Source organism: Choloepus didactylus, chromosome 2 (genome assembly GCF_015220235.1).
Source record: "Choloepus didactylus isolate mChoDid1 chromosome 2, mChoDid1.pri, whole genome shotgun sequence".
Lineage (NCBI taxonomy): Eukaryota > Metazoa > Chordata > Mammalia > Pilosa > Megalonychidae > Choloepus > Choloepus didactylus.
This window is the reverse complement of record NC_051308.1, coordinates 14,751,133-14,895,311: the sequence shown is the minus strand read 5'-3', so window position 1 is coordinate 14,895,311 and position 144,179 is coordinate 14,751,133. Positions and strand designations below refer to the sequence as shown.

General features: G+C 42.7%; 1 protein-coding gene and 2 pseudogenes across 1 annotated transcript; 2 read left to right on the top strand and 1 right to left on the bottom strand.

Moving 5' to 3' along the window:
- Positions 1–42,889: 42,889 nt before the first annotated feature.
- Positions 42,890–141,533, top strand: PGBD5 (piggyBac transposable element derived 5). Its single transcript, XM_037820844.1, has 7 exons — positions 42,890–43,298; positions 99,921–100,348; positions 106,047–106,181; positions 126,942–127,122; positions 130,884–131,081; positions 137,719–137,824; positions 139,475–141,533. Exons 1-7 carry the CDS (start codon positions 42,890–42,892, stop codon positions 139,668–139,670), a joined length of 1,653 nt encoding a protein of 550 aa, XP_037676772.1. The 3' UTR covers positions 139,671–141,533.
- Positions 67,887–69,272, top strand: LOC119526661 (annotated as a pseudogene).
- On the bottom strand, positions 133,798–134,387 carry LOC119526650 (annotated as a pseudogene).
- Positions 141,534–144,179: the final 2,646 nt, after the last annotated feature.

The window sequence follows — 144,179 nt, the reverse complement described above, 5'->3', positions numbered from 1 at the left end:
TATAACTGGGAAAGTGAATTTTATTTGCCTTGATTTATAACAGCTATGTCTAAAAATAAGCTGTCAAATGTTTTAATTTTTAGCAAATTCACTAAATATTGATGTGCATGCTTCTTTGGTAGTGTACCGATGTAATGTCTTCATCTACAAATGAAAGGCTTTTCTATACTTTGCAATGTGCCTACATTTTCTGTGCTATATGTTAACTTTATTATATGTTAACTTTATTACATCGTTGATTATCTAAGGAAAACAGAACAAATCAAAGAATAAAGAAAGTTTCCTCACTTAAAAAAAAAAAAAAAAGTCTTATGATCACTAAAGACAGCCCTTAATGTTTATTAATGAGGGGCCTTGGGTCAGCCCAGAACTAACCCACCCCAAGTCCAAAGTTATCTTGATAACCGAAGCTGGTTCTAACCAAATTGGCCCACCTGACATGTGCAGTAGCTTAGCCTTAACCTACAAGTGACCTATACCTAACTATACTAAAAATCATGCCCATCATCATATTAAGGTCGCCATTTTCTTACAAATGTTCTGTGACTAAGCATGTAACCAATCTGCACGTGCTCAACAATTAGATCACTTCTAATTACATTATCTGGTGTCACTGTACTTATTATCCTAAAACCTGCCCATCTTTGGATGCTATAAAACTATCAGAATTACTGCAGTTTGGTGATACAGATTTTGGACCAATAGGCCATCTGTTCTGCTTCACACCTAGCAATTAAACTCATCCTGTCTTTGAAACCCTGGCGTCTCAGGAATTGGTCATTTGAGAGCATCAGGCAAAAGAATCCACCGCCTTGGTCTGGTAAGTTTTGGGTTTGCATACCTTGGGAATTTGTGATATCTGGCTGAGACTTACATGAGGAAAACTTCCTGAGTGGCCTCCCAGCTCCATTTTAAATTTCTTACTCTAGTATAACTCCATTTTGTTTTATCTCTTTTCTCATTACCATCATCCAAGTTGGATGAGTTCTGCAAAACACCTGACCTCATAGGTTAGAGGTCAGCCTACAAATTCATAGTCTTTGAGAAAGGTGCTCACCCACGGTCCAATTATCTGTGACCAGGTGGTAGAGTCATATGGTATCAGACTGGAGATATAAGCGTAAAACCCGTACCCACTTGGTGTGCTCTCTGATTCTCAGAAGGTTAGTTCAGGCTTTTATCAGGCAAAGTTGATTATAAGGTCCTCTCCCATTGGCAGCCACCCACCCCTATTCCATCATCCCTGTTAACAAATATATCCCTCCTGGTGCCTCAACATTTGAATAGAGGAGTGTCTGATGGGGAGGACCCATGTTTAGAGGGTCCCAGGGAGAGTTGGTATTATCAGGGCCTCCTAAAGCTATTTTCTAATACTCCTTTTGTGGCTCAGAAATTTCTCTGAAGGATTTGCAATGTGAGATATGGTATGTGTGTGGATGTGAGTATTGTGTATGGGATGGGTGTTTTTGGCATCTCATTTAAACATACGATGTTTCCCCAAAAGATTTGGCATTGTTATCCATGCATCGAATTGTCTTCCATGCATTGAAGCTCGTTTTTTTGTCTCTTAGAATCCTTCAAAAATATTCACCAGCTTCATTTAGTATTTTGAGAGTCATGCTCTGTCCACAAGAGAATTAGCATATACTCTTCTCCCTCTTCCACCTCCCCTATGGTAGTGAGGAAAGTACTTCATGGGGTCTGCAGTCAGATATTGATGAAAGGGGAGAACAAACAAATGTGATGTCAGCCAAGTTTGTCCCTGGTGTTTCCTCTTTTCTTTGTAAGTTTCTAAAATTCATTTCAACCTAGGGCCAAAATGTTTCATTGCTATTGTAGCCACAGCCTAGATCTTTCTAGGCTCCATTTGTCGGTTTCTACATCACAGTAAAAATCACAGAGGCAATTGTAATTAGACTGAAGTTACATCTGCATTTCAAATGAGCTCAATCCATTTTGGTTCTTGCAATATTGGAGGCTGAATAAGTCGTGCTCTCAAGTGAATGGCTGCAACAGGGAGTCTCAGGAGAGAGGATATTCGGATTCAAAATGCTCCGAGCTATTTTGGGTAGCTGAGGTTTTGCTTTGAAGACTTATTATAAACCTGGATATTTTTCTCTTTGGAACTTTTGAAATGATCTTGAAAAGTTCATCTTTGAGAGGGAGGAGTTTTATCAGGTTATCTTGGCCTCTACACAAGAGGTCTCCTTTGAAGAGAATCACTTAGAAAAAACATATCCTTCACTTGTGACAGGCAATATACCCAAAATACCACCATTTATTATAAAATAGTAATTTGTTGTTTTGGTTTTCATCTAAGGTACCTGTCATGGAGGAGAGGTGGGGTGTGAGTAGTCTTCTATGGATCACTGTAGGTTTGGTTGGGTATAGTCATGGAGTTACCAAAGAGCTTCTGTCAAAATCAAATACTAAAAAAATAAAATAAATAAATAAAATTTTAAAAATCAAATACTAAAATTTCTTTTCCTAGCTGTATAGCACTTTAGGTGTCCTGTATAACCCTTCTGATTGAGATAACTACCTGCTGAATAAATATTAAATTTTCCCTTTTAACTGAATTGTTGGGTGACACCAAAGTAAGAAATACAAAGCCAAATCAAGAATGTTGGGAGTTAAGCAAGTACAAAATTAGCTTTTACCTTAAAGATTTCTGCCCCAAACTAAAATACATGAGCTTCTGCTTGGATGAGAACATAGGTGTGAGAGGCCCAGATGAAAATTCTAGAGACTACCTCAGTGAGGAAAAATACCTGCGTAAAGGTGGGATTTCAAAGGGCCATAACTTAACTATTAGGGTGAACTAGAAATAACCCTATTGTGCAGAAGGTAAAGTAAGAAAACTTGCCTGTTTAGGCTTGGTTCTGGGGAAAAGAAGAAACATTCACCCTGATAACTCGTAATCATAAATAAGATACTACATGAGTTTTCAGTCCAAATTCATGTAACCTCTTGTGCTGGTTTGGATGTATTATGTCCCCCAAAATGCCATTATCTTTGATGCAGTCTTGTGTGGGCAGGAAACGTATTGGTGTTGATTGGGTTGGAGACTTTTGATTGGATGTTTCCCTGGAGATGTGATCACTCAACTGTGGGCGAGATCTTTCATTGGATAATTTCCATGGAGGTGTGGCCCCACCCATTTGGCATGGGCTTTGATTGGTTCACTGTAGCACTATATAAACTCAGTCAGAAACAGGGAGCTTGCTACAGCCAAGAGGAACACTTTGAAGAACACACAGAGAGGAGCTGCAGATGAGAGACAGTTTGAAGACAGCCGTTGAAAGCAGATTTTAGCTCCAGAGAAGCTAAGAGAGGAAAAATGCCCCAAGTGCAACTAAGAGTGACATTTTTGTGGAACTGCAGCCTAGAGAGGAATGTCCTGGGAGAAAGCCATTTTGAAACCAGAACTCTGGAGCAGATGCAGCCACATGCCCTCCCAGCTAACAGAGGTTTTCCAGACACCATTGGCCATCCTCCTCTGTAAGTACCCGATTGCTGATGACTAATCTTGGATACTTTATGGCCTTAAGACTGTAACTTTGTAACCGAATAAACCCCCCTTTATGAAAGCCAATTTATTTCTGGTGTTTTGCATTCTGGCAGCATTAGCAAACTAGAACACCTCTGTAGCTTCCAAATAATACAAATAGATATTTTTATTTAAAGTGGCCCCAGGTTGGTAGCATCTTCATGTTACTGTCAAAAGCAAATGCAAATCCTCTCTAAGGAACTCAACTTCAACCCAGTTCTAAAAGAATTTCCAAAGATAGTGAATGCAAGGTAATAAACTGCTCACGGTACAAATAACAAAATCCACAACAAAATAAGGCTTTGTGTGTGAGAACCAGCAGAATCAACACACAACAGAAACAAATCCTCAAAGAGAATTTGAAAATATTATCTGGGAATAATAAAGTATACATAATGACTTCGAAGATATTGAAAAAGAGAACCACCCTTGCATGCCTGTAATTAGCCCCACTTTGTCATGGTGTATGATTCTTTTAATGTGTCTTTGGATTTGATTTGCAAGTATATTGCTGAACAATTTTGCGTCTATATTCATTAGGGAGATTGGCCTGCAGTTTTCCTTTCCGGTGGTATCTTTACCTGGTTTTGGTATTAGAGTGATGTTACCTTCATAAAATGAATTAGGTAGTGTTCCTTTTACTTTAATTTTTTGAAAGAGTTTGAGCAGGAATGGTGGCAGTTCTTTTTGGAAAGTTTGGTAAATTTCCCCTGTGAAGCCATCTGGCCCCAGGCATTTATTTGTGGGAAGCTTTTTGATGACTGATTGGAAAGCCATTTTGAAACCAGAACTCTGGAGCAGACGCCAGCCACGTGCCTTCCCAGCTAACAGAGGTTTTCCAGACACCATTGGCCATCCTCCAGTGAAGTTACCCGATTGTTGATGACTAACCTTGGACACTTTATGGCCTTAAGACTGTAACTTTGTAACCAAATAAACCCCCTTTATGAAAGCCAATTTATTTCTGGTGTTTTGCATTCTGGCATTACTTGTGACTGGTTTGTTGAGGTCTTCTGTTTCTTCTCTGGTCAGTCTAGGATCTTCATGTGTTTCTAGGAAATTATCCATTTCCTCTAAATTGTTTAGCTTGCTGGCATACAATTGTTCATAGTATCTCTTAAGATTTTTAATTTGTTTAGGTTCCCCAGTAATGTCACCCCTCTCATTTCTGATTTTGTTTATTTGGGTCTTCTCTTTTTTTTTTACTTTGTCAGTCTAGCTAAGGGTTTATCAATGTTGCTGATCTCTTAAAGAACCAATTTCTGGTTTTATTTATTCTCTCTATTGTTTTTTTGTTCTACAAATCATTTATTTCTGCTTTGGTTGTTACTTCTTTTATTCTTTTTGTTTTAGGGTTAGTTTGCTGATCATTCTCTAGCTTCTTCAGTTGTTCAGTTAGGTCTTTGATTTTGCTCTTTCTTCCTTTTTAGTGTGTGCATTTAGAGCTATAAATTTCCCCCTCAGCACTGCCTTCACTGCATCACATAGGTTTTGATATGTTGTGTTCTCATTTTCATTCATCTCAAGATATTTACTAATTTCTCTTGCAATTTCTTCTTTGACCCACTGTTTGTTTAGGAGTGTGTTGTTTAACCTCCACATATTTGTGAATGTTCTGGTTCCTTGGTAGTTATTGATTTCTAGTTGCATTCCATTATGGTCAGAGAATGAGCTTTGACTAATTCAATCTTTTTAAATTTATTGAGGCTTTTTTCTTGCCCCAGTACATGATCTATCCTGGAGAACATTCCATGAGCACTAGAGAAGAATTATATCCTGGTAATTTGGATGTAATACTCCATATATGTCTATTAAGTTTAGTTCATTCACCACATTGTTTAGGTTATCAATCTCCTTATTGATCCTCTGTCTGGTTGTTCTAGCTATAGAAGAGACTGGTGTATTGAAGTCTCCCACTATCATTGTAGAACATCTATTGCTCCCCTCAGTTTTGCCAATGTTTGTCTCACGTACTTTGGAGCACCTTGATTGGTTGCATAAACATTTATGATTTTTATTTCTTCTTGGAAATTTTTCCCTTTTATTAGCATAGAGTATCCTTCTTTGTCTCTTATGACATCCTTGCATTTAAAGTCTATTTTATCTGAAATTAGTACTGCAACCCCTGTTTTGTTTGGATGTAGCTTGCATGGAATACTTTTTTCCATCCTTTCACTTTCAATTACTTTGTGTCACTGGGTCTAAGATGAGTCTCTTTGAAACAGCATATTGATGGGTCATTCTACTTAATCCATTCTGCCAATCTTTATCTTTTAATTGGGTAGCTGAATCCATTCACATTCAATGTTATTACTGTGAAGGCAGTTCTTGAACCACCATCTTATCTTTTGGTTTTTATTTTTCAGATCTATTTTTCCCCCTCTCTCTCTTTTATTTTTCCTTTAGGTTACTCTTACTAGTACTCTTCAGTTCTGTGCCCTTCTCCAGATCTCTTTCTCCTTTCCTTTTTTTCTCATTCAGTAGAACTCCCTTTAATATTACTTGCAGTGCATGTCTCTTGTTTACCGATTCTCTAAGCAAAAAAGTTTTAAACTCTTCCTCAATTTTGAAGGAGAGATTTTCTGGGTAAAGAATTCTTGACTGGCAATTTTTCTCTTTCAGAATCTTAAATATGTCATACCACTGCCTTCTTGCCTCCATGGTGCCCACTGAGTAGTCAGTACTTAGTCTTATGTGGTTTCCCTTATATGTGGTGAATCGATCTCTTGCTGCTTTCAGGACTTTCTCCTTCTTTACAGCATTTGACAACCTGATTAGTATATGTCTTGCAGTGGATTTATTTGGATTTATTCTATTTGGAGTTTGTTGGGCATCTTTGATTTGCATATTTATGTCATTTAGAAGGGTTGGGAAGATTTCCCCAACTATGTCTTCAAATACTTTTCCTAGCCCTTTTCTCTTCTCCTTCTGGGACACCAATGATTCTTATATTTGTGTGCTTCATGTTTTCAGTCATTTCCCTGAGAACCATTTCAAATTTTTCGATTTTTTCACCATTTGTTTTTTTGTGTGTCGCATTCAATTGCTGTCCTCTAGTTCACTTATTCTTTCTTCTGTCTCTTCAAATCTGCTGTTGTGTGTCTCTAGCATATTTTTAATTTGATCAACAATATCTCTATTTCCATATAATCTGCTATATTTTTTAGCTTACTCTTTAAAATTCTTCTTTATGCTCTTCTAGAGTCTTCTTGATTCCCTTTAGCTCTTTAGCCAACTCATTGAAATTGTTTTGGAGATTTGTGTGTACTTCTTTGGTTAATTGCTCCAAGTTCTGTGTCTCCTACAGCTTTTTAATTTGGTCATTTGGCTTGTCCATATCTTCTTGTTTCTTCATGTGCTTATGACTTCCTGTTGACTTTGGGGCATTTGCTTATCTTAATAAGGTTAGTTTTGGAAATGCAGGATTATTTGAATATTCATATATATAATTTTTGGCAGAGCCACAGCTTGCTGGAGTACACTTTCCCTGTCTTCCCAGCAGATGGCACTCTCTCACCCTCAAGCCAACTTTTCCCCTAACTTGCTCATGTACTGAACAGGGTCCAAATCAGGTGAGAATCAAATCAGCTCACCAATTCTTCATGTGCACTGGGGACTGCCAGCCCTGAGGGTGCAGCATGGGCCCTGTGCATTTTGGCAGGGAGTTTGCTCATGGACACCATGGATTTGGTGGTCCTGGGCCTCTGAGTGGGTCACTTTCAGGTTGTGGGCTGCACGTCTCACCCTCCAGTTCAAACATGGCCTGCTCCCTGCCTACCATGCACCTGTGAGCTTCTGCAGCATGGGAACAGCTCCTGGTGCTTCCATATGGCACCCTTGCCTATCCCTGCGTCTTGCCCATGCACACCACAGACTTCTGTGGAGGGAGAATAAATGTGGTCAACACTGGTCTGCTGCCTCCTGGGTTCCCTCATGGGTGCTCCTGGCTGTGTAGCTGTGGAGGATTATCTTCCCAGCTGATTGCTAAGATGGGTGCATGGGAGTGGAGAGCTGCTCCCTCCCTGCTTGGCAGCCATCTCACCACTACAAGCCCCTGGTGGTGGCCCCAGCTGAATAAACTCACCCTGTCCTTTGAGACACAGTTTCTCCACTTTTTCATCTGAGTCTCCACCACATACTATAGAAGTCCCTCTGTGGACACTCACACCCTGTAACCACTGTTCTGGGTGTCCTCTGGCCTTTCTCTACTTTCTGTCATGGAGAAGTTTATTCCACCTGTTCTATTCTGCCATTTCCCCAGAAGTCTCTGTCATATTCTTTTATTCCCTACCCTGCTGCTTGGTAAGAGCCATTATCTTCCTTCTTGAATTGGTCAACATATGCTCATGGTAAAAACTTAAAATCTTGTAGCAATAGGCTTCTTATTGCAGTACTATGAAGAATAACAAAAGGCTGTAAACAATCTTTCAATAGATGATTGATTAAATAAACAATGGTACATCCACACAATGGAGTTCCATAAAAAGAATGAAAATATGATTTCCAAATGTTAGAGGGAAAAAAATGGAATGGGGGGAACACTCAATGCATTCAAATGAAGTAAAATAAAAGAGAAAAACACAAATAGAAAAACAAAGACATGTAGAAGTATAACTAGGAAGAGAAGGGAACTTCTGTAACTAATAACATTTACAAAACTTTATAACAAACATCATACTTAGTGGTAAAATGTTGAAAATATTCCCTTTAAGTTTAATGAAAGAGAAAAGCAGTCAGCTTTCAACACTTTCATTCAATGTTTTACTGGGTGTGCTAGATGTAGCAATAAGATAAGAAAAAGAAAAGATATGAAGAAGTAAAAGAAGAAACAAAACTATATTTAATATGACTGTATAAGCTGAAAGTTTAAAGGAATCCACAGATTAATTATTTTGATTAGTACCAGAGTTTTAAGAGATTACTAGGCAAAATCAAGATACAAAATTCCCTAATAGAAGAGAATTTATAATATCTAGCAAAATTACACATGTATTTTACCCTTTGATGCAACAATCCCATTTCTATTACTATTTACCAAAGATCACCTAGCAAAACAAAAGAAAATTCACAAGACTATTCAATGTAGCACTATTGTAATAACAAAAGAATGGAAGTAATTCAGTTGTTCATCAGTAGGAAATTGGTTTAAAAAAAAACTGGAAATGAGTGGTATAGCCATACAAATAAGTACCTTGCAGTAAAAAGGGAATGAAGTATGCTTCTATAACCTTCTATGGAGTGTGTCTTCATACACTGCTAAAAACAAGATGGAGAAAATTGTGTATGGCATGCTACCATTAGGGATGATATGAATTTATAGATGTGTTAGTTGACATTAAAATAAAACAAGAAAGGATAAACTAAAACTATAATTGAATGATTAACTCTAAGGGGAGGAAAGGAACAGGATGGAGGAAACAGAGATAAATGTTTTCTGAATACAATCTGTTTTGTAGATTTGACAATGAAATTATGTATATATTTTACATAGTCATGAAGCAAAAATAATCACCGTAAATCAAAAGCAAAATCAAACAACCGAATTGTAAATTGAGTTGTTAGCATACCCACACAGAGATTATACAATTGATATTAAAACACAATAATTGGATGATGCATTTCTAAGGAACTATATTACAAAAATAACAAGAACTATAAAATAGGTAATCATATTATTAGTAGTAATATTGCTATTGATATTATGAAAGTAATACAGATAGATGATGATAGATAAATAGAGCAAATGAGCAATTATGTTAATGAGTTAGGAACCAAGATTTCACTGTAAGAGAAAAAACATACAAATATAAAATCAAAGAAGTTAATGAACCTCTAATGAACTTTATCTTTAATCTTCTAAAAATACATATATTCTACCTCTGTCTACTCAAAAGGCTCTGAACTAATAACCAACACATTAGCAGTCTTACTAAAAGGACCCAAGGCTCCTTGGAGAAAAGGCTGATTGTAGGTTTTGGGCAGGAAATGTACAAGATGGAGCAGCAGCATCTTGTTGAGCCAGTGAGCAAGGAAGCTATCAAAGACTGCTGACTGGGGTTGTATAAAAATGGACTTGAAGAGACTGCCAGTGTCCACAGATCGGATAGTTTGACCATTACTAAAAATAACAGCTATGCATTTAAACACAGAAAATTTATTTAAATCTGGGTGTTATTAATGATAAACAAATGAAAATCCTCTTCCTTGGCCACCTTTAAGGATACTAAGAAACTAACTCACTATTTTGAAAATTGATGAAGAAAGAAAAACACTCAAGTGCTTTTCATATCCTTCTTGTATGATCCATTCCTCAAAGCAACCAAATAGCTGATGAGGAAAGTTTCCCATTGTTACTGCTTATAAATGAAGAAGGAATAATAGAATTAGAATATCATGTGTTTGGAACTCCTAACGATCATCAGTGCTTGCTAACATCACAGAAAGAGAGATAAGCAGACATGTATATAGCACTACCTGTGAAGTCTTAATCCTCTGCCAAAAAAAAAAATGAAAACAAAAATTGAACCTGTATCTGAGCAAGTTTCTAGAGCTAAATATCACTTTATAGTAAAACAGGGACAGAAGAACATATTAACTGATACTTTAGCGCTGCAATTAGCAAAATCTGTACTGCAGCAAACTAAATAGGACAAATGACACAGTTTCCTCCACAAATAAAATGGCAAGGAAAAGGGTAGAGGATGGAGGGAGAACAGCAGTTCCACCATGTCATCAGTGTCCCAGATTCCTTCTGTCTTTCTGTTCCACCATCCGTGGAGGGAGGCTTGCACTGTCACAGTCAAGAGATGACTGCTAAACCTCTAGATATTGCACCCATGTCCAGGGAGGAAGACGAGAAAAGGGGTCAAATTCTTGAGAGCTGACAGGAAGCCCTTCTCAGGGACTTCCAACCAGAACTCAACCAGATTAGGTCCCCTGGAGCCCCAAGCTACAAGGGAGTCAAAGGAGAGGAGCGTTTTTGACTGGGCACGTTATCTCTTGAACAAAATTGGGGTGAAGTTAGGAAGGAAGAAAGAGACAATGGACAGTGAGAAGGCAGCCTCTTGTGTCTGTTTCAGGTAGACTAGTATTCGTCCAGGGAGACTGTTTCATCCAAGATAGAGAGAGCTGGGCTCAGATCACGGCTTATGACTATGGAGCAGAGATGTTTCTGAGTTGTAAGGGAGTCTGAGACCACGATCTCATTAGTACCATATTCTAACCAAGAGATTTTACCAGCCACAGACTCCCACATAATAATGTATATAATCACAAACCCTGTTCATCTCTCACCCCAATCCTGACTTTGCCCTAGCGCTATTAAACATAAGGAATTATCCTAAAAATTCAACAAGTTAAATTTGCTGCTTTCTAGACATTGCTATCCATGTGGCCTATGTTTAGAGGTTCTTTTTCTTTTGACTTAAATGGTTCCTTTACTTCAATAGGATACTGAGATACAATAAAATCATACTTTCTATACTGTTAGGTCTTAGAATCTGTGGCTATAAGGTTGAATATCTATATCAGAGAATTAAGCCAAAGTTCAGAAGGTCATTTTTCTTCATGCCTCTCCCTATATTCCTTCTATCTCTAGGATGAAAGAGGATTTTTTAAAGGAAAATAAAATCAGAAAGCTTGACAATTAGAGAGTAAGCAAATTAAAATAAGAGCAATTAAGCTGCATAATTCAAGGCATAATTCCAAATGTAAAATACCAAAAGGACAGAATGCAGTTTGTTAAAAAGGCATAAAGAAAACCCCAAATGTTTCCTTAGTGAAATGACGATACATAAAATGAGCTGAAATTCACAAGGAGAGCCCAAGAACATTGGTCAGGGATGGAGCCCATTCTCTCCAGAATATCAAAGCACTTACCCTTCACTCTCAGCCAGGAGGATGCCATATTTGGGGTCAGCTACAGGGAGTAGCTGGGGCATGACCAGGTGAGAAGATGGAAGGAAGAGAAAGGTGCCAGCAGGGCCCGCCTTATCCTCAGCAACTGTTATGGACCGAATTGTGTTCCCCCAACGGATCTGTTCAAGAGAAGATAACCATGTGGCAGAGGCAGAGACAGAGTTATGCCTCGGATTGCCAGCAAGCCATTGTTAGAACCCTACAAGTTTCAGAAGCCCTGCCAACACCTTGATTCAGACTTCCAGCTTCCAGAACTCTGAGACAAGACATTTCTATGGTTTTAAGCCACCCCGTTTGTGGTACTTTCTTATGGCAGCCCTAGAAAACCAACATAGCAACCTTCAGGGGAAACACAAACTCCCCAACCTTTCCACTGATCAGAAAGCCACGTCCAGGAGAGACGTCACGTCTTCTGAGAACGCGTAGACATTCAGATAGACCATGGTGAAATGTGCAAATACCTCTGAGGTAAAACCTATCCAAAATTGTATATCTCATTTCACAAGCAAGGAAAACTAGGAATAAAAAGATGTTATTGGCCACATGTTTTGTTTCGTTTTGCTTTTAATCAAGTTACAACAGCTATGACAATTTCTCTTGGAGAGGAAATTGTTTTCATTGATAATTGCTTAGTGGTAGACGTTGGACTCTGAGAGCAGGGGTTTCAAAAAACAAGAAAACAAAGAAGATAAGTAAATTGCTCTAGAGAGAAATGAACAAGAATTTGGGGGTGGAAGGAATGCTGATTGAAAAATGTCCTTGAAAAGATGGATAAACACTTCAATTAAGTGGGAAAGAGAAAGAGGGGAAAAACTAGTATGATTGAGCCATATGCTGGTCTTTCAAAAGGATAAGACTCTGGGTGTGAAATATCTTATTCCATGGTGTTTGGGTCCATGTTAAAATCTTTTGAGTATCACATAAACTTCTTCCTCATCTTCCCATGCTATCAGTTATGTCTGCTATACTTAACTGCCTTGTATGAAATCAAGATTTTGTGTGGAAATTAAAGAAAAGTAGATGAATTCCACATCTGGGTCAGCACAGGAGGTAACACACAAGTGATCTCAGAAGAGTCCTGCAAGGGCTTGGCCCAATGTCATTTAGATGTTGGAGGGAAGTGCAACCCTGAGGCACATATCTTAATCCCATGGGCTTGAGATACGGAGATACAAGGGGCCACTCTTTTCTGAGTATTTATCATCTAAGTCCCCAGAAATATGACATGTAAGAAAATAAATATCATCATAACACAGAAACATTCATGAAGAATCTGTCCATTTATGAAATTAATGCTCACCCCATACATTCTTTCCTCACTTAACTAGTATCTGTCCCCTCCCATCTGGCCTTGGTCAGCTTAAGATGACTGTCAGATATAACAGGACAATGCAAATTCAGGGCAAATTAACTGCTATGTTCATGAAGTCAAAGAAAATGATGTTGGAGAAGGTCTTGACCAGTGAAATTCAAATAGAGATGGACCATTAAATGAAAAAGGCAAATGGCAAGGATGTTGTCAAAATAGTTCCCAAAAGGGAATGATTTGAATATTGATTGATTGAAAAATGTCCTTGAAAAGATGGATAAACACTTCAATTAAAAAACAAAACAAAACCAATCTCTTAATGAAGGTGCCATAAAGTGTGAAGCAAAGCACGTGTTATCATGCAAATAAACCATTTTGTTGGTATAAAAAATAAACACACCAAAACCAAAAAAAAAAAACCAGTCCTGCAGATGCAAGAATGCAAAGCCAGATGGGACCATGAGAGCAGAAATGTCAGAGAATGTGCAGACATCACAGGGAATGTGTAGGCTATGAGCATCTAGGGCTCACCAGCGTCATATAAGAAACAAAACCCAGGTCACTTTTAGAAAAAAATGGTAACTGCTAAGTTGAATCGAACTTTATCATACCTCAGACTTTGTGCTAAGAAAGTTTCATGCATTATCTCCTCTGACCATATAATCCTAGGAGGTTAGTACTTCTATCATTATCTTTATTTACAAATCAGAAAATTGAGGCTTGGCACAGGTAATTACGTGCCCAAGGGTACCCGGTAAGTGGTGGTGCCGGGATTTGCCTCCAGACTGCCTGACTCCAGTTCCGATGCCGAGCTACAATGCTTTCCAGACTTTTTTTGGCTTCCAGTGGCGAGAATGACTCACAGCTAGCTAAGAGGTCATGCGATTCACTGACACTCTTCCTGTCGAGGTCACCAAATGATCTCCCCATTATGAAATCCAATGAGCCGACTTCTGGGTCACAAAAGCAGCAGAACGGAGTCACTGCTCTAAAACATAATAGCTAACATCAATCATGCACTTACCACATGCCAGACGGTTCATCTTCTGCTCAGAAAGACTGCTTCTATGCAAAATACTTTCTATGTTCCAGTTCTGTGCACTCATCTTATTTGGGTCTGTCAGTTGCATTTGACACTGTTGGCCACTTTCTTCTCCTTAAATCCCACCTTGGTGTCAAGACACCACTCTCCTGGTTTTCCTCTTACCTCACTGAAGGCACCTTCTCAGTCTCCGGTGTGGGATTCTCCTCCATGACGCTCCTCCTCTACCCTCCCTCACACTATTTCTTTACACTCACTCCTCTCATTCAGTGTCGTGGTTTATATACCATGTATATATAAGAAACTTAAATTTATGCTTCCAGCCTTGACATCTCCTCAGAACTCCAGTCCCTTGTATACAGCTGCCCAATCAACACCCGACCTTGATGTAAATAACAAGCATCTCAAACATACACATCGAACCTCTGGAACTTGAACTCTGGACATCTTGCTCTCCTGAAGCTAACAACTCTATCCCTCTGGCTGTTCTGGGCAAAACCTCAGTGTTGTCCTTGTCTCAACCTTTTTTCTCACACCCAGCAATGACCCAGGAGCAAATTCTGGGTTTCTGTCTTTAAAAAACTATCCTGAATCTGACCACTTTCCCCAGCCACACTATCCATGCCATCATCACTGCTCACTCAGATTATTTTGTCACTTCCTAGCTGGTCTCCATGCATAAAATGCAAGTCAGCTCTTACCACTTCTCTGCTCAAAACCTTCCAATGACTTTCCACCTCACTCATAATATAAGCCTAAATCCTTAGACTAGTCTACAAGATCCTGCTAATCTGCCTTCCCACGGCTGTCCCCAGGCTATCATCTCCTGTTTCCTCTCTCCTTTCTCCCTCCCCAACCACACTGAACTCCTTTCTATTCCTGGTAAGTGCCAGGCACTCTCTCCTCTCAGGCTTTTGCACTTACTGTTTCTCTTTCTGGAATGCTCTTCCCTCAGATATAGATGTATGGCTCCATCCCTCACCACATTTAGATCCCTGCTCAAGTACCATCTTCTCAGTGAGAACTTTCCCGACCGACCTCTTTCAAACAGCAGCCTCTCCCTCCCTCGCCACTCCCTATCCTTCCCCACTTGGCTTTTCTCTGTGGCACTTGTCTTAGTTTCCTAGGGCTGCCCCAATGGCCTAAAGCAATGGGAATGCATTATCTCACAGTTCTGGAGGCCAAAGTCTGAACTCCATAGGGGTGAATCCTTTCTTGCTTCTTCGTAGTTTCTGGTGATTTGCCAGCAATCCTTAGGCTTCAATTTTGCCTGGGTCGTCACATGGCCTTCTCCGTTGTGTCTCCATCATCATGCACTGTCCTCTGCGTCTCTCTGTGTGTCCAAATTTCCTCTTCTTATAAGGAGACCAGTCATATTGGATTAAGAGCATGACCTAATCCTGTTTGGCCTCATTTTACCTTAACTAACTCTGTTTGAAAATGACCCTATTTCCAAATAAGATCATATCCTGAGAACCAGGGGTTAGGACTTAAAAATTTAACCTATAACAGCATGTATCTCCATTTCACATTTTATATTTAACTTGTTTATTTGCTTATTGCCTGTTCCCTAACTAACTATCCCCAACAGAAGAGTTTATTTTCTGTTTTATTAACTGTTCTCTCCAGCATCTGGAACAGTGTCTGGGAAATGATGGCTCCCTCAATAAATATTTCTTGAATAGGACATACTATTTAACCAAAAGAGTACAATAGTTCGGAGCCATGTGTGGTAATTTTTTTAAAAATTAAATATGCATCTACCCTATGACCCAGCAATTGCACTTCTAGGTATTTACCTAAGAGAAATGAAAACATATGTCCAAAAAAGACTCATATGGAATGTTTATAACAACTTTATTCCTAATAATCCAAAACTGGGAACAGCCCAAATGTCCATCAATAGGAGAATGGATAAATTGTGGTGCATCCCTTAAAGGGATATTCATTTCACTACTGACTATCAAGCAGCATGCATGACTCTTGCTTACCTTGAGCAAAAGAAGCCAGACACAAAAGAGGTGCATTTTATATGACTTCACAGAATAGGCAAAACTAATCCATGGTAATAGAAAGCAGAACAGTTGTTGCCTGGGGCGCAGAGCAGTTAACTAGAAAAGCGCTAGATCACTTTCTGTATGGAAGTGATCTCTATCTTGTTTTGGATGGTGGTTTACAGAAATGTAAACAATTACCAAAACTTATCAAATGGACCATTTAGCATATGTACATCTTATTGCATATAAACTATACCTCATTTTTTCCAAAATGTGTTTTAAAAATATTTAGACAAAAGGAGCTGGAGAATTGTATGTTTTCTCTTGGGAAGCAATGTGATTTAGGGAAATAGGACAAGAAAAGCTTGCATTCGGGCTGGCTCTGGCACTCACTAGCTTCCAGACCTCTTAGCCTCAGTTTCTCTCATGTAATATGAAGAATGCACTGCTTACCTGACAGGATTTTTGTCAGATTAGATAAGATATGGTGTATAATATCTTTAGCATCTTAGTATGTGGCAGAAAACAAGTGTTCTATAAATGTTAAGTTGCTATCTCACTATTTAAAAATAAAAAACAATTCTCTATTCTGATTGCTTTGCTCCAATTAATTGAAGGTTTTGATGATCTTTTATGCCCACTAGCAATCTTCTGAGCATGCCTCTGTTCTTTAGAAATTGCAACATTCAGTCCATAAGACTGCAAGTGCTTTTAACCTGGAAGGAAAGCAAAACTGGGTCAAGTTGAATCAATTGAGATAACGGCAAGGTTAAAAGTCAGTTCTGAAGTCTGTTCCCCAAATTCAAACCTTTCTTGAAAGCAGTGAATTACTGGAGCTGCACATTGGCAAAACCCTTTAAAAACTGTCATTTTGATTCTCAAAAGTAAATCTCTGCTAAAGGTTATGAATTTGGTTGATGCTGCCATTTTATTAGCTTTGAAAATGAAAGTAATTATTATTTGATTTTGCATTATTGACTCAGATAATGATTTCTGTCACTCTGAAGTTGGAGCTAATTTTGATCCAGGCATGCCGTGTGATCAGAAGATGTTTGATGTGGGTCCCCTAACTCCTTTCCCTGGGAGATATAAAGACAGAGCCAGGTCAGCAGGATGTCAGCTCTGAGTCAGGCTTGCGAGAATGAGCCCCTTTCTCCTGTGGAGAGGGCAAGGGCAATGACAGCAGCAGGGCCCAGGAGGCTTTGGAAAAAGCAGGCCCCTGCCAACACCTGGATTCCAGACTTTTGCCCTCCTTTACTGCGAGAATACATTTCTGTTGTTTTAAGCTACCAAATTTGTAGGAATTTGTTATGGCATCCCTAGGGAAACTAAAACAACCTGTGACAACTCAGAATCTGGTCATCATCTGCCAACCATAGGTGTCTTGGCTTCTTTGGTGAGAGACTGAATATACAATGAACAATGACTAGACTATATCAATATGCAGAACTTTGGCCCACTCTCTGCAGCAATCAGCCCCGGCAGTGAAACCACTACCTACGGCAAACAGTCCAGGAAGCCCAAGCCACAATCCCTGTCACGATTGATCTAAAATAGCTAGGACTTGATCAGCTACTGACAGCTGCCCTAATTTTTGACCCTGAGTCCAACTCAGAACCAACCAGAGAAAGTCAAAGGTATTCCCCTAACCAATTTCATAGGGCACCCGCTTCCAGTTAGCTCGCATCCAGCTTCCCCATGCCAACAACCTCCAATTGGGGCACACCTGATCCTTCCCCTTTTTCACACTGTAAAGCTTTCCCACTCCTCTGCCTGCTTTTGAGTCTCTGCCAAATGCAAATGATGGTGGCTGACTCTCTTGATACAGCAAACTCAGAATAAACAGCCTTTGCTTGTTCTTATTTGGGTGTTCTTTATTATTTCCATACTGGATTTGGAGGATATATCAATGAAAGTGATACACAAACATGCTCCATTTTGTAAGATATATATGCTTCCTATAGTCTTCTCAGGAGGTTTTGCCCATCCACTTCTAATTCCCTGCCCATCACCCTGGAGGAGACTATCTACCTGTGACAACTCAATATCTCCTTTGTATTCCCTGCATGATTAGAATTAATCAGAGGGTAGCCAGACTAGAAACAGACTGCATTATTTTAGTATTAGTAAGGCCTAACTACTAGTATCCCCTTCCTTCTACATCAGCAGTCCCCAGAAAATCAGCCAACCAAACTTCTTCCCCAAGACCTTCCTTCTACTTTCAGGTTTTGCTTGTGGCCTGACATCATGGGTGTGATGGTTGGGTTCATGTGTCAACTTGGCCAGGTGATGGTACCCAGCTGTCTGGTCAAGCAAACACTGGCCTAACCATTGCTGCAAGGACCTTTGTGGCTGGTTAATAAACCAACAGGCTAGTTTATTAAATCATCAGTCAATTGGCTGCAGCTGTGACTGATGACATCAACAAAGGGCGTGTCTTCCACAATAAGAGAATGCAGTTGGCTGGATTTAATCCAGTTAATCAGTTGAAGACTTTTAAGCAAGAGAGATAAAGGACTTTCACTTCTTTTTCGGCCAACCAGTGAAGCATTTCCTGAGGAGTTCGTTGAAGTTGCCAGTTCATTTCCTGAGGAGTTTATCGAACATCTTCATTGGAGTTGCCATTTTGCTGCCTGCCCTACGGAATTTGGACTTGTGCATACCCACAGTTGTGTGAGTCGCTTTTATAAACCTTATATTCATAGATATTTCTCACTGAATCTTTTTTTTTTTTATGGATGGTGGTGATGGTAGCACATTGTTGTGAATTTAATTAACAGTGCAGAGTTATGTTTGTGAATGTGGATGAAAGGGGAAGTTTTGGGTTGTGTATGTTACAAGAATGAAAGTTAGAAGATAAAACATCCCATTGATTCTTTTTTCCCTAGAGAACCCTGACTAATACAATGGGATTTTATTGGAATTAAAGAATAGAGATGTGGGTCCCTACTTTCTCTCTATCATTCCAAAGCCATGTAGGACATTTTATATATCGAAGGTGAAAATTATGGAATCTTTATGGCCTTGGGAAAGTTTTCTCTCTAAGCCTTGATTTCTTCTTCTATAAAATGGGCACAATGATACCTACCTCATAAGGTTGTCATGAGGATTAAACAAAAACATGAATATAGATTCCAGTACATTGTCTTCAGAGTAAGTGTTCAATGAATGTTTCCTATTGCTGTGTTGTAATTGTTTTATAATAACATATCATACAATCTTGCTCTCCCCTACAGATAGTATTTTCTCCAAGCTTCACTATTATTCTGGATGCCACAGTCAATTTGGCCTTTCTAGGAAGTTTTTCCCAGACACTTCTGAATCTACTACATCAGAGAATCTTACCCTTTTTTAGGCCTTATTTCCTTTCAAAAGAGATGGAAATAAAGGGGTATAATAAGGCAAGGTGCTTAGAGAAGTTTTCTGAAATCTTGAAAAATCCCTGTTTCTTTCTGTGACTGAGATTTGTCATACAATTAGCAAACACAGAACCATTTCTGACCTATCAAGTGAGCAGAGATAAGGAAATCAGCAGGTTGACATTAGTAAAATCTTTTGAAATCATTTGACAAAAAAGGTTCCAATATGTACATGGAAGGTGTTTCTAGATTTTCATCTTTGTTTATTGATTTAATATTCCTTAGCAGGACAAGAGCCATGGAACCATGACATCTTAGAGCTAGAAAAATCCATGGAAATCATCTAGTCTGTGGTGTAAGGAAGGCTTTCAAGTGAGAGGCTGTGACTCCTCTGAAACAGAACCTAATTTTAATGTTATATGCATTTGGAGAGGAATAAGATTCCATAGCTTTCATCAGATTCAACAATGACTTTGTGACCCCCTGATCTTACACATGAAGGAGTTAAGGCCTGAAGAGAATCAAATGTGGATTTTTTTTCCAAACTAATTTAAATATGGTTGTCTTAGTTTAACAGGGCTGCTACAACAAATGCTACAGACCAGTTGGCTTAAACAACAGGAATTTATCATCTCACAGTTTTGGAGGCTAGAGGTCCAAAGTCAAGGTGTTGGCAGAATCATGCTGTCTCTGAAGTCTGCAGCATTGTGGTAGCTTTCTGGCAATCCAAAACTCAATCTCTGCCTCCATCACATGGCCATCTGTCTCCTTCTATTTCTTCCTTCTGTGTCCAAATTTCCTGTGCTTATCGGGACTCCAGTCAAGTTGGATTAGGACCCACCCTGATTCAGTTTGGCCTCACCTGAACTAAAAACACTGTCAAAGACCCTATTTACAGTGGGTTCACATCTCCTGGACTGGGGTTAAAGCTTGAACGTGTCTTTGTGGGGGACATGATTCAATCCATAATGAAGGTTATGCTATAGGAGGCCAGTTGGAATAACCCCTAAATTGTTTTCCCTGTATCTTTTCAGATAATCTTTCAGGCAGCCTCTCTTTGAACTTGGAGGGGTTGCCAAGAATTTCCAAAGGTTTTCTGCTACCTATAAACTATACTTGGCCATGGAGATAGAATTACTAACTATAGCAAAAAGCAAAAACAACAAAATAAAAGATTCCCAGTTAAGTTTGAATTTCAGATAAACAATGAATAATATTTCACTTTATTTCCCAAGTCTGAAATTTAAATTTAACTGGTGTCCTGAATTTTATATGGCAGCCTACATGGAGATAATAAGGCTGTATGGGCCATAGTCCTGACTATGTACATACTGTATTTAAGTAGGACACTTACGTAATATTCTAGTGAAATTGCTAACTAGGGAGAGGGGCTTCTGGCATCAGAGCCTGGGCCCCCAACCTGGTCTGCGAGTCAAGGGAGACCTCCAAGGGAAGCAAAATCATCAGTGAACCATCGATTAAGTAGCAATATTCTAGACTATGGGACTAAGGGGAATCTCTCTAAGTCAAGGAAATCTAGAGCAGGGGAGGGACAAAATACATTACCCTCTTGACCCTAAAAGCAGTAAGAAGTGCTGTGGGGCTTCCTTTTTTTCCCCATGAAGGTCACAGAATTCAATAGGTGGCAGGGGTCGCCCAGTCTTCCAGACTGGGGAAGGATGACACCTCAGAGCGAATTAGAGGAGCCTGTCTCTTCTGTAAGTAAAAACTATAATTGCTAATAATAATTATCAAAATTAAGTCAATCTGTATAAATTTTTCAAATTAAATTATTGAATACAAAATTACAGAAAATGAAAATTGTGATCACAATAATTAAAAACTCAAACTCACAAGTCTATAAAATAATTACCTATCTTTCTTTCATGGCAATGTTATCATGATAGTTTCATAGCTTACTTGCCCCAATATCTTATAGAATAGCCTGTAGAAATCACTGCTAGATGTGACTGTTCTTGTGACAGGATAAGCCTTAAGTCTTTTTTAAAATAAATTTTAATTTTGAGAAACTATATTGGAAAAACTCAATATATCTTGGTAGCTACAGAAGTATGCAGAAAGGCACTGAGAAACTATTGCTCAAATACATTAAAATACACTAACAGATGACATACTAGGTTTTAGAAAGCAACCTGTGGATTTTAACTCCTCAATGCTGATACACCATCATATTGCTTATATATATATATATATATATATATATATATATATATATATATGCTCAATCTATTTATTGGGCTTACTAATACATAGAACAACACTACATATTCATTATAATTCTTCAAAACACATGTCATTGGATCACTGGAAAGGTCATGATATGCAATATCATAAACCATAAATGGTACAATAAATGATATGTACCATTTGTAGAAAAAATAAATTGATTTTAAAATAATTTGGGGTCATAAGTGAGCTGATTATGGGATTTGCAGATGAAATGGGTTTTTGTCATCCTTTTTGTAAAATTTTCTACATCGGAGAAGTTAGAATCAATGTCAGGAGACAAATGCAATTTATTTAGCATCAATAATATATATCTAATAAACATTGCTTATTTTTTCTTCAAAACATTTCTGAATCCCTTTGATGCTTTCAAGAACATTATGTACCTTGAATTTTAGCTCCTGAAACTCTTTGCTAATGACATTAATTTTACTTAAAATTTTTTGTCAAATTGGTACTGACCCAATAAATCCAAAGGTAAATTTTTTCAAAAGTGTACCTTTGTCCTGCAATCTGGAATTTATGTATTTATGTCATATCAAGAATTTCTAAAACAAAATTGTGTACCACCTCTAATTGAATTTTCCTGGCATGGAGGCATAAACTCAACTTTCCCACTTTGTATGGAAATTTATGTTTGGTAAATGTGTTTTTAATAAACTCTAACAGTTCACTGAAGTTGAAAATAGATATATAGTTTGGGTAGAATGAAAATGTCAAAAAAATATCAAAAGCTATTGTGACTGCATGGTGTCCTACCAAGTATAAAGAATGAACAGGCGGTGATGTGGAGTGTTAAAGTCCGAGTGGTATGAAGAGAGCCTTCCTCTGTAGGGGCAGCCAAGCATGGAATCCCTGACCTGAGTGAGTGAGGAGGGGAGCCTGGGCTGGTAGGGTGCGGGGGTGTCCACGTGGGTGGGAAACCGCACAGCCTTGGAGAATCAGAGCCTGAGCCGGACGAGGAGGGCATCTGGCAGGGCAGATGGAATATGATCCCATACAAAGAAATTGATCAAATGATGTAACTGTATTAAGGATAATGAGGACCAGGTTTCCCACCTTTGTTAAGGTTAAGTACAAATACGGAAAAGGGATAAACTAGAATTAACCCTGTGAATAGGGTTGGAATTGAAAGTAATTGCATGAACCCAAGCTCAAAAAATATATGTAGAAATACATTTAGACATAAATGTGTTTATGTATGTCACAAACACAATGAATCTACATACATGCATATATATTTATATATTTAGCACTGTGCACTAAATTGCCTGGGATCAGCAGCATCCCAAATAGCAGTGTATATACCTAAGAACCCGATCTTCATTTCTAAAGTCCATGCTCCACTTAAAGGAGCCAGGAGAAATAACTGATTCTAGGACCAGGGCAAGGAAAGTACAAGATAAACTTGGAACATCTGTTGTGCCAAAGTGCTCAAAGAATGATGGGGACATGTCAAAAGAACACAGCATGGTGATGAATGGACAACCATAAGATGATACTGTGAGCCACTGATTGTATACTTTGGATAGATTATAAGGTGTGTGAGTATATCTCAATAAAACTGCATTTAAAAAAAAAGAACACAGAAGCCAGCTCTAGGGGCTCCCACTGGTGAAATCAGGGGCAACATGAACATCAAAATAAATAGTGATAACAGATTAGAACTCAATAAAAAACAGGAAAATCTAAGTCCATACAAATGTAAATAAACAATAAACTGAAAGTTTGGTGCAGAACGCTATGTAACCATATTTACATAATGTTAAAGTACCATTCCACAAAATACTTATTAATTTCAAAAGGAAAAGGAGTAACTTCACATGCATAGTATGATTGTTACTGGGACAATTGGCAGGGTCTGTGGAATAAATGGTAGTTATGTATCAGTGTTAATTTCCTGGTTTTGATGCTTGTATTGTGGTTATGTTGGAGAATATCTTTACTTGTAGGAAACACACACTGAAGTATTCAGGGATGATGAAGCACCCAGTTTAACAACTAACTCTGAAATCGTTCAGGAAAGCAGTTTCTCATTATCTACATTTCTAAATTAAAAAACAGAGAAAAAGGAATATAGAATGTCCAGAGCATTTTTAAAGTATCTAGCTTTAATCCATGGCATTTTCCATGCATATTTGCAGCTTTGTTGTATTCCTGGCTTTAATTATTTTTCACTAGATTTGGTCTTTATATGTGATTTGTAGTACTTTGAAATATTATTTTGCAAAATTTTAAAGTAATATGTCTGTAACAAGTACGTAATTTATAGTAATATGAGTGTAACAAGTAGATAATTTATAAACAGACAAATTTACATACCATTGAAAGTAATTGCTGTAATATAATTAGTGGACCATTATGTAGGTAATTTCTACCTTAGGGTTATGTAATACCTTGTGGCTTATTAATGATAAATGAATACTAGGTATCAAATAGTGATTAGTGTCACAATGAAAGTACTTGTAGATTTAAATTGGGAACTCAAAATACCATTCTGGTTTTAGCAAACACATCTCAAAAGATATTAACTACAAACAAAACATCAAATTTAGCCAGTGTCTAATATCTCTGGTGTATTATTTTTAATTTTAAGATACTCACAGTAATTACACCAGTCAGATAAGAAGTTTTGGGCCTAAGAGCAGTTTATTTTAGATATTGTTTGGGCAAAAAGGTCTTTATCCAGTTATTCTTGATTCTTAGTCAAAGTGGAATAATGTACAGGCATCTATTTCCCACTCAATATATGTAATCCATTCTTGCATATCAGATGTTCTGAACAATAACAACAATATAAGTAGTCTTTTCCCCATTATTTTAAATGGGAAAATTTATTATATACTATATGTTAACAGAAAATCTCTAACCAATTTACTAAAACATAACTAAAGCACAGTTAAATGCCTATATGTAAATTGTAAACTGTTATGAAGGGACATAAGATGCTTGAAATATTGCTTTCTGATCACTGAACAATCAATATGGTGAACCAACAGTTGCTCCATATTCATTAGCATGCAGGCTTTGCATGCAATATTACATTTGCAATATAGCATAGCAAATAACATACAGCAGTAAAAGAATCTACTTAAAAAAAAGGCAGACAAATTTACAATAAATTAAGGCAATTTCCTGCAAAGCTACTCACCAAGCGACATAAACCTTTGGAGCTGACAAAAGTTGAGAAGCCGCTGTTGTTGACACTCCCTGGGGGGAGGGTTCTGTGCTGGTTGGGATGTATCATGTCCTCCAAAACTCCACATTCTTCAATGCAGTCTTGAGGGGGCAGATGTATTAGTGTTGATTAAGTTGGAATATTGGATTAAGTTGTTTCCATGGAGATGTGACCCACTCAACTGTAGGTGATAACTCTGATTAGATAATTTCCATGGAGTTGTGGCCCCACCCATTCAGCGTGGGTCTTGATTTAATCACTGGAATCCTTTAAAAACACTGACACAGACCCAGAAGCTGGCTGGCTTAGCTCAGAGATGCTTGGAGTTGTGGACCCCTGACATTGTCTGCAGCCAAGACAGCCATTTTGAAGATGGCCATTGAAGGTAGACTTTTGCTACTCCAGAGTTTGCCTGGGAGAAACTAAGAGAACACCCCAAGACACCCAGAGAGAAATATCTAGGAGAAAGCCATTTTAAAACACAACCTGGAAGCAAAGGAAGAAGACACCAGCCATTTTGCCTTCCCAGACAACAGAGATGTTCAAGACACCAATGGCCATTCTTCTATGAAGGTACCCTATTGTTGATGCCTTACCTTGGATACTGTTGGCCTTGAGACTGTAACTTCGGAACCAAATAACTCCCCTTTATAAAAGCCAATCCATTTCTGATATTTTGCATAATGGCAGCATTAGCAAACCAGAACAGGTTCTGATAAATCTTCAGAGGAGGTGGGCAACGCTATAGGATGAAAAAATTACCAATGGGATATCTGCTTACACTCTCATTGTTTATTTGCAGGGCACTATACAGGCAGGAGATCACTTTTAATGGCAAGTCTTTCATCCTATTGCCTCATGTTCAAGAACAGGGATAGCGTTCCTTATGTTATTTTAAACCAGAGGCATCCAGTGGTTTGATCTGATGCTCTTCCAAGTCTTCACAATAGTCTTCCTCAGGCTGTATTTGCACCTTTCGCTGAACAAGTTCAGTGGTTGGTAATCCCTCAGCATGAGATTTTTAAGAGCTCTTCAACATCTCTTTTATTGATCTCTTCAAAGCCAGCTGCCTCTGCAAGAGTAACAATTTTTGCCTTAGCATCTCCCAGCTCTTCAAAGCCTTTGAAATCAGCCACAGATTGCAGGGTTAATTTCTTCCATAACCATTTTTACAGTCTGTAGAAAAAATCTTTGTTATGCTATATCAACGACTGAAGTTTTCATCTGCATCCTGGACCAGGTAGGGGAATGTTTTCTGTATAAACATCAGCTAAAATGTTTGTATTGAGACATATGTATATTTTACAAAATTTGGGTTTTAAAAAATGCAGGGCTTTATTGGGTAACCAATATACAGGGTATCCCTGTAAACTGATCATTTCGAAGGAAGACACTTTATTTCCGTCTTTCAGAAAATTGCTGTAAAGCACTGATTTTAATACAAGGAAGGCAGTTTTGTCCCATCTGCTTAAAAGATGTAATAATAAATAATAAATTACCCATCATTGGAGTGAACAAAATAATATTGTAAAAATTTTCAAACTAATAAAACTGTTAGCAGCATATTCCCTCAGTGATGGGGCCCTTGTTTAGTGAACAACCTGAACAACTGTATGTGGCTACTGGTAATTGGGTTTGTATCAGTTCATTTGGTATCTCATTGAAGGAGAGCCTTGTACATGGTAGGTCTTCAGTAAGATAGTGGTAAATGAAATGACACGGTGGTTACCTTAAAGCCCTGACTTTTTCAGCCAACTGGACATTTTCCAAACATACCTCATCCACTCATCACCAAGCTTACAGTTTTTTACAATCAGGAAATCTCACTAAAGAGTAAATCCCTTTACTCTTCCTTTCCCATAGGTGAGAGGGAGAACAGCTGCTCACAGCATGTGTGTGGGCTTCTCATTCACATCTGCTCCTGGTTGCCACACAATGTTCCGTTGGGAAGTGGATTGTGTCCGATTCTACAATTCTGACAGTTTTGGGTCACTGCATGGCTTGTCTGGTCGACCAACAGTTCTCTAAAATCAATCTTGGTCTCATGTCCTATACTTCTGCCACCTCCCTCAATTAAAGTTATGTTTTTCCCTAAAGGTTTGCTTATTGGTTTTGTTTTGTTTTTTCAACCTGAAAGAAGCCCTTAAACACTTTGATTTTTGGACTATTAATGACTAAAATTTTTTTTCAATGTTGCAGATTTTAAGTGAAATATGTTTTAAAAGTTTTGGTTGGCACATCTGAGATGAGAGGTCTGGGTTCTAAAGCTGTAGCTTTAAGCCCCCAGTTGATGCTGAATCACTCATCAGTGGGCCAGGAACCAACTGGAAACGCCAAAGGGCTCAGGTTTCTGTTTTCTCTAATCATCACTGAGGATGTGTCTTTAAAAACCAGCTCTATTTTTTCACTTCAGAAATTAATCTTGGGATTTAATGGTAAAAATCGAAGTCTTACATCTCTCTCTTTTAAAAAGTGTTCTCCAAAGGTGTGTTTGAAAGACAGTCCAGTGAGGTGTGGGAAGAAAATACTTGAAGTTTTATTTCTATTTAATTTTTATCTCATCCTTTAAAATGTTTCTCTTATATGTATCATTACAATGCACATAATACTTCAGTACAGTAGTCCAGTCTATAATTTATAAATAAATATGCATACATAAATAAATATGCTTACATTGGTGGTATGTTTTCAAAACTTTTTTTGTTTTTCTGAGAAAGAAAGGTGCATGATAAAAAATGTTTAGAGACCACTAATAGGGACTGTTCCAGTTTGCTAATGCTGCCGGAATGCAAAACACCAGAAATTGATTGGCTTTTATAAAGGGGGTTTATTTGGTTACAAAATTACAGTCTTAAGGCCATAAAGTGTCCAAGGTAATGCATCAACAATCGGGTACCTTCACTGGAGGATGGCCATTGGCATCCAGAAAACCTCTGTTAGCTGGGAAAGCATGTGGCTGGTGTCTGCTTGATCCCAGGTTGTGTTTCAGAATGGCATTCTCCAAAATGTTGCTCTTGGGGTGTTTTGTCCTCTCTTAGCTGCAGCTGCTCTTCAAAAAGTCACTCTCAGATGCTCTTGGGGCATTTCTCCTCTCTTAGCTTCTCTGGAGCAAAAGTCTGCTTTCAACTGCCATCTTCAAACTGCCTCTCTTCTGCAGCAGCATCTGGGCCTGTGTGGCTCTTTTTAAAGTACTCCAGTGATCCAATTAACACCCACCCTGAATAGGGGGTGGGGTGTGTCGGAAATAAAGCGGTACCTGTAAGGGAATAAACGCTCTCTCGGTTCTGGAGGAGAAAAGAATTTATTTACGATCTTGCAAGATGGGGCGTCCAGCCAAACACACGGAAGGCTGGCGCGCCAGAGGAAGAGAATGGCGATCTTTAAATCTCCTACTCCTAATTCGCAAGTCCCTCCCGTTTCCCCATTGACTGGGTACTACAGAGGTTACAGCCTATCCGAGAACACTAACTAATTCATCTTTTGAGATTTTAATTTGTACAGCCAATCCCAGAGAGCCAACTAGCTCATTATTGAGATTTTGAACTGATTAGCCAATCCCCCCCAAATTTTTATTTTTTTTTGCTGTGAGTTCCCGCCTCTGATACTACCTCATATCTCTTTACATCAGGCAGATTCTCTCTTCTCTTTGTCTGGGGCTTGTTTAAACTGGTTTTGCCTCCATTTCCCTTATGCCATGCTGTCTCTATGTGAAAACGAAACTTATTCCTTTCTTACAGGGTGTAACACCTCCATGGAAATTATCCAATCAAACGTTTCACTCACAGTTGATTGAGTCACATCTCTATGGAAATACTCAATCACAGGATTCCAATCTAATCAACACTAATACTTCTGCCCCCAGAAGATTGCATCAAAGAACATGGCGTTTTGGGGGACACAATACATCCAAACTGGCACAGGGACCCATATAAGTCTCCAAGCCCCCTTTCTCGCTATCTACTCTGTGAGTCGTTAGTACCCTTTTCATGCTGTACTCACATAAGTCCTGTGCTGCATTCAGGTCTCATCCCTCACTTGGTGTAGTCAGTCAAGGCTGTGCTGGGATTACCTTAAGGAACAAAGGTGGATCTTGGCAGGTGTGACAGCTCACGTCTTCCTCCGACAGCAGACAGCAGCGCTGTGCTGTGAAAAGCAAGTGCAATCCAGTGTTTTCAAACACAGGCCCTGGCATCAATGAGGGTTTCCATCCCAGCTGGTCCCTCCGCAATTCTGTGACCTGGGGAGAGTTGTGTAATTTCTTATCACAACTTGGGTTACTCATCCTTAATATGGAGATAAAACTAATGTGCCGCTTACTGGACTGTTGTGAAGTGCACAGGAGATGATGTGGGTCAAGTTCAAGTGTTCAGCAGTAGTCCTTAAGAAATAGAGTTGTTTATAACAGAAACTATCTGTATTATAGTTATTTTTATTCATAATGTTGGACTCCTTTGAGATGTTAAAAGCAAATTCTTGTTGCCTGGATATTCGTGATTGATAACCTGTTTTGAATGAATTCGTTCTACTCTGAAGAATGATTCAGCCTGTTGCCAGTGGGTTTCTTTTAAATACTTCCCAAGTTTTTGAAGATCCTCCCTGGAGAAAAGTTCTCAAGAAAGAAAGAAAAAAAAAGGAAAAAGGAAAAATTCTCTCCCTTCAACAGAGGAAAGGAAATGGTTAATTTTGCCAAGTGATATTATTTGGACATTGAAGATGCTCCATAAATGTCTTTTGTTTGCTGAATTATGGACTCTGAATGAAGTTCTCTCTTACATCTAAAATAACCACAAAAGGAAAAATAATAAAGGCACATTGTGGCCAATGCACATGTAATTAACTTTGTCCCTGCTTTATGACGCTAAAAGCTTAATTAGGATTGGACGATTAAGTAGGATACGATTAAAAACAAACAAATGTTAGTGAGATGCCTAAATGCTCAATTCGTCTTCCAGTTAATTTTCTGCTAGAACCAAAGAAAAGCCCCAGGCAGGTTTTTGTGGCCACTGAACATAAGGTGGCCAAATCCCAAAGTAGGCAGCTGTGGGGGGTTGTTTTGATTATGAATGTGTGGAATTATATGGAAAAGCTGTTTGTTCATTGCAAAGGATTTCACTGTAAGATTGCAAATACATCTCGGTCATTAACTAAGGTATACAAAAAATATATAACTTAATTTCTATTTCAAATCCAAATTTGCCTACATTTCAGAAATTGTCTCTTTCAATTTGAGGGTGCCCCCTTTACCCCAAAGTTTTGTTTAAGTTTGGTGCCAGTGTGTCAGGGCTGGACCTCATGACATTTGCCCCACTGGGTCATTGAGACACTGCACAAATGTACCAATGCCAGCTACATGATTTGCAGGGCCCAGTGCAAAATGAATATATGGGGTCTTTTGTTCAAACAGCATGAGGAAAACACTGTTAAAGGTACTAAAATATAAATCATTTTCTTTTCTGCGAAGATTTCTTTCTTGCCTTGTCATGGTGATTTTTACTTGCTGTTGAATGTCACTGTAAGTAAAGAAAAACTAAAAATTTTTATTATTAGCATAAAGTTTACTATTCATACTTATATTTTGCAGTGCCAGCTTTTAATGCAAATATAATAGCATTTAACTCATATGCAGAGTCACCAAAATTACCCAATTCATATTTTATAGCTGGTACCTGCATATGTATCTTGCTCTTCCAGAACTGTGAAAACCCTGCACAAAATTTCGTCAAATGTTTTTGTTTCACTTCTTGGTGCATACGCATTCTACCAAAACTCTCCACCTTCGGCTTGCTGCTGAGTAAAGAAGGGGCCGGTAGGGTCTGATAACCCAAAGGTGGAGGCATCTGCTGGTCCCTGCGGGGCTGGGGTCTGGGAGCACAACTCCCCACACCGTGGAGGGCGCCATACGCCCGGGGAAGGCTTGGGCAGTGCGGAGCTCTGGCGTCTCCTTTCTGCGCATGTCATAGGCTTCCTCCCACCAGATTCTTTCTGCCCACCTGTCATTCTTCCCCTTAAACTGCATTCTCAGGAAAGGGCCTGATAAATACATTCAAACGTAGAACTACGGAAAATAGAGCAACACGTTGATCCGTCCCAGGGGTTTTGATTATTATTAGGGGACAAGTAATCGTACGGGAAATTAATACATTTCAGGCACCAGCAAAATAACCCCAAGAGTAATCATTGTTGGCCCAGAAATATTTCTGTGCATTCCACTTAACATCCCCCCATCCTTCCTTCTTGTCTCAAAGTGAATACCATGCTATTTAGGCTTTCTGAAAGCAATATGGGTGCCACGTAGTAAACTGTGTGTGACCCCTGCAGCTTAATTCAACCCTGAGCAACAATTAATACTGATGGTTTGAAAGATGGATACTTTCCCGGGCAGGGGAAAGTGCTGAAGCAGAACAGATGAGGCAGCCCTTCCACCCTGGATATGAATAATTAAAGCAGCAGTCACTCTTTTAAACCACAACCTCTATGGTTTAAATATCGTGGATTGTCCCTAAATGGGAGTGGGATGGGGAGAACAGGTGACAGCCACCATTCGGAGTTCAGTCTGGAATCTTAGATCTCATGGGTTGAGTCCTAATTCTAACTACATCACACACTAGTTGTATGACCTTGGAAAATTGACTTCACTTCTCAAAGCATCAGTTTTGTCCTCTATAAAATGGGGATAATTAGAATACTGAACTCATAGGGTTTCTTGTGAGGATTAGATCAGATACTCCATGTGAACCACTTTACACAGACTGTGGCATAGAGAATGCATGCAGTAAATGTTAACTATCATTTTTGTGGATTTCCTTTTTTTAGTTGTCTTCCACAAGGAACCAAATAGCATGTCAGAAAAATATCAACTACTTGGAATGTTATGGGAAGGGGATATCTGTGTTGGCTTAATTAGAATGAAGTGGGAAATCCTTTTTTGTTTAAACCTTACTGAAAATTTTCTATCCTCATTAGTCTTCTCTTCTGCTTTAGTAATTAGAACAAACTTTCAAGACCAATGCTTCTCTGATAATTGAGTTGCTCATGGTAACCAAGAATTATTAGTTCCACATTACTGCTTAGTAAAAAATCACAGCAAATGAAGATGGAGAATTGGCCAGAGGTTGCACCAAATTTGATGAAATCCTTGTCATGAGTGTTTTCTCTTGTGGTTTTGCTTTCTTCCTAAAATTAGAGTGCAGATTGCATTCTAGTTAGCTGAGGGTACAGGTTTACTAAGTGGGGTTTTAGTGGGTGCTTAGTCCTTCACAGACAACCTTAGCATCAACATCCTTTGGTCATTCTCACCTGAGGGACGGATATCAATTTAATATTCTGGATCAGAGTTTAACCCCGAAACTCAAATTTATACCTTAAACTGCATCAGTGCCAGCTACAGGTTTGTGAATTTAGGAACGTTGAGAAGTGCTCCTCTCTTGCAGGGAAGATCTCCTCTTTCCTTCTTCGAATACCTGAGGTTCTACCACTAAGCAATCCATTCGTCTTAAACACCAACTTCTGCCTGCAGTTTCTCCTTATCAATACAAACGTATTTAGGAATAGTAATTGTATGGGATCTCTTTCTTCTGTTGGAGAGCAAGTGGAGTAGGGGTAAGGTGTGCTGAAGGAGGGACGATATGAACAATGAGGCAGGAAGGGACACAAGACAGACTAACACAATCGTGAAAAGGGCCTTAGGAGCAGCCCTGACTCAAATTACCCATTTTCCAAGAATATGAAAATCTAACTCCTACTATGTATTTTTTTTCCTTCACTCTAAATGCCTCATCATGTTCACTTGTTGAACAAAAATTGATTTCAAACCTTGAGAAAAAAAGGCAGGTTGAAACACTAATCAGAGTTGTTTGTGCTGCTTTGCAGAGATTCAACTGCCCAAAATTATTTCCTGGTAATGTTAAATATCTAAAAGAGTCAGAAGAGAAAAAAAATTCCTGTGATGAGAAGTCATCAACTTACTCACTTTTTCATGTCCCTTCATCCTTCCCCCAAATTCTCGTTTTCCTCCTTACTGTGCATAGATTCCAGGCCCATCTTTATAATCATTTTATTATACTATCTCCCTTCATCATACAACACTGGCAAAACCCCACTTTGGTAAAATCCAAACCTCTGTCAACCCTGTGTCTGTCCCTGGCAATTGAATGCTGTTAGAGAAAACCACAACCATGCTGACATGTCTCACATTAAATTTATGACCACAAATCCAAAAATAATTTAGCTGACTGAGGCTCCCACTCTCCTAGATAATTATTTTGACTATTGCCCACCTTGTCTCCCCAAACCCCTAAACCAAGGATCCTCAACTCTGGCTGCATATTTGAATTTTTGGAAACTTTTGTAATACACCAATGCCTAGGACCCACCTCCAGAGAATCTGACTTAATTGGTGTGGAACTGAGCCCTGGATATGAGTGGGCTTTTAACATTCCCCCAGGTGATTCTAATGTACAGTCAGGGTTGAGAACTGAACACCTCTTCCCCCTTGCTCAGATAAAGTTGATGATTTAGCTTCCCACTTACTTAGAAAATTGAATCAGTAAGAACTCCCACACACTATCACTAAATCTACTCATGTACCTGCCTTTGGACCCTTTACTCCACTCCCCCTTCTAAGCTAAGACTGACCCCTCCAGTTGTGTCTTCCAACCCATCACCATTCAACCTACCCAAGGACCTTGTTTTATCAATCATTCCCTCTCTCTCCAGCATGTCTCCTCTATACCAAATCATTTCCATTACCATTCAAACATCTACAAATCTTAAAGAATCTCTCTCTTGATCACACACGACCTTCCGGTACCTCCCTTTTCTCTGCCCCTTGGCACCAAAACACCTCAAGAATTGTCTTTCCTCAATATCTCCATTTCTCCTCTGATTCTCTGAAATCCCCTCCAATCAGTTTCATCCATGCTACTTCACTGAAGCTGCTCTTACCACAGTCACTAATGATCTCCACATTGCCAAATCCAGTGGTAAATTCTCAGTCTTCATCTTACATATCTCTTGGCAGCATTTAACACCATTACTCAATCCCTCCGCCTTGAAATACTTTCTTTACTTAGCTCCTAGGACTCTGTTTTGTCTTAGTTCTCCTATTTTCTGTTTCCTTAGTTGATTTCTTGCTGATCTCTAAATATGCATGTGCTCTAGGACTCAGTCCTCAGACTCTTCCACATCCATACTCAATCTCTAGGTGAGTTTGTCCTTTAGTTTATCTACCATCTATATGCTGATAACTCCATATATATATATATCTCCAATTCAGACCTGGGTTTTGAATTCCAGATTCCTCTATCCAACTGTTTGCTTTCCAAATCCACTTGGATATGTTAAACCCAACATATCCAAAACCAAACTCTTAATCTCTTCCCTCCAATCTTTCTTCCCTTGCAGTAGTTCAAGCAAAAAACTATGGATCTAATGACATATTAAAAGGACTATGCCTCATGACCAAATGGGATTTTTCCCAGGAATGCTAGCTTAGTTCAATAGGTGAAAATCAATGTAATACACCACATCAGTAGAAAGAAGGAAAAAAATAACCACATGAACATTTCAATTGATGCGGAAAAGGCAGTTGACAAAATACAGCACCCTTACATGATTAAAAACTCCCAGAAAGCTAGGAGTAGAAGGGAATGTCCTAAACCTGGTGAAAAGCATTTATGAAAACCTACAGCTAACATCATACTTAATAATGTAAGCCTGAAAGCTTTCTCCTGAAGGTCAACAACAAGACAAGGAAGTTGCTGTCCAGTACAACATTGTACTAGAAGTTCTAGCCAGAGCAATATGCAAGAAAAAGAAGTAAAGGCATTCAAATTGGAAAGGAAGAAATAAATGTTTATTCAGAGATAACATAATCCTAAATATAGAAATTCCAAAGAATCCACAAAACAGCTACTAGAGCTAATAAACTCAGCAACGTTGCAGGGTAATAAGATCTACACACAAAAAATCGTGTTTCTATGTATCAGCAAAGAACAATACAAAAGGAAATGAAGAAAACAATTCCATTTACAATAGCATCTAAAAGGATAAAATATCTGGGAATAAATTTAACCAAGGAGGTGAAAGACTTGTACACTGAAAACTCAAAACACTGCTGAAAGAAATTAAAGATGTAAATAAGCGGAAAGACATACTGTGTTTATGGATTGGAAGACTTAATATTGTTAAAGTGTTAGTACTACCCAAAGTGATATACAGATTCTTTGTAATCCCTGTCAAAATTTCGGCAGCCTTCTTTACAGAAATGGAAAATACAATCCTCAAATTCATATGGAGTTGTAAGGGGCCCCAAATAGCCAAAACAATCTTGAAAAAAGGAAGACTCACACTTCCTGATTTTAAAACTTACCATAAAGTTGAAGTAATCAAAACAATGCAGTACTGACAAAAGGATAAACATACAGACCAATGGGATAGAATTTAGAGTCCAGAAATAAACCCAAGCATCCGTGGTCAATCAATTTTCAACAAGGATGCCAGGTCCATTCAATGGAGAAAGAATGGTCTCTTCAACAAATGGTGATGGACAAACTGGATTGCAAAAGAATGCAATTAGACCCTTACCTCACACCATATACAAAAATTAACTCAAAATGGATGGATGACCTAAATATAAGAGCTGAAACTATAAAACTATTAAAAGGAAACCTAGGGGTAAATCCTCATGACCTTGCATTTGACAATGGATTCTCAGATATGACACTGAAAACATGAGAAGCAAAAGAAAAAATAGATAAATTGGACTTCACCAAAATTAAAAACTTTTTGCATCAAAGGACATTATCAAAAAATGAAAAACAACCTACAGAATGGGAGAAAATATTTGGAAATCATATATCTGACAAACGTTTAACATCCAGAATGTATAAAGAGTTCCTACAACTCAATAACAAAAAGGCAAACAACTCAATTTAAAAGAAATAGGCAAAAGACTTGAATGGACAGTTCTCCAAAGAAAATGCACAAACAGCCAATAAGCACCTGAAAAGGTGCATGTCATTAATAGTTAGGAAAATGCAAATCAAAATGATAATGAGTCGACTTCACACCCAATGGCATGGCTTTTATTAACAAAAGGGAAAACATGATGTAACCACTGTGGGAAACAGTTTGGCAGTTCCTAAAAAAGTTTAACAAAGGATTACCATATGACCCAGCATTTATACCCATAGGTATTTACCCCAAAGAATTGAAAACTGGAACACAGATACTTGTAAACCTATGTTCACAGTGACATTATTCACAATAACCAAAAGGTGGAAACAACCCAAATGTCCATCAATAGAAGAATATGCAGTGGGATATTATGCAGCCATAAAAATGAATAAAGTTCCAATACATGCTACGATATGGATGAACCTTGAAAACCTTATGCTAAGTGAAAGAAGCCAGACATAGAAGGAAAAATATTGTATGATTCTACTTATATGAAATACTTAGAATAAGCAAATTCATAAAGACAGAAAGTAGATTAGAGGCTACCAAGGGTTGGAGGAGAGAGGAATGGGGAGTTATCATTTAGTGGGTACAGAGTGTCTGTTTGGGGTGATAAAAAACTTTTGGAGACAATGCGATGGTTGCACAACATAATACCATTGAATTATATACTTAAAAATGGGTAAAAGTCAAGTTTTATTTTATATATATATTTTTTACCACAATAAAGTTAAAAACTTAAAAAGCAGAACTCCCCTGAAAACTATGGAGTCATTCTTGACTTGTATTTTACTCTCAGAGCTCACATTCAATTCTTCAGTGAAAGGTGTGGGTTTTACCTTCAAGGTCGATTCTGAACCTGACAGTTCTCACCACCTCTACCACCACTTTCATCTCTGACCTGCACTATTGCAATAGTGTCCTAACTGATCTTCCTGATTCCACATTTGTCCTGCTCCAGTCTGCTTTCCACTTTTCAGCTAGAGCGATCCATTTAAGATATTAGTCAGATCTGGTTACCTCTCTTCTTGACTGGCTCCCATTTCACTCAAAATAAAATCCAAACCCTTCCAAAATTTGACAGTTCCTGTCTCAGCTCACTCTGCCTCAGTTATACTGGCATCCTTACCGTTTACCCTCCTGCCAAGGAACTTTGCACTTGTTGCCTCTTCCTGGAATACACATGGCTTGATTTCTTAATTCATTCAAGTACCTGCAGAATGTCACCCTATCACAGTAACTTTTCCTGACCAGCTTATATAAACACACACATTTATACACACAGCCACACTCATCACAGCCACCTGTCACCACCACCATCACAACCACTCGGTCCCCCTACCTTTATCAACAATTAACATATTGCACATTTATTTGTTTATTTTTAAAATCTCTTCTCTCTTTCCCCAATTAGAATGTAAGTGCTATTTAAAACAGGTCTGTTTTTTTCTCTGATTTCTCCCCAGTGCCTAGAAGATGGCCTGGCACATAATAGGTACTCAATTGTTTTTATTGGATGAATGAAAAATGAAGGAAAGATTAAATCAATCAGCGGGGATGTCAGGGCATCTCAAAAGAAATTTGTCATGAGAGTTTCCAATAACATTGGCCTCACTGCCTTCACTCTCTACCTCTCTGTGTTGGCTCCTAGATAAATTCACCAAATGAAAGCATTTTGAGCAAGGTTAGATCTTTAGGTACCTAAAGATGTGGCCCCAAATGCTGCCCTATGCCGTGCACATTTGCCTCCAATCAGATGTTGGTCATGATCTAGCAGCTGCTACTCTTTAATCTATGCTTCCCCCTGTCAGTCTCGGGAGCTATTCCTGGCTCTAGCCACCTCTTTTTGGGTGACTGAGGCAATGTGGGGAGAAGCAGCAGCTACCCTGGATCCATCTCTGCCTTCTCCACAAAAGATTTCCCAAGCCTGATCTGGCCTGTACAGTCCGAGACTGGCCAGGGCTGTCTCTGACACCTTAAGAATTTTGCTCATTTCTATTTCCAGGAGTGGCTTGACCGTTTGCAAAATCAAGAATTGTAAAGGACCAACAGTACTGATTCAAAGATGCTAAGATATCCTTTTTTCCCCCTCTCGTTTTCACATGTCTAAAATCAGAAATTGTCTTACAGTTACTGCTGGGAAGGTAGACATCCTTACACAGCTGCTGTGGCCTGAGCCTGTGCCAACTCATTTGCTATTCTTAGGGCATGACTGGCCGTCTACACTCCCCATCATTCCAGTCAACAGGCCTCTTATGGAAGGAAATAATCCTGGTCATCAAAGAAGGAAATAAATCCTGATTATTGTCCAAAAAACTTGGATAAGATTAAAAAAAAAAAAAAGTACTGGCCTCAAGACATGCAGGATGGGGTCCAGCTTAGATCATCATAGGGCACTTTGTGTGTGTGTGTGTTAAATACAATTTTATTGAGATATATTCACATACCCTACAGTCCTCCACAATGTACAATCAACTATTCACAGTATCATCATATAGTTGTGCATTCATCACCAGAATCAACTTTTGAATGTTTTCCTTACTCCAAAAAGAAATAAATAAATAAAAGTAAAAAAAGAACACCCAAAACATTCCATCCCCCCACCCCACCCTATTTTTCTTTTAGTTTTCATCCCCATTTTTCTACTCATCCATCCATACACTGGATAATTGGGAATGTGATCCACAAGGTTTTCACAGTCACACCATCACCCCATGTAAGCTACATAGTTATACAGTGTCTTTAAGAATCAAGGCTACTGGTTGCAGGTAGACAGTTCAGGTATTTCCTTCTAGCTATTACAATACACTAAACACTAAAGAGAGATATCTATATAGCACATAAGAATGCCCTCCAGAGTGACCTCTCAACTCCATTTGAAATTTCTCAGCTGCTGAAACTTTATTTTGTTTCATTTCTCTTCCTCCTTTGGTCAAGAAGATGTTCTCAATCCCCCAATGCCGGGTCCAGGCTCATATCCGGCGAGGGGAGTCGTGTCCCATGTTGCCAGGGAGATTTACACCCCTGGGAGTCATGTTCCCCATAGCGGGGAGGACAGTGAGTTCACCTGCCAAGTGGGCTTAGAAAGAGAGGGCCACATCTGAGCAACAAAGAGGTTCTCTGGGGAGATTCTTCGGCACAGTTAGTAAGTCGGCTCAGCCTCTCCTTTGCAGCAACAAACTTCACAAGGGCACACCCCAAGATCGAAGGCTCCTCCTACCAAATTGTTAGTCCTCAATGTTTGTGAGAATATCAGTAACAACCCAGGTGGGGACGTCCAACATTTCTGCATTTTTCCCCAGTTTCTCAGGGGGCCCTGCAAATACATATCCTCATTCTCTGTCCAAATTTCACACTAACCTGTACAAACCTACCAGAACTCGCTTCCTATTCAAAGTTTCATGTAATTATCGTGTTTGAATAAACTGACCATACAAGCTAAATTATTTAGTTGTTGCTGACAGGGCAGCGCAGGAATGAGACACAGACACAAAGTTAAGAATTAAGGGAGCAGGGGGCCCACGGCATCTTGTGCTAAGTGGATGATAATGCTCCTTTGCTCCAGTTATTTATTTCAGAAGATCAGGAAGTATATGCTAAATGTCCTCAGGCTCAGGAGAGCCTACCAGATACCTATGTTTACATCCTGTTGCATATCAGCAGGAACAATCTTGGTTTAGGACAATAGTAAACGGCGTCATCATAGTCGCAAGACACATTCTTTACAGGGAGGGCCCGCACGGCATTCTATGCAGGCCTGAGGCTTAGCGTTCTAAGCCACCACCCTAGATATGCCTCAGGCAACATGGAAGACTCAGTTTCCCACATTTAGTGTGCTGCAGAAAATATAGATCCTGCACCAAATAAACATCTCTTCATCATGGGGCACTTTTATAAGAAATGTGGCATCACCGAGGCTCCGGATGGCTCAGAGGAACATGTAGGAAAAACCTGGATGTCAACAACTCTGAATTATAAAGTGAATTAGAATAATGAGATCTGGAGTGTGCAGTTTTAGGAAAACTTTAACCAATTATTTTTACTTATATTTTTATTCAGGCATTCAAATGATTCATGACAAAAATCTGTCTAAAGAATTATCAAACAGTTCTTTCAAGAAGTTTAAATTAAAACTGTAGGTGAAAAGAAAACATTGTATCATAGTATAAATGATAGCATTTTTTTAATTTCTTAGTTATGCATCAAAAAATGGTGCACTGTACACACATGAAAGGAGGCTTAGACTCAGTGAAATATTTTTATTAGCCTCAGGTATATAAGAGAACAATCTCCTGGTTTAACAAAACCAAAGGAATCTACACTTGAATGGACTGCTGTTACTATCTGGAACTCTTTGGGGAAGCTATAAACAAAAAGTTCAACATTAATCTGAAAATATTTAATTATATCACAAAAATTATATTGTTTGCAGGATGATTCACAGTTAAAAGATCTCAGTGTAATATTGATTCTATAATTATCCTCACAGATAATGTTATTTATAAAAAGTTAATCATAATGGTAACATTAAGTAGGAGGAGGCTAGGCAAGTGAGAATTGTTTGTTTTTTGTTTTCCACTTATCTTCTTCCCTCTCCCTGCTTCACTCCATAATAAGTAGCAGCTACCTGTCCTTAAACGTTGGAGTATTTTTACTTTTCTTGGTTGAAAACACTTGCTTAAACAAAGTAGCATGCTAAACACTTGATTCTAAGTAGAAATAGCCATCTGATTTTTATTGACAAGTTTGGGGGAAACAAATTTTATTTTTCATCTTGTTTCTTTTGTGATCAAATAATCGATATAGTCTTCTTCCCGAGGTTGCATGCTGCATAAGCAAAACGGGCATGTAAGCCTAGGAAACGCAAAGGCCCCATGGTTTCCTTGGGATTAGCACCCTACAAATGTAAATTAAGGACAATAGAAGATGATGCCCATTCTTGTAACCATTATATGCTTCCTATGGATAGTAAAGCAACCCATTGTTTTGAAAACAACGCTGACTGCTGGCTTTGTCATTGGATCCCTAAAGAAGAAAAGACTGAATCCTTTCCTATAGATTCCACCTCTTGGGACCCCATTAAATTATTTTAAATAGATTACATGACATCTTTCAGGAGTTTTACAAATGTCCTAATCCTGGAATTAAAGCTTGAGCTATGGGTTCTTGTTTTGCCTTCTCTATCTTTAACTAATGCTTCACTATTATCCTTTCTGATAAGTCTGATAACTCTTCAAAATCTATGGGCTGGTTAGCATAATACGTAGCTATATGGAAGATTCTGTGTCATTGTTATTAACATATGGCCCTCAGGTTCATATCTAGTAAAAAGGAAATAGTTACACTGGAAAGACTGATAGAAATGCCCAAAAATAGCAATTCACATTCTAGGCATATTGATATACAGTCATTGTTTTTAAAATTTTGTCCTTACTACAAGCTGGAAACTAGTTCTTTTCTGTGGCATAATTTTCCAAGGGAGTTGGAAATGCTTTGCAACATTTCCTCATTTATCAAACAGCCTATATAGCAAAAGACTGTATGTGAATCCTTTCTTTTTAATATATTGCCGTTTAGTGATTGTCATGAATTTATGTCTGTGCAGAGCCCCTGGTTTGGGAGGAGGAAAGAAAGATGCTTGGAAGGGAGAGCACGAGCAACAAGGGCGCCTGCCTGCTGGTAGAATTAACATCATTTGGTGGCAAATTGGTCCCCAAATCTTCATCCTTTATGCACACTGCGAAATAGCAGCATGCCTTTCCATTTTGTGTAAGTATTATTTGGTTAATGACCATTAGGATTTGTTAGCCCTTCACGTCTTTGAGGATTTATTTCCGAGTGGAAGTGACTTTATGACCCTAATCACCGATAATGTGACTTCTTGTACTATTTGTAGGAGAGGGGCGGGGAGAAAGAAGAAAAGACAGATTGATAAGATGTATTGGCATCAATCGGCTGACTATCACACACTCCTGCCCAAGGAAGAAGGAAGGATGGAACCTTTCTTTTCTATGTTTTTTTTTTCTTTTACCGAAACCCGGGTAATTCTGCAATATCTTATTAAGCAAGTGTGTGAAGAAGTTAAAATAGAGGTGTTAGAGTAATCAATATTTTGAGTTCAAAAGAATTCAAGCGTCAACGATGATCAGAAATGCCTATATACCTAACTCTATTTGCCACCCTCAAATTACAGGGATAGGCGAGACTGAGTTCGAGTTTGACTCCAGAAATGGACGGTCAAGGCCAACTCCTGATTAAAACAAGATCCAGGAAGCCAGACAGCCTTTTTATTTATAGAAGTATGCGGTGCAGTCGGCTTTGACCCACTGGAAACAGAAGCAGCAGCAGCCTGTAGTTTTGCCTCTCAGGTCCCGCCACCCACTTGGAGCGTCCGCTGTACGGCCGCTGGGGACAGCACTGCGCCTCCGCTGGCCACGCCAGGTGGGCGTCCGCGGCCGTTTGGTTCAGGACCACCAGAGCGGACAGTTCCCTCGCGCTGGGCTCTGGCTGCGCCAGGGGAACCCGGAACGTGGCGGGCACCTCCTTTCTCAGGAAGAAGCCGGCTGCCCCGCCCTGCTTCCCTCCTCCCTGCCCCCAGGGCGCAGCGCGGGGCCTCGGGGATCACCGTCCGGGGCGGCGCGTCCCCGGAGGAGCAGGGACGCGGCCTGAGGCCGCCAGCAGACCTCCTCCTTCCCGCCGGCCCCGGCCCGCTCGCCCCGCCCCTGGTCGGGGAGGGGTTAGGGAGGCGTCCCCGTCCCCGGGCCCGCCCAAACCCTCCCTTGCCGTCTCGCCCGGCTTCCGACTGGCGGGCCGGGATGGGCGGTGCGAGGCGGCTCCGCCCTCTCTCGCGGCTCTCGCGCTGGAAGGTCGGCCGGGAAGCGAGGGGTGCAGCGGGGAGGGGTCGGCTCGGAGAGAAGCAGCGCGCGAGCAGGCAGCGGGCTGGGCTCGGCCGGCGCCGGGAGACGCGGTGGCGGCGGCGGCGGCAGTGACGGCTCCTGCCCTCCCAGCGCCCGCGGCTGCAGCGGCTGCACTGGCCTCTCCCGTCCCATTCGCAGCGCGGGGCTCGCGTCTTGCCGCGGCTCCCGTGACCGCAGCCTGCAGACGCCTGTAGCTTTGGGGAGTGGGGGGTGGTTTTTTTTCCCTGCCGGGAGCTGGGCCAAAGGCGGGCCAAGACGGCGGACCGGCCGGGGGTGGGGAAGGGGAGGGCGCTGTGCTGCGGGCTGGACTGGTGGGGAGAGACCGTGCAGGGCGCCGGCCGCGGAGCCGGGGTGTGCGGGTGGGAGGTGCTGTGGGGGGCTGGGGGGCGAAGGGGGGAGTGGGGGGCGGCCAAGGTGATGGCGGAGGGCGGCGGCGGCGGCGGGGGCCCGCGGAGGAAGGCGCTGTCGCTGCTGGAGGCCGCCCGCTCGCGCTACGAGAGCCTGCAGATCTCGGACGACGTGTTCGGCGAGTCGGGCCAGGACAGCAGCGGGAACCCCTTCTACAGCACCTCTGCCGACTCGCGCTCCTCCTCGGCCGCCTCCTCGGACGACGACGATGAGCAGACCAGCTCGTCGCTGTCCTCGGCCGCCGCCGCCGCTCCGCCGCAGCCCCGGGCCCGAGAGGCGGCGGCCGGCGGGGGACAGCGGCTGCAGAGCCGCCCAGTCCCGGGCCCAGCGGCGGAGGAGCTGGAGGAAGACGAGGACCGCGGGGACTGGAGCCAGACGCTGCGCGACACCCCTCCCCCGCGCTTCGAGGAGACCTGCGGTAAGGGGTGGGCGCGCCTGGGGATCGCGAGAGGCAGGGGGCCCCGGGGGGAAGCCCAGGTCGGGGCGGCCTGGGAGGACCCCAGCCGGGAGCGGGACATCTACTGGGGCCGGGAGGATTCCAGATGTTCAGTTGGTTGACTTGTCGATAGCAGCTGTGCGTTTCGAGAAACAAATGGTTGCGGGAGCGTGGATTTAAAGTGCAAGAATTACTCCGACTGCGTGTGGGGGGTTCCGAATTCCTTGGAGGGAGAAGGGGGTGAAGCGGGGGCTGCTGCAAAGCACTTTGCCAATGAAAAGGACGTGGGAGGGACCTTCTGTCACTTGCTGGGACGGCCCCTGCGTCTTGCACCTGAAGCCATTCTCACTTATGGGGTCGCCCCTTAGCAATGGATTAAAGATGAGCTTTCCTAATTCAGGGGAATCGGAAAGCCTGGTATGGCTTTGAGGGAAGTCTTTCTACACTGTTGGTCCTAAAATAAGGCTTCCCCAGGTGCCTGGGGTGGGGGTGGGGGGTATGTAGCATAGCATTTGGAGAATCGGCCAGTGACAACTGTCAGAGGCCACCCACGGTGTCTTTACTCCGCTTAGTTTTCTCCAGTTAACCTGAGAAACTTTCCCTTCCGTGTGATTCAGGGTTTCTCGTTAAGAGCTAAGAGAAGGGTAAAGGGGCCCGTTTAGTAGCATTAAGTTGTGTCCTCTTCCTCCAGAAGGTGCTTACAGGTGTGTTCAGCCTGTCACTATTGTCATAGAGAAGTCTCTCCTATCTGGAGAAGGTCACAGGGGCTGCTGGAGGTCCTCTTTGCTGCATGCTTTTCCTGGGAGCTGGGTCTTAAAATATCACTACTTATTCTGCAGAAACTCAGCAACCTCTGCCCTGTCTGAGAGGAGAAGACTAGCCCTTTTCCACCCTTCCTCAAATGCTTTAGCACTTTGCTCCACCCTCTTCGGTGGCCGGTGTTCCTACACACTCTATTCAAATGGGGGAAGTGTGTGCAACTGGTGTTGATGAGTGGCCACCACTGGGCATGATGCCGTTTTCCTGTGGATCTCCCTGATGATTGTTCAGCCAGTTAGGAACAGGCACAAGAGAGGATATGCCCGAGGGGCCCCTAGCTTATGCCTGGGCTTGTATCTGGAGAGCGTGCTGCAGCCTGGTAGGCTGCACTGGGCTATGGGTAGGGTTGGCTGGATTCTCAGCAGGGAGCCTACAAAACTCAGGCAGGCTGGAGTGTCCATGCCCTTAGGTGCGTCTGGGCTGGTGGAATCCAGTTTAGCTGTGCAGTGCTTTGGGGGTGGGTACATTTAAAAGCATGTTTACATTCGGGCTCTAGTTAAGGGTTTGGGAATGTTTCGAAATTTCAGATCACCCTGGATAATACTTTTATACTGCCCTACGTTTTACGGAATGTCATAATGATTTCCTGCCCTGGACAGCTGTTTTCCATATTGGTTCTTTATAAATTGTATCAGCCCAGAGCCCTGGTTTGGCTGACTTGATGCTGTGCTTGTCTGTGATCTTGAAGCACTTGAAACACATGCTTCAAATCTGCCTGGGAGGGTGCAGCAAGGCTCCTTATATCTCAGGGCAAAAGAGGGGAATCGTCTTAGAGTAAATTTAGTTATGAATAAGAATCATGAGTGTGATAGTGTGAGAAGGGTGAACCAACTACTGAAACAAATTTTAAGGCAATATTATGTTTCTAAGTAACCTATAAATGGGAGAAATTCTGTAGCAGAGCAATTTAATCTAGTCACTGCAGCACTTAGTCATGAAGAGGAGTTTCATATGTCATTCAATGTTAGGTTCAAATTTTACTTCCTTTGGAAGCCCACTAAGTTCACACCTGGACCTAAGAGTCACGGTCAAGCACTTTAACCAAAGAAATTAATGGTTACTTGATGGTTTTTATACTGAATTTTGTTTTCCTGTTCAATGTGGGAGTGTGCTTTTTAAATCCAAATCTAATTTAGAAGTTCCTTTTCTCTTTGCAACACCCTCTTCCTGAGGGAAAGCTGGGGGTGGGGGGGGTGAGGTAGATGGTTTGTTAGGCATGACTTCCAAGTTCCCTGAAACAATGGAATATGATTTATGGGGGCTGAAAATCATTGCAGAAGCATTTCTGCGAGAAAACCCTTGAGTCTAGCAGGGTGGAGAGAGATAGATGTGTTTATTAAGAAGCTGTGAGCTGCACGCCAGCTATTCTGGTAGCGAAGAGGCCTGTTTAAAACCTTACAAGGTTCTGCGTGCTAGGTCTATCCAAGTGCAGTAACTAAAAAAACTTTTAACAAGAGTGTGTTCCCTGCTTGCAAGGAAAGCAGCCTGGACCTCTCTTCCATCTTTGTAAGCCCAGTTTATTAACAGACCTCCCTGTGTGGGCAGGGAGAGAAGGGAGGAGAACAAGAGGGTGGCGTTTCAATTTATAATCAGCCTTCATGAAAAAACTATTTAAAATTGTTGTTGTTGTTAGCATCAGATGAGGAAAGCAAAGGATTCTAGATGTATAAAACAGGCTTCCTGCCTGCCTCCTACTTTAAAAATTATATGTATACTTATATGAATGCAGCTGTGTATTGTATGTAAATGTATATTGCTTGCACTGGTTTGTACTGAGGAGGTCTTCTTTTATTCAGAAAGAAATTAAAATTGCTATCACCTCTGGAGCCCTCTGTTGCACTGAAAACCTCAGAGAGGCCCTGTGCACGAGAGAGGTAGGCAATTGTGCATTTGATCTGCAGTCAGATCTGCCATATGACCTTGGGATGGGGATTGGGGGACTGCACATAGTAGGGAGACACTTGGTGCCCAGGAAAGAGGGGGAGGGAGGAGGAAGTGCTACATCCTTGGACCAACCTAATAGTGGTATTTCTGTAGTTGGGATTGAGAATCCTAACCTTTCCTTAAAGCTTTACTTGTACCAGTCTCCCCAGCTCCTTTCTTCTGATTTTCAATATATTTAGTGTCCTGGATCAGGGTCCCCTGAAGGGTAGCCAGTAATAATGGGTGGAGAGAGTTCTCTCCCCCACTAATCTCTTTCTCTCCCCACCAACCTCTTTCTGTCTCTCCTGCTAACAGAGCTGGCTGATTAGCTCTGGACCCCTGTGTGGATGGAGCGTCACTTGGAGAAAGAAGATGCTTGCTGGGGAGCACAGGGCCCAGGGTTCTCTAACCAACATGCAGTATAAGCCCCCTGAAATACACCCCCACCCCCCAAGCTGTCAGTGGCTGCCTGCCCACCGTGCAAATAACCAGCATAGCATGCAAGCTTACTCTTTGGAAACAGCATGAAATTCAGGCCCGTCTGCTTTTTTGGGCTTCTGCCCTTTTGGTTTCTTATTCTGAGCAGTTTTATGATTCGTTTTCTCTGAGGAGGAAAGGAAAAGGCAGATTCACAGCTGCTCAAGGCCTGGCATCTGTTTGCCTTTGTCAGTCCTTTGTAGTGGTTGGCTGGGATCTGAGCTGTTCTCTCTTTCTATTAGAGGTGTGGACTTCATGGGAGAGTGTTTTTCATGTACCATGTCAGCGACTCTCTGTAATCATTCAGGAGCAAGTGTGACCTTGGGAAGCTGGAGAGGAACATATGGCTTTGAAAATTAACATTGTTGTATCTTTAGAGTTTATTGTTGATTTTTTGGTTTAAAGTCTTTTAGAGTAACAAGCAAGAAGGGAAAAAAAAATCTTAAGACCAGAATTCATCTGAGACCTTCTGCCATAAAGGGATTTGTGAGCTAAGATACCTGGGCCCCTCTCTGTTGCATGGAGTAATAAGCAGCTACGCCTGCCTTCAGCTCTATACTAGATTCTGTGGCTCCAGGAGGAACTTAAAATCTTGGTGAGATACAAGATAAATCTTCTGCAATGCTATATAGTAATCAACCTCAAAATTATGTGCCTTAGCCATGCAGAATTCAGAGAAGGGAGCTTCCTGGGAGATGGCTTGCTATTTTCCCAAGAGTCTGTTCTTGTGGCAGATGAGACTAGAGCTCTCAGTGATGATAATAATCAACAATTCTCATCTGTAACTTGATTTTTCATACACTATAACATTTAACCTTCACAATTACTCTGTGAGTTAGAAGTTATCTTCACTTTACAGAGAAAGACAGATGTGTCTCTTTAGTCAGAGGCTGGGTGGGTGGGTGGTGGTGGGGGTAATGAGATTAGCTGCTTAAGTGATCATCATTTATCTCCTAGACAGGCTAGATAATTCATGAAAGGTAGTGTGCCTTTTTAATTTTATTTGAATTTTTTCTTTCTCAAAAATATTTATTTTCATATTTATACATGGAATTGCTTTTCACTTTTTTATGTACAGTTCATCGAGTTTTAATACCTACATAGATTTGTGTAACCAGCCCCACAATCTGGTTACAGAAGAATCTAGGATTTTAGCTCTGTATCTAATCCCTGCTCTGGCTCAGCCATGGTAGTGAGAGCTCAAAAGCCATTAAGCAGGAGGCGGGCAACCACTGGTCTTGTGTGAGGTTTAGTGCCCAATTCTAGAGTTTAAAACTCACTTTTATTTTAAGAACATCGACTCTATGGCATTTTCTTACTAACAAGTAACATATGTTCATTTTAGAAAATAAACAAAAAGAAGAAAAATTAAAAAATTAAAAAAATTTCCATAATATCCCATCACCCAGAGAAAATCACAATAAACATATTGGGCATATCTTCATATATCATAGATTATGTGTTATTGGGTGATCTTCTTTTATTTTAATTAATACATTGTGAAGATTTTCCTTTAAATTAAAAAAAAATCTTTTCAACGAGTCCTTAATATTGTACAGTCCCCTTTGGGTGGGTATTGAGTTTAGTCCCTCCACTTTTTTCTGTTAAGTCAATGCTATGATAATATTCTTGGAGCTAAGTATGTATGCGCATCCCTAATTTTCTTCCTTAGAATAAAATTATCAAAACAGAACTGAGTAAGGATTTTGCACATTTTTAGGGCTTTTGATGTCTGTTGTGAAATTGCCTTCCAGAAGTACCTACTTACACTCCTACCAACGGTGTACCATAGGGTCCCTTAAAAAAAATCTTGCTTATAAGGCAGCAAACCAATGCATGATTCCTTTTGGAAGAGTGTTTCTTACAAGAGTATATTATTTTTAAAAATTGAGGCATAATGTACATATAGTGCAAAAATCATAAGTGTAAAGCACAATGAATTTTTACACAGGCGCTCCCATAGAACAACTATGCAGATCAAGGTAAAGAACATTTCCATTGCCCCAGAAACTTCCCTCCTGACTCCTCCTGCTGAGTGCGTCCCTGTCCCTGGAGATCACCACTATTCTGACTTCCATCACTGTCCAGTGATTTTACCTATTATTTTGGTCTGGTCATCTTTAGTTCATTGTTATGTCTGTGAGATTCATCCATATTATTGCATGTAGCAGTGTTTATTATTTTATTACCATGTATTGATAGACTTTTGGATTGTTTCTGATTTGAGGGCTTTTATGAATAAAGCCACTACAAACTCTCTTGTTTTGTGTTTTTTGATGGAGATATACATCATTTCTCTTTGGCTTATCTATGTGGGAGCAGGATTACTGAGTCATAGGTTAGGTGTATGTTTAGCTTTTGAACAGGGTTTTTCAGTCTTGGCACTATTGACATTTTAGGCTGATCACTCTTTCTTATGAGAGCCTGCCCTGTAATATGCATTGTAGGATGTTTAGCATCATCTCTGGCCTCTAACCGCTAGATGCCAGTAGCACCTCTTTCCCCCGGTTGTGATAACCAGAAGTGTTCCAGACATTGCCAAATGTCCCCTGGGGGACAAAATCACCACGAGTTGAGCACCACCGCTTTAGCAGATATTGCTGAACAGTTTTCCAGGCTACATTCCTACCAGCAATGTATGAGATGTGTTATGTATTAATTCAGCAAGCATATTGGACTCTGCCGGGATAAAACGATAAATAAGCCATGTCTCCTGGGGTCCAACAGGAGAGACAAAGTGAAAGGAAAGAGGTAAGATGCCCTAATGCTGTGATTAGGGTAATGGTGGATTTCTATGAGATTCCAGAGGTGGATCACCTGATCCAGCCAGGTTGGGGCAGAGAGGTGCTTTGGAGGAGGTGGCCCCTAAGCTGCATCTTGAAGAAAAAATAAAAATTACTTAGGTGAAGAGGAAGGAAAGGGTGTCTCAAACAAGGGAGCAGCCTGTGCAGAGGCTGGGAGGGTAGGGACGGTATATCGTCTTTGCCCCCACATCACGTGCAATTCCACTCTTCCCTAAGCTGAGCAGCCTTATTTGGAGTCCTTAGTGAAAATGTCTTGAGCTTTGACATTTGCAGTTGTTACCATTGCAAATAACTGTAGCTGGACTCTGGACTCAAAGTTTAGGCCTGTATATAGATTTACCTAACAAAGGCGGGGTAAGGGGATTTGGCAGGTTTGGTGAGAAGTGAATGCTTTGAAGAGTGACATCTCTGATCATTGATAGAAGGGCAGAATCCATGGAGAAGACTTGGGGTCTGGTTACAGATCCTTTAAGGAAGGAAAAGGAAAAATGGCAACAAAAGATAATAAGGTAAAATCTTATTGGCTAGAAGAAATACTGTTATTATCTCTGGGGGCATAATAAAATACCTAAAATATCTCATAATGTAAAGACAATGTTCTCCCTAGAGTGTCATGGGGTAGAAAGAGCTTTCTTCTCCTTTATTTGCGAATTCCATGAAGAATTACTACAAAAATATGAAAATCTGGCCACATTTTGGTATATATTTAATAAATCATTTTTATTAAAAAGTTTAGAATCACAAATCCTTCCACTTCTTACATCCTTGCCACTGCTACTAACTTTAACCAAGAAAACATCATCCCTTGACTGGGCTACCAGAGCCTTCATCTAATTGGATTTCCATCTTCCACTCCTGTCTTCTCTCCCTCCCCCTATTTCTTTTTCCATACTGCAGTGGAGGAAGAGTGATCTTTTAAAAACATAAGCTCATCTACTCATTTCTCTGCTCACAACCTTCCAATGACTTTCCACCCAAGCCAGAGGAAAATCCAAATTAAGCCCCACAGGAGCCTTCCTTCCCAGAGCTGACTTAGATTACTTTTCCTATCTGTCCACACCCTCCAGCCACACTGTCTTCTGTCCGTCTCAGAGCCTTGGTGTCTGCCATGTGCTCAGCCTCGAATAGTCTTTCTCCTGGTATTCAACGGGCAGCCCTTGCTTATTGGTCGGGTCTTGGTTTGAAAGTTGCCATCTCAAGAATCTAAAGTCATCACCTTCCTTCTGGTCACTCCTAGCACCTATTCCCATCCAAAATAAGTTAATCCATTTAGTATCTGGGCTTGGATGTCTTGGTCATTGGTGAAACATGGTAGAGACTCACTGTTTGTTGAAGGAGTGAGTGAACAAAAGAATGCATGCATGCATGGATGCAGAAGTAGAGTTTTAAAAATGAGGATGGGTCTTGGCAGCAGTGAAGAATATTTACCAGGAACACACATTTCTAACATCCAAAATGGTGGAAGAATGGATTGCGGGACTTCTCAAGGGTATAAATTCCTTACCCCTGAGGCACTGAAGTGAGTCTGGGATGTGTTATGAGGAGCTTTCTGTCCTGGATGGAAGATTGAGCTTGTTAGCCTCTGAGGAACTCTCCAGCTATTGTTGAGCTCCCGTGAGAACCTGCCTGCTTCTTAAAAGCTGGAAATCCACAAAACGGGAATCTAGGGAATTTGCTGGGGTGCCGGCTCCTCAGAGCCCTTTACTTGTTTAACAAGCACTTGCATATTACTTACTATGTGCCAGACGCTGTTCTAAGCACTTTTCAACCTAACAATCCTAGGAGGTAGATACTATTATTATCCCTATTTTAAATTTGAGGAAACTGAGTCACAGAGAGATTAAGTTACTTAGAATAGGCTGATCCCTTTGATTAGGGAACATCATGGAAGGATCATACTTAGAGCAGTGAAAGTGGAATATGGTATCCGCTGGTCAGATCAACTAATTATAATAATAAAAATGACAACTGGTTTATGTTAGAATTTATTATATGCCAAACATCATTGTGAGTACCTGTTTAATCTCTACAACAACACACAAGGTAGGTGCCGTTTTATTATTTCCATTTTACAGATGAGGAAGTTAAGGCACTGAGAAGTTAAGTAACTTTCCCAAGTTTACATAGCTGATAAGTAGTGGAGCTGGGTTTCTCACACAGTCTTTCTCCAGTGCCCAAGCTCTTACAACTACATTTTGTACTGCCTCTCAACCTTGGTGGTCATTGAAGGGATATTGTAACCACAGACTGCCCTTTCTCTTCAGGAGCCTTCTGCACTTGGCCATGAAAAATCAGCATGATCTGGTACAAGGGGTTTTGTGGGTGAAGCACTCTACAAAGGTAATCACAGCTTGGTAAATATTCAGATGGGGAAGGAAGAGTCTAACTAAGGAGCTTATGGCAGGGCTCAGGTCCTAGGGGAAAAACTTAGAAACAAAACAATCAAAAAAAATGTATATGGTGGACACCACTTAAGAAAGCAAGTTATTGAAAGTTTAGGGTAATAGAAAACCTGGGCCCAAAATACTAGGTGATTGTGGAAAACTTGTATAGATTTGAAAAGTGCCCTTCATGGGACTCTGAGGCGAGGACTGTTGTCACACACCCAACTGTCCTACTCGTCTCCTCTCCTCCTGGGCTCATGGCTGCACCCCAGTTGCCAGGATCCCTGGAGGTGAGATGGGGTCTTGTGCCTGGATTCTAGATAGAATGCAGGCAGGAGGGGTGGACACTACTCTGAGGCCTGGAAGTTCCTAATGCTTCATGCTCTTACCCTCTGCTGATGTGACAGAGCAGCCCAATGACCTTGAAGCCACTGGCTGAAAGGACCTTGTGTCTATTTTACCACTTGGAGCAAAGTCATTCGTGGCTCAGGAATATTTGCTGTGGATTAAATTTATGTGGACAAGAAACGAACGTCTTTCCTAATTGATCCGTTATACATTAGGTGGGGTGGTGGTTCTAACAGCCAGCATAATCTTAACCAGTACAGACTTTGAAGAAAATAAAAGAAAATCAGTGGGGAAAAGCTAACTAAAATCAGTAGGACCACTTGCTGAGTCATTGTGCAAGGACTCATGAGGGGGAAAAGATTAAGAAAAGAAAAAAAAAAACTAGAGAATAAGAATGAATTACTTGCACTCTGTAACTTCTGAAGCAGACACTGCAGATCTTATAGTTAGGAAATGCATGCAAGACATCTAGACTTAATTGTTGAATTAAGTATCAATGTTTTGGAGCTTTAAATGGAGTTAAAGGGACTTGGTGGTCTTTTTATGGCTGGGGAGTCAGTGGGCCATAATAAAGACCATGGAGTCCAGAGCAAGAAAGACTCAGAGACTTTGCTCACCCTGTAAGATCTTGGGCAAGTAGCCTTGGTGGAGCCACAGGTGCATCATCTGCACAGGAGGGTAGTAGCTCCTTTGTTGAGTTGTGAGAATCAATAAGGACCCATGGGGAAGCCTATTACACAGTAGAGTTGGTATGTAATAAGAGGAAGCTTTATTTTTATTCCTTTAAATTGCTACTTTTTTACTGTGTGGTCAAAATAGAAATGACAGCTATTATGATAATTTAGATGGATTTCAAAATTTATTAGTAACCAAGAGTTTTAGAGAGAGAGAATGAACCCAGGACACATATAAAACTGATGGAAATCAGGCTGTTTTCTGTGAAGCTGAAGAGATAGGGTCCCCAGAGCCCACCCACATATCCTCATCCACTCCCCAAGTATTAGTGAGCCGCTGAGGCTCCTTGGGATGTCCCATGGCTCTACAGGACACAGTTTGAAAATCCACTTAACTCCCATTTGTCAAGAGGCTTCTGCTGGGACCCAGGTCCCAAGAGGAGTGAGACCACCCCCCCCACACAGGCACGTGAATCAAGCCTCCGTGAAGCAAAGAGCAGTCTCTAACCTTGGACCTGCCTGATCACATCCTCTTTGAGATGATAGAGATTGGTGTGGTAGAAAGGCAGAAAAACGCAACTTTGATGTTTCAAAGCCTCTGAAAATCTTCCATGGCAAAAGCAATTAAAAATGGAATCACCCTCCAAGGGGTGCTGTTTTCTCAGGTGCAGGAAACAGGCTTCCATAGACAGCATGAGGGGTCTGGGTGAAGGATGGCTTTCTGGGAGAACAAATGTAAATGAGTGGAATCGTCCTGTGAGTCATTAGTGAGAGTCTCGCTCATCTGAACACTTTGTACATTTGGGGAAGGTGGACAACCAGTGAAATCTTACTTTTTTCTGGGAATTCAGCTGCCAAGTTAGTGAGAGTGGACTATATAAAGATTCTGGGTCTCTATGAGTGAGCAGAAATTCACTTCAGAATTTATGTTAAAAATCTGCCTCTACTTCCTCTTCTTCTTGTAATGAAGCTTGCTTTTCTCACATTCCAAATAAAAAATTCCATTTGGTTTGCTCTTGATTACTAGTATTTCAGTAGAATTTTCCATCTGTTTTCCTTGGCTGCATGTTCTTAGGCTAGCTTGGGCACCGGAACACAATTTATGATAGCTTAGAGGAAGTGCATTCAGAATTCCAGGGGAATCCTGGAACAGAACCCAATTGGAAGTTGGGGACCTCAACTGTAGTGAGGAGGCATTTCTTTAAGGTTGCAGGTGATAAATTGTAAGTAAATAATAAAAATATTAATTCACATTGTACAGTATATTTATAGATTCAGTATCTCCAAAAAGTGTGGCCAGATAAGAAATATAAAGATTTTGAAAAGATTTAGATAAATTCAGGGAGATGGTGAATTACATCAGGGAAACTGGAATCATTGAAAGAATACAGTCCAAAATTTTTAAGACTGTGTATGGAATACTTTAGTGGGAAGGAGTGATTATGTGCAGCTGTCTTTGATTCTGCTTCTCAGAAGAGTGCTATGATGTGGTGCAAAGAGCTTTGGAGAAAGGCGGATACCGCCCCCTTGATCACCCTTCCAGCTCTGCCCCTAAATTGACATCTCCCTGGAGGGGAGGCTCTAGGAACTAAATGAGAGCATCTAGGATCTGACCTCCCAAACTCCTTTAGAGCCATGGTTAAGATGATAGTTGCAGATGGCACCAAGGGAAACCAAACGATTGTTTCCTCAAAGCCCTGCATTTGAACAGCTCTGATGTAATGCTCTCGGAAACAGAATTTGGAGCTTGGCAAACCAGGAGTTTGGCTCCTGATGGTAATGAGCATGGGGATATGGATAGACATGTCTCAATTTTGACCTGCAACCAACGCTCTGATCCACATTTCCTTTTGGGTGTAACTAAAGTTAACATTTACAACAACGTATATTACCCTGAAACTGGTTACTGGGAAAGCAAGTGTTGATTGTGGAGTTAAAAATGAAAGGAGTCTTTTCATAGTACTTTAAATACTGTGTGCAGTCTTTTAAAAATTATACACAAAATATGTATAATTTTATTCACATGCATTAATGTAATATCATACGTGGTTTTGCAATGAATCCTTTTTTACTCCTTTTCTTTTTCTTTTTCTTTTTTTTTTTTTTGCTTAAATTCCTCTCTCCTCCTCTCCCCTCTCCTTCCCTCCCATCTCTGTCCCAAAAATCCATATTGGCATCTTGGTACTCCTCTACAAGCATATTTATACATACACATATATGTGTTGTCATTGTGTAGCAAATATGGGCTCACTCATTGTAGATAACTTTCTATCTAGCTCTTCCTATCCCAATAATATTTCTTTCTGTTCCTATTTTATTTAATTTTTATAGGGAATGGCTGCTAAACTTTCATCACGTCTTTTTAGCATCTATTGCTATGGTTCTAAGTTTTATCAGAGTTCATTTGTTGACGAAGTACATTTTATTGATTTCCTAAGCTACCCTTACATCCCTGGAATAAATTAAGTTGTTCTCAGTGTATCTTTCCTTGATAGATGGCTGAATTCTATTGTTTGCTAATATTCGTTCAGAGTTTCTATAACTAATCAATTGTAAGTCAGATTTGTTGAGAGTTCCCCCTTTTATCTTATCTCTGTCAGATTTGGGTATTGCCTTCATAAAATAATTATCTTTTTTTTTTTTTTAAGAAAACTTGCCTATTACAGTTTTAAGAGTAGTATTGGGAATTGAATCATGTCCCCCACAAAAGGCGTGTTCAGGTCCCAACCCCTGGTCCTGTGGGTGTGAACCCATCTATAAAGAGGAACTTTGAAGATGGAATTAGCTCAGGTGAGCCCAGACTGAATGAGGGTGGGCTTTAATCCAACATGGCTGCAGTCCTTATGAGCAAAGGAAATCGGACATGGAATGAGAAGCTTCAGGAGCAGCCAGAAGCTGGAAGTCTGGGTGTGTTTGCACGTCCATATGTCTGCAGTACGACACACAGAAGTAGCACGTTAATTCAGGGGAAAAAATTTTTTTTCAGTAATATGTGTTCCAGAAGGAACTTTATAACTAGAATTCATAACATGCTTTGTGAGTGTAGGTGTAGTTGCCATAGATTTAAAATTATAAGGAATTCTCTTCTTAAAGCATTGTTTAAAGTCTGTTATTTCATTATTTAATTAATGAAAGTAAAACTTTTCTTTAACTCTTTCTTTCATACTCTGTATATTTGTTTTTGGTTCTAGATTGAAAGTGTTTATCATGGGTATTGTTATACATGATTATGGCATTTTTTTCTATTCCTGTATTTTTAAGGTGGCACAGTTGGCATTCTGCTTTCAATTCATTTTCATTACATAAAGGATTCCCAAATAGACTTTTTCTTGAAATACTTATTGCCTGAATGAAATTATATGACTATAAAATTCTTAAGGGCTATTTGGCTTAATATTATGAAAGCTAGTACGTGGAATAATTCTACAAAGATTATAATTATGATTATAATATAAAGTCTATTATTCTGCTTTATATTATTACTAAGTTTTATAACTGTTCAAAAAGGATGAATTGTTCTTTCTAAAGTTATCTGGTCAATGTACTCTTAATATTTGTAATACTTGTATTAACTGTCAATCTATTTCTCCATTTAACTGTTTATGAGCTCTTAATACTTTTTGTTTATAAAATTACTAGTTTTTACAATCATCTTTAATTACTGCAAAATTTTTCTCTTGTAGTAATTATACACTTATACTTTTATAGAATTTCAGCATATAAAGCACATAGGGATAATTTCAGTCTGAGTTAATTGTATATGGAAGTGAATATTCAGATATTAATCAAAATTTGAATTACACGTCTTGAGCATATCAGTGAGTAGATACACTGCCTAGGCATAATGGAAGTCTACACAATTAAATGACCAGTGATCACACATAAATTCAGGGATGTCAGAAATGACATTGAAGTAGTAGTCACCAGCCATTCAACTTTGCAAAGGCCAAGTCCATTTTGGCTCATTGGTTGGCAGTTTTCTAATCTCTTCTTTTCCCAGCATGGAATCTTGGTTCTGGTGCATTTGTTGTTAGAGACCTTCCTTGTGTTCCTCAGCAAATGTACCAGGGTGAGGTAGACTCTGAATTCTTGCCTTCAAATATCTTTTTATTTTTTCTTGATAGCTGAACAGTATCTCTTCTGGATAAACCATTCTTGAGTTGCCATCTGTTTCTTTCTAAGGTCCACAGAATTTATTCCACCACACAGGGCCACTCTGATGGCATCATTCCATTGACCAAGGCCAGTCTGGATCTATATCTTTTTTAGGCATGAGTTCATTCTACCAGAAAGGTTTTTTTTTTTTTTTTTTTTTCTTTATCCTTAGAGTTCTGACTAGTTCTTTTGGACAAGGACTGGTCTTGAAATTGCTCGGATGAAGACATAGGCAGATGCCTGTGCATGTCTTTTCTTATCACTTATGCCCAGAATTTGAAGGCCAGTATTCTCTTTCCTTCCTCTGTTCCTTTTCTTCCTGGGAAACTCCTGTTAGTGCATATTATGTCTCCTCGGTCTAGCCTCAAAGTCTCATATTTTGGTTATGATTTCCATCTCATCTTACTTTTTGTTAATTTTATTCATTATGCTTTGTTTTTTCTTGTACTCGATCTTTTGAGTTAGCAATTCAAGAATCGTATGTGACAATCCTTACCTTTGGTTTGTCTAGAGTTGTTTAGTTGGTAAATCATACTTTTTTAGTTATACCAAATGTATTTTTTTCTGTGTGTTGCAATTGAAACTTGTTGAGTGCTAATGTTATTATTTTAATTAAAACTCAAGTTGTCATCTGTATCCTATGGTACCTGTCTTTTCCTGGGTGTGTGTTCTTTTTCTTCTGACCGATCATCCTCTCTCCGGCTGCTGACGCCCTTAGAAAGGTGGTTATCTTTTGTTGGGAGCTCTGTGGGGTCCAGGTCTGGTGGGATACCCTTGGCGTTGGGAGGCCTGCATGTATTGGGAGAGAAAGCAGCCCTCCCTTTGTGGCACACGGTATAGAAGCAGGCTGATCTCCAGCCCACAGCAGACACCTACAAAAGCATCCTGGAGCCCTCTCTGCTGCTGCTCTCTCAGGCTCAGGGGCAGAGAATGTCACCTACCTGTTCAGCTTCTTTGTTTCTCTGAGTCTGGATACCAAGTCGCTCTTCAGTGCTCTTTCCTTGCTGCTCACATTTCTCTCTTGCAAGCAACAGGCAGCTGACCTTGAGTTCTTCCATGTGACAAGTCAGGAGTTCCCTGTACAAAGAGTCATCTCAACAATAATGAGCAATTACTGAGCGCTTACTGCAAACCAGGGACTGTGTTATACACATTCATGTGCTGACCCCAGCGGCTAGGTGCATTTCCTATATATGGTACTCATTGTCCTTAGCCCCAAGACATGCACCCCGGGACCCAGGAGTCAAATCCAGCATCCTTTCCTCACACCACAAGGACTCTCTGAAGGAATATGGCCCACTCCCTGTCCTGACAGCCTGTGTCTACAGTGTTGTCCCTGCTGGTAAATAATAAGTGCTGAAGGCAAAAATTGTGCTTCCTGGTTGATTATAGATAATGAAGATGTTTTGCAGGGTGATGATAGACTATGCACATGGCATTAATATCTGGGTCTGATTCCTGATTCTGTTACTTTGTAGCTGAGTGATCTCTCTGAGTCAGTTTTCTCATTTATGAAATGGAGAAACCTCGGCCTAACTTACAGAAGTGTTGTAAGCACTAAATTATCTAACATTTATAAAGCCCCCCCTTTTTTTTATTAAATTCAGTTTTATTGAAATACATTCACACACCATACAATCATCCATGGTATACAATCAACTGTCCACAGTATGATAACATAGTTATGCGTTCATCACCACAGTCTATCTCTGAACATTTTCCTTACATCAGAGAGAACCAGAACAAGAATAAAAAATGAAAGTGAAAAAAGAACACACCCAAACCATCCCCCCATCCCACCCCATTTGTCCTTTAGTTTTATCCCCATTTTTCTACTCATCCATACACTAGATAAAGGGGGTGTGATCCACAAGGTCTTCACAATCACACTGTCACCCCTTGTAATCTACATTATTATATAATTGCCTTCAGGAGTCCAGACTGCCGGGTTGGAGTTGGTATTTTCAGGTATTTACTTCTAGCTATTCCAATACATTAAAACCTAAGAGGTATTATCTATATAGTGCATAAGAATGTCCACCAGAGTGACCTCTCGACTCCATTTGGAATCTCTCAGCCGCTGAAACTATTTCTTCTCATTTTACATCCCCCTTTTGGTCAAGAAGATACTTTCAGTCCCACGATGCCGGGTCCACATTCATCCCCGGGAGTCATATCCTGCGTTGCCAGGGAGATTTACACCCCTGGGAGTCGGGTCCCACATAGGGGGGAGGGCAGCGAGTTCACCTGTCGAGATGGCTCAGTTAGAGAGAGAGGGCCACATCTGAGCAACAAAGAGGCACTCAGGGGGAGACTCTTAGGCACAATTATATGCAAGTTTAGCCTCTCCTATAAAGCCCCTTTTATAGTGCCTGGCCTGCAATAGGTACTTAATAAATGTTTGACCTTTTTATGCCATTGTTCTTCCTTATCCATGCGGTGGATGGTAATAGAAACAAATATTTATTGAGCACCAATTATGTCAGCAGCACTGTTCTAGGCTCTCGGTATGTACCAGCAAACAAAATAGACTCCTATTTGCATGACATGTATTTTAAAGGGAGAAACAGATAATAAGCAATAAACATAATAAATAAATAGCCTGTTAGAAAGGAAAGTGCTATGAAAAAAAGAAGCAGTAGATAGGATTAGGGGCTTAGGAGTGAGAGGTCATGGGGAGGGAAGAAAATTGCAGAATTAAGTAGGGTGGACAAATGGGCCTCATTGAGAAGGTAAGATTTGAGCAAAATCTTAAAGGAGCTGAGGAGGTTAGCCAAGTGGATATCTGGGGAAAGAGCCATCCAGGCCGAGGTATGGCCAATGTAAGGCCCCAGGGTGAAAGTGTATATGGCATGGGGGGCTTTCAAGTAAGAACAGGGAAGTTGGCAAGACTAGAGTAGCTGAGGGGTGAGCAAGGGGGAGAGTGGGCGGAAGCGAGGTCAGAGGGGGAGAGGGTGGGAGGCCAGCTCCTGGAGGGCCTCACAGGTCAGGGGAAGGACTTGGCTTTCACTTTGAGTGGGATAGGGAACCTTTAGAGTGCTTCATGCAGTGGAGTAGCATGATCCAATATCAGTTTTAAACTGATAGCTCCAGATGCCGGGTTAAGAACAGACCCTAGGAGGGCAAGTGTGAGACCTGGTTCTTGGAGTAATCTTGGCAAGAGATGGTGGAACAGCAGAGGTGGTGAGAAGAGATCAGATTCCGTATATATTTTGAATCTAGAACCAACTGGATACTCTGATGGACTGAATGATTAGACCCTAGGAACTGAGTTGTTAGGACTCTCCAGCAACTTTGCCAGAAGAAATAGGCATCATTTTACTAACATTTTGAGTCAGCATGTGAAGAAGTCATCAGCAGCATCTTCCTGACATATTTTTAGCCATCTTACCCCTTTCCTTTCTCATTTTATTATTAATATTATTATTATTGGTGATGGTGGCAGCAATAGGATAGTAGCTATCAGGACCAGACTAGGAGGCGTCTGCTGTACGTTGTCCATTATAACTGAGCTCATACATCCCAAGGAGGTGGGGCTTAATGGCTTTGCAGAGCATATGCTCAATGGGAGGAGCTTTGGAAGAGGGATGGGGCCAAGGTGAGGGATTAGGGCTCAGTCCTGCCAGAGTTATCACTGATGGAGCACTTCTGAGAAGATCAGCTCCCCTGGGGTCCCTGGGAAGGACCTCCTGCTCCCTGGGTAGTCAGCTCCTGTGGGGAAATGGGCTCCCTGGGAAGATGCCAACTATACATTAACAAAGAAGGGAAGACTGTAGCCTGGCAATAAGGTTGACAGATAAAATACAGGAGTACCAGTTAAATTTGAATCTCAGATAAGTCAGAAATAATTTTTTAGTGTAAGTATGCCCCATGCAGTTTGGGGGACAAATTTTATACTAACAAACTATTTGTTGTTTATCTGAAATTCAAATCTAACTAGATGCTCAATGTTTTAATTTGCTAAATTTGATAACATTATCTTGAAATGTTTTTGCTAATTCGTGAGCTGCACCTGAGACTTAGCCTGCTGCCTTAGTAACTGTCAGAGTTGCCAAGTAATAGGACTTGACTTTGCCAAAGAGTCCTTTAAATTTGTGGGGGAAGGTTCTGCCAGGTTCCTAGGTCTGTCTTTGTGCCCTTTTCCATGCTGCCTGAGCTCAGAGCATCCCTCCATCCCACCCCAGCTCTAATCAGAGCACCTTTTGTGTCCTGCCCTTCCCTCTTCTACTTCTCTCTGTTGTTGGTGTTTGAATCCTATGTTAATGTGGAAATGCATGCCCTAACAGAGGCAGTGTTCAGATCTGGAGAACAAAGATGCTGGGTTTTAAGGTCTTCAGCACCTGAAAAACCAGCTTAGTACTGGGAACTATGAGGATGCAAGGTGTGACGATGACTTGGCTCTGCCATCTAAGAATTTATGGTCTTTGCTAATGGATACACACAGCTCTGCCTGAGACCCCGGGATAGAATCAAACACAGTCTTCTTCTAAGCATCTACTTTGCACTAAATATCCCATGCTACAGAGATGTGAAAGACAAGAAAATAAAATAGGGAGGCTGGACTCTAAGGAGTTAAGAGGCAGCTGTCTCATTTGTGTGTATCACCCCAGCCCTTTGCCCCCCAGGAGGGCTTCAAGGAGCTGCTTCTGGTAGACCAGATGTGCCACTTTAGACTGGAAGGTAATTCATTAAAGCTGGTCTTGCAGATCCGTGGGGAAGGGGAGTGGCTCTCTCTTTGTAGCCCCTGACCTGGGAAGAGTTGCCTGGCAGGATGTGGCTCCTGAGCAGAGGAGCCCACCTGCCCATGCTTGGGACACTGACTGCCTCCAAAGCAAACTGTTCTCTCAAGTTCACAGCTCTAGAGGTGGATTCTCCCTGACAGCTTCTTGTGGTTAAGCTCTAAAGACAGCAAGTCAACTAAGGGAAATGTCATCCAGCTCAGAAGTTATGAAACTATTGATCTTCCTTGAGGAAGGTCTTAACTTTTTAACTTTTTTGTTTGTTTGAAGTATAACATACCTACAGAGAAGTGCACACAATCTTAAGTCACAGCTTGCTGAATTTTTTGTGTATGTGTACACCCATCTGTTCTTTAAGGAGGTTTTGAAAAAAAATATTATCCTAGAGCTTGTGGTGACATCTTTGGGTAATTACAATTATTTTTGTATCGTTTTTCTTGGGGTAAACTTGCTATATATATTCTTAAAGTCTCCCTGTATTGCTTAGAGTAGTTTACTATTTAAAGATTTGTCCTCCTTCGTAAAAATGTCGCCTCGGATGTCAAAAACTAGGAGTTTGAAGAAGTCTAGGTTAATTTGAGGGAATAAGAGCAAAACTTGATTCTGAATTATTGGTTTTGTTATTCCTTAGAACTGCAAATTCTAAAATTTTTACTTTTTCTATTTGAATGTTACTGGGGAGTTTTTGTCTCAGATTTCATGGTTAGGGAAACAGTCTCCTGAACTTAAATTGAAGAATCTAGCCATGAGGTTAACAAAGCTAGATGGTAGTTCCACTTGATAAACCAAGTGCAGCTTGAAAGCTTCCCTTCCCTTCCCTTGTGAATTCCTGAGCTGGGACAATGGAAGGAAATTTCATTTAGCATTGGCTAGGTTGATGGCTTTCAGTGTGCGTGTAAGCATGCATGTGCAGATGGGTGGGTGGGTACTGAGCTCAGTAGAATGTAAATTACCTGTTCCTGGAATCAGGCCGCCAGCCTAGATGAAACTGTCTTACCAGTGGCACCAGTGTGCCTCCAAGCTGTCTTTTTAGAAAGGACTTGGCTGTGTCTCTAAACCACTAGAAATGGCCCATTGTTCCATGATGTTTCATGGAATTTCCATCTGATGTTCAACATGATTTAAAAAATCGAGTGGCTGTTTTACATAGCACGTTATAAACGGGTTTGTACGTGCTATTCTCTTTGATCCTCACCACAATCCCATGGAGAGGATCTTTCCCCCCTAATGATAGAAACTTTATCACCCCTGTAAGGAGATGGAGGCTCTGAGAGGGGACTGACTGGGCCAAAGTCTCATATTAATCTATGGGTGAGTCCAGTGTAACCTGGATTTTCCATCCTTGTCTTCTCATAGCACCCCTGCACGTATGCTGCCCTCAGCCCCCTTGGGCCATCGCAGGGTGGGGTAGAAGATGACCAACCCAAGACGAAAGGGGAGAGGAGACAGTAACCATATATCCCGTGGGTGTCGCAAATGTGCCTTAGCTCTGACAGCTCCCTGACACCAATTGCAAAACCAGGCGAGTAGCCCCCAGGACAGAGAACCTGAAAGGGCTGGGAGGTGAGGAGCAGAGGAGGAGACCTGGAATCCCCGTGGACCACAGACACCGGACACTGATACCAATACTGGACGGAGTGCCACAGAAGGCAGGGGGTTGGAGCTGCTCTCCTGCGTAGGCTTTATGGGGAAGGGAGAGTGATTTGGGCGGAGTTTACAGATCCTACTTTGCCCTGGTTCACAGGGTTATAGGAGGGGAAGGAGCTTGGCTGTGGCAGTTACACTGATCTTTTGGAGGGTGGTGGCCTGGGAGATAAAAAGTTAATTAGCATGTGTTGTTAAAAAACCTGGGTCAAAGAAATAGGGGTGGGAGTGTGCAGGGGGGAGGTCCTTTGAAGAGCTAAAGGGAGAATTTGAATGAGAAATCCAAGATTCTGGAAGATCCATAGCCCAGACAGAGGAACTAAATGAGCAAGAGAGGAAAGGAGTGAGCTGGAAAAGTGAATGCTGGAGGGGTGAGGGTGAGGTTACAGGGCGTTAAAGTATAACTCCTAGAGGTAGGGAAAGAGAAAGAGAGAGCCAAGGCTCTAAAAGCCACCTCAGTTTCTATCCATTGTCTGGATTGAATTGTGGGGCCGAGGGGCGGGGTGATGGTGTTGGTGATATTTTCCCCTTTTCTGAGCTCTGTTCCCTGCCTGTAGGAGACTCTGGGATTAGTCGGGAGCTTCTAGTAGAGAAAGTCTCTGATCTAGAATAGTCAGATGGGTGGGGCTCCTCCTTCTGGCAGCTCTTTAAAGTTGCTAAGTCCCCAGAGTGGCCACATACCTAAGTCTCTGTTTCCTCAGCCTGTGTGTCTCCTATCTCCTTCCCCTCTTCCCTGCACTCTGCAACCCCCCCCCCCCGCCCCCGCATGGTCTCCTGGCAGATATACAGGGGTTGCCCCTGTATGTGTCCCAGTGGGGTCTCCCCCAGCTCTGCCTCTCCCTCACAGCCCAGCACACTCCCCCCCTCCACCTCATATGCAGCTCAGGAACCAGTGCAGCTGTCTGTCCTTTTCTCTGCTGCTCCAGTCTCTTTGGCTAAGCACCCCCTGGCTGCTCACTGTTAGCCAGGCACGGTCTGCTCCTGTGTCCCAGGATTCCTTTGCAGCTTTGCCTCCTGCTTCCCAGGCCACAGAGCTTTAGAACGCTGTGGGTGACAGCCTGGTGTCATGGGGTGGGCGATCCATGACTTTGTGGGGAACTGCAAAGCTTTTCCAGAGATGATATCCTGAACCCCAAGCAGGAGTGCGATGAGGGACAGAGCTGGTGAGGAGCCAGTTAGTCACCAGGAGACGGACATGCCACACATCTGAAGAAAGGGGCACGGGGACCCAGTGGGAGCTAGGGGCGTCGCGGCTGCAGAGCAGAGGGTTTTGGCAGTAGATCTAGACAGTCTTCCTGCAAAGGACGTGTTCCCATGGTGCTCCAAAAAGGGGGATGTACAAGAGGGCAAAAGGGCCGAACAGACTCAAAATAAATTCTAAAGGCAGCTGCCATGGAGTCCTGTGTCCACCTATTGCTCTCCCAGGTGCTCCTGGGACAAAGCTTTGGATTTTTTTTTTCACTGAACTTTGGAGGTGGGGGGGAGGAGGAAGCTGCTTGGAATAAAGGATATTTGAAGCTTTTATTTTAGGAGGCTTGGGTGATGGCCTGCCATCAAAGCCTTCTGGCCCTGTGGATAGGCCCACGTAAGCCTTGCCCAGCCTCATGCTCACCCCTCAAGGACAGACTGGGTGGGGAGATGTCAAAGTAACCCTGACCATGCAAGCCTGTGCCATGGCCGAGGAGGCCGCAGATTGTTCTTGGCATCTTGGAAGGGCCGACCCTGCGTGGGCCTTCCCTGGGCGACGAGTCTTTTGGACGTCAAGTGCCAATGACCAAATCAGCACCTACCTCTCTCCATGTTGTCCACTGAAGCCCCGGGGTGGGACGGGGGCTGAGAAGAGCTCAAGCAAATCAGAGACAGTGGCCAAGATCAAGTCTAAAGTTTAGACTTCTTTTTTCTCCCCCACCCCCCTTTATTCTTTCCTCTTTCCATCTTGCTGCAATAAGTAGATACCACAGGCATGAACCTTTCTCAGACATGTAAATGGCAATTACCTTCTCTCCACTTAAGCTTCCAGGGGCACAGGGTGTATGAGTGGAGGGAAAACTGAGACAGCATTTGAGGATGACCAGAAACATCGGCTGTTTGATGATGATGATCATATGCATCGTCTGTGCTCTGAAACAGTCGCTGGTTAGGACTACCTGTAGTACCATGTACTTTCCAGTTGAGGTATTGAGTAGGGGATGCACCCTATGTTGGTAAAACTAGAGAGAATAGAAACTACTCCTGGTGTGTGAGGCCTAGAATTGGGTATTTGGCATTCATTTTTATATTAGCAAATCCTCCCAGCAACCCCTTCAGAGACAGTAATCCCCTCATTCTACAGATAAGGAGACGGAGGCTCAGAGAGGTTCAGCATTAAGTGCAGAGCTGGGATTTTAGTATCAGCTCTGACTCCAAAGCACATGTGGTGTGGCCCACGCTGCCCCCCTAGTGCCACGGGTGGATGGAGCACAGGTGGGGGAAGGGGGTGTGGAGCCTGTGTTTCTTTCACTGGTGATCTTAAATTCCAGCTTGCACAACGCTATGGTGGTCTGTTAGTGCAGTTACTGTTGTTCCACAGTTGGAAAAAAAAAAAACAGATTCCTGGGGTGATATTTTCTATAAAGTTAAATTGTATTCTATTTATCTAATCCTTTATTGGGATTCTACCCTCTTCTATTTTTTTTTTAATGTTAAATGACCTTTCTTTATGAAATAGGGGATAGTAAATCAAATTTGAGGATTTGGGGGAGGGATGCAAGCTTAGTGTTCTTAGTTGCCAAAATAAACGTTGGCACCCCAACATGATCGCTCTTATTTTTCTAATTATTATTGATCTGTGATATCCAAAAGCCTGTCGACACAGACACCTTTCACATCCTCTTTGCCTCCCTCTGATGGAGAAGATTCTTCACCTTGGCCCTGATGCAATCACTCACCGTCTCCAATTTGCTTTGGGTCTCTCTGGCCCCCTTTCACACCATGGCTGCCACTGAGCAGCATGAGAGGCAGGTGTTCATTTTGTGAGCATCACCGTGGAAGCTCCCCAAAGTGCTTAAAAAGAAAAAAATAAATAAAAAGAAGTAAGATTTCTATTTGGAAATCTGGGTAACGAAGCCTCACTATCCTATTAAGTATCACTCCAGCTTTTTTTCTATGAAAAGTTTATTTCATTTTCCTTTCCTTTCTAACCACATCATTAAATTTAGTGAATGCCCAGCAGGACTTGTGTGTCTGGCTCCCTGAGGAAGAGAAGGCAGCTTTGTCCTTTCCTCTGGGGCAGGCTCGGTCAGCTACTGAGTATGGAAGAAAGATGTGCAATTTATGGCTTCATTTTTGTCTAATGGTGTAACAAAGATTAATGCAAGGCATTCTGGGTCTCATAGAATTGTAAAGCCCATTCTATTTATTGGGTACTAGAAATGGAGAGGATGAGGTTTATCACTCTTGGAAACAGCACGTTCTCTTACTTGCACCAAAAATAGTGTAGGTGCAGTGTTTTATTGATGAGCAAATACAGCTCTTTGTCTTCACAGCATTACATGCTTTAAACCATAGTCCTGAAACTGTTCTACAAAAATCAGAAGTATGTTGTGATGTAACCCAAAGGGTGTTGAGGAGGAGGGAGAGGAGGAGGAGGAGGAGGAGGAGAAGAAGAAGAAGAAGAGGTATAATATTACATTTGCAGAGCAGGTTATGCATTTCACAGGTACCAGCATCATACATGGGTTGCACCTTAGTATATACATTCTATTATGACGTCATTGGAGAACTTCTTTATCTTTGAAACCTCTGTTACATCCCTGTGGGGAAAGAGAGAGAAAACTAATATTTTTTTTCCCTAGGGGAGAAAATGAGAGAGCAAATTGGAAAATTACTCAACTGTAGTACCATATGCAGTCTCTAAATCCTTCATAAATATTTTGATGACTAGTTAATAGAGCGAGTCAGGACACTGTCTTGGACCCTCACATTTAGATGTTATAATTAAGCCTTTGCCAGTGATTATGACAAGCCCGCAGAAATTTGGCCAGGCAAACTCTGTCCTTCGGCCATCTCCCCCATTGCTTTCTTGGTGTACTAAGCCCGTCACTAGGACCAGTCAGTATGAAATGGAGGGGGAGAAACTGGCACTGAGCACCTGATAAAACCCACACACAATGAATCAGCCCCTCAAAATGCTGCAACCAAGCATTCCCCTAGCCCAGTGATTTTGTGCTGTAGGAGTTAGCGTGACTCTCTTGGGTGGGGCAGGTAGGGGGTGAGTGGAATTTGAAAACCCTCTGGGTACTTCTGATGCCACATCCTGACTCTGGATGAGATACCCCATCTTACACATGGGCTTGCCCTCTCCCTAGTTGAAGTTCACCTGCAAAGATTACCAGGAACACAACTGCTGTCAAACTAATTCAGGGCTTTTTTTTTTTTTTTTAAGTTTGCTGCAGCGAGAATACACAGTAGAGGAACCTTGGGACATCTGGGTAAGAGCAAATTAGAAGAGTCTATTATAGGGTCTGGGCTTCCACTGGGTGTTTCTAAGGAGGGTTTAAGGAAGCAAAGGCCGGTTGTGGATTGGATGATGTCAAGATGCAGGGCCAAGGATCAAGCCTCTTGGTTGTTTTTATCTAGGAGGTGGGAGCATTAACATGGAGCTGGAATCATTAGCGTTAAAGAAGCAGTCGTCCCCATGGTAGTTGGAATTGAGGGATGTTTAGTTATTTTTAAGGTTGGAGAGTGTCCTTGTCTCTGTCCTGTTCCACCACAGTCTGATTATTGTTTGCAAAATGGGGCATATGTTCTGTGAGGAATAGCCCAGCCTAGTCATCAGCTGCTAACAGGGCTGTGTTTCATTTTCCCACCCTCCCATTTGCTGGCTGTGTGATCTTGGGTAAATCACTTCTCCTCTGGACCTCAGTTTTCCCCTTTATAAAAGTTGAGGATGGGGGCGTGTGCTCCCTCGGTGCAGCTAGTCCGCCTGCGTGAGTGGGGGTGGCGGGCCTCAGACTTGGGCCTTCCCTCCTGACTGTTCAGCGCGATGTCTTCGGCTGTGAACTGGGCTGGTCCCCAGTCACTGGTGGGAGCTGCTGCAGCTCTGGCAGCACCACCAAAACCCGCCAGAAATGGAAACCTCCACAAAATCGTTATGTCTTTGGATGATATAATCAAAGTGAATCAAAAAGGAGGAAAGAAGCAGAATTTTCTAAGACTAAATGGAAGACTCGAATAAAGTGGTACCCGGCAATTCAGGATAAGAATACGATGGGGAATCCAAAAGAATTCTGATTTTGGTAAGAAAAGTCTGATCTGTAGAGAAAGAGTCATGCCTGGAAAGAGACGTCCTTATGGGGTTGTCACTGGCCTTGCAGCTAGGAAAGCAACTGGAATTCGAATAGGAATCAGACCTGTAAATCGACCACCTCTAAGTGACAAGAATATGGAGGGATATTTTCCAGTATTAAAAAGGGAGGCAAACCTGAGACAAACTGAAGTGCAGAGGAAACCAGTTGCCGTTCTTAAGAGACCTAACCAGTTAAACAGAAAAAATAACATTCCAGCCAATTTTACCAGAAGTGGAAATAAATTAATCCATCAGAAAGACACACGTCTGGCAACTTTTCTTTTCAGAAGAGGCCTGAAGGTTCAGGCCCAGTTGAACACAGAGCAACTGCTCGACAATGTAATGGCAAAGAGAACTTGTCAATGGCGAACTTCCATCACAAATGGGGGAATTTTAATGTATCCATTGACAATCCTGCAGCAGTGCAGTGCTCAGTAACTCAGAAACCACGGTTAGCTGGTACTGCTGTATCCTCATTTTTGGCAAAGTGAGAGCAATCTGATATAAAGAAGGTTCCTAAAGGTCTACCCCTACAATCTGACATAAATAGTGTTGGAAAACAGACAGGGATGACTTTGAATGAGCGATTTGGAATCCTAAATGAACAGAGCCACTGTCACATTCAACAGGGGAGGAAGCCACTTTGTAGGGATGACTATTTAAAAAGTTGAATTGCTTGAAGAGCTTGTTATAGAAATTCAAGAAACTTTATTGCAAAATATTCACATGACTAAATAAGTATTTTTATTTTTGAATTTTTTTTTAAGCATGTATAAAATAATGCTTTCAAAGAATAACAGGGAATATATACCTATCTGTTCTTAAAGTTTTCATGGTTGGGTCAGTAGAACAATCCTCTGTTTGACTTTTTTTTTTGCTCCTCATGCAGCAGAAGAAAGACAAATATAGAAATCAATTATTTTTATGATATTGGTATTTAGTATCTCATCTCCTTTGCCTATTTTTTTAGACTTTGCCATGGTAAATCTTGATCATTGGAAATATGAGTAGGTCCTTTTGTTGCTGTTACTTATACTTTAGTAGTGTTGATGTAATAAGTGCAGTTGCCTTTTCTTCAGTAGAAATGTTAAAAAAAATTCATTAGAATTCCAGTTTGGGGTTTTAAGATTTATGGGAATACCTATATGTAACTCAGGTTTTTTTTTTTTTTTTTCTGATAGTGTTAGTTTAATCTCCCAGAATGGTAAATCTTTAGTGACAAACTTTTAATAAGAAATGTGGCTCTAGGCATTAGTCTCAGTTTGGTGTTCAAAGTCTGTAAATGCATGTTTACAAAGTTATCTGATGGGACCCTGTAGGAGAAGGTCCAATGTAAAAAAAATCTCACAATTTGTGGTAAGTAAACAAAGAAATCATGAAAGGAAGTAGCAGGTTGAAGAACAGGTAACTGAGTGAAAAACTTCAAAACCCAGGCCATAGGTATTCTGTTTGGATATAGTGTAGTCTTGGCTGTAGTGTCCACAAGGAATTTTTCAAATTGTATTTGAAAGAACTATAATTATTAAAATGGATTGAGTCCCTTAGATATTGTGGTAGTAAAATTAATAACCATAAACTTCTAGACTTTCTTCTTATTCAAAAAGTTGATTTTATAAGCTTTTAAACTTGCTAAGTTAAGCAGTATACAACTCCAAAAACAAAGAAAAAATGCAAAAGTGATGAGAGTTGCATTATAACCTTCCTTTATACCTCTCACCTTGATTTAATTTATGGTATAAAGTTGAGGCATTTGTGGGGTGAAAAAATTTGTTTTTTTCCCCTTCTGAGGTGGTGTGAGGAGTTTTCTGTTATGCCTAGATCTAAGAGTCCTGAGATAGTTACATTAATACTTACAATATACTATAAGTTGCATTATGGTATAATGCCAAAATGCAGAAAAATATACCAGCTACAAGTTTTAATTTTGGTCATTATGAAGCTTGACCTTTTGGTTTTCTATCACGTTAAAACCTCTAAATAGATGTTATTTTCTCTAGAGTATAATGTTAGTGTTTACTTTTCCTATTAAAAAAAATTACACTATCACTCTTGCCTGCCTTGGGGGTGGGGAGGAAGGTAATTAATACCTTCCCTGACCCAGACACTCTCATTTTCGGAAAAGGTAAAGTTCTCAAGTCCTACCCCAAATTATTTCAAACGTATTAAATTCTTCCATATCCCACACTACACATAAATCATACATGGTATGTGAGCTAAGTTGCCATTGACCAGTTGGCATAAGGTTAAATTTTATCTACTTTAATTAAACATTTTTAATTGTATTTTCCAATCCTGTTTGTGTATTATGGAGTCAATAAAACTTTTTCAGGGCTTGATTATTTCTGTGAGCCCTTTTTTAAAACTTCAGTTCCTGGGCACCATGCCTACACTGCCCAAGAAATTGAAAGGCTTCGCTTCCCTGCCTGCAGAAATACTGAAGACCATGAGTTCTTAGAAGTCTCCTGGATAAAGTTTGGGGAGTCTTTGGAATCCTTAATATGTCTGACTTCCCATCTCATCTCTCAGAAACGACAAAATTGGAAAGGTGTGGGAAGGAAATGAAGATGAGGATGGTCAGTCAACAGTAGCAAGAAGGGATCACTGACCACAGAAAAGGGATAAAAGAACTGTGATGGCTCCCATTGGTTGAGCATCTCCTGGGGGCCAGGTTCTCTCCTAAACACTATTTAGCTATTTCATTTAAGCTCATCCTCACCACAGCCCAAGTACTGTGTTGAAATAAAAATTATTTGGGGTTTGGGTATTGTAAACAACACTGTTGACATCTGTTTTGGCTACTTAGAGGATCTCTTCTTGACTCTGTTAAAATTACTGAGACACCAAACATGGGGCCCAGTGAAAAACAGAGGTGAAGGTGGGGAATAGTGCTCCAACATTTCGTTTCTGCCAGTGGCCTGGTCTCCTACCTCAGAGTCTGGTGCCTCTGGGGGTGCCATCCTCAGGGAATTCAGTGGAAATGATGCACCTCCAAGTGGGGTAACCCAGCAGCACAGAATGAGGAAGTCAGTCATCTAATTCCCAAACATTAGCCACTCCTCTTTTGAATAAAATTGAGAAAATATTTGTTTTTTATTGTCATTTTAGGCTTCACAATACGAGTGACTCCCGGGGAGAAGCACCCTGCTTCTGCCCTGCTCCTAATCCGCAGCACCTCTTCATGTCTCATCCTGAGCCTTGCAACTCAAAGTGTGATCCCTGGGCCAGCAGCACAGGTGTCACCTGGGAGCTGGTTGGAAGTGCAGATCTAGGGCCCTCCCCGACCTACTGAATCAGAATCTGTATTTCAGCAAGACCTCCAGGGGGTTTCTGTGCACTTTTAAGTTTGAGTAGCACCTTTCTTCACCCCGTTGTATATTTGGAGATGTGAATGTTTCTATATCCAGGAACGGAAGTGGTTTGGGGAAATAGGCACTCCAGGCTAAATTTCTCTCCATGCCACTTGAAGATAAGAAAGCATAAATAAAATAAATGGAAAAGGTCTCTCAGCTCTTCTGCTTAAAGCTGGTGGAGAGGAAAATGATAATATTGTGAAAAAGGTAGAATTTGTATTGGGGGCCCAGGTGCTCTGCTGGCCTCAGCCTTTGCAAGGCACTTCTGCTTCTTATGTCTCTGTATTAAAACTTCTTTTGACACTTAAGAAAGATTGATGAAAACATTATGTTGAGTCATTAATGCTAATCATTTGTTTCCCTACCTGAACATCTTTGAGGTTTCTAATTTTTAAAAGGACACAAAGCCCTCCCTGCCCATCCCCCGTTGCAGCCTACAACGCCCTGCTTGGTTTGGCCCCAGATCCCAGTCTGCGTTGGTCTCTTACTCACTCCCTCCACTTAGGACGTAAAGGCTCTTAACCCAAAGGAACAAAAGTATAATGATGGAATTTCAAGAATTTCCACTAGTGGGAGATTTACCATAGTAATATAATGAGAAGAATTATGAGGGTCGGATCCATAGATTACTGTGTGCTCTTTGACAAGACCAACCCGATGCAGCTGATGATGGCCAGGCTGATGCACTCAGGATCTAGTTTTTGTCATCTGTGCACCCCGATCTCGTGGAGTTGGTTCATTCATTCACTTGATGAAGCTATAGGGAGACCAACCATTCGTGTTTGCACAGGACTGACAGGTTTTCTGGGACCCTGGGCATTGAAGGCATGGGCAAGGTGTTAAGGGCTAACTGAATGTTCGATATTTTTATTCCTTGAGTGAAAGGATGCTGGCTTTCTGTTTAAACTTTTTCTGATTGGAGTTTGGTAGGGACCTGTCTGGCCAATTGTTTTGTGTGCTGGCCTGAGAGCTCCATTTTTTAGAAGCCTGACAATTGTGCAGGCACCTGGTCGTTAGTTGGCTTTACCTTGCTTTTTATCTCCATTTCTGGCTTCTCAAACAAGACATATTTCGGTGGAAGGAAGCTTTGGGCTCGTGTCTTGTGGATAAAAGGCTGTGTGGGCTGGCAGACTGAGCAGTGAAGGGGATGGAAGCCAAGGGATGAGAGAAACAAAGATGAGACTGTCAAATTAGGTTAGTCATTCCCCCACCTGTGATTTTGCAAATAAATGATCAGTGGTAATGGAACTTAGGAAAACTACCAGCCTATTTATCCATTTGATGTGAATCAAACCAAGCATGGCTGAAAAACTTCCTGACTTAAAAGGAATTGGTTTGCTGTATGGACAGGAAAGGATTCCTGATTTCTTTGGGGAATACTTTTTGGAAAGAAGGTCAGGGAAGCTGGAGAATGACAGTTGGGAAAGTATTGGAACATGCATTTCAACCATTTGAATTCAGTTTAAGATGTTTATTGAGTATCCTGTTAATAAAAACAAGAAACTAAAATAGGCAGACACAAGAGGGCATGTATATTAGAACTTTTGACATTTTGACTTTTGACAGTTTGGTGATAATGTAGATTTTGACTGCATGGTGTAGGAGATAGGGGGAAGGGAAACAAATTCTGAGGGATGTGTGTTCTAAAAACTTGGCCAGGTGGGTACAGCATGGTGCAATGTGATTTTGTGTAAGGTGTCTGGAGCGAGATGGAGCCAGATTCAAATCCTGCCTCTGATGTGTAGGTAGAGCTGGGGGTCCTTGGGCAAAGTACATTATCTCTCCTGTTCTCTTTATTGAACACCTTCAAGTGCTGGGCAATCTGCTAAACAGTTGCCATATGTGTTCTCAATTCAGCGTCATAACAAATATGTGGGGTCATTTTATTATCCACATTTCACACATGAAGGAGTGAAGACTTAGAGGATAGAAGGAACCCGTTCAGTGGCACACAGGTGGTAAAGGGCAGAACAAGGATCCCAGGTTTGTTTGACTCTCCTCTTATGCTTGCTGTCTCTTAACCTCAGTTTCCTCATCCGTAAAGTGGACATTCTGGTGATTATAGGAAATAGCGTTTTAAAGTCCTTAACACAGTTCTCTGTCCTGATAGGTGATTGATTAAACACTAGTCCAGTCCCTTCCTCCTTTTAGTACTTAAACATTGCCCTGAAGCTGTTTCCAGAAATACTGATATTGACCCAGAGTTTGTCGACTTTCCAGGTGCCTTCACTTATTTACTCTTCCCTGGATCATGGCGAGGATCCTGGTTAAAGTATTTTCATAAAGTAAACATGTTTTTAGTCGCCATATCCAACTTTGCTTTTTGCAATGGTGACAGTTAAAATGGCTGCCTTTTATTTTGCCTGTCAGCCTAGCATGCCAAATGGAAGAGCCTTTTTTCTTATTACTTTTTTCCTCATGTTATATTCATGCACAGCCCTGGGGTTGAAATTTCAGTTGCACACATGTGGGGTTTTCAGGATTTGCATGTATATTCCCCCAGATAACTCACTGTCTCCTCTTGTTTGCTGAATCACAGTGCAGTCTTCTGGCTGTGGGGCCTTGACTTTGAATTGAGAGGCAGATGCTTTAGTGATTACAAGTTTCCTTCCTACAGCAGGGGATTGGCAAATAATTGTATTGTTTTTTTAAGGAAGAATTTTAAGCAATGTCTTAGAGAGCCCAGAACCACAGCTTTTTACATGACAGGGAAAATGAAAAGAATCCTTAAAATACTTGGATTTTTGATTGATTTTGGAAAAGGAAGCTTGACTGAGATTCCATTTAAGTGGTGACAGGATGAGAAACTTGAGCAATCTTAAAGCCCATCTAGGATGGTCAGCCCATGGGCATGTGCCCCAAATATCGCAGATTTCCAGAATCAGTGCTGATGTCTACCTCCATCCCTTTTAAAACACACAGGAACATTCATTTTTTGTAGGAAAAATTAGAAAGTATCTCTAAGCAAAAAGAAAAATACCATAAATTCCCATCACTCTAAGCTAAATATTGTTTGAATTTTGGCAAGTATCTCTCTATCTATCTATCTAGCCATCCATCAATCATCTATTTTAATTTAAAAATGAACTCATACTCTACTGTTTTATAACAGTATATATAAACAAGCTTTCATCAATAAATATACATCTTCATCTTTCTACTCAAAGTGTGGCTATGGACTAGCAGTATCAGCATCCCTGGGGAGCTGGTGGGATTTCTGGGCCCCACCCCAGACCCACTGAATCAGAATCTGCCTCGTAACAAGATCCCCAGGTGATTTTTATGCACATGAAAATTTAAGAGCTTACTGACATCATTTTAAGTAGCTGCCTAATATTGCATTTTATAAATGTGCTATAATTTACCAATAACCAATCTCTTATTATTGAACATTTAGGTTTTGCACAGATTTTCACTTTTATTGTCAGTGCTTTGATGAACATCTTTATACCAAATGTCTTTGTCTCCTTGTCTGACTAGCTTCCTAGGTTATGTTAGTAGAAGCAGATGTGCCTTTTAAGATCTTTGAATAGTTGCCGAATTTCACTGCCATCAGTAGAGCAAATGCCCATTTCCCCAAGCCAATTCTGGCCATTATCCTTCAATTTTTTAAGTATAAAAAATAATTATACTTAAGTACTTGATAGTTTGAAGGAAATAAAAGGTATCTCATCACCGATGGTTATTTGATTAATAGGGTGGTTAAACATACATTCATTTACTTATTAGTCTTTTGTGTTGATTGTATAAATTGTTCAGGTCCTTTGAGGTGGCTGTCATTTTTCTAGTGATTGATAAAAACGCATTATATGGTTAGATAGTATCTCTGTGAAAAGTTGCTGCAAATATAGGCTCAATTGCAAATAGGTTCTTGTGTCCCATCTTTGGACTATGTTCCAAATGCAGAAAGGGCTTTTGGAAAAGGAAACCTGAATTTAGGAAAATATGTGCAACATAACTAGACAAACTTTCTCCTTTAAAACAAATAAAAATCATTGCTTGTAGAAGAAATAGAGTTCAAGGTTCTGACTGGACATTGTAAATCAAGATGGTCTATTTCTGCTACTTTAGGGGCCCACTGAGCTTTAGAAAGGGTACATTACCATTTTCTTTCCTTTTTAGACACTAGATATTTTCAGAGGGTGGAGCTGGAAGCACTTTTAATTTAAAAAAAAATAAACCTTGAAACCTCTAGCAGACAGATAGCAGTATATATGTATATATAGAGAGAGTATCTTTAGACACAATTTTTAAGATTTCTAAATGGAAAACAGACAGAGACACAGGCAAGAAATGTGTTTTAAAGGATGTTCTAAATGGCCTTACTTGTAACCTCATTTCCAGGATTCCATTATTTCTGAGCCAATGATAAATTAGCCTTGCTGATAGTACCTTCTCTCTTGATCCTGATTCAATTACTTATTAAGAAACCAGTATGGTTTCGACTTAGAATTAGAATAAAGGGCAAAGATGGTCAGGATATAAGATTGCCCCCAAAGGCCCATGGACTTTGGGGGAAGAGCCTTTAATGTCACAGAGCCTCAGAAAAAGTGACTGAACTGATAGCTTGCACAGGAACAGCTACCAGAAAGATGGTCCATGATGTTCGGCAGGGCCCTTTAGATCAGTGACCTTGAATCATGTGCTGGTGTTAAGAAATAGGTTCTCTTTTTCTTAGCAGAAAAGGAGCTATGTAGCTGGCACGAGTCTGCCCTCCAGCAGTATTTCCCGCCCGCTAAAGGGACTCCGAGGCTGTATACAGTATGTGCTTCCAGGACCTCCTTCAACAACTAGAGAGTGATTCTGCACTAAAACCGACGGCGCTGACTCTCAGAGCAATAGTTTGTTCATTTAACAATTACATCTTGGGTTCCAACTGGCACAGGAAGTCATAAGGAGAGCTCCCAAAGAAGAAGCAGGTGTGACCAAAGCTTACAATATAAAAGTATAAATAACAGTAGTCCACAGGAGAAAGTGAAATGTTTTCTGAAAAAGATATAACTTGCTTGATAATCCAGAGGATGGAGTGAATTTATTAAAGATGAGGACAGTAAGAAAAGTTTTATGAAAAAGGTCACAGTTGAGCCGGATTCTGTAAGCCCTGTAGAGGATGCATATGGGGGGTGAGAGAAAGGGCAGCTGGAGGGCACAGTATGGACAGGGCTGGGTTAGCATGGCTCTCTGGAGGAAACTGGGGTCATTGAGAGGACCAGGACTTAGGGCCATGGGTGGAGGAGTGCTGAGAAATAATACGATTGCAGAGCCAGGAAGGGCTGGTTTCCGCTCAGCCCTAGCTTCCTGGCTACGGAGTTGGAAGAGAAAAGAGAGCACCAGGGAAGTCACTGAGCAGGGCGGATGGCTAGGATTTGCATTAGGCACTCAAGGGCTCCCCTGCTCTTGCAGCAGGGAATCGCTCAGGTTAATGGTGACGATAACAATAATATAAATGTAAATGGTGATTGACGTTTACATCTTGCTCTGCTAAGTGCTTTACGGCTGACTGTCCAGGCTGGCCAAGGCGTGTGCTGGGCAGGGATGGTGGAAGCCCAGGCTGGGAGAGGGTGCAGCCTTCAGCTCGGTGTTGGGGACTAGACAGCTGGTCTACTGCTCCGTGAGACATCCAGCACCAACCATCTGGCAGAGATGCCAAAACTGTTTCCACCCAGAGAAGTGCTGCCCTTGTCATCCAGGAAGGTGCCAGTGACTCACTAGCACCAGTGAGGCCAGCAGGGCATGGAGTCCCTCCGGAAGCTAGGTGGGCGCTGAATGTACCCTTTCCCCCAGGGATGCTCAGAGATGCGGTGGGTGGCTGAGTGTGAAGTCTCCTGGCACCAATCTGTTTTGAACACACCCTGAGCATGAGGGTTGCTCTGTGGGAAACTCGGGCTAAGTATGTCACAAGCTGAAAGGGGAACAAATGGAGAATAAATGCGTTCTGGACTTGGACACACAATGCTTGGGTTTGATTTCTAGCTCTGACTTGACAATTCAGGTAAATTCCTCCACCTCTTTTAGCCTCCAGTTTCCTTATCTGTAACGTAAATGAAATCATAGGTGTTTCAGAGTCTTATTGTGAAAACAGCCCTAGAGAGCGTGTAGAAAGCAGTTTTTAAGCTATTCAGGACTCTGCACACTGAAGAATGCATGGCCCTTGTTATTATTCCATCTCTACGGAGAACATGGCCGAGGCAGCACTGCCAACAGGTACCAGGCTTCCCAGCTAGGACTTCTAAAACCTGCCTGTGTGCAGTTGTGTGTGGAGCAGTCTGCTTGTGGATGCTTATGGCCATTTCTTACTTTCCTCTCTGCCATTTCTATTATTTCTGATTCATTGCATCACATTCTCTTGGGTCGCTTCAGATGCTCTTGCATTTATCACACTTAAATTCTCCCCTCCTCATAGGATCTCACAGCTGAGGTTGGTGCACCTGGATCTTGGGTACAAATGTGGGTACTGACCTGCACAGCTTCCTTCTGCTGGGTGGGCATTTGCTTTCAGGATTTTATTTATGAATCATAAAGTCATAATCTGTGCTTGGCTTGGGTAGTGCTTTGCATCGTCTCTCTCCTTTCTGCAGATGCACAGATTCTCAGCAGCAAGAATAAGCAGCTGTTGTATATGTGGGGTTGGAAGGTGGGGAGGGGTAGGTTGGTTGGATGAGGTCCTATCCAAGAGGGTGGGTGGTTGGAATCACAGTTTCCTCCAGGAGTGACCAGCCTTCAGGGTGCAGGCCTGGCCTCGGCTGCCGCGAGGGCCCGGCACAGGGAGATGTTGCCTCTCCGCTGCTGATTACATTGAGTTGGCATCTGAATTAAGAAGTCGCAACAGGATTAATTTCTCTATGTAATTAAGTAGAGGAAAATGGCATGAAAGTACTGCCTGTCTCTTCAAGCGACACGTTCCCAAGCGGGGCTTTGTTTTCCATCCTGCGATTACAAGAAAAGGCCATTTAGTTTAATTAACTTGGAGAGTATCAAACAAACCGCACCCACCCGGGGCTGGCCTCTGGTCCGCCTTTAGACAGACACTTCTTGAGCGCCCACCATGTATGAGAAAGTGCTGAGTTCTGAATCTGCCTTGCAGGACAGCCCAGCCTAGGGCAGTAGACAAACACAAACTCGGTGATTACAATCAGCTGTAACAAGGTAGCAATTAAGAGCTGAGACTCAGGATCCAGACTTTCCGGGTTCAAACCCAGCCACTTGGGCAAATCACTGAATCTCCTGATGCAAGTTTCCTTCATCTAAAAAAAGAGGGACAATCATAATATGTCATAGGGCAGTCTGAAGTTAAATGAGCTAATATGTGTAAGTGCTTAGAACAGCACTTTATCCTATTGGATGAGTGAATAGATCACTAGGAGGGGATGCAGAGGAAGGAGTAACTGACTCCTGGGTGGCTGAAGGGGTAGTTGGGGAAGGATTCATAGAAGTGAGGGATATTTGAGTTGGGTGTTAAAGGATAAGTAGGAGTGTGTGGAAGATGGGAGGTTAACCATGCAAAAGCAAGGAGGCCTGAAATATGTAGCATATTGGTGAACCTTAGTAGTTTAGTGTGGCTGAAACCTTGGAGTAAATAGTACAAAAAGCGAAAGTAGGAGATGAGGTGTAGAAGGTAGCAGAATACTCCTGAAGAGGATTTTTTAATTTTTTAAATACAATTTTATTGAGATGTATCCACACACCATACAAACCATTGGAAGTATACAATAATTGGTTCCCAATGTATCCACATAGACAAATGAAGGTTTTTGACCTTTACCACTGTAGACGGTGAGCCCATGAGGGACTTAAGTAGGGGTGTTGCATGATGAGGATCATGTTTTTTTAAATTAGCTCTGGTAATAGTGAGGGTGGAGATGGGGAGAGGCTGCCTAGAGGCTCTTAGCCCAGTTCTGAGGAGACGTGAAGGGCCAGGGCAGTTGGGCTGGGAGGAGCAGAAGATCAACTGAAATTGAGATTCAGGATGTGGGGTTGAGGGAAGAGGCAGGGCTGAAGGAGTGCTCCGAGGTTGCTGGCTGGTACCGCCCTCGAGGATGGGGGTGTTGGTAACCGAGAAGGAGAGCAGGTGTGGAAAGCAGGTTGGGCAGGAAGCGGGAGATGACGAGTATGGGCTCATGCTGGGCTTCAGGTGCCCCATCAGAGTTGGACATAGAGGTGGTGAGCTCAGAGTGGTGGAACTGGGTGAGAATTTGGAGGTCATATGAGTATAGACTGTGGCTGGTGATGAGGAACTTCTTCCCTGCTCGTCCTTGGCATGGCTTCATGAAGTAGAACGAGTCTCCCCTTCAGGAGAGATGATCAGTCAGATGATCAATCAGATGATGATTAATCAGATGATCCGCCTAGTACCTGTGCTACCTGGGAACCGTGGACAATGGCCAGTCTCTTTGGGTTGACTCTCATCAGTGTCATTATTTATAAAGGAGGTTGGTATTGGCCCTACTTACAGGGCTGTTGAGAAGATCAAAGGAATGAACATTTTTGTGAGTGCTTTGTGACCTGAGTAATTTCTTATTTCTTCCTGGACATGTGGTCTTCACCCAGTTGCCGGAGGTGCTGGCCTGGCTGGAGATTGGATGGGCTTTAGGGGAAGCCTCCATGGTCAAAGACAGACTGGCCTTTGTCCTTCCAGAGTTAAGTAGAGCAGACAGAGAGCGAGTGGGTGGTCCACATTGGAGGCAGAGAGAGCAAGTGATGCTATATGGAGAACCACAGCACAACTAGGAGAAATCCCACGTCTCCCAGCTCTAGGCTATACCCCAGTTTCATTTCTTCCCGGATTCTAAAGCGTCCTTGGGTGTATGTAGGTGAGCATACACTCACTAGCCATGGGAAGGTTTTTGATGCAGCAAGGAAAGGGATGGCATGTGCGACTTTAGGGGATGGATGATGGGGAGAAGGTGTTTTATGTGCTTGGCACTCAGCATCAACTTGACAGTAAATCCTGCTTTTGAAAGAATCACCTGATGACCCTTTTATTATAATAATTTATTTATTTTTATTGTATCATATTTTGTGATTTTTATTATTTTATGTATATATTTATTATTATAAAACTGCCAAGGCCATGACGTCATTCCATAGTGCCCTGTTAGATCCTGTCTCTAACAGAGAGGCAATGGAAGGTGGGAGCAGATGCAGTAACATGTCATTTCCTATGTGGTGGTTTAAAAATCATAATCAAGGACAGGAGGTACATGAACCAAAATGTCCCCAAGATAACTTCTGTCGCTCTTGATTTCAAAAGTGAAAATCTGTTTTTGTTTTTCTAATAGCCTGTGATCTCCTCCCTGTTCTCCAAGTCCTTGCACTTGGAAGGAGCAGCCAGAAAGAGATCTCAGTGAGGTGTGCACACTTATTCTTAGTGTCTATAAAAATAGCATCCCTTCTGCTCAGACCTAGAATCAAGCCAGAGGTGCATCTGTATTTAGCCATACTGGTCTTTAAGAGAGAGCCCTAATTGTAGTTTCCCTGTCTGCATTGGGAGGCACAAGCCCAGTGTGCTAGACATTTTGGCAGACAGCATTATCAACAATAGCTGACTTATTCCAAGTTTAGTGTGTACCAGGCACTGCACTGTGCTTTATATACATTCATTCATTTTATGCTCACAATTACTCTTTGAGGTAATTAGCTCCATTTCAAAGATGAGGCAGCTAAGGCTGTGGGGGTTATGCATCCTGTCCAAGGCACCTGTTGGATACGTCAGATCTGTCTGACTCTGGAACCCATGCTCTCTTTGTGCAAAGTGTTCTCAGAGATGTCACAGGAGCCCAGGACCAGGAATGGCTCACCTTAAGTTCAGCCAGGGTCTAAAATCAAGTTATCCAGTCACACAGGAGAGCTGTTTTCACAAGGCCCCTTACATCCCAGGGTGCTAGGTTGGCTTCGTCATTGTTTCGTCGTTGTCATCATCATTGTCATCCCAGCTTCTACCATTTATCAAGTGTGCCTGGCACCATGGTCAGCATTTTACATGGATTGGCATTTCTTCTTCATGCCTACTGGCAAGTCTCAGTTTGCCTCTTTGATTCCTGCAAACCACAGAGGCACAGAACCCTGGAATCAGTATTGAGAGTCATCTTCGGAGTTTTTGACCCTCTCTGCTATTGGAGATAAACCACCATTGCCCCCAATCTTAAGGAATTTACTTTCAAGGGTGTCAAAACAAGCACCTTGCACCTGCTGCATAAAGGCTCTCATTCCTCACGGGGTGGCTGTAGGCACTGGGGGTTCTAAAGGGTCTCTCCCGGCACCCAGGAGGCCTGACCTCAAACTCTGCATCAAACGGAGGGGAGCACTTTGCCCCACTTCCTACCAAGATTTCCCTCAGAGAAAGGCTCCTCTTATGTGTGCTAGCCCTTTCCTTATTAGCTAATTGTAATTGTAGCTACTGTCTATCAAACATTTACTCTGTGTCAGGCACTGTGCTAAAAACTTGACAAATACCATCACATTTATCTTTCAGACAATCCTGTGAGGGAGGTGGGATTGTTCCCATTTTACAGCCAGAGCAGGGGGAGTGAGTTTATGGCCTGCTTCTTGACTGTGGAAAACAGTTATGTTCTTGTAAAGAAACTCAGATGTTCCTAGTCCAACCCTTTTACTTTGCAGATGAGGACGGAGGTAGCGAGAGGTTTAGGTCATTTGCTCAGCATCCTGCCATTTGTAAGTGATGAAGCCAGGCCTTGAGCTCATGTCTGTTTCCCTCTGTTGTCCACGCTTTGTCTGCTCTGCTCCTTTGGTGAGAACACAGCGCTGGAGCTCAGCCCGGCCAGCAGCCAGTAACTGGGTCCTGACCCTAGAACTAAGTGTTTAAAGTGATCCTTGGTTTTAAAATGGTATTTTTTACAGGCAATGGTAATGTGAGAAGACCATTAAACAATGACAGCCACGATGACATCTCTGTTGAGTGCCAGGAACATTCTATGTGAAACCAGGAGCCAGGACCTCAGTTTGGTTATTTGTGAATGAGGCTGCTGGTTTGAATGATACTCAGTTTTCTGTAATGATTCTGAACCTCAAAATAGAAGTATCTTAGAGCACGGATAAAGAAGGCAAAAGTGGGCTGAATCCAAGAAGACGGGATTACTTATGATACTATTTTTTTTTTCATTGCATCATGTTGCTTTTTTTTAAATTCAGTTTTATTGAGATATATTCACATACCATACAGTCATCCATGGTGTACAATCAACTGTTCACAGTACCATCATATAGTTGTGCATTCATCACCCCAATCTATTTTTGAACATTTTCCTTATACAAGAAAAATCAGAGTAAGAATAAAAAGTAAAAATAAAAAAGAACACCCAAATCATCTCCCCCATCCCACCCTATTTTTCATTTAGTTTTTGTCTCCATTTATCTACTCATCCATCCATACACTGGATAAAGGGAGTGCGATCCACAAGGTTTTCACAATCACACTGTTACCCCTTGTAAGCTACATTGTTATACAATCGTCTTTAAGAGTCAAGGCTACTGGGTTGGAGTTTGATAGTTTCAGGTATTTACTTCTAGCTATTCCAGTACATCAAAACCTAAAAAGTGTTATCTATATAGTGCATAAGAATGTTCACCAGAGTGACCACTCAACTCCATTTGAAATCTCTCAGCCACTGAAACTATTTCGTCTCATTTTGCATCCCCTTTTTAGTCAAGAAGATATTCTCAATCCCATGAAGCCGTGTCCAGATTCATCCCCGGGACTCATATCCTGTGTTGCCAGGAAGATTTACACCCCTGGGAGTCAGGTCCCACATAGGAGGGTGGGCAGTGAGATATGATACTATTTTTTAGTGCAGTTTTATTGAGATATATTCACACACCATCAAAGTATACAATCAATGGCTCACAGTCTCTTTACATAGTTACTTAAGATACTTTTGAGATACTCATAGGTGTGGTGGGAGGAGTTTTTAAGGCAGGAATGGAAAAGTCTCCTGTCTGCTTGAGTTTTTCTCTTTAGTGAAAATTTAATGGTAATAAAATTGCACAAAGCTTCTCTTCTCTAGAGTATTCTTTTGGAACTGTGTGTACATAGAAAGGAAGGAATCAGTGCATTCCAGCTTGGGCATCCGATGACTCTGCCCACACTCTGCTCTCTGTGCTGGATTCCATGTGGAACAAGAAACTATGGGATGACGATGAAAATAATAAAAACAGTAGCACCAATAATAATAGTACACATTTCCTGAATGCCTAATGGGTGCCTGGCATTGTTCAAAGAGCTCAGTATGTACTAACTCATTTACTCCTCAAAATTCTAAGCAGTAGGTTCTATTATTATCCTCAGTTTACCTGTGTGTAGACTGAGGCACACCTAAGCCCAAGGTCACACTGCTAACAAGTGGCAGAGCGGGTTTCACATCTGAGCAGTTGGTTCTAGAGCCTGCACTCGCACTCCAGTTGTGGTGGGAGGATGAGAGGACTTTAAAAAAACATAGAACTTATATGGTACATTTTGAGGGTTCCTACACATGGTACGTTTTGAGGGTGGGAAGGAAGAAGTTCACCTTTTTTGCCTGGAAGCGTTATCCTGGATATTTCTCTATTTCTTAGTAAGGTTCTTCTATCTCTACAATAGGACGAATGGAAGGGAAAGCTCAGATGATGAGATCATGTCTTTGAGAACTCAAAATCTAGCATGACCCATTTATTTATCTTGCCTATAAGAGATTGGAAAGATGGAGAATTATTTTCCTTTGTATATCTGAAGCATCTATGCTGAAGTTTCAACCTGCCAACCTGCTTTCTGGGTTTAGGACCAACTCACAATAATTAGAAGGAGAGAGTCTAGGGACGCTTCCCTGCATCCCTGGCATTTAGCTCTTCCCGCCTCCTTTCCTCCTGCTCATTAGTATTCATACCCTTCCGATAGGGGCCCCTGTGTGCATTTTGCAAACATCTGTTAGCTGCTGCTTTTCCTTCCCTGAGTCTTGACAAACAATACTCTTGGTTTCGAAGAGGAATATTTATAACCAATGGAAAGTACAAACAAGTATTTGACTACCATATTAACATTTTGGAGAGTCTTTTATTTTTTTTCCAGCCTCACTAAAAATTCATCCCCAAAGGTTGGTTCTACTTTCAGTCTCCATAATTTTGGTAGTTTTTGCTTGTCTGCCCTCTTATTTGAATACTTTTTTAGGAGCTTGGGCGGGGTGGGGGGACCATCCAGCTCCCAAAGAAGAAAGCGGCTGGGAGCCTTTGGACAAGAGCCCCAGCTCCCTCTCCGTCACCTCCGAAGTCCGTGCGGGAAGCTGGCTTGGGCTTGGCTGCAGAAGGAGGGCTGGAGGGTTGGAGGTCTGGGGCTGGACTTCATTCCTACTTTCAATTCTTGGGCTCTTGTGGCCTCCTGTTTAAGGAACAAAAGTTGATACTTATGGCAGAGAGGCCATAAGGCATAGAATATGAAAGCTGGAAGTGTTTTTAGAAATTCCCTAACTCCCTTCTCTGGTTTTGCAAAGGAAACCTTGGTCCTCTAAAAGCTCAAAGGAAGCTTAGAACATCAGTACCTCTAGCTCCCCTTTCTTTAAAATATCATTTACTGCCTTTTTTTCTGCTTATAAAAGCAATGTATTTAATTCGAGCAATTATTTCTAGAAATTATATTCAGAAAAGTCTAAAGAAAGAAACTGAAAATCACTATCATCCTACCACATGTAAGTTTGCCCCACACCTTTCATACTGTTTGTAATCTTTTTAAAAGTGTTCTCATGAATAAGTTTCTGATACTCTTAAGTATTCCTCAAGAACATGCCTCTGAAAATGTAGGGAGTTTCATTTCATGGATGTTCCAGGCTAAACTCTGCCAGTTCACTGTTTGGGGACATTTAGTTTATTTGCGTTGGCTTTCTATTACAAAATGTATGTGCATCTTTCATTATTTCCTTAGAATAAGCTCAGAGCATCTGTGTTATTTTCAACATTTATGTGGTAGTACTCCCCAAAAGCAAACTCTTTATCAAATAAGAGAATGTTAGTGGGTTGATGGTGGAGAAGATGTTTATCTTGAATTTGCTAGATATAGTGTACAGTGTTCTGTATCTCCTAATAGCTTTCACTTTTGATTATTCACTCGAGTTCTTTGTCTTTATTCACAAAGATCAAGAATGGCTGTGTATGTGCCTCGCAATTGACCTTTCTAGCATGAGATTACCTTTAACAGGAAGGAAATCAAGAAAAACCCAATAGCAATGAAACTGCTTTCTAAACAGCTCACAGTCTAGTCTAACCTGGGTAATTTGATTTGTCAACAATGAATGCTGAGCCGCAGAGCACCCTGCCTTTTTTTGGTAGATGCCTTCAGCTTGCTCTTTCCTGGGCTTACAGCATTACGGTTGCCTTGTGTCTAGTGGACAATTCTCTTGGGTACTGCCCGGCAGACCCACTTGCTGATCACTTACTCTGTTACGAAAGGCGTAGGTGATAGACGTCACTGTACCATGTTTCCTTAGGGCTTCCTCACAATGGGAACGTTTGCATTCCCACCCATTTCCCACACATCCCTAATTAGAATTGGCCTCCTCCTCTTTTATGCTCAGGAAATGCTTTGTTCATAGCTCTTATTAGCAGGTAGGGCCCTGCATTGAAATGGTAATGTTCTTTCCATGAGGGAAGGAACAGAAGAGTCAGCCCAACGTGGGTTCAAATTCAGGCTCTGAAACTTGCTGGTTGACCTTGAATAATTTGTCCAAGCTCTGTGCCTCTGTTTCCTTACCTGTAAATTTCCCTTAGAAGTTTGGTACCTCCATGCAGACTGGACAGTGTTAACCTACATAATCCCTAGTTGCGTTCCCGGCACATCATCAGTGCTAAGTCAAGGTTAGCATCCCCTCCCTACACCGGACTCTTCAAAATTAGGTGCCAGGTGGAATTTAAAAATATGCGTTAGCGGCTTCCTTCCCGAAGCAACTATCTGACTTTTGTTCAACTTGAATGAATATGCTGGGAACAAAACAACTCACTCTGGGTTTCTGCTCTTAAATTGTTTTAAGTGATGAAATCCTTTTGGCCAGGGGCTGGGTGGCAGCAGTCTTTGTGTCTTAAGTTCTTCCGAGAATAGGTGTTTATTTAACATCCCCTGAATTGTTTAGAATTCAGGTCCCTACAGGTTGTCTTTCCTTTAGCCAGAAACTGGCTTCCAGGACTGACTCAGTCACCTTGTCTGACTGTCCCCAAAAAAAGCTGCTCTCCTGCCCAGGAGCTGGGTGAGCGGGAGGTCTCATCCAAAGGCATTTTGTCATACTGATGCCTTCCTTTCTGTAAGCATCCCATCCTGAAACTAGACAGTTTAATGTTTAGGAAAATAATAACATTGCAATGTGATGGGGCAATTAGAGTGGCTTTTATATAATGAAACCTAAATTGCATTTTTAAAAAAGCACAGAAAACCGTCTGAGCTTGTCTTGCTGCAAACGAGTTGAAGTCTTGGTAATCCAAGGTGGATTTACAGACAGATGAAAAATAAATCTCCCTTTTGAAGTAAATGGGGACTCTGATTCTGGACAGAGCCTGTAGGAGCCCTGGTCTTGTCTCAACTCAAAAGGAGAAAAGGAGGTCTTGATGAAACATTGGGAGTTGTTATTCCACCAGCCAGTATTTATTGAGCACCTACTGTGTGCAAAGAGGCAAGTGTGTGCTTGCGGGACTTCTATTCTGGCTAACGGGTGGGTTGCTGCAGTCTATGTGGGTAGGGCTCTTTGCTGTCTGTTACATTGAACTTCTCTGGTCCTTGTTTCCTCCTGGGAAAGTGAGGAGGGTAATCCCACCTGATCCCACCTTGCTGGGGATCAGCAGGACAGATGGGAAACCTCTCTGGTCCATAGCGTCCTCAATGCAAAGGTGAGGTAGGTTGACTTTCAGCATCTTGACTCGGGAGAAGCTTGGGGTGAGTGCAGACTGTCTTCCGTGGTTCCCTGCCAGCCCTGTCCTTGTCCTTTGTCCTCATTTCCTTTTTGTTAAGTTCTGCATCTGTAGAGGCCCCTGTTTCTGTCATCACGTCGTCATTCATTTGATGATGAGGACGCTGACCCCTGTGCTTTTTGTCACTTATCTGCCCATAGGCAAACAGCTGCTGAGTTGCTTATCTTTCCTTCCCATTTTAGCTCTTTTCCTATATTCTGGTGTCTGTTTCTCCTTCCCAGTCACTCTTTTCTTACTTCTTCCGTTTCTCTTATTCTCCATTCTCTCTCCCATCACAGAGGAGTTGTGTATCTAGGGAATTATAAGGGTAAAATCAGTACCCAGGGGTAAAGCAACTCCAGCCTGCCTTCGTTTCCTTGAATCATATGTGCTAAGACAGAGCCTAGCACTGCCTGTCTGTGGGATGCCAGGGCCAGCCCAGGTGGCTTCTTCCAAGGAACCTAGTAGAAAGGGACCTCACGCTCTCCTGCTGCCTCCTCAACTTCAGCTATACTGTCCCCCCACCTGCCATCAGTGCACACCACACCCACACACTCAGAGTCAGGGCATCGATTAGATACAGATGAGTCCAACTATGGAAGACAAGGAGAGCAGGCTTGGGGGGCAGGAGCCTTGGGTTCACCTCTTATTGTGCCATTAGCTGGTTATGTAACTTTGGCAAGCTGGTGGGTCTCTAAAAGGAGGCTAATGGATTGCACTTGTGTTTCCAAACCAGTGGTGGTGGTGGTGTGTATATTTGTGGGGTGGGGGTGGGAGGTGGGGAATGGGGATAAGGGGAGATCTTGCCTGAAAGCTCAGCTGAGGAGGGCTCCCACCCAGTGTCCTAATAGGGCCTTCTGCAGAGGGGAGCCCCAGAGTGGGGCCTGTGTCTGGAAGAGCAAGCAGGAGACAAGTGGTTGCCATCCATGCGTGTCTCATCGGGATGATTTCATGTGGTTTTCTTTCTTGTCATTGTCTTCGTTGAATGACTGTCATGTCAACTTATGACTTTAATATTCACGGAAAGGCAGTGTTTCTCACACACAGCTCTGGCCCTGGGGTGATAGGTCTTTAGGTCTACCTTACCAGTGTCTACGGGCTGGTTTCAGGTTGCGATGTGCCCTTTACCTTCTCTTTTGGTCTTGGGAAGAACTGCATCCTTTCCTTTTGGGGCCTCACCTAGCCTTCTGGCTTTTCTAAAGATTCATTCTCTCTGTGGCCAAGGCCTTTCAGAGGTCAAAAGAAACCTGTCAGTTCCTTTTTTTAATTAAAAAAATTTTTTAACACTCCCAGTATTATTTTTAAAAAGCTAAGGGTGACAAGAATTTTTGCACCTTTTATATAACTATGTGTTTAACCTCATTTGTAGGTAAGAGCAAAGGCTTAATCCAAGGCTTTGAGGAATGTGAGACATGCACACACACACACACACACACACACACACACACACACACACACTGCTGTGAGTCCTGCCTGTAGCTGGGGCTGCCTAGCAAAGGCTGCTAATCCCAGACCTAGCTCAGACATTATGGCCCCTGTCCCTTGGTCTTTTTCCCCTCCCCCTCCTCATTTTCTCGTGAATATTTCAATGCTTTTGACCTTCTCTGTGAGCTGTAGGGTCTCTAAAAAGTAATCACTCTTTCATTTCATTTCCCTTTGTGTTCATTCATTCCTTTATTCATTCACCCACTCAACAAAATGCCTGTTGCATGCCTTCTATGGGCCAGACCCTGTTTTAGGCACTGAGGATTCAGCAGGAGACAAAGACAAAACAAGCAAACAAAAACCACCTTTGTGGACCTTACCTGTAACTCGTGGATGACAAAATCCCCACTGACATCCCCCAGTGGAATAGCCTTCTAAAATAGCCAAGATTTCACGTTTGCACTTTGGCAACCACACCCATTTGTCTTCCCCTCCTCATAGCCCCACTGATCCCAGTTGTTTTCCCAAGAGGGGACATTTTGCTGCAATGGAACACATTTCTTTCTAAGAATTTGTTTTAGTCAAGGAAAAAAACAAACCACCCAAGTCCATGTCTATTTAAGTGGTCAGCTTTCAGCTTACTTTTCCATCTCCCCAAAGCCTTTTGTCTTCCTTTCTGTGCCAAACTCACAGCCTTCTTTATGGTCAGAACTTCAGCACCTACCCAGGAAGTGAGAAGAAGCCACCAAGCTAGAAAGAACAGCCATCTGTGGAGGATTTATTCCCATATATGTGGGATGTGGTGTGGCAGGGAGGAAGGAGAATTTCCAGTTCCTTCATTTACCAATTGTGTGACCTTGAGCAAGTTCTCCTACATAAGCCTCTGCATCCTCATCTGCTAAATGGAGATCCTACTACCTCTTTGCCTAGCCATTGTGAGAATTAAATGGAGTTAGATAAATGCTTATTGTAGTGCATGGTACAAAGAGGGTCCTCCGTAAGGATATACTACAGCTTTCTAGTATATCAATTGCATAATTGGAACACAGTTTTTAAGGCCCGTGATCACTGCACATCTTTTATTGCTCAAATTATCCTCAAGTGCTGGTGAACACGTTCCCTTTCTCTGTCCTGGTGGGTGTGTGCCTTGGTACGTGGTAGCTGGCAAGAGATAACAGAAAGTTGAGAGCATCAGTGGTCTCGGTTGAGGCTGAATGAACAGGAGGAGGTGGGTCTGGGGAAGAAGCCTGAGGAAGAAAGAGCATCTGAGGTCGATGGAAAACTGAGACTGACCTGATTTTATTGAGGATGAAGAAATGCAGCAGGTTTGAGCAATGAGAGAAAGATGGCATGTGCATACTTTGGAGCAGGAGAGAGCTGTGAAGTCCTGGAGGAAACTGGCAAGTTACTTGGGTGGCCCATCCAAACTGGTGCACGAAATGGGGCCTGCTGAAAGTGGGCCAGCCGTGGATGGTGGCCCCACGAGCTCCTCACGGCCACGTCCCTCCCCATCGGGTTCCAAAGAAGTGGGAAAAAACACTTCTGCTGTCCTTTCTATACTGAAGCAGAGGCTTGAAAAATACAGCCTTGTGTAAAAAATAGATACAGTCTCTAAATGAAATTAAACCACTATTGCTAAGGATGCTGTTTCATAACAGCCATCTGGTAAGTCAGCTTTCGGGAAGACGAACAGAAGCCTGTGTGTAATACAGGCTTTAATGGATGCTGTTGGGGACAGGATTAGATGCCATTTACTGGGTACCTACCCCAAATCAGGCACCACGCAAGGCACCTTATGCTCTGACTCTGCCCATCAAGTTTGTGAATTCAACACGATCATGATCTTCACTTTGCCAACAAGGAGACGAAAGCTGAAAGACCTTGAGTAACTTGCCCAAGGTCACACGCCTCATGAGCCATGGAGCTGGAGCCCAATCCAGGGCCTCACCTTTGCTGGGCAGCAACTATTTCAGCATAAGAATTTGAGACTTTTATATAATAATTTACATTCCTCAAAGTGCTTACAGAATTGTCGTATTTAATTGGTCTTGAAAGGTGGATGAGGCAAGTATCCTGACCATTTTACAGGTGAAAAAACTGAGACCAAGAGAAATTGCAACTTGTCAGAGATTCAGTTAGACAGTGATAGAACCAGGAGAAGAACCCAATGCCCAGGTAGAACCAGGTAGAACTAGGAGCTGAATGCAGCTCCCAGGTAGAACCAGGGACAGGACCCAGTTCCCAGTTAGAGCCAGGAACCACCAGTTCTAACCCTCCCCACCACCACCCCCAACCTTAGGCTTCTTTTGATAAAGAACGCAGTCTCTTATCCTTATGGATACCCCTCTGGTACTGTTTTTAGCTCAGTTCTAAGGAAAGGTGAAATCTATGGTTTTGATGGGAAAGTATCTTTAAATTAGAAAATGTGGGGCCTCCCCAATTATGGATTCTGATTTTACATTTTTCTATAAAGGACATACTGTAAAAATTTAAAATCAAATGACCAGAATGCTATTTCTCTCTATATATTTTAAAGCCTTCTAGTCGTTTGGATTTTTAATTAAAAATCAGGCAACACTCATTCAATAAGTGTGTATAAATTTCTAACCCTCTGTTTCTTTATTAAATTCAGCTGAGAGGGGACAGATGGCAGAACAAAGGAAGGTGGTGAAGAGGGGCCAGGAAGGGAAGGCAGATGAGCTTTTATCAAGGGCTCCACCCCACTTAGGCATGGCAAGACACAACCTCAGAACCTTTCTCAGAATAATCCTGTCACCTTCTGGTCTTTTAGGCAGCCACCACTAAGGATGTCAAGTCGGAATGAAGCTTTGTACCTGCCCATGTTCATTCATTCATTTGACTGACATTTGAGCATTTCCTCTGTGGCCATCGCTGCAAGGCCTTGTGCTTACCAAGCCTTCCCAGCTTGTCACCTTTCTGTCTATGCCAAGACCAGAGCTAGTCCTAGTGGCAAATCTTATCTATACAAACATGCATGACATGATCTCTGATCACTAACAGAGTCCAAAGAACTGTTTGTCGCTGTGACCTAGAATTTATAATACCACTAAATAGAGGTGGGACTCACAGTAGAAGGAAGTTCATGTGATGGGAGTTAGATAGTAAGGGTCCTCAGGCCCAGGCTGTGTGGCCGTGCAGTGCTCACATGGGAGGAGGACTTGCCTTCTGGTATTTTATGGCTGCCCCACCCTGAGCTGGGTGCTCTAGGAGCCTGGCCAGGGCTGCTTCTGCCCAGCAGGGTAATTCCAGGAGGCATTTTAGAGCTGCTTGTCTGCAGTGGGCAGGCACCTGGGTGGGCTCCTGCACATAAGCGAAATCATCTGTTTGGCACAAACTAGATTTGTTCTTATATGTGTATATGTGCATTTTATGGTGCATTGGGGGTAGCTTGGGAAAATTTTTGAAGGTGCGCCATCTTTAAAAGTTTTGATCCACTGGGCTTTGGGGGCATATCACCCCTTCTCTGTATGGCAGCCCTTTGCCACATGACACCTAGGCAAGGCCATGGATTTAATGTCTATATTAGCTGATTAATTATCTTTCTAGTCTGTAGAACCTATCTACAACTATTCTACAGTCTGTGTTTCCTGTGAACAACGTCAGCTCGGTTGCCTGATTCCAAAATTGGTTTTTCATTATTATCAACTTCTTTGCCAACAACTATGTTGCATTAGTGTGAGAAAAACCTTGCATATACGCACACATACACACACAAACACATACATGCACACACACACAGTTTACTCTTACATGTTCCTATCAAGGACACCCTTTGGCTGATTCGCTTATGTAACGGAAGTTGTACTTATGGTTTTCTGGCAAAGTTTCTGCATGTTTTCATGCAGAATGGTTAACAGGCTCACGTGTCCATTTGTAGAGCTAACAATAATCTGAACGTACTTATGGCATTGCAGATAAGACCTGAATAGCAAGGGAAAACCTTTACGCTGCTTATGGCTTCCCGGTAAGAAGGGTGTGGGGGACAACATTCCTGCCAGACAGAGGAGGGTGCTGAGCCCAGAGATGTCAGTGGTGCAGCCGGGACTTATACCCAGCTCTCATACTCCTGTGAGTAGCCAGGAATAAACCTTGATCCAGCTGAGAATCCAGTTTGTTATTGGTCACTTTATTAACAACAAAGAGCAAACAAGGAAGGAAATCTCTGAAGCAACTGAGTGGCTGAGTGGTTGAAGTCTACAGTTGAAAGTTAGACCTCAGGTGTTTGCCAGACAGATAGGCTTGGTCTGCCTATCAGCCATATGGGGGAAGAAAAAAAAGGAACTAGAAATGTTGATTAGTTTAGCTGAAGATAAAGACCAGCTGCATCTGGCACTGAGAACAATGTGAGAAGCTATTTTCTACATTACCCTTTTATGGAATGTAATTTTAGCTGTTTCAAATGTGAGAAGTATTTTTGGGGTGATGTGCAGACATTCTGGCTATGGTATTATACCTGTTTGATTTAGCCTGGAGATAAATTAATTCATCATTTTGACCCTTTATTTTAAAATATTAGTTGGTCCTTGTCTATATCTCAAATGTATTGACAGTTTGTACCAAAAAAATACTAATTTATGCAAGATGCCATTCTCACCCCAAACTTAATGTTTCAGTCTCTAAAAGGTTGTATGTTAGAAAGCACAGAACTCAACCCCTTTTCTTCCAGATGGGGCAAAGGGAGGAATCAGTTCCACATACTATAGATCTGTGGTCTTGAAATAGAGTGGAAAAAAGAGAGCAGGATCGGGGCTATTGTTAACAACTCACAACTTATTAAGCCCTTCATGAGGCCCCTCGTGTCAGCAAGATCATACAATTTTCATACTGGCTCTGTAATTGTTCTTACTCCCATTTTATAGGTCAGAAAACTGAGGTACAGAGAGTTTATGTGGTTTGCCTAAGCACACAGCCAGTGGCCTCATTGTCAGGGAGGGAGGGAAAGCCTCAAAGATGAGGAAGGGCCAAGAAGTGTTCTGAAGCGGTTTGTAGGGAGTGGGGTGGAGATGGAACATGCAGAGCCAGGCTCACCCAAGTTGGGAACCTGGTGTTCATCTGTGATGCTCCCCTTCCCACATCCTGCCCAATTAGCAAGAGAAAAGGGTCCCAAATTCCCAGGGCCGTTTCCCAACCTGATACTAACCAGGCCGGTCCCGATTGGTTTCTGACTTCCCACCGGATCAGTTCTCTTCAGGGGTGTATGGTCGTAGGTGTCTGGGGCCCAGGGCCATGGCCTCCAGACCCCTCTGTGGCCCTCAGTGCAGCCCGACCCCCTGCCATCCCTCCATCCCCGTGCTCCGTTTTCCTCATCTTGTACAGGCTAGCAGAGTTGAGCCCTGCCGAGCTATGGTCCACTGTTTTCCAGTCCCATCCCTCCTCCAGCCTCGCCCCAGCCCGCCACCCTCATAGCCCACCCCACCCACTCAGGCCTCCTCTGACACATACGGCCTTTCCTAGCTAACCTTTCTCCAGGCACTAACTTGGGGAATGTTGGCATAGAAACCAGATGATTCCCATCCATTGAACTCAGAAAAAATGCCCCTCCTCTTGGCTAGATCCCTGGAGTCCTCCCCATTCATTCATTCTTTATTCATTCCTTCATTCAGCAACTGTGTGTAGAACGTTGCTGTGCACTAGGTTCTGAGGACGCGAGAGTGAAAAAGACAGCCTTGACCTTGCCTTCATAGTTGAGATGGGGGCAGAGGGTGGAGCAGCAGAGGCAGACCAAAGAAAGTGTAAATTTCCAGTAAGACAACCATAAATTGTGATAAATATAAGAATGAAGGAGCCGCAATTGAGAAGAGTAGCACTGGGGGATCTCCTTGAGGGTGGTGGTCAGGAAAGCCTTCCTGGAGAAGAGGGTAACCTAATGAAACTAGAGGCCAAGGGAGGTTTACCTTCCAGGCAGATGCACCTGCATGCATAGCCCCAAGGTGGAGGTGTACGTTCAAGTTCAAGGCCAGACCCCCAGCTTCCCCTGCACCTTGTGTGCCTTCTGGAGAGGGGGGCAGGGGCCAGGTTGTGCAGAGCCCTGAAGGCTTAGTAAAGTATATGGGTCTTGTTTAAATGGCAAGGAGAAATCATTGACGTGTTTTAAGCAGGGAGTGCTGTGATCCAATTTATCCAATTTATATTCTCCTAAAACTTCCTCTTGTTGAATCATTGAGGGGTCGGTCAATGGGAAGGCCCTAAAGGGAGGCTGTTTTTGTCCAAGCCACAGCTGATGGCTGCCTCAGCTCAAGGGCTGAAGTGGGTGGTTTGTGAGATAATCTGGAGGGAGAATTGGCAGGACTTGCTGACAGAGGGGATGTGGGAGTGAGGGAATCAAAGGAATCCATAGTGGTTCCAGTTCAGGCCGAAGTAGTTAGAGTTATTTATTGAAATGGGGAAGACTGGAGGGGGAGGGGAGCACAGACTGGGGGAAAACCGGGGAATCAGGAGTTTCAGTCTGGGTACATTTAGTTTAAGGTACAGCAACCCCTTCCATGTCCTTGTACATATAGGAACGATAAATGGATGAGGCTGCTGTCAGCTAGAGGCAACTGGTCCCCGGGGCTCAGGCCACCTCCACGGGCAGAGAGGATCAATACTTTGGTTCACTTCTGCTCCATTTGCCTGCCACAGCTTCCTGATCTGCCCCCACCCAGGCCATAGTCCATTCTCCACCTGTAGCCAGAGCAAACCTGAAGCGTGACCCTGATCACTTTGTGCTTACCGTCCTTTAGGGTCTCTTCACACTCTCAGGAGAAAGCAACAGTGTCCAGGGCCCCCCTCGCTCCCCTGGTGCCTCCAGTCTCTCACTCTCTCACAGTGACACTGAACTCAAGGTGCTTTCTCTCGCCACTGGGCCTTTGCAAATCTTTCCCGCACCCCCCACTGTGGCTGATTACTTGCAACCATCATCTTTTTTTTTTTTTTAACATTTTATTGATTGATTGATTGATTGATTTTTAATTGTGGAATATAACATTAACATAGAAATAATAACTCTCCAAGTGCAATTTAACAAGTAGTTAGAGTGCAAATTTCAAAGAATGTTACAGGTTATGGTTCTGCAGTTTCAGTTATTTCCTTATTGTGAAATATAACATAGATGCAAAAAGGTAATAACTTTCAAAGTATGACTTAACAAGTAGTTATATAGGAAATTTCCAAAAATGTTATGGGTTATTACAGTACCATAGTTTCAGTTATTTCCTTATTGTGAGATAATAACTTTCAAATTAGAATTTAATGAGTAGCTGTAGGGCAAATTTCAAAGAATTCTATGGGTTACAGTTCCACCGTTTCAGTTCTTTCCTTCTAGCTATTCTAATACCCTAGCAACTAAGGAAAAGAAAATTATATAGAGATTCAGTGTTCATAATCCTTTGTTAAATTCTATCTTGTCTGTTGCTACCCCTTTCTCTAGTTTAATCACTTTCCCTATCTTCAAGGGTATCTAGGCAGGGACCACCCTAACTTGTTCATGTTGAAAAGGGATGTCAACATTATGGAAAAGGGAACACATCTGGTTGATGTTCTTGAAGAAGCTATTGCCTCTGGGTTTGGGGACTTAGCTGGCATAGGAGCTTTTAAAACTCATCTCAGGTTGCTCCCCCAAGGGGTGTCCCCAGATACTGCCTCTCCCTAAGTTCTGGATTAGGGGTCCCTCTGTACAGCCTTCCTGGGAGCCCTGACTTCACTGGGTCATTATCTGTCCTCTGCCTCTCTGGCTACACTGTGAAATCCTGGGGAGAAAAGAAAAAAGATCTTTTTCTTTCTAGGATCAATGCAATACTCCACTGTCCATTGTAGAATAGTTCCCCTGACTGTCTGTGCACTACAATCCCCACCCCACCCCCGAGGTAAGCATCTATTTTTCTGATCACTGCTGAGGACAGGGACTCCATTTCCTAGCTTGGGGGGGCCAGGGCAGGGACAAAGGAAATCTCTTAGGAGGAAATTTGTCTTATTAACCTATGATCAACGTTCACTCTGGGTTTGTGGACCTGCTGTGGTGTCGTGTGTTTTCTAAGGCATGGGAAATCCCTGGGAGGCTGTGGGATCCAGATGGATGGTGGCCGATGGCAGCCTTGAGCAGGAGAACATTGTGTCACGGTGGGAGGTGGGCATGGGGAGTGCGGTGGGCAGGGAGGGGAGAGGATTGTATGAATTTATTACCAGGAAAGGCTCCATCAACATACAGACCTCTGCCCCTCCAGCCTAGACAGTTGGTAAACTGAGGCCACCACCTTCTCTTTTTCTTCTAGCTCCTCCCCACCACCCAGACCCTACACTACTTCCAATTCCATGCCGCCTTTGTATGTTTTTGAAGTGTAGATGCTCCTTTTTCCCTCCAGAATTATTTCTGGCTGTGCATTTTAATCCTATCTTACCCACCTTGAAATGTGTGCATCGCAGGGGTGGAGGGAGGGCACGTGTTGTGTTTTTGTTGCACACCCTTTTCTTATGTTCTCTTTCGCAGGGGTTTGTAGAGCTATGAAATGGTATTAAACATGTGAGCGGTCATGTGATCGAAGACAGTAGGAAGTGGTGGGAAGATGACACACTCAGCTTAGCTATATATACTTGCTCTTCGCAGGAGAACCACATGCTTTATTGTCCAAATGGGACGCTTGGGAGACTGAAAGAGGCACCACTAGTAATGAGGGCAGACAGCAGGTGCCCTAGGACAGGCCCTGGGTAAAGTAGGGGTCAAGTCCACCCTGACTGGGTGCTACTTAGAATCGGGGCAACTTGGGCAGCGTCCTTTATACTTGGGAACTCCGGTTTCCTCACCTGCAGAATGGGATAATGCATCACAAAGATGTCGTGGGAAGTACATGCGATGACATCTGGGGAAGCTCCCCATGGACTATGCAGCTCAAGGTATTCTTATTTTCCTCAGGAATGGGGATGCTGTCCACACTCGCGGCTGTGTTGTGAAATCCCATTTTATTAAATCGTGGATAGGGCTTAAATCTCCTGCATAGCATTTCCCTCCTCCCTTCCTTCATTCACAGTCATTGAACTGTGACAACGTTTTTCAAATACTGGGAATCACAGCAACTAAAAGAAACCATGGAGGATGTTTGTAAATAAAAAGTAAACAGATAAAAAGGCAGCCAGCTCCTTTCCAGTTTCTTCCTTAGGCAGTTGGCCAGGCCAAGCTTTGTTGTGTGAATTCATTTCAATTTTGAAATGACCTGGGAGGCAAAATTACTTTAAACGTAACATTAGGAAGAGAGAATTTCACTTTGCTTACTCAGCATGATGTAGCAATTACAGTGCTGGTTTTCCTCCTCTTTGAGCGCTATCCCTGAATAATGTATGGCTTCACTCACTGGGAGCTTCGACACTTTGCTGAAATAAAATTATTTTCATTAAAGACGGGTGTATAGCAAAATATTTGGTAAAAGTGACTTTACTTCCTGGGCCTCAGTTGCTCCTTCTGTAAACAGAGAACAATGAAATATATGCCTTCTGAAGTTCCCTCAGCCAGAACCATCAATGAATTTCTATTGATAATGTCCTAGTAAAAATGACCAATTTTTAGATTCCCCCCATAGGCCCAGGTAGAATGCTGGGTGCATTATGTGTTATCTCTTTTATTCCACTCTGCACAGCCACCTCATGGAGTAGAATTACTGTCCCCATTTTACAAATGAGAAAAGTAGAACTTTCTTTGTACACATTGTCGGTCTTTCTTTTGCTGGTGATTTTTTTTTCCAGAGATGGTATAAATCAATAGTAGAGGAAAGTTGTAGGGAGGCATGGTGAAAATTCTTAAGAGCATAAGCAGCTTTTAGGTACCTTGATAAATAACTTTAGAAATAACTCTTTGAAGGCAATTGAACCAAAGCTTGTCTCCTACAAATCTCTATGTATTGTTAGCTTAGTTTGTTACTACTTGCAATGGAAAGTCATAGTTCTTTAAATATATATACATACATATATATATAAATGGTTCAAAGAGCTTGTCCGTGAATTTTTCAAAAACTGTGAGATTGTATTGCATTAGTGAAATTAACTACACAAGCTCTTTCAGCATCATTCACGAATAAATTAAACATTCCTTTCTTACCTGGATTAAAGCTTTCTGGCCCCCAGTGATGAAAGTGTTCTTATTTACAAAGTCACCTTAATTTACAAGAAAATGAAAGCCAGAAAACTAGAGCCAAGGCTTGGTGTTAAAAGGTGAATGTGTCCCTGCATCTCCTCCCTCCTCCCATCTGTCCCTTTCTTGTTGGATCGATATTTACTTTATTCGCCAGATGTGTAAGAAATTGAATTCTGAGAGTGTCCAGAGAAAGAAGGCTGCAGAAGGTCTTCCCAAAGTGGTTGTGGGCAGTGTTGAAGTGAGCGTCCCGGGCGGAGATGTTTCCCACTTATGCTGGGAGCACAGAGGACGGAAGTCAATCCGCTGTCTGGGGAAGTGGGAAAAGGTGAGGGACAGCTTTGGGGGGGAGGCGGGGGTGGAACATTTGAGTGCTTTCTTGAAGGATGGAGGGCAGGGGTGGCCTTGCAGGCAGAGAGAAGACCCTGCGATGGGAAATGCACCCCCATGTTGACTTGGGGTGCTGCAGTGGTTGGATAAGGAACACATCCTATCTTTGGCTTTTAGGTCCAACGCGGAAGATGCCCCCCAGCGCCAGTGCCATGGACTTCTTCCAGCTCTTTGTCCCAGACAACGTCCTCAAGAACATGGTGGTGCAGACCAACATGTACGCCAAGAAGTACCAGGAGCGGTTCGGGAGCGACGCGGCCTGGGTGGAAGTGACCCTGACGGAGATGAAGGCCTTCCTGGGCTACGTGATCTCCACTAGCACTTCCCACTGTGAGTCGGTCCTCAGCATCTGGAGCAGCGGCTTCTACAGCAACCGGAGCATTGCCCTGGTCATGAGCCAGGCTCGCTTTGAGAAGATCCTCAAGTACTTCCATGTCGTGGCCTTCCGCTCCAGCCAGACCACGCACGGCCTCTACAAGATCCAGCCCTTCCTGGACTCCTTGCAGCATGGCTTTGACACTGCCTTCAGGCCTTCCCAAACCCAGGTGAGGCCCTTCCTCTCTCCGGAGGCACCCAGAAGTGTAGGGGAAAGAGCACGAAAAGGTTCCCGTGGGCTCCCTTTGCCTCACATGGGCTGGCAGCAGTGGGGTGGGAGTGAAGCAGGAATGAAGACTTGGGGGCTTCCCTCCTTCCCTGCTTTTATTCTGAAGTCACTGCTAGGTTTTCTCTACTCTTTCTCCATTCCATTAACCCACAGACTCCAAATTAGATCAGAAGAGAATCACAGCATACACAACTCCAAACCATGGAGAAGTCAAAATTCAGTATTTGGCTCAGAGATGAAATTTCCCTCCTCTCTTCTCCCCAGCCCTCCTCTCCTTTAATTGCAGGTTCTTTCCAAATTATGTTTTGCTCAGGCTGATATTAATTTTGTTTGGTTCTCTGAACATGTACTCACCTGTTGGTGGTGAAAAGTGGTTTAGAGGACTGGTGGCAAAGGGAAATGACCCTGTAATTGACATCATTCTTCATGTAACCTGGCCACAAGTGGTACAGCCGTGGGCTTTTGGACAAGAGTTTGATAAAGCCTGACACCTAACTGTTATGGTTTCCTAACACCCTCCCTAACTTCCTTAACTGGTTGCAGAAGCCTCTGTTTGCTCTCAGCCCTTGAGCTCCTGCCTTTTCCTGGTGTCCACCAGTGGCAGCTGCATGTGGCTGTGGTGACTCAGAGTATCAGAATCATCCTTAAAATTGTTCTACTGGTCTAGCAACCTGGGGAAGAGACTGATTTCTAGAGATTTCTGTAACCCAAACTGGAAGCACATCCCCCAATTTTTAATCGGGAAGATCTTGGCCAAGGTAGGCCCAGTTCCCATTGACTTGTACTTTGTGGATACAAAAATTTAGTTCACTTTTATTTATACATTTAAAAACCCATCAATTTATCTATTCTTCCTTGTACTTTCCCTTTAAGGACTTTCTTGGCAAACTTCAAATTCTTTTTGATATTCTCTTCTAGACTCTCTCCCTAATTCTCTATATCCTACCTTCTTCTCCCAGCTGAAAATCACGGGGATTTTGCAGGGAAAGATACTGTCCAATTTCAGGTCTGTAGGAGCCTTAAAACTCTCTCTGAACTGTTCTCCCCATGGTTCTGTGAACGTGCTGGGCCCTTGGTGGTTTCCAGATTTGTGCGATGCTCTTTCTGACCCCTAGAATGCTTTTCTCTTTTCTCTGTGCCTTTACAAGTGTATCCAGTCTCCAGGGCCCTGTATAAGACCCACATTCCTAAATGATGCCCTGTTTCCTGAATTGCTTCCCTACTCCATATGGCATAAGCATACGCCTTTCAGTTCTGTATCTTCTGCCAATTGTTTCATTTGACTTCCTAACAAGAGGTAGAGTCCTTTTGGGACAGAAGCCCTGCTTATATCCCCTGTGCCCATGGCATTAAGTACAGGGCTGGGCACATTACATTCGTTCTGTGGTTGAAAATGAACCAAATCATTGGATGCAAGATGTGGGACAAAATCAACATTCTTAACCATTCTGAGGACCAAATATTTGAAGAGGTGCTAGAGAAAGCTGTCGGTTCTCTATTCCTAAGTATCTCTCAAGAATCAAGCAACCAGCTATTGGGATGACTGATATTTAACAGCCTCAAGTTAAGGATGCTGAGGATCCTTCCAGTTCCAAACCTGGGGAAGCCTTCCTCATCCCTGGACCCGTTATATTCCCATTTGCTGACTGCCTCCTCTATGCCAGGCCCAGCGCTGTCTTGACATCCTAGCACCATATCTTCTGATCATCTGTGGCCTCCATCAGGGTGAAATGTAAAACAGATCACACACCTGCTACTCTGAATTGGAGTTGGGATTAACTCTCTGGCACACTGCAGTGCCCACTAGCAAATTCTGGGAATTGTGGGCTCACCCCTTCCCAGCCCCATGATACCATGAGAGAAGGACCCAGAAGCCTTCTGAACCATGTGGGAAGGTAGTGCTCAGTCCCAGAAAGCAACTGTTTACCCTCCTTGTTTCTACGGCCCTGACTGGCAGTGGTAGGGGAAGCACCAGGAGCCCTTAGAGAGGAGATCATTTCATCATTTAGTCTTGCTGCTTCTATATTTTCTTTGTTCCAGTTGATGAGGTTGAGGAAAGAGGAGGCCAGGGCTCCTTAGTCATGTTTGTGTGATTTTTTCCTTAATTTTTTCCTTTCACTTATTTATGTTGCTTTTTCCTTTGCACATTTTAATTTTGCCATTGTATTTTCTTTTTGCTCCTGTTTTCTACTCAGTGCCCCTCTGGATAGGACAGGATCCTAGCAGGAAACAAATGGTATATTCTAAGAGGACAGTCGAAGTGAATTGAGTACAGAGCCTATTGACAGAGGTGTGATCAGGGTGAAGGGAATTGACAAGGGTGGTGAAGCACCCAGGGGTTAGCAACAGTGGGAAGCTGTGCTTACCCGTAGCCCAGGAGTAGAGTGTGCCTTGGAGCGGTGAAGGCTGTAGCCTGGGAAGATGGGCTGAGAACAGGAGCAGAGGCCGGACAGCAACCAGGGAGGCAGGGAGCCCTGACCTTTGTCCCCTCTTGCTCTCCATCTCTTGCTGATGCCTCCCACTTGGCCAAACAAACCAGAAGCCAGGGGGCGAGGGAGGTGGATGATGCCCTTTATAAGAGGTTGGCCTCAGACCATGAGAGCAGGCTAGGCAAGGATGGAAAGTGGATCTGAAGGGACAGAGAATATCTAGGACACTCTACCTAAGAGATGAGAAAAATAAAGCAGAGGGAAAGTAAGAAGACCAAGTCAGTGCCCCTCTGGCCTTTGGACCAGTATTCCAGTTGACTGATAATCAGGTGGAATTTGCTTCTCTTCCTTCTTCCTCCCGTCCCTGGGCCCTGCTGAGCCAGCTCCCCAGGGGAGTGGATGAGGTGCTTTCTCCTTGGCTTTCCAGCATGGGCCATGTCATGCTTGGCCTCTACTTTTAGGCTCTTCAGTGACTTGTCTGTGCCTTAGAGAAGAAAGAGTGTTCCTGTTATGATCTTTGATTGTAGAAACCAGAAGTTCTAAAGATTTCTTGGTTTTCCAACTTAGCCTCTCTGAAAATCTCTATTTGTCCTTTGGAACATTCAATTCAAGGTGAACTGGGTTCGAACATTGAGTTTTGTTGTAAGTTGCCATCTGCTACCCCGAAGCCTCAGAGCCCCTTCAGATGGTCTTCATTTCTACTTGTTGACAACAACTGGGAACAATTCTCTTTTCATCCCCTTCCATCACCACCATCCACACACAGCATGCTTACTGCAAAAAACCCACACCTTGCATCCTTTTCCTCCCTGCAATCTCTGGAGCCTTTGATTTCAGTAAACGTGACCCTTTGGAATGTTTTTAGAACATTTACAGAGTCTTCAGAGGGCTCCCACAATCCAATGGTGACTAATGGTAATGTGTGTGTGCATGTATGTGTGTGTGTACAAATGCAAAATAGAGAAGCAGTGCATTTCCTCAAAACTGGGAACAGAGCAATTAGGGAAATAATTTAAAGGAAAGATTATGCCAGTAAATTAATAGTGTTTTGACTTTCTCCTACCATATCTGCTTGCCACACCCATACCCAGAAGGGGACTCAGGAAATACAGCTGTGTAATAGAGCAATGCTAATCAGTCTGCAGCCTGGAAGAGAAGAAAGTAGTTTTTCTGGCATACACAGTTTTGGAGCTCTTGGGAGCACACTGCTCTGTGCCACGCTTAGTAAAAACTCATTCATAATTTATTTAATGATTATAGAAAAACAGAACCATTGAAGGTCAGAAATTCTTGCTGGCCCTTTTGCTTTGATGAGGCATGTGGTTAGATATAAATTTACAACTGATTATATGTTAAATGCAAGCAGAACATAGGTGCATTTTCTTTGTGACGTTGACAGCAAGAGAGGGCAATTTTGTTAAATATGGCCTCAGGAATAATTAGCAGGAAAAATGAGTCAAGGAACATGCAGGCAGCAAAAGGGCTTCTTTATGCTGTGATTTTTTTCTTCTCCTTCTGCTCCATCTGTAGGTGGGACTTGTCCATTTTGCTAGAGTGGTTCCAAATGGGGCTTTGAATGTTTCATGAGCTTCAAGGAGCCAGGACTGCTGAAGGCCAGACCAGACTCTCCAGCCCTCCCCTTCCCCAGGGCAAGACAGGGGATACCTGGCTTATTGTCACCAGGCATGTAAAAAAAAAAAAATCCAACACCCTGAGGGGGTCAAGTATGGACAACTAAGACTGAAAAATATAGTGCTGTTATTTTTTTAATGGAATTCAAACTAGCATTAATAGAAGGGAAAATACTGTCCAAATCGAAAGTGGCAAGTATTATCCTCTGTTGTGTCACTCACATTTTGGGGATTTGCTCCTCAGAGCGGTCCATGAATCAGCAGCATCCAACCACCTGGGAGCCCACTGGAAATGAGGAATCTCAGGCCCTACCCCAAACCCACTCTATCGGAATCCACATTTTAACAAGACCCCTGGGTGATTTGTTGTTCTTTAAAGTTTGGGCAGCACTGTTCTATAATAAGGGTCAGTAGACTTTTTTCTGTAAATGGCCATATAGTAGACTTTGTGGGCTTTATGGTCTCCATGGCAACATGCCATTGAAAGCAGCCACAGACAATATGTAAACCAATGAGCATGTCTGTGTTCTAGGAAGACTTTATTTCCAAAAACAAGACAGCGGGTCAGATGTAGGCGCAGCTTGCTGACTCCTGATCTAGAGCTTCACGTACAGTTCTTGGAATCATGTTGTTTCCTATGCTCTTCATTGTAATTACCTACAGACATACGAGCTAATTCGTAATTCAGTACAGATTGGGGAGGGAAGTTCCTCAAATTTACCCAAAAAGCCTCCCAGAGCTTTGATTTGAAGAATTCTATTGGACCCAGTTTTTGCTACGTTATTTCTTTTTACTTTATTGTCTTCTCATTGAAAAAGTCATAAAGGCATGTTACCAAGAAGTTGAAATAGACAAAATATGTTTAAAAATTGCCTTGGGAAGCCCATGTCAGAAAGGATATCGACAACCTGGAGGAGATCCAGAAGGGTATGTCACGTGACAAGACTTCCTGTAACTGGGTTATTGAGGGAAACATTTTGTTTAAAACAGAGACGCTTTGCCTGGGAAAAAAGAAGATCTTGGGCTGACCTGAGAGCTGTCTCTAGTACCTAAAGAAGTAGTATGATTTTTTTTGTTTGTTTCTTACTGGGACAGAAGTCAGATCAGTAAGATTAAGTTAAAAGCAGATAAATTTTGAGTCGCCGAGGGAGAGAACTTTTTAGCAGTTGAAACTGTCCATCCATATAAAGGACTTCCTGCAAGAGGAGTGGGTGCCCCACCACTGGGCACGTCCAGCCAGAGATCAGAGGACCCCTGCGAAAAATTTCTCCAAGTTAGAGTTTGAACTGGGGACCTTACACCAATAATTTACATTTACTGAATATCTGCTCTATGTCAGGGCCTGTACTAAGTGCTTGGCATATAGTTTCTTACCTCGTCTTCCCCAAAACAGTAGTGAAGATACTGAATTACCTTTTTCATAGACATGCAAACTCAGGCTCAGAGAGGTAAAATAACTTAGCCAAGGTCACACAGCTAGTACAAGGAAAAGACTGGATTTGACCCCAAATCTGACGAGTCCCTAAGGTCCTCTGCCTTCCTTGAGATGCTCTCATTTTTCCTTCCAACCACCTGGTAGGTGCTACATGAACCCCTGATCGATGAGGACCCAGTGTTCATCGCCACGTGCACGGAGCGGGAACTGCGGAAGAGGAAGAAGCGGAAATTCAGCCTCTGGGTCAGGCAGTGTTCTTCCACTGGCTTCATCATCCAGGTGAGCCCCTGGCCAGGGGAGGGCAGGGAAGAGAGTCGGGGGAGCTCGGGGCTCATTTGTCAGCAGATGAACTTGATCGTTACCTTTATCACTCCATCCATGGTGCTCCAGCCAAGGCTGGGCCGTGCTGCTCCCCAGCCTCACAGAGCGCCCTGGGTGGCTGGTCCGAAGAGGCCACGGCCATGCTTCCACCCCACTCCAGCCCCTCTGATTAAGTAACACTGATGAACCCTCATCAAGACTCAGGCCCAGCAACGGAGACTCTTAGGGCTCATCACCCTTAGCCAGAACTTCACCCGAGAGAGTGGGTCTTAAGGGACGAGTGATCATCCGTCTCTCTCTTAAGAGCACTGCTCTGTGGCTGTCCCCAAAGGTCCCACCTCCTTGTCAGGTCTCATCCCTGCTTTCCCATCATGAGGGCGCCATCTTCCCATGGCCTACCTACAGCCGGCTGGTTGAGTAGGGGCCTTTGTCAGGGGCACGTACCCAGGTCCTTGGCCCTTTATGCCAGTGTGGCCACCTGCTGTCTCCAGGCAGATGCTGGTGCAGGTTTTAGAAGAGAGGGTAGAGCCCTGCTTCATAGCACTGCTTCACAGGAAAAGAGGCAGGTGGTGAGCAGCCAGGAGAAGCTAGGGTGTAGAGAGTGCACAAAAAAAGAGGACAGGCATGGTGAAAACCAGAATTTGGAACCTGAGTGATATGCACTGGCCTGGCCAGTGTCTCCTGCCATGATGCTCAGTGACGCCTCTCCCATCAGTCAGGGATTGCATCTGACCCCTTCCCTTGCTTACTACCCTTGCTTGGCTGCACCCCCAGAGCCCAAAGCACAGGGTTTTTGCATTTCATTCTTTCCCTGAGCTAGAGAAGGATTCTAGTCCCAAGAGCTAGAGAAGGATTCACAGGAAGATTCAACTGAGCACCTCCTCACCACATTGGCTCCAGAGAGTAAGGAAAATGCGCTTCCCCGGAAACACCATCCCACCTTCCTCCTGCAGTTCTGTGGTGCTTTCAGGTTGGGGTAGGCCAGGATCTCCAGCTGGACCCTGACCTGAGTCTGCCAGTCTGCTCGTGCACAGGCTTTGGAAAGTTGCTGGAGGCCCTGAGCTACAGTGACAAGTCCCCAAGTAAGATTCATCTGGGAGGAGCTGTCTGGGCCCTCTGTCCCCACCCACACTTCAGTGAGTCTCTACCATCCCTCGAGTGTCCTCTTTCATTTGCACTCCCACAGGGTGGAGAGTGCATCAGATTCCTGCTACATAACCCTACCCAAGGGCCCATTCATTCATGCATTGAGTAAATATGTATTGAGTACCTGTTATCTGCCAAGCATGGTGCTAGGCTCCGGGAATATGAAAAACATGGTCCTGCCACCTGGGAGATGTGCCTGTGCAGCTTTCAAAATGCATACATCTGTCTGCATCCAGCACTCCGTACTTTTTGACTATAAACCTAATGAATAGGTAGCAACCGTGTCTGTTGCTTTGCAAGGCCACACATCTCTCTGAATCTTGGTACATGTTCTTTCCAACTTCTTAGGTCCATCTATAAATTAAGAAGTTTGGATTGGTACATCTAAGTTTCCTTTTATTTATACAGTTGGATGATTCTAAGGCTTTGTGGCAGGAGAGTTTTGGGGTTATTTTGTTTGTTTGTTTTTGTTTTTTTGTTTTTTTTTTTTTTTGATGTTCTTTTTCTTTGTTGCTTTCCAAAATGTTTAAAAAGGTTTTTTACCAACCCACAAAATTCAAAACCCTGAGAGAACTGATGGGATGTAAAACGGATATTTTATTAAGTTGAACATCCTGAAATTGAGGAACGGAGACAGCCAATTTACCACCCAGTTTGATGATGTAGTCAATAAGCGGTTGAAAGACATTTCTTAAACCTCTACCATGTGCCAAACACTAGGGTTTAAAGGATAAATGAGATTGTCCCAACTGGCAAGAAACTCGCATTTCAGTGAAGGATGTGAACATGTAAATCAACAATTATAATAGGTAAGTGTGGATATGTACAAATTGCTATGGAGGACAGAATGACTTGCTGGTTTGAAAATTTGAATTGCTCGGGAAGATCGATATTTGAGCAGGGTTTTGAGATACCAATATAAATTTTGTCAAAAAAAAAGACACCCCAACAGTAAGGAAATTTTAAGTAGTTCAGTGTTTGGACTTCAGGGGAAATGCTAAAAGGTTAGATTTGGAAAGAAAGGAGCATGTAAGGAGCAAGAAGTTGCATCAGGGGAGTTTGTTTTTAGAAGCCAGAATTGAAGCTGGCAGCTTCCAACTGAAAACAAACTAGTATTCCACCATCACCGGGGTAGCCTTTAAAACACCTGTGCATCAAGGCACCCAGGGAAGGGAGCAGTTGCACTTCAGTTACAGGCTATCCCGGGACTGGGGTAAAGCAAGAACTTTCTCCTCCCCAGTTCATCTCTTTGGTCTTAGCTCCGATTGGAGGTGCTGATGGCAGGCAGCAAAAGCTGGGGAAGTAAAATCTCAGCCAGGGAGGAACCAGGAAATGCTGAAAATGAGCCAAGTGGCCTGGGATGGTTTTCTTTCTAGGGGTCATAGCCCTTCTCATGGTTCTCCAAGCCCTAATCCTGGTTTGACAGCTTTTGAAAGTCACCAGCCTGGTCAGGTATCACTGTCGGGCAGAAAGAAGGAGTTAAGACAGTTCCTGACTATGAGCTTTCACACCTTTATCTCCTTGATTTTCACAACAGCCTTGTGGGGTTCAGAGAGTAGATGGTGTTTGTCCCCATTTTGCAGGTAGGGGAGCAGAGGCTCGCAAAGGTTAAGTGTGGGGCAGCAGCAGAGCCAGCACTAAAATGCTGTGTCTCTCCTGTGGCCCAGACTTGCCTCTTCCTACCACTGTCCTGTGTGGAGCCCCAGGACTCCTAGCTCTTGCCACTCATTTATTGTGTCAACTTTGACAGTTCTCTTAATTGCTCTGGATCTTAGTTTCCTTGTCTATAAAATGAAGAGACGGGATTAGGTAGTCAATGCGGTCCCTTCTCAGGTAAGATTCTATGATTCTTTTCCATGTAAATGTCAAGTGTGGGGTTGTATACCCAAGAAAATATTCTTGTTTGTCGAATGCATTGAGCTCTTCTAAATGACTTTTCACTTGAAAAGCATGGTTTCTAAATCTCCAAGGGCCCTTTGCCATTTGACTTTGCTGTTTCTCTCACTGATGGCAAAGTCCATCTGCCTCCCTCCCAGTTCTGGGAGTGACATTATTTCTTGCTTTGGCCAGTGGTATGTCAGCCAGATGTGATGCATGAAGAGATTTGAAAGGGCTTGTGCATGTTTCTCCTTCGTTTACTTCTCCACTGTGGCCATGAAAAAATGCCCAGGCTGGATCACCTGCGTTCTGAAAACTCATGAGCTTACTAAAAGTTTATCCTTCTGGACCACTGAGATTCTGTGACTGATTGTTACATACCATAGCTGCTGCAGGCCCTACCTGCAGGGTCTGTAAAGCTGACCAGATAACTTTCTTCTAGTTGCTTTCCATTGAGAGTGAGGATGATACCAAGGAGGGACATTTTATGTACGGTGGTGTGTTACAGGAAGGAGATGAAGAGCTTGCTTCATAGTTTCATTCTGCCAAGACTCTAGGCTTTCGACCAGCATGCCTGCATCCTTGTGAAGGAGGGCTGGGAGTGGGAAATAGCTCCACTTTAAAGAGTCTAGATCAACGAGATAAGTGAGAAAAAAAGAAATTTCAAATTGGTCAGTGGTTTTTCAAGTGGTAGCATAAAAGATCAGTGGGAAAGCTGAGCAGGAAGCTCATTATAGCCAACTCTCTTCTCACCTGTACATGAAATGGGATGAGTTTACCCCCATAAAGGTATCTGGATGAGAAGAATGGAAAGCTAAGAATTTGACAAAAGTGATAATAATAGTGATGGTGATGGCATTGAGAAGAACTCTAATATTTTTATAGATCTGATGCTCTTGCAGTCATTTAAAGGGGAATCTTAGAATCAAATTGAAGTGATTAAATATCGTATGTGATTTTAGCCTACTAAGAGAATGTGGGAAAATGTATGGTAGAATGGAAGTAGGAAAAAGAGATTGAATTAACTTTATAGTTCTGAATAGTCAGGAGTTAATATCCTTTGTTTCTGAGAATACAAAATATAGGTAATAAGAAAAAAAGTAATCAAGCGAGAAGCACGCACAGCTTTGGGAGCTCCAGAACGTGAGGCAGATGCTCCTGTAAATGCCATCCCACTCTTGAAAGTGTTAGATTCTCTTTCCTCCAATCTCTCTCCCAAAACTTCTTCCAAAAATCCCTTAAAAGAGGCAGTGGTTCCGACTGGGGAACCTTGTTTTCCACTTGATGTTTGTGGGGCTGTCATGCAGACCTTAAAAGTCCTCGGATCCCATATGTATGTCATGTTCTTTCCCCACACACCAGACACCTGAGAGTGAGTCAGCAGGTGGAAGAGAAGAGGCTAACCGACATGCTTACAGCCGGCGGATCAATCACATGAGGCCGCTCACGTTGCTCTGTGGCGGAGATGACTGAATATAACATCACAGCCCAGGGCCATTCTGCCAAGGCTTTGATAATGGGGTAAACTTTAATATAAGGAATGAAATATGTACTATATACTGTAGGGATGAAAGGTAGACATTGTCCTGTCATTAAGGACTGTATCTTTTAGCCAGGGGAAAATACACTGACACATAAAAATAGCGAGTTACACACGGGCACATGGAGGCTTCTAGATGCATTATAAATGCTATGGGAGGGCTGAGAGGGGGAGGCCCTTCCGGAGCTCTAGGAGCTTTGGTTATGACTGAATGTTCTCCTCTGTATCTCCCCCTAAAACTGTCTCATGTCCACTGATCAGGTTTGCCACAAAGTCTCCAGTGGCTTTAAATCTGGTATCTGTGGGCCTCCAAATTACGGGTAGCAGCATGGCTGGGACAGAACGTTATGTGCTTCCAGCCCTCTGTGCCACCGGCCATCTGTCTGCGTCCGGTGCAGGAGCAGCATTTGCACTCCCTCGTGGAGTTCCAAAGCCAACCTGTCATCAGGCAGCTTTGTGAGGTGTGGGGGTTGCCTGTGAGGATCCTCTCCTCTTCACTCCCTGCCTGACCTGGAATTTCCAGCTTTACATCTTGCATATCAGCAGGGCTTGGAGATTTCTTTCTGTAGACCAGCCTGGCCTACGCGGGTCCTGTTGGATGGGTTTCTCGTGTTTCACTGCGGTTGATCACCTTGCATTCTGAACTTTTAGAGGACAGAGGGCTCCTGGTTTTTTTGTTTGTTTTTTAAGGATTGAAGTTTAAAACAGGTCCCTATTTTCAAGGATTATACAAATAGATGGGAAAATATCACCTATACAAATGAAAATCTAAGCAATGGGCAAAGTATGTGTTATTTTGTTAACCATATTTTGTGTTTGGCACCAAAGATCCAAAAATAAATGGAGCTGTCCCTGCCTCTCTAGTAGGAGAGAGATGCATTAAAAATATTCATAAATACGGCATAAGTGCAATACTAGAGATACTAGTGCAATACTAAGTGCATATTGGAGATTATGGGGGGCCTGGAGGAGGGCATGCATGGGGATTAAGAAAGGCTCCCCAGAGGAGCTCAGAGCAGGTGTGTGCTAAATGCCAAAGAATAACGTAGACCAAAACTGCAGTGGGGTTGAAGGAATGAGAGACAGTCCAGTATCACTCAGCATTCACCATAGGCCAGGCACTAAGACACGGACTATTTACATTATTCAACCCTTTGAGAAGTGTATCCACATTTAACAGATGGAAAAACTGATGCTCCAAGAGTGTAATTTTACCAGAACCTCGAGGCTGACATGCTGTGGAGCAGAAATGTGAGCCAAAGGGCTGGCTGGTTTCTATTCCACAGGTCTATGCTCGACCCACTTACTGCTCCACCGCGGCCTCCCTTAGGAAGAGAAGAAAGAGGCCCCCTGTGACCCAGCCTTCACCCCACCCCAGTTCTCAGCCAGATGCATTTGGATGCATTTTATTTAGAACGTGGAGGACGAAATATATATAGTATTTCCATGGCTTCACCTTCTGAAGATGTCCATTTTAGGAGAATCAGGGCTACTCTTGTCATGTTTATCTCCACAAAGGAAAATCTTCAAGGCTAATACAGGCCCCTTTTATTTTCCTTTCCACACCCTGGCATACAATTTGACAATTTCTTGCAATACCTTTGGGTCATTTGGTTCCAGGTTTCAATAGCAGCTGTGAAGAAGAGAATGAGCAGAGAGGGGGTCATTTATTGAAAATGGGGATCTGAAAAATCCCGAGACACACTTGCTCCTCGGACGCAAAATGCCTTGTGTGATTATATGAGGCCACAGGCTAATGTCCTCTTTTTTGGAATTCCCACATCCAATTCCAGATTAAATGTGTACAGTGTGCTCAAGAGAATATACTTGTTTTGCATCGCAGATCTCTCCCACCTCCCCAACACATGCTCCAGTGCGTGCCTATTTGTGGAGGGAGCCGGCCGGGGTTCCTCTCCCGTCGCCTCATCTGCAGGCTGCTCTGTGAGCTGAGTAGGAGCAAAAGGAGCAATTTATACAGAAGATGAAACTGCCAGCTTCAGGGGAAAGTTGTATAATCAGGACCTTGGAAATCCTTATTCCCAGCCATTAAGGTTGTGCATCTTAGAAGACTTGAGACCTTTCTGTGGGCCCTAAAGGAGAGTGTTTCTGTAGAGACTGTTGTTCTGTCTCTATAATGTCAGAAAGATTGAGAATTCGGTGGGAAAAACATTGGCCAAAGGTTTAGTTAATATTTTTTGTATTGACCCATGGTGATTGAGCAGATTCTTTAGGGAGAAAAGAACAGGGTTCCGCTAATTAAAAAAAAAAAAAATCTGCCTTTTTTTCTGTTTGAATGTGTTGAACTGGGCAGGCTGCATCTGCAGTGTGAGATCCAGGGTTCCCGGTGAGGGGTCCTGGCAGACGGGAAAAAGCATCGGGAAAGGGGGTGGCCAATGAGCAGAGGCCTGGGAGGCACCCTGTGTGGAAGCTTTGAAGGAGGAGGGATGCTTTGCAGAGTTTGATAAGATAAGCCTTATCTTCAGAGAGTTGAATGGCTGTTAGGTGGAAGAGGGACTTGACTTTTCTGTGTAACAGAACAATTACAAATTACAAGCCATAGTTTTCTGCTCAGTAGAGGAAGGGCCTTTGGCTCAGTGTTAGAATGGACATGCTCTGGAGGTGGCTCAGGTTCAGAAGGCAGAATTCAAGATGGAAATTCCCAGGAAAAAGGAATCCTCTCCTGCCCCCTTCCAAGGCACGTCACTAAATGTGTCTAGCAGAGCACGGATGAACAAACATCTGTGAGGGGTGCTGGAAAAGAGGTCTTTGAACCCTGGTGTTGCTGGAGTGGCTGCTCTGAATGCCCCTCTCCACCTTTGAATCTAATCTGTGGATTTATGGAATCTTCTGGCGTTCCAAAAAGAATAAACAACTTTTATGGAGCACTTGCTATGTGCCAGACTTCATGTTTAAGCATTTTACATGCATGATTTCATAATTAATGAAATAATTATTTCATTGTTTCTCTTCATACCAACCTTATGTGGGAGGTAGTGTTATTTCCTTTATTTCACAAGGAAACTGAGGCCCTGAATCACAGCCATAAAGTGGTTGACCTGGAATTAAGCTCAGCCATTCTGACCCCAGAACCCACTCTTTCAACCACTAGGCTCTATTGTCTTCCCAAAGAGAGAACTTTTCCAAGTTCAGACAAAAACCAAGATCTATTTCCCAATTCCTTGGGCCATGCTCCTTTCTTAACCTAACTGGGAAATACTGTTCTAACATCAGTTATCACCAATCTCATGTTTTGAAACATAGTTTTTATGTTGAAAGGACTTAAGGAAGTGGCACTGAAGTTTTTTTCTTATGCAGTCTAATCATTTTTATATACCAAGTGAATGAAATCTTTTGTTCCAAGCTGTAACTAACTGGATTAGCTTCAAAAGTGAGGATCAGAGTAGAATTTTGCTTTTGGAGCCAAAAAAAACTGGGCAGACCAGGACATTTGTCCATTTTTAATTGTGTAATGGAGAAAATGCTGGCTTGCAGTCAGTCCAGGTTGGATGTGTTTATATTACAAAATGGAACTGGCTGGGGCACAAGACACCTGTCGTAGACCCATCTGCATGTCCTTGAGCAAGTAGCTGAGAACCAATCTCTTCCTCGGTCTTTTAGATGGGGTTAATTTGCCCAGCCCTCCTTACCATGTAGAGAGTCAAAAATGACAAGTTATCTACTAAGTGCCCATAGAAGTGAACCGAGCACTGATGAGATCAGGTTAAACCCTGGCCGTCTTCCCAAGAAACCTAGAACCCAAACTTCACTGACTTGAGTGGATACAAAGAGTTCCTAGAATGGTAACACCTGTCTCTTCCCCTGTCCATCATTTTGAAAGACAACCTCATCAGGATTTGAACCTTGAGATGAAATGGAAGCAAGGCTCTTGCAACAGTCGGTAGTGCTGATGGAGTAGCTAGAGGAGAGGCAACGTGAGAAAAAAAATGGTGAAGAAAGAAGAAAGTCATCAATCAGGTGGTGGCTTAGACTTTGCCAAAACGCCAGCACATGAACTAAAGGTGGTGCAAAGCAGTAATGTCCAGTAGAACTTTCTGCAATGATGGACATGTTCTGTATCTGCCCCATAGAGTAGCCACATTCCAGTAGAGTAGACATGAGACATTAGCCACACTGAGTACTTAAAATGTGTTTAGTGTGAGTGAGGAGCTGAATTTTTAATTTTACTTAATTTTAGTTAATTTAAATTTAAATATCCACATGTGGCTAGAGGTACCCTATTGGGCAGCACAGGCAGAGATCTTTACTGTGTAAAAAGACTGTCATCTACAAGACTTTCACTTAAATACAATGGCCTTTTGAGGTATATACAGTATTATTATCTTTATAAATGAGAGAAACGAGGCTCAGAGCAATTAAGTAACTTTCCCCAAATCACACGAGCTTCCAACTGACAGAGGCAATACTTAATTAAGCCCATGCCCATCTAAACCAACGCTGATGCCCTTTTTAATGTACCTCAGTCTCCTTTGTGGCAGCTCAGTTCTTGTCTTGGTGACTGAACAGCATTTTAATTTCATGGCTCTCAGGAGCAGTTGTCCCACCCGTATGGTCCAGGTGACAGCCTCATATTCTGTGTCATTTAAAGGAATGCAGATCCTGTATTCCTGGGCTGTTTTCTCCCACTGCCAAGATTATACCTTCCATTCTGCTGTTTGTGCAACAATTTGCAAAAAAATGTTCAAGCAAAGGATTATTCCCAGTGCCTATTAAGTGACTTCCAGGTCCCCAGATATGCTTTGCACCAACGATAGAGCAACCTGATTCACTTGATGTTCTCAAAGGGAAGAAGCAGGGCCCGTGGTCAAGACCAGCAGAGTTGGAACCAGGTTTTCTCCAGTTCTTTATTTTAGGGAATCTGGAGGACACCAAAATTTCAGCAACAACTCTATAGAAGTATTTGATGCATCTTAATGGCCTTTGAGTTGATCAGTTACTGCAGCTCTTTTGAGGAGTTGGGAAAAAAAAGAAATGAACTAGGTCCCACCTCTTGAGGTTTTGGAATATTTTAGAAGCAGGGCTGAGATGCCTTGTGATGTGTTGCATGTGTCCCCCAAAGTATTACTAATTTAATATATACTTCCTAAGATTCTTTCTGGTATGTTAGTCTAAAATATGCAACATTAATAATAATGTCCGGGGACAAAATGTAATGCCATGTATTTATCAGTTTTCCTCCCTACCATTCTAAATACCTATTTTTAAAAATGAATAAATCATTGGAGGAAGCAAAACTTTTTTAAGAAAGATGAGAAACTTGGAGACCAAAAACAACATTTTTCTGTCCTAAAGACACTTGGCAAACAAGCCTTATAGCTAAGATAGAAAAGGTATCTACAGCAACCTTTTTATCTAGTGATGGAAGGGGACCTATGGCCTTACATGTTGGTGGAACTGTTTCAATATGGATGATTTTCTTGGTTCATATATGTAGGGAAGTTGTAGCTTCCTAAAAATTAAACCAGCAGGCAATTAACCATCTAAGATGAATGTTGTTTCCTTCAGGTTGTCTTTTGGGAGCCCTTGTAGAAAGTACCTAACAGCGTATGAATATGCGTGTGGATTTCCAGTGGTGCTGCCATTTTGCATATTGGTTATGGAATTCTTTAGGTAGGCTCTCAAATCTGGACACAGTCATTTGAAGTCTCTTCTGCAGTAGTAGCAATGGCAGCACAGTTGGAGTAAGACTCCACTGGAGGCAACTGGTCTTTTTTCTTTTTTAATCATAGAGTTATAGATTTATTCATCCAGCTAAGGGAAACAAGTTGCCGACTTAGATTAGCTGAAAGTATTCAGTCAAAGAAAATCAAGACCAGTAGGGTACCGGACCAGCGTCAGACCAAGCAGTACATACCTGTGCACTGTTAGCCATTTTGGGTTTTTTTTAAATCTTTTAAGTTTTGTCATTTTAAAAAATTTTTTTTAAATTAGTTTTATTGAGATATCTTCACATACCATACAATCATCCATGGTGTACAATCAGCTGTTCACAGGATCATCATATAGTTGTGCATTCATTACCCCAATCTATTTTTGAACATTTTCCTTATACAAGAAAGAATCAGAATAAGAATAAAAAATAAAATAAATAAGAACACCCAAATCATCCCCCCCATCCCACCCTATTTTTCATTTAATTTTTGTCCCCATTTATCTACTCATCCATCCATACACTGGATAAAGGGCGTGTAAGCCACGAGGTTTTCACAATCACACTGTCACACCATGCAAGTTATTTAGTTATACAGTCATCTTCAAGAATCAAGTCTACTGGGTTGCAGTTTGCAGTTTCAGGTATTTCCTTCTAGCGATTCCAATACACCAAAAACTTAAAAGGGATATCTATATAATGCATAAGAATAACCTCCAGAATGACCTCTCAACTCTATTTGAAATCTCTCAGCCACTGAAGCTTTATATCATTTCATTTTGCTTCCCCTTTTTGGTCAAGAAGATGTTCTCAATCCCACAATGCTGGGTCCAGATTTACCCCTGGGAGTCATATCCTGCGTTGCCAGGGAGATTTACACCCCTGGGAGTCAGGTCCCACATACGGGGGAGGGCAGTGAGATCACCTGCCAAGGTTGTTAGCCATTTTTAATAAATCATGCCTCTCGGTTGAGACTTTTGAGATCACTATTTTTTAACAACCCTATTTATTTAAATGTAGGCACTGTTTTATGTTTGCTCTTTTAAAAAATAATCTTCATTGTCTTATAGAAATGAGTGCCCCAAATTTGGGGCCCTCCTTGGCATCTCATTGCTGTCTTCTCCCTCATTTTGGCCTCAGCCTTCTTCCAGTTTTCCCAATAAGAACAGGGAAGCCGTTGATTAAGTACATCCCCTCCCTCTCCTGTAGCAGCTGATTGTCTACCCCTTAGGAAGATGTTGGCAGGAATCTGGAAGAATGCCAGCGTTCAGCTGCACCTGTGTGGGAAAACTAAGCTAAGTCATTTCAAGATAGTTACATCATGTTCTACCGGAGGCTTGCAGGCCCCTCCACTGTCATGTTCCTGGCTGTGTTGGGGAAAGTGTGTTATTCTCAGAGAGCAGGCCCAGACTCAGAGCTGTCATCTGCAGGAACTTATTTAACACAATATATATTAACAACCATTAACTTTAAATCTGGGATGTCTTGGGGAACAAATACGAGAGTTCCAATATGCCTCTGCTTCAGTCATTCTGATGGGGAAGTTCTTTTATATTTAGTGTATCTTTTTCTGATTAAATTGTATTATACGTTTAACATAAAAACATGAAAGTCTCAGAATACCTGTAATTCCAACCTACCGAAATAACCACTTGGGGATATAGTCCATATATCTGTATAAACACACACACACACATTAGAACCATTTCATAAACTGGCTACTTCATTTCAAGGCTATTGTGAGTATTTGCTATGTCATTAAATAACTTTCCTACATCATGATTTTTAAAAATTGTACCATGTTCTGTTATACTTAAATAATTTATTTACGTAATTACTTACAGTCTCCTATTTGTGTGAGATAATTAGATTGTTGCTAATGTTTTGCTTTTATAAAGAACTCTGAGGTATACATAGTTATATTTAAATCCTTTGACACACTTCAACCTTTGGTTGAAATGCTAAAAGTGGAACTGACGGTAAAATAGGATAACTATTTTTAAGGTTTTTGATTCATGCTGTTAAATGTCCTAACAGAAAGATTATACTGAATTAGCATTCCAAACAGTGACGAGTGTCCACTTCCCCAAACCTGCACCAGTACTGGACATTTGGACAGAGAAATTATGGCTCACTGTTGGTCTAGGTGGACTTAAGTGTAATCAGTCTCCTAGGGAATAAAATTTACATCACCACCACTTTACTGCTTTTAATAAGATGAGGGAGCGTTCTCCTTATCAGCCATGATATTTGATTTCTTCGTTTGTATGGAAATGCGACCTGTTGAAGCAGTATGTCCCAGTGCATAGTAGGCAGAATTCTAAGGTGACACCGAGATTCCTGGCCCTGGTATACACACACTTTCTCCCAGTTAGTTATTCAAACACTAAACAAGGTGTTGCTATGAAGGGATTTTGCAGATATAATTATGGTGCTAAATAAATTGCTCTTAAGAAAGGGAGATGATACCCAGTGGGCCTGACCCAATATCCCTTAAAAGGGACAAGGCTTTCCCTAGTGAAGGAGGTTTGAATTATGAGAGAGATTCAACACTCAAGATTCTGCACTGCTGGCTTTAAAGGTGGAGGGTGCCATGTGGTAAGGAATGCAGGTGGTCTTTCTTAACTGAGAGTGGTCCTTGGCTGACAGCCAGAGGGAAGCAGGGACCTCAGTTCTACAACAGCAAGGAAATAACCTGACGGAGCTTGGAAGAGGATCTCAAGAGCCAGATGAGAGCGCTGCTACCCAGCACTTTGATTTCAGTCTCTGATCCCCTGAGCAGAAAACCCATCCGTGCCAGGCCTGGACTTCCAACCTACAAAAGTGTGAGCTAATAAATGAATAGGTGGTATTTAAGCCGCTGAGTTTATGGTAACATGTTATGCAGCAATGAAGAACTAATACACAGTGTTTCTAAATTGGAGTCTAGATACTTGTGTAGAGAAATCAAACAGAAACAATGTCACAGGTCACGTGAGGAGAGGTCAGGGGTGTGAGTCCAGGCAGAAATAATTTGTTACTACTGGGTTTTAAATATGATTAATTAGAAACCCAGAGAATGTCTGCCCCAGTTCTGCTCCAAGTTATGTGACCTCGAAGAAACCTCAAGTTCTCCAGATAACCAAATCCAGTCAATGCTTTTCAGCCAGGTTTTAGGACCTTCTTGATGTTTTCTCTTCATTGACACTTTTACCCCTTTATCCTTTTCTCCTGGTTCTCTCGCTACCTCCCTGACTGTCCCTTTTCATGTTTCTCTGTGAGCACCTCCTCTGCTGCCTGCAGTGGAAGCTAGTGATCCCAGGGTCTGACTTGGCCTCTCACCTTATGTCATGTCAGCCACCAAGGATTTCCATACACCTCAACGTTGATGATTCTTAAGTCTATCTCTTCAGCTCAGGCTTTTCCAGATTTACTTCTTCATCTGTCTGTGGCTTCTGCTTGGCCATCTCTCAGCCCCCTTAAGCTCAGCTTGGTCACAAGTGAGCCCATCACGCCATCCCACACCACCTCATCCTCCTGGTGCCATCAGGAATGGCGCCATCGTGCAATCAGTCCCCTCATCCAGGTCACCCTTCCCCCTTGCTCACCTGACTCCCACAAGGCCACACTCTGGGGGCTTCTCAACCTGAACGGTGTTCATGCTGTTCAGTTATTTTCATCCTCTCCACCATTTCCCTCGTTCCCTGTCAGTGCTCCCTGACCACTGAGTTCGCCCCCTGACTGATCTCCCCTCCTGAGGACTTGACCCCTGGAGTTCATCCTACGTGCTGTCATCCTGGACTCAGGCGACTGAGCAGCTGCCTCCCCTGTAGGGACGCTCTCCCGGGTCCAGATGACCCATCCCTGCATCCTAGCATAACAGTTGAGGCTGTCTGTGTGCAGCCCCTCTTCCTCTCTCTGGCCTCGTCTTTTCCCAGCCTTCACTTCGCTTCAGGGACTGCTGCTGGTTCCCTTCGTGCTCCGTGATGAGGCCTGCAGTTGCCCACAATTCCCTTCTCTCCTTTCTTCTCTTGCTGAGCTTACCCATTCTTTGAGACTCTGGTGAGTCATCCTCTTCTCTAAGAAGTCTCCCACCCCCCACCCTGCGATTCTCACAATTCAGAAGCGCCCTCTGCATTGTCACCTGAGCATTTACCATGCCATCTTGAAATGATCAATTTATGATAATTATCTTTCTCAGTATGTCGCCAACTTCTTGGTAAGGCAAGAAGGCTCTTGATGAGGCTCTGCCTTAGTAAGTCTTTGAATCTTCAGCATCTGGTACATGGATGACCCATAGTGTGTCCTCAGTAATATGTTCAAGTCCTCCAGCTTCTCTGTAAAAGAGGGAGATGGGTCATTAAAGGATCTCTAAGGTTCATTTCCTGTGCTAAGACTCTGACTGGCTGAGACTCATGAGTCTCTAATCTGAAGGATGATTGAGGCACAATTCCTGCTCCCCTTTGTAACCAATGAAAAGCTCATAGACCTAAACCTAGAAAGGGCTTGTGGTTCTTCCTTTCCAACTCCCATATTTAATGGAAGAAGAAACAAAGAAGACCCAAATGATCAGGTAACCAGACTGCACATATCAATGCTGATTTGTCTCCTGGAATCCGTTGGCGCTGTCCTGGGCTTGGGAGCCAGGCCTGGAGGAGATGACTCAGGGCAGGTTGGGCTCTGGAGGCCTCCCTGGAAAACTTGACGGGCACGAGGACTAGTGAGGTATATGAAGTCTGTATCCAGTACCTGAAATTCAGAGCACACAGGAGTCCTGTGCTTTGATTTATTTTGAAGATCTATCTCTGTAAATGTTATTGACAAAATGTGTAGTTATTTGGCGCCTTTTTTTTTTGGTATGCATTCATGATTCCTTAATCCCCATGAATCCTGAAGAACAAAACGTTATGTTTTTCATAGAGTGTTGTGGTCACTGTTAAAAGGTGATTTGCCGAGAAAAACGTCCTGTGCCAGTTTCTGTTCACCAGTCCCTGTTTTCAGTTTGTCACTAAACAGCAAACCAGGCAAGCAGAAGCCCTTGTGATCATTTCCTGTGGCAAGTCTGTCCTGAGAATCACCACAGCAAGGCTTCTCAAACACTGCTCCCTCCAGCAGACATTTGAGTGTCTGTTATGGGTGAGCCACGGTCTGAGCTTGCAAAGGTTTTGTTGAATATTTTACAAGCTGAATTTATCTTATTTTTCAACTTTTACGCATTTGCTAAACATTTCTGTATTTTGAGTTTAATAAACATTGTTGACATCACTGCCTTGTCGTCTCCTCTCCACATTCTCATCCCTTCCTTGCTCATATCACATCCAGGGCTGACTTCGTTAGAAACAGGCATCCCAGTGCTCAGGGCCCACAATACTTTAAGGGGCCTACTAAAATGTTATAATTTCTCTTAAAATCAGAAAAAAATAACTGTTATGTTAAAGTGTTTTAATATATTACATTAATTAATATAATCATCTCTATATCAATGCAGTCATAAAAAATAATTTTAATTTTTTTAATTAAGAAAGGGGACTTTGAAGGAAAGAGCACCTAGGCCCCACAAAAGTCCCAACGTGGTCCTGATACTCCCTTGATTTCAGAGATACTGCTTTTGACGTAAGTTGCCTTACTCATGTAGGGGTTATGTGGCTTTGGAAGCAGCAAAAGTACTTTTTGACCTGATCCCAGTGGATGTCTCCTAGCTGTAGTTACTAAGGATTGCCAAGAGCTAGAAATTTGGAGCTGCTATGCAGCATTCTTCTACCCTGGCAGGGCAAGTTTGAGTCAGGCAGTTCCTCTCCCGTTTTCATTTGCTTGGTTCAATACTTTGAAACATTTCTTGCAATGAGGAAGAGAAGGAGTGGGCCAATTCCTCAGCCTGGATCAAGGGAAATTTCTGTTGACTTCATCTGAGTGCAAGAGATGAGTGAAGCAGTCACCATTCATTCCTCCGGTCAGGGAGCTGCGGTTCCATTCAGTGACTTGTGCCAACAGAGACGTAGCAGATACCAGCGGAGCTGTGTGCCCTCATGGAAGTCCACACTTCCAAAGGGAGCAGGAAGGAAGGGAGAGGCATTGGGCTGTTCAATGGAATCTAGTCAGGAAATCACAGAGCTGGCATTTTGAAGTTATTCCGTGCTTGTAAACCCAAGTCTGGATAATCTAGCTTCCAAAAGACCTCCTCTCCCTGAAAACTGGTCCACAAGGCTCTGGCTCACCCAGTGCCTCAGCTGGAAAGTTAACCCATTATGGGAAGGCCAATGGTAAGAAACCATTACAAAAACTTGATTTTCTCTAAATTATTGCCAGGTCAGGGACAGAAGCAGTGTTCTTTGAATCTAGATCCTTGGGCCCTTTGCAGCCAGGAATTTATAGGCAGGACAGTTTCCCTCTGCTGTTGGAAGTCACCCCAAGATGGTCACATTCACATCCGTTCACTCTGTTTCTTTTATCTTCTTGTGAATCAAAGGCTGTTGCTTCATCAGGAAAGAATATTGTCTCGTGCTGTATGTTCATGGGTCCAAAGAAACTATCCTCGGCCTCATCTATGAGGCAGAAGTAGATCTGAGACCCCACAGTTCTTGGGTAGGACTTCAAAAACTGTCCAGCCCTCATTGGTGTTTAAGAGGTTCCATCAGATGGTCATCTGGCTTGTCCTGGAACCTCTGAGGTGGCTCATCCTGTTTTTGGACTAATGCTCTCAGCATTAGAAAGGACTCCTTGATGTTAAGCAGAATCTGTTTTCCTACCTTTCCATCCTGGTTCTGCTGTAGAATGAGCTTAATCTTTAGGCCACAGGGCAGCTCTCTACCTACTTGAAGCAGACAATTTCTTAGATTCCTCCTGTGCATCTCCTCTTCAGGTTTAACACCATCCCATCCCACCTCGCACCCATCATACCTCTGATAAATTCCATGTTTTTTTACAGAATAAAACCAATCTTGATTTGAACAGAGTATGCATTCTTGTGGGGGCAGATTTATTAGTGTGGATTGGGTTGGAACCTGTTGTTCAGTGTCCATAGAGATGTGATCCACCCAACTGTAGGTGATAACTCTGGATAACTTCCGTGGAGGTGTGGCCCCTTCCATTCATCATGGGCCTTGATTAGTTTACTGGAGCACTATATAAGCTCAGACAGAAGAAGCTCATAGGTAGCTGGAACTGAAACAGACATTTTGAAGATGGCCGTTAAAAGCCATTTTGAAACGCAACGTAGGAGCAAGCAGACGCCAGCCATGTGCCTTCCCAGCTAACAGAGGTTTTCCGGATGCCAATGGCCTTTCTCCAGTGACAGTACCCTTTGTTGATGGACATTTTGTGGCCTTAAGACTATAACTGGATAACTAAATAAACCCCCGTTTGTAAAAGCCAGTCCATTTCTGGTGTTTTGCATTCTGGCAGCATTAGCAAACTAGAACAATATCCAATGACTAAAAGTCATCCAACACCAAGTTTTTTTTATGTTTTTGCTTGTTTCTCTAAGTCACATTTCTTGATCCTATTCTAGAGGCAGTTAATTTTTTGAACTTGGTTGTAGGATTTTACATTTAATCCTATTAACTTTTACCTACCTGATGCTGAGTGTACCAGTCAGTGGCTCCTGTCCATAAGGGAGGCCTTTGGAAACCGCAAAGGGTAACATTAAGGTTAAGTCTGCTGCCAGCAACACACTTTCCCTAGTCAGAATCCTGGGTTTGGAGGGAGGATTTCCTTTTGGGTGACAGCTGGGTTTCAGGGCACACAGTGCCCAGCATGGGCAATATGAGAGTTCAGAGAGGGTGTCTGTGGGAGAGGACAGTGTGTGTCGGATATGGCCTTAGGTACAGGGACCCAGGATAGAGGCCACACAACTGTGGCTTTCCTAAAGGAGAAGGCTGTCCCTCAGCCAGAATCACATGTGGCATGTGTAGTGACAACCTAATTTTTTAATCTCTATAAAAGAGATTTCCTCTGGGAATTGAGGTCATGTTTGGTGAAGACATATAGATTCTGATGGATATAGTAGGAACAAGTTCACAGAAATGTTGCTATATTAGGTAACTTTCTTGGGGTAAAGTAGGAACAGGTTGGAAGTAAAGCAGTTATCTTAGGTTAGTTGTCTTTTTCTTACTCCCTTGTTATGGTCTCTTTGAAATGTTCTTTTATTGTATGTTTTTTTTTTAATTTTTTTTTTCATACAGTTGATTTAAAAAAGAAAGGAAAGTTAAAAAAAAAAAAAAAACAAACAAGGAAAAAAAATATGTAGTGCCCCCTTGAGGAGCCTGTGGAGAATGCAGGGGTATTGGCCTACCCCACCTCGATGGTTGCTAACATGACCACAGACATAGGGGACTTGGTGGTTTGATGGGTTGAGCCCTCTACCACAGGTTTTACCCTTGGGAAGACAGTTGCTGCAAAGGAGAGGCTAGGCCTCCCTATAATTGTGCCTAAGAGCCTCCTCCCGAATGCCTCTTTGTTGCTCAGATGTGGCCCTCTCTCTCTAGCTAAGCCAACTTGAAAGGTGAAATCACTGCCCTCCCCCCTACGTGGGATCAGACACCCAGGGGAGGGAATCTCCCTGGCAACGTGGAATATGACTCCCGGGGAGGAATGTAGACCCGGCATCGTGGGACGGAGAACATCTTCTTGACCAAAAGGGGGATGTGAAAGGAAATGAAATAAGCTTCAGTGGCAGAGAGATTCCAAAAGGAGCCAAGAGGTCACTCTGGTGGGCACTCTTACGCACACTTTAGACAACCCTTTTTAGGTTCTAAAGAATTGGGGTAGCTGGTGGTGGATACCTGAAACTATCAAACTACAACCCAGAACCCATGAATCTCGAAGACAATTGTATAAAAATGTAGCTTATGAGGGGTGACAATGGGATTGGGAAAGCCATAAGGACCACACTCCACTTTGTCTAGTTTATGGATGGATGAGTAGAAAAATAGGGGAAGGAAACAAACAAACAAACAGACAAAGGTACCCAGTGTTCTTTTTTACTTCAATTGCTCTTTTTCACTTCAATTATTATTCTTGTTATCTTTGTGTGTGTGCTGATGAAGGTGTCAGGGATTGATTTAGGTGATGAATGTACAACTATGTAACGGTACTGTGAACAATCGAACGTACGATTTGTTTTGTATGACTGCGTGGTATGTGAATATATCTCAATAAAATGAAGATTTAAAAAAAAAAAAAGACATATAGAGACCCTAAAATGAAACATTGGTGATAGGCAAAATTATCCTATAAAAACCATTCAGCATGATCAAGCCACTGCTTCCCGGGCTACAAGAAGGGTGGGTGCGCCCTGAGGACATCTCAAGTGAGTGTTTGGGAGAGGCTTAGCTCCCAGAAGGTGAGCTGCTTTAGGAATTAGACCTCCACTCACTTGCTCTTCATCTGCCTCAAGAACATCAGACCCTAATGAAGACACCTGAATTTTGCAAGTGAGCATCTGAAGCCATTTTTCTAAAGATGCATATTGAAGTAGACCTACTGGGTCCTCCGTGTGCTCCATCTCAGCACTTCTCACTGGGGCACCATTGGCATTTTGCATGGAGCCACCCTTCACTTAGTTCCATTCTGTGCATTGCAGGACAGCTAGGGTTAGCGTCACTGCCAGCCCTGCTCCCCAGTCATTGTGACAGCCACAGGCAGGCTCTGTTAGCTTGTGGATTGTTGCCAACAAAGGCACCCAGAAATATGCCATGAGAAGAACTCTTTTCTCTAAATTAGAATATTAATTAATTCTCATATGATTAATTCTTCATGGCTCAGGCAGCCATAGAAAGGACCAAACTCTACTTGAATCCATTTATATTTCCTGCATCTATGACTTAGATGATGGTCATGAAAAAACGCATGTGACAAAGAATATAAAAATGGTTTCATAATCCTAGTGCTAGCTCTTTGTGGGTTCTGGGACCTCAGGCAACTTTTCAAACCCCCACCCTGTTTCTTCCTCTGCAATGAGGCATGTAATATCCGTTCTGCCTGCTTAGTGATGATGACTGTAAAGACCAAGTGAACTAATAATTGTGAACATACTTCATGGAGTAAAAAGCAATATTCAAATGGAAAGTGCATAGATGCATTAATTCCTGACAGATGAAGTAGCCTTTAGTTTTATGTATTGTATATATCACTCACTCCAGTGTTTCAGAACTAGGGGATGTGTTTGTGTTGACCTCATCTGCCAGCTTTATTACTTGGCAATTGCTTATCATTTTCCTTCTCTACCTTGACCTTTCCAAACCGGAATCCTAGACTGAGTCACCAGCCGCCAGGGCTATGGGGTGGGCTTGGTGATACCCTGGGACCTCTGTGTAGACAGCAGAGCCTTCTCCAGCTGGTCCATCCCTACCTCTCTGGGGGTTGAGTAGATGATGGGGGTGGTGTGGTCCATGGGTGTGGCTTTCCCACAAGTTCCCAGACAAGTGAAGGTAACTCACACTCCCTGAACCTTGCAGCTTCCCTGTCTTGTGCTGCTGAGTGCACTGATGCCCGTGTGTTTCTCTTAAAGGTTTACGTCCACTTGAAGGAAGGTGGAGGCCCAGATGGGCTGGACGCTCTGAAGAATAAGCCCCAGCTGCACAGCATGGTGGCCAAAAGCCTGTGCCGGAATGCAGCAGGCAAGAACTACATCATCTTCACGGGGCCCAGCATCACCAGTCTGACCCTGTTTGAAGAGTTTGAAAAGCAAGGTTGGTCGAGTGGAGAGCTGGTGGGAGTGTGGCTCCTTCCTCCCCTGGGCAAATGGGTGGGAGAGGGCCAGGAGGTGGTATGTGTGCAGATGTATAATGACCACAGGATGCCAGGCAAGGAGGAACTTACTTGAGGGAATAAATACGTCAGCAGACCTGAGCACCTCCCGTGTGCCTGGCATCTGCTAGGCACTGCGGATCTGAAGGCATACGAGTCTCTGGCTCATGGTTTGGGAAACTCATTGGCCTGTGCTCTGCACAGCCTTCAGGGGCAAATTTCTTTCTGTGTTCTTTGTTGCAAGGCTGTGGCCATCCCAGGATTTCTCCAAGGCAACAGTTTCTAGTAAGGCTCTCAGGAATTCTCCTGAACTTACCCCAGTCTATTATGTGGCTCCTTCCCAGACAGCAGCAGAGGATCTGTTTCCTGCCAAGAATCACATAGATTAGTACAAGGAACAGTGCAGTTGGCCTCAAAGGTCTTAGTCCCCTGTGGTGCAAGGATGTTTGGTTCATTTGTTGCAAAGATTAGGCAAAACCTTCCACAGCTCTGGCTCAAATATGGATTATAGGAAAAGAGGACGTGGATCAAGTCAGGAAGCCCTTGGCAAGCTGCATTTGCCGTTGCTTCATCTTAAGTTTTCGGGATTTATGTATTTGGATGACTCAGGGAAAACACAAAAAGCTCCCACTCATTTATGGCAGCCACTAGAATCACAGACCTATTGCTTAGCAACAGACCAGAGGTCTTAAATAGTGGGGAGCAAACAACTTAAACAATCCGTGACCTTGGCAACTGCCGTGAGGACGTAGTCTGTGGGTTCCAGACATGATGGCTGGGGCTGTAGCTTACACATCCGCTCATCCCCAGTGGCCAAAAGGGCCTGGCTTGTAGTAATTGCTCATTATTTAATCATTGGAAGAACTGGAGTGTGGAGAGACCAGACTGGGTGAAAAGGGGCTGTGGAAGTACAAAATTGAGGAGTTGGGTGCTAACCCCTGTGAACAAGCCGCTTTGGGAATATGGCAGGTTCACCTGTTAGAAAGAGCGGGCAAAGCCAGGGCTCTGCTCCTCCGCTTCCCTCCAGCTACGCAGGACCGAGTAGGGGTGGGGCTGAGGATCAGGACCCTCCGCAGTTACTAGAAAGTCCTAATAACATTAGTGTGCCTTACTAGGGCTTGCTCCTGGTCTCCCACCCAGCTGGGCTTCTATCCACCTGCACTGAGAGTCAGGTGGGGATCCGGAGCAGGGGGTGGGTGGAACCTGTGGTGCAAACCAAGGCTCCTGCAGAAGGAATGGAGTAGAGAATGCAAAAGGAACATCACGGACCGCATTCTGGAAGATGGCAATTAGTGCTGCTTCCCTGGGAGCTGGGGGTCCTGGTCCTGGGATTCTGGAAGAAGAGGGCATTCCCTGGCTCAGCCAATGAGAAGGAGGACAGGAGAAGAATCTTTTAGTTGGAAGAAAATAATTAGGTATGAAATTTGGATTTTTCCAGAGAAAGTTAGGTAATGCATTAAGGGGAAAAAAAAAAAAATCTCAAATGCCTGTTTTTAGAAGCATCTCATGCCATTGAGCTCTTCACATGGGGCCTTGCAGGCTTTATATCTCAAATGACGAACACTTTGGGCAGAGCCCCTCCGGTGCACCTGCCTGGAAAATCGCTGGTAGCTGCGCCCCACGCCTGGGGTTTCTGATTTCATTGGTCTGGGATGGTGCCCCCATTCCCGAGCGTGCTTTTTAAAGCTCCCTAGGGGATTCTAATATGCAGCCAGCACCAATGAAAGGATTTGTAGCCAAGCGTCTGGCTGTCCCTTGTAGGGCACAGACTACTTTTTAAAATAAAAGCCGGAAAAGGAAATTCATATAATTATGCCTATTTCCATAGAACTATAGATTAGTGAAAGCATGGTTGCTTCTTGGATGTGTTTTCTTCTTTTTCCTCTTATGAGAATGCAGCTGCTTTTTATCTGGCTGTGTATCCTGAACCTCAGGTATATAACTTAAAACATCCTCATCCTTGTTTATGTAGTCCTCTTCCCCTATTTTAATAAGATCTTCTTTTTGAATCCCAAGACTAGAGTGGCTATTTGGGTCAGGCCACCTGACTGTGCCAGGAAGAAAGGTAGAATCCAGAAGCCATTATCCCAGGGAAGGCCTGGCCTGGGCTGCTGCAGAGATGCGGGTGTTTTCAGCCACGAGACGCACTGGCTTGTTTTCTCCAACACTCTCTGCTGCTAATGAGGATGATGGATAGCCTGGAGGGGCTTGGAGAGTAAAGGAATCCTTTAGAGAAAAAAAACTCATCAAATTTTTCTTCTCCAAGCTTGAAGTAGAGGTGTAATGATGAGGGAAGAATGCACATGAAATATGGAATGTTTTAAAGTTACTGATGACCCTACGTCAGTCTTCCGTGAGCCGAGAAGAGAGTAAAGGATGAGGTTGCTTTCCCAGGGTCTTCAGTCAAAAATGCCAGTTCATTTACTCTCCAGTAATGAACACTCTCTGAATTCAGAAGCTCACTCCTCCCCTGGCTCCCTGTGGCCTCTCCTGAGGCCTGGCCGGGGGGTCCTGAAGAGGTAGTGTCCAGGAAGTCCTTGAAACTGGGGGGAACCAAAAGAAGCCTTAGTGGGCCTCCCCACATTCCTGGGTTTTAGTTTGCCAGGGCTGCTGTAACCAAGCATCACAGACCAGTTGGCTTAAACAGCAGGAATCCACCGTCTTGCAGTTTTGGAGGCTGGAAGTCCAGAATCAAGCAGTCGGCGGGATGGCACTTTCTCTGAAGTCTGTAGTGTTCTGGTGGGCGTGCTGGCAGCCCATAACTGAATCTGTGCCTTCGTGCCTTGGCTGTCCCTCTCCCCATCTGTCTCTTCCTCCTGTGTCCAGATTTCCTTTGCTTTTAAGGACGTAAAGCATGGAGGATTAGGGCTCAGCCTGATTCCATTTGGCCTCATCTTAACTAATGCTGTCTTCAAAGACCCTGTTTACAAATAGGACCCACGTTCACTGGATGAGTATTAGGACTTGAATATGTCCTTTGGGGAACCAAATGCAAATCTTCCAGGCCTTAGACGCCGAGTTCAGGTTCCTTCTCCTTCAGGAATCCTCCATCCATGCTCTCACTCCTCTGCTCACAGGCAGAGCACTCAGTTTAAGTCCATCATTTTGTGATAGGTCTCTCCTTTGCATTTAGCTTATCTCCCTAGAGAGCCCTCGTCTCTGTCTTCCGTGGCTTTCTCTGGGTGCTCTGCAGACTCTAGCACAGCACTGGGCTCAGGGTTGGTAAATTCTTGGTAGTATTTTTAGAATGGCACAGCTAGTGGTTAAGAGCTGGGGTTTGGATGTCACACATACCTGGGCTTCGTGCCCTTCTTTGCCCTCCAAGCTGAGCAAGCCTTGACCTCACTGAGCCTCGGTTCCTCCTCTGCAGTGTGGTTGCAATCACCTACCAAGTACAGAAATTTCCAGAAGTGCCTAGCCGTGTGCCTGGTTTATGGTGGGTGCTCTAGAAATGATAACTGATGCTACTATTATTCTTTGCTTATGTTATAGTCCTACATGGAATCTTAGAGAAGCATGGAGGGAAACAGCAGCAGTCTTCAAAATTGTAGAAGTCTCTTCTAGAGGGACTTCTAGAGGGCCCCTCTCCCAGGCTTCAGCCTCAGAACTGGGCACTGACCTTTCCTCTAAGGATGTGCAGGGAAAACAGCTGCCATCTCTAATGATGCTGGGTTTGGGATTTTGTTCTCCTCTCCCCAAGCAGAGATTTACTGCTGTGGCCTGCTCAGCTCCAGAAAAAGTGACTGCACCGGCCTACCTCCGTCCATGCTGACCAACGCGGCCACCCCCCAGGCCCGGGGGCAGTACCGAATAAAGATGAAGGGCAACATGTCTCTGATCTGCTGGTTCAACAAAGGGCACTTCCGCTTCTTGACCAATGCCTACTCCCCGGTCCAGCAAGGTAAGGGGCCCCTTGCGCTGTCTGAGATGCCCGAGGAGGGAGACTGGTGAGTCTGTCACAGCAATTTTGGTTCACTTGAGCAAGACATCTGGTGGGGTGAATGTAAAGTCCTTGATCAGAGGTGCAGCTCTGTTGTTAGGCTAATCCCAGTTATTCGCCTGCTTCTGAGCCATGTTTGCAACTCCTGCTGCTTCTAACTAGCAGGTAAGGTGACGAAAGTGCTTCCTGAGTGAACACCCACTAGCTCTCTGTTACCTGTAAGCTGTCAAGAGCAGCAGTGATGATGGGATTTCTCAGATGCATTAAATTCCCCATGTTGTACCTGGGTGTGTGATAATGGGCTATGTTTGAATGGCATGTACATGATCAACTTTTATCATCTGGGATTCTGTGATAAATCTGTTCTGACTGGGTGGGGGGAAATCAACTGTTCTTACCTTTCAGCAGCTTCCTTCAAAATTGGATTTTCCCTGTGTTCAGTTGATTTCTCCCTTGACTTTTCTTTGGGATTTAAAATCTATTCATAATAAAAGGATTTACTTAGCAAGAAGTCTATTATATTTTAAAAAGCCTATAGTAATATCATTATTAAATTCTTGCAAAGGAAATTGAAATGGCAAAGCGCACTTTACAAAAGTATTTACAGTTGTATGGTGTATTTGAACAATCCCTCGCATTCTTGTACATTAAGACATCTTTCCTCTTCACTTTTGAAGGAACACTGCCAAGGGACTCAAGTGTGTGTGTGTGTTTTAAATGCATGTTGTGCATTTACTCCCATCCTTCATCCACCACTTAAATTGCATTCAGAATAAAATTAAATTTCAGTACAGTTTAGCATCAAGGAACTCAAGCCTATGAGTTACCATTACCCCATTTGGGTTGAAAGGGGTTTAGAAAGCTGGAGCCCTCGAGGGCTTTGCTAAGGGCAAAGAAAGGTTGGGAATTGACTCCACAGGCTGAAAGGAACCATTTGGAGTAGACCTCTAGACCCCAGTGGTTAGAGCCCAGATGCAGGGTAAGGGTATTTCTGGAAAGGAGGACCTTGCATTTCTCCAAGCTTAGTAAAAAGAGATAACAAAGAGAAACGGATGTATCTGGGGAGGTTGCAAAGAGGCGTATAATATGATTCAACAGGACAGATCTTAAAAGGTTGCCCTTCCCCCCTAAATTAGACACCAAGGGAACAAATCAGGATATTGATGGTGGAAGAAGAGAAAGATGGTAGGTTTGATTTTTAAATAAGCTCAAATTTAGTGTGTTCAATATGTTATAATTTTCATTTCAAAAGTACTGTGTCATAAAATCCCAAATCCTAGCTTTGCCAACACCTATTATCTTTTCTCTCTTTTGTAAATTTGTCAATCTGACAGGTGAAAATGCTAAAAATTTTTAAATATAAATTGCTACGGCTGTGGGTGAGGTTGAACATCTTTTTCTTATGCTTATTGGCTAAATTTGAGTGGTTTCTTCATGTTCTGTTCTAGTTTTTCTTTTGAGGTATTTGTCTTTTGAAAGCAGATTTTATAATGATAGCAAATATTTTTCTGCATTTGTTTTCCTTTTGTTTTTTTTTTTTTTATTTATCGCTAGTATTTTTTAACATGAAAAAGATTTTTCATTTCTATACAGGCAAATCTGTTGATCACTTTCTTTGCTATTGTGCTTTAAAAGTCCTTCCCACTGTGTTCCAGTTTGCTAATGCTGCCATTTTGCAAAACACCAGAAATGGATGGGCTTTTTTAAAGGGAGGGTTATTTGGTTATAAAGTTACAGTCTTAAGGCCATAAAGTGTCCAAGGTAAGGCATCAACGATAGGGTACCTTCTCTGGAGAAAAGCCATTGGCATCCAGAAAACCTCTGTTAGCTGGGAAGGCATGTGGCTAGCATCTGCTTGCTCCCATGTTGTGTTTCAAAATGGCGTTCTCCAAAATGTTGCTCTTGGGGTGTTTTGTCCTCTCTTAGCTTTAGCTCCTCTTCAAAATGTCAATCTCAGTTGCTCTGAGGTCCCTCTGTTTGTTATAGGACTCCAGTGAATCAATCAAAACCCACTCTGAATGGGTGGGGCCACATTTCCATGGAAACATACAATCAAGAGGTCACACTTAATCAAAGGTGAAAGGTGTCACTCACAGTTGGGTGGGTCACATCTCCATGGAAACACTCAATCAGAAGGTTCCAACCTAATTAACACTAATATGTCTGCCCCCACAAGATTGCATCAAAGAACATGGCATTTTGGGGGACATAATACATCCAGACCGGCACACACAGCCATAGTATTCACTTGGTTGTTTTATAATGAGAGTTTTGCCCTCAGCTCTAACCTACTTAGAATTTATTTGGATGCATAGCATCAGGTGAGCCTGTACTACTATTGTTTTGATGCTGTTGTTGTTAAGCATCAAGGGGTGGTTGACCAGGCAGCCCCACCTCTGTGCCTGGACCATGTATCAACTAATTATTCCTTTCTTTATTCATTTTAAATGCTACCCAGATGATAAAATAAAGCCTTGTAAATTCTAAAGACTCTTCCTCATCTTTATATTCTGTTCTGTTGTGACCATATATATACCCGCCTTGCCTCTAAACAGAAATAGTAAATTTACAAAATGTATAGCCAGTTACGAACATTTGAGCAGTTAGTTTATCCATCATATGGGAGGGAACAGATAATTTTTAATGGTTTTTATTTTTTTACAAATACACTGGAGAATCACGCAGTGCTTCCAGCATTGGATGCTATGCTGGTCCACAAGGCTGCACACTCCTTTGCAACTGGTCCTGTGATGGCAGAACCTTTCATCTCTCCTTTATTGTTTGCTATGATCCCTGCATTATCTTCAAAATAAAGAAACATGCCGTCTGTTCTCCAGTATGACTTTTGTCAGTATTGCACTGCTGGGTGTGCCATCTTTCTGAGTTCTGGTCTGTCCTTCTTGACTGTGACCATCACCATGCACCACGCCAGCAGCGGGAAGTCTATTCAGCCATCTCTTGATCCCCTTTACAGAGAAAATGTACAGATTTGGGGCTCCTGCACTTTCAGCACAGTTGATCATAGCTCCTACTGGAAGACCCAGGGAAATCCGGAATTTTGCACCAGAGGACCCACCATGTCCTCTCACTTTGACATCTTGAGCGCCGGAAAAGGCAGTGTATCCTTGTGTACTCTGGATTCCAAGGAGAATTGAACCTTCTTTCGTGGCTTTCTAAAAGCTAAATATTGTCACGTGTTAAGGAACATCCATTCTGAGCCCACCAACTCCCTACCAGAGCCTTTGTTCCTTTAATGGTCAGAGTCATTGGGACTTAGAGAATGCACAGTGTCTGCATACGAATGCGAGTCAGGACTTGGCTCATTCATTCAAACTTGCAGAGATGTGGGACAGATTTCAGCCAAGGCATGAAACCCTGTGGAAGGCAAGCCACAGACACTGCTGCTGAAATGTGGAAACACATTTTTCTCTAGCATCGTATAGCTTTGTGCAGCATCCTAGAGATATACATGCAGAATTTAGATGTACAAAGTCTATCCACTGAGCCTGTGAACAATGGCCATTCTTGGCCATGAAGTCAGCAAAGAATAAATATCAGATAACTTCTTTTTAACATTTCCAAACCTTAAACTTTTCAGTGCTCAGAAAAGGATATTAAAGGACCCTTTCACAACAGGAATCGGCTCTCAGGATCTAAATTATTTCAGGGCAGGGAGGAGGGTAACCTGGTTTATCATCTGGGGGAAAGCCTGTAGGAGAGTGATGCAGATTCAAGTTTTGAAGCAGCTCAATAGGATTTCAAGCTGAAACTCCCACATTAAATTTAAAAAATATGAAAAGGATGGAAAGGAAAATAAGGCTTCAGGGTCTCCCATGGCTGAGTGTAATGGCACAGTGGCAGTCCATTAGCTTTTGCCCTGGGTTGCCTGAAATGAGGAGGCCCAAACTTGCAGGAGCTGCGAGGGATTTGGTAAACACTTAGATCTGTGAAAAATGATCTGACTCACTCACTCTGGAAATGCTTCTGACTCAGAACGTCAGTCTCCTCAAGTTCTGGAAAATAACCAAGGGGCTTTCCATTGCTTTATAGGGATGGTGGCACCTGCTCATATCCACATGGGCTTGGTGACCTTGCACTGCCCAACTGGCCGGAGCATCTTTGGGCCCAGAAGAGGCTGTAATTAAAAGTCAGTTTGCACATCTGGCTTCAAGTGTGAAACATTGGACATTTTGCCAGTGTGTCTTTAATGGTGGAGGTGGGATGGCTGAGATAAAGGGCCAGGAGCAGTTATCCTCGGGAAGGGTACCAGAGAGAGATGCCTGAACCAGCTGGAGCAGCACACGCGTGAGAACATCTCGCTGGGCAGGGAGGGTATCATGAGCAAGTAAATAGTCCAGAGCCAACTGGCCAGGAGGAGGCCCGTGGTCTGGGTGCTGGGCCGGGAGCCAGGGAGTGGGTGCTGAATCCATGGTCCTCTGACTTCCGCAGGGCTTTAGGAAATGCATGTGCCTAGGTCTCCTGAAACCAAATCTCTAAAGCTGAGGCCCCAGAAATCTGAATTTCTCACAGGCTCTTCACATACTTCTTCAGTGTGAAAAACCACAATTTCTGGAAAACAAATCAAAGATCCTAGCTCAGTCTATGCAAGTGAATCTGTGAGATCCTTGTCTCCTTTCCCTTTGCAAACAGAAGAGGGGAAGGAGCTGGCCCCAGATGAAGCTCTTTGTGGGCCTGCAAGGGAATGTCATTTTTGCTTTGAACATGTCCATCTAAGTATTGCTAAAATTTCACAATACTGTGAACTAACCATGAAAAATACTTTCCATTCTCTGCCTTATTTTATTAAATAGAAAAAAAAAAGTGAAATAATAGAAAATTTTTATTCAAAAGAAAATGTGTATGTGTGTGTGTGTGTGTGTGTGTGTGTGTGTGTGTGTGTGTGTGTGTGTGTGTATACATATATATATATTTATGGCCATGTGCCCATAATCACATCTTGCTGTGAAGAAGTAAAAATTGGAGGCTGGTCAGAGGAGACGGTATGTAAATCCCAAACCACATTTTAATGTAAACGGCTGTTTGGATAAATTCATCCTTCCTCCGTCTTTTGCATTATCTCTGGAGTGTGGCAGGCAGCTGCACAGGGACAGGTCTTGGAAAACAGTTTGTTTAGCTTGGGCAGCAGGATAATGGGGGCTATTTGATCTCTTTTCAGTTTTCACACCCTGTTGGTGGGATTTATTATATTTGCAGTGATTTTGCCAGTGCCTGTGGGATGTATTCCCGTTTGTTTTTAATTCAGGAAAAGGTGTTTGGATGCACTAGTATAGGGGGCAGAGTTTGAGGAGCAGCTTGGGTGCAAAGAGGCACTTGCCATCCCTTGGGGGTCCGCTAAGGACCCCCAGAAGCCTGGAAAGGAGGCGCCGACCTGGAGGAGGGGGAAGGCAGGGAGGCAGCCCCCTCGTCCTTCTGAGCTAAAAGCCCCACCCTTTTTTGATCCAAGCAGGCAGAAATGACTCCACAGAGCCTGTGGCTTCTGCCTCCCCTTCCTCTTCTTCCCAGCCCTGCTGGGGGAGGGGGAGGAAAAGGGGAAAGAGGGAAGAGTGACTCCAGTGTCTCCCTCTCAGGATCCAGGAGGGTGGGGCACGCTCCCTGCTGCCCCTGGAAGACGTCTTGGGGCCTGTCATCACCACGTGTGCCACGTGCTGTCCCTTATGATTTATTGTCACTGTAACTGCAAGCCACTTTCCCATTCAAGGCAAAAGGGCAACACTGCGCATTCTTTTATTTTTCTTAAATTGTAGTATAATGTATATGTATAATGTTTAAATATATGTTTAAATTGTAGTATAATATATACATATATTGTGTATATAAAACAGAATTTGCCATTGCCGTTTTAACTGTATAATTCCTTGCATTAATTACATTCACAGTGGTGAGTGACCATCACCACTACCGATATCCAAAATTTTCCATCACCCCAAACAGAAACTCTATACCCATCAAGCAATAATTCCCCATTATATCCGCCCCCCGTGCCCTTGTAATCTCTACTCTACTTTCTGTCTCTATGAATTTGCCTATTCTAGATATCTCATGTAAGTGGAATCATACAATACTTGTCTTTTTTTGCTTGGCTTATTTCACTTAGCATGGTGCCTTCAGGGTTTCTCCATGTTATAGCAGGAATCAGAGCTTCATTACTTCTTATGGCTGAATAATCTTCCATTGTGTGTATGGACCACATTTTGTGTATCCATTAATCTGTTGATGGACTCTTGGGTTGTCTCCACCTTTTGCTTTTGTGAATAATGCCGCCATGAACGTGGGTGTACAAGTATCTGTTTGAGTCTCTGCCTTCAATTCTTTTGATGCCCCTCAGGCTTTTACACCCTGTGTCTCGGCCAGCAGACACCTTTGCACACATCTAACTTTGATATTTTTCTCCACTCTTTTGCAGCCTTTAGTGACTGTTTTTGCTTTTTCTTCTTTTTCTTCATCTCCTCCCATCTTCCTTTTCTGTCTCTTCTGCTGATAATTTTAAGTTGGGTAACTGGGGTACATTGGTAAATCAAGCACTGGTTTTTGGAGGAGGCAATTGACAAGGGGGATTTATTTGATCTCTTCTCTGCAGGAGTGATCATCAAGAGGAAGAGTGGAGAGATCCCCTGCCCCTTGGCTGTGGAGGCATTTGCAGCTCACCTTAGCTACATCTGCAAATACGATGACAAATACAGCAAGTAAGTGAAAGAGTCAACACAAATCTACAAGAGGATTTTTTTTAGCCTCGTTATCACAGAATTGATAAATTGGTAGCAGATCAATAGTCTCCACGTTTTAAGAACTGATAAATTAAAACCCTGTGAGATAAAATCCAGAACCTCGTCTTGGACTTCCCAGCTTGGCCTTGCAGCCATCCCTCCTCTCTCACTTCTGGGAGCCCCCTCCTGACTCCTTCACCCAGCACTGTCCAAATCTCCATTCCAAGGATGCCCTTCCCTTCCACTTATCCAAATCTTGGCTACCTTTCAACAGTCAGCTCAGATCCTGTACCTGCTGTGAGGCTTTCCCAATTCTTCTAGCCCAGATTGCTCTCTTCTGTGTCCACACCCATGGAGCACTTAGCGTCAGCCCATTTACTTTTACACCGAGTCATGTGTTTTCTAGCACTGTTTACTTCGTTTTATCAAATATGGAAGCCTCTTATACTAGGTTATCGGGTGAGTTCCCATCTTTACTCTTCACACGGTATGCATAGTATACACACAATATAGACAGTGTACTTGGGGGCACATATATACACATCCCCTAGCAGAGTGTCATCATGACAGGAACTCCAGAAATGATTGCCACTGAACACTAATATGACCATGAAATTCCTAGGATTGGGCTCTGCAGTTCAGAACAAGGTTGGACTAACCCAAAAGGCAAGTGGATGTTTACTCCTCCCTCTTTGAGGATAACCTACATTTTATGGCCTTTTTCACAGGAGGAGGGAAAAAGAACTTGGTTCTCCCTGGAAAACTCAGCCTAGATATGGGAAGTAGACCCACTTCTGGGACTCATTTAGCAGGTCTTTATTGAATAAGCACTTTATGTGCACTTTACGTGCCCAGCACCTTGCTAAGTTCCATAAGATTATTTCAAAGGCATTATGCACTTATTTAACACACACTGGTTGAGTGCCTGCTCTGTTCTGCACATTGGTGCTGGGGATACAAATTCTCAAACATTTTACAGTCAGGGTGCAGAGATATACATGCACATAGAACTTCTAGGATGGGGTAAGATGGGTTAGTGCTGGATGCTATGGGAACACACAGGAGGGACTCCAACCTTGATCTTAGAGGGTCAGGGGAGGCCTCCTCAAGGTTGTGATCCCAGGCAGATCTATTCCTAAATCTGAAGGGAAAGTGGGGGTGGCAAAGAGAGCATGGACTTGGGAAGGTTGGCAGCATCTTTGCAAAGGCCTGGGGCTGAGGGAGAGTTTGGCCCCTTTGGGAAGTGGAAGCAGATAAAGCTGAACAAAATACAGCATTTGAGAAGGGGTAGCAAGTAGGGAGACAAGAGAGCTTAACCGAGCACCCTCACTCTGGGGCTTGTGAGCCATTCTGTAGAAGACCTGGTACCAGTTTCTCCTTTAGTGACTCACCTCATCCCACCCCATTCTTTGATAGGGCTCGTTTTCATTTCCTTAAAGTCAAGTTCACTGGGACAAAGCCTCAAGGTAGATCCCCCCAACCCAAATGCTCCCCGCTTAACCCTCCTGCCAACATAGAGAAACGTTCTGCAGTATCTGACTGACCATGATGACTTCTCTTTGGAGAGCTGTCTCCTGAGTATCCATGAACCACAGGGTCAACCTTTCTTATTCTCCTGTGTCTTCTTAGGTATTTCATCTCTCATAAACCAAACAAGACCTGGCAGCAGGTGTTCTGGTTCGCCGTCAGCATCGCCATCAATAACGCATACGTCCTCTACAAGATGTCCGACGCCTACCATATGAAGAGGTACAGCCGGGCACAGTTTGGTGAGAGACTTGTCAAAGAGCTGCTGGGCTTGGAGGACACCTCGCCATCCCACTGATGCCTTGGGCTGAAGCCTGGGGTGTGGATAAGGGACCAAGTCGAGGGAGGGGAAAGGAAGCTAGAGAGCCTGCTGCTCTGCCCTGCCCAGTCAGAGACCGGGAGACGCCCTGACGCGTGGCTGGCTGCTTGGGAGTGCTGCTGCAAGGCCTCTGGTGGGTTGGAGCAGGGGCTCAGAAGGAAGGAGTGGCTGCTTATCCCAGTTTCCATTTGAAGAAGAGCATGTCCTCCGTGAGTCTCCACAAGAACTGGGCGCCCGCCCACCCAGACTCTCTAAATACTGGTCATTGCTACTGTCCATCGTGTTTTGTTCAGCAGGGCGTAACGTCCTCACGACACCCGCTGGAGGCTGGTGAGGCAGCTCTGTTGCTCAGCAGAGGTGACTTGGGGGATTTTGCAAGCAAAAGCACCAGGGATAGGACGAGCTGCAACATGTTCTGCCTGGTAAAGATTTAAAGAGACCGTGTCACACGGTTCAGTTTCATGTGTCCGGAGGTGATGGGGAAGCAAGCAAAGTTTTGACCTTCACTTTTAGAATTGTTCAGGTGTGTATAGGAGGCCAGAGGGTTTTCCAACATTTGCCAAATGGCAAGCGGCTTAGAACAGATCTCACAGAAGAGGAAAATCAAATTGGGTGCCATTAAAATGAAGTGAAGGAATGGGTAGCGGTTGCCCATTCTAAACTAATAATTGAGGCATCCCTGCTCATTTCAGAGTCTGTTTGGCTGCTGTGACCAGGCGGAAAGGGAAAACGCCACCATAACTCTCAGTGACGCGTGATGCTATTTTTTTCTTATTTTTAAATATATCTTCAGGTTATTTTCTTACTGTTGCTTCAGATCTACTGTAAAGGAAAATGTCCCCATTTCTTTGCACCTCCCTCACCTCCTTTCCTCACCCCAGTCCTGGTTCCTTCCATGATCATAATCCTGTGACTGTACCCCATGCAAGAAAGGAGCTTCTTTCCAGAAGAGATGGCGTTGTCCTTTCAGTAAGGTCCGTGGGAAGCCTCGTGGGCCTCCAACTTTGTCACAGGCGTCAGCATTGGCAGAATTACTTGTTTTGAAAAATAAGTAGCATTGCTGAAACAGACCACAAAATTTATCTAGCGATGACCATTTGCTAGTTTTATTTCCTTCTTGTGTAGCAACCCTGGCTCAAATCTAACGATGTGGCTGTCATTTGGCAATGACCCTAAAATGGGAAAAGCCTAGCTTGGGTGTGATTTGGCCTAGAGCCAGAGTGGTTTGTTTCGTGCCCTACCAAAAGGACTCTGGGATAATCAGCTGGCAATAAGGGCTCCCGTTTATTTACCAAGAGATCTGGAGTTCTTTCTGAATCAAGGCATCTGTGTCTCCATGGCAAGACCTGCTAGTCTGACTATCCACCCCTCAGAAAAGAAACAAGTAATTTCTGGTATGACATGATCCCTCTTTAACCCAATTTGATGTAACCACTGCATTTTTTTTTTACAAATGCAAAATCTATTCCACTCAGGCTTTGGAACTTTTTTTCCTTATTCACACTCAGTTAATTGACAGTGTTGCTGGCGGCGTGCTCCTGTAATCCATTTTTCTGCATTCTAAGTTTGGGATGCTAACCTTTGCCCTTTGCTTTTAATTCAGTGCCATGGATTCTAGGCCAAATTTCACATTGTGTTTCGAAACACCCTCGCCGTGTCCTGTAATTGGATTGAAAGCACTTTTACCACATGGAGAAATATATTTTTAATTTGTGATGCTTTTCTACAAGGTCCACTATTTCTGAGTTTAATGTGTTTCCAACACTTACGGAGACTCTAATGAAAGCTGATGAATTTTCTGTCCAGATAAGTGAAATAAAAATAAAAGTCTATTTAGCTGTTGGTTCTTTGTTAATATGTTAATTTTTTTAAAAGGGTCGGGGCAAAAATAAGAGCTATCCTTTTAAGACTTGGTTTTTTGTTATATAATCTAGCGTATAGAACCTTAACTGTTCTTAGTATCGTGAACCACTGAACAGTTAAAAAAAAAAAGGAAAGTCGAGTTTTGGCTGAAACGATGGTATTCTGTGAGGATAGCTATATCTTAGGTGCCTGTGCCATTTGAAGAACATACCGTGCCTGCCTTCCAGTATGGTGATTTTTCTCACTTCTCTTGGTTTGTATTGTGTGTCATTCCAGATTATCACAAAGTGCATAACCAAGTAATTAGTTTTAGTTCCTTCTTTTTAAAATGGTAGCTACCTGTTTTCTGATGAACGATTGAAAAAAGACAGCAGTCCAGTTGAGCTGAGTATCTAGCGGAGGTGGTAGCAACCACTCCAGACCTCATGAGGCATGTTATGGATTAACAAGAGTTTCTCTTCTTCCAGAAGGAAGGGGTATGATTAGGAAAACCTTCAGGAGTCAGACCTAGCCTTGTGGAGTGATTTTAGGAATTTCTCAACTTAAAATACATCTGGTTCCAGTATCCCTGGGTTTGACGGCCATCAGGTTGACACTGAATTGGCTTATTTCATAGTTGCTCATGCCTGGTGACCAGGAAGGGGCCCAGTGAGGGGCTCGTGAGAGAGGAGCCAGCATGGCACTTGGGCAGGGAGTCCAAGGCAGATGTGGACCCCTGCGTCTGGTGGCCTGTGAGATCCCCTTTTCTGCTCATGTCCTGCCACCATGATAAACTCATTCCCTTTGGGATGTTTTTGCTACCGGGTCTGGAAAAGGAGCTTCCCCACCCATACACAAAACAAAACAACAACAAAGCCTCTAGGCTTCTCCAAAGAAAATCTCTATTAAATCATACCACATGCGAGTTTAACTGTCTCACACAATTTACAATATAGTCCCATGACTGTGGTTGTATTTCAGATTAGCAAGGTAAATTCTTAGGAGAATTTACCTTAGATGAATTGATTTCTGTTTGTATTTTCTGCCTTCTTGATCATGTTCCACATTTGCTTTGCATTGTCTCTCTTTCCCAAACTCAGATCACCAAAGAGCCTCAATTTTAAATTGGTCAATGGAACATTATTCTAGGGTGATATTTCAAAACTCAGGTGAGTCAACTGGGAAGACTTTGGTGGTTGGATCATTCTGGGCAAAGATACCCAGTTTATTGACTGAATTAGACAAGGCCTGGTCACCAAAATTGAATTATCTTTGCCATTGTGCAAGAGGCAAGAAGATCGCAAACTCTCAGAACAGGAAATGATAGCTTCTGAATCCCTCATGTATAGCCCATGTACTGCCATTTTCCCTGGAAACCCTAACTCAGCATCCAGAAGTAAAAATGGAGAGCTTCTGAGCTGCTGGGGCATCAAGACAAGAGGCAGCTAGCAGACATGCCATTATTGGTGGGTGACATGAGGAATTGCAACTCCTTAAGCTTCATTCATTCTCCTCCTAAATGATAGCTGGCATTTAATGGCCAAAAAAAAAAAAAAAAAAAGCAAAAAAAAACCACTTTCCTGCAGGTGGGGATGAGAACAATTCAATGATTTATCAATGGGAGAGAGAAAAAGGCAACTCTGTATTACTCGCCTTCCCAGCCCGTCACCATCACCCACACCGTTCACTGCACTGTTCCACGGCTAACATGTTTGGAAAGCATGACGGTAATGGATGATAGATAAGGAACATTTTTATGTGGTTCAGAGCGCTTCACACGTACCATCTCATTTAACCTTCATAGTGAGCCCTGTGAGGTAGGTATATTCTTGTCTCCAGTTTATAGGAGGGGAAATGCAAACTTGGAGAAGTTAAACAACTTGCCCTGGTAAGTCAGCTAATCAAGGAGAAAACAATTTCCAGCCCAGGCTCCATCAGGAGGGTTGTGAGTTTTATCCTTGATTTATTTAATGCCTTGATAGAGTATTACCCTCTTTCTGTCACCTTTATAGAAAGGAACCAAAACTTCTCTTATCCACAGTAATTGTGAACTCCACAGCAGCCCTCTTCATGTTTCTTTTCCTTGTCTTAGACAGAGATGGGCGGTTTTTGGCCCAGCAACTAGTGAATCCAAAGATTATGTAGTAGTGAGCCACAACCTTGAACGTGAGTAGTGAGTGGAGGGCATTTGGGCAGAGAGTCTTGTTAGGCTGCAGTAGGCAATGAGCTGGAACAGCTGGACGTTCCTCATCCAGAGACGGCGCTGTCTCATGGCGCTCGTGAAGGGGTGAGGCCCAGCTATGAAATCATCATTACAGAGCCTGCTGGGGTCTGTGCGCCATGAGAAATGGACCAGGGTGACAAGAATGCCAAGATGAGACTCTCTCCCAAGTCTTTGCCCACTCAGCAGTTTTCTGTTTCTGGGCTGTCCCCCTGTGTTAAGTAAGGGCTTGTCAAAAGCCTTGGTTGAAGAAAGCCATCGATTTAGGTGACCAGGGTTCCAGAGGACAGGAAAGATCCCCAAAATATAACAATGTAGTGACCAGGAAAGTACCCCTACAGGCCACCCCCAGGTGTCTCTGTGGCCTGCTTTGGAAAAGAGTACTGTCTATAAAGAAGTCTTATGTTATGGTCCCTGTGTCACGG

Excerpts from the sequence above, each read along its gene's own strand:
- PGBD5 (XM_037820844.1), top strand. The coding sequence starts at position 42,890 with ATGGCGGAGGGCGGCGGCGGCGGCGGGGGCCCGCGGAGGAAGGCGCTG. Across the intron at positions 43,299-99,920 it reads GCGCTTCGAGGAGACCTGCG|GTCCAACGCGGAAGATGCCC; the intron begins GTAAGGGGTGGG and ends TTTGGCTTTTAG. Across the intron at positions 106,182-126,941 it reads CCACTGGCTTCATCATCCAG|GTTTACGTCCACTTGAAGGA; the intron begins GTGAGCCCCTGG and ends TTTCTCTTAAAG.